At 31.7% G+C, this 144,179-nt stretch overlaps 11 protein-coding genes, 1 long non-coding RNA gene and 1 other non-coding gene across 20 annotated transcripts; 5 read left to right on the top strand and 8 right to left on the bottom strand.

Moving 5' to 3' along the window:
• Positions 1-27,802: 27,802 nt before the first annotated feature.
• LOC133678731 (probable auxin efflux carrier component 1c) lies at positions 27,803-31,816 on the bottom strand. Its single transcript, XM_062101208.1, has 6 exons — positions 30,073-31,816; positions 29,662-29,914; positions 29,440-29,525; positions 28,933-29,090; positions 28,307-28,383; positions 27,803-28,171 (listed from the first exon to the last, which is right to left on the bottom strand). Exons 1-6 carry the CDS (start codon positions 31,259-31,261, stop codon positions 28,105-28,107), a joined length of 1,830 nt encoding a protein of 609 aa, XP_061957192.1. The 5' UTR covers positions 31,262-31,816; the 3' UTR covers positions 27,803-28,104.
• Positions 31,817-58,354: 26,538 nt separating this feature from the next.
• Positions 58,355-61,739, bottom strand: LOC133678190 (protein C2-DOMAIN ABA-RELATED 4-like). The gene is made up of 3 exons (XM_062100423.1): positions 61,560-61,739; positions 60,504-60,599; positions 58,355-59,007 (listed from the first exon to the last, which is right to left on the bottom strand). The coding sequence occupies exons 1-3, from the start codon at positions 61,668-61,670 to the stop codon at positions 58,717-58,719; spliced, it is 498 nt and encodes a 165-aa protein (XP_061956407.1). The 5' UTR covers positions 61,671-61,739; the 3' UTR covers positions 58,355-58,716.
• A 9,693-nt stretch (positions 61,740-71,432) lies between these two features.
• On the top strand, positions 71,433-74,319 carry LOC133678448 (uncharacterized). Of its 2 annotated transcripts, XM_062100741.1 has the most exons (7): positions 71,433-71,898; positions 71,976-72,058; positions 72,264-72,326; positions 72,456-72,557; positions 72,758-72,823; positions 73,474-73,558; positions 73,727-74,319. In XM_062100741.1, exons 1-7 carry the CDS (start codon positions 71,475-71,477, stop codon positions 74,233-74,235), a joined length of 1,332 nt encoding a protein of 443 aa, XP_061956725.1. In that variant the 5' UTR covers positions 71,433-71,474; the 3' UTR covers positions 74,236-74,319. The 2 variants fall into 2 exon arrangements, with proteins under 2 accessions (XP_061956725.1, XP_061956726.1); XM_062100742.1 differs by lacking the exon at positions 72,758-72,823.
• Positions 74,320-76,255: 1,936 nt separating this feature from the next.
• Positions 76,256-84,648, bottom strand: LOC133678645 (outer envelope protein 64, chloroplastic-like). Of its 2 annotated transcripts, XM_062101047.1 has the most exons (13): positions 84,282-84,640; positions 84,018-84,170; positions 83,778-83,902; positions 83,100-83,225; positions 82,031-82,213; positions 81,774-81,918; positions 79,913-80,081; positions 78,822-78,956; positions 78,452-78,649; positions 77,352-77,479; positions 77,226-77,277; positions 76,942-77,011; positions 76,256-76,660 (listed from the first exon to the last, which is right to left on the bottom strand). In XM_062101047.1, the coding sequence occupies exons 1-13, from the start codon at positions 84,485-84,487 to the stop codon at positions 76,569-76,571; spliced, it is 1,782 nt and encodes a 593-aa protein (XP_061957031.1). In that variant the 5' UTR covers positions 84,488-84,640; the 3' UTR covers positions 76,256-76,568. The 2 variants fall into 2 exon arrangements, with proteins under 2 accessions (XP_061957031.1, XP_061957032.1); XM_062101048.1 differs by lacking the exons at positions 76,256-76,660; positions 76,942-77,011; positions 77,226-77,277 and having other exon boundaries at positions 77,396-77,533; positions 84,282-84,648.
• LOC133678646 (uncharacterized) lies at positions 84,477-87,958 on the bottom strand. 2 transcript variants are annotated; one of them, XM_062101049.1, is made up of 2 exons: positions 86,467-87,958; positions 84,477-85,593 (listed from the first exon to the last, which is right to left on the bottom strand). In XM_062101049.1, exon 1 carries the CDS (start codon positions 87,699-87,701, stop codon positions 86,535-86,537), a length of 1,167 nt encoding a protein of 388 aa, XP_061957033.1. In that variant the 5' UTR covers positions 87,702-87,958; the 3' UTR covers positions 84,477-85,593; positions 86,467-86,534. The 2 variants fall into 2 exon arrangements, with proteins under 2 accessions (XP_061957033.1, XP_061957034.1); XM_062101050.1 differs by having other exon boundaries at positions 84,477-85,588.
• A 2,841-nt stretch (positions 87,959-90,799) lies between these two features.
• LOC133678068 (uncharacterized) lies at positions 90,800-99,583 on the bottom strand. Of its 2 annotated transcripts, none has more exons than XR_009835893.1 (2): positions 99,450-99,583; positions 90,800-91,124 (listed from the first exon to the last, which is right to left on the bottom strand). It is a non-coding gene; the product is annotated as an uncharacterized LOC133678068 (long non-coding RNA). The 2 variants fall into 2 exon arrangements; XR_009835892.1 differs by having other exon boundaries at positions 90,800-91,115.
• On the top strand, positions 93,888-95,453 carry LOC133678543 (uncharacterized protein At2g29880-like). The gene is made up of 3 exons (XM_062100889.1): positions 93,888-94,829; positions 94,932-95,330; positions 95,415-95,453. The coding sequence occupies exons 1-3, from the start codon at positions 94,497-94,499 to the stop codon at positions 95,451-95,453; spliced, it is 771 nt and encodes a 256-aa protein (XP_061956873.1). The 5' UTR covers positions 93,888-94,496.
• On the bottom strand, positions 98,099-99,455 carry LOC133678067 (uncharacterized). The gene has a single exon (XM_062100248.1). It carries the CDS (start codon positions 99,398-99,400, stop codon positions 98,234-98,236), a length of 1,167 nt encoding a protein of 388 aa, XP_061956232.1. The 5' UTR covers positions 99,401-99,455; the 3' UTR covers positions 98,099-98,233.
• Positions 99,584-106,394: 6,811 nt separating the features above from the next.
• Positions 106,395-111,846, bottom strand: LOC133678101 (uncharacterized). Its single transcript, XM_062100299.1, has 6 exons — positions 111,338-111,846; positions 111,104-111,238; positions 110,875-110,968; positions 108,682-108,776; positions 107,147-107,314; positions 106,395-106,938 (listed from the first exon to the last, which is right to left on the bottom strand). Exons 1-6 carry the CDS (start codon positions 111,666-111,668, stop codon positions 106,778-106,780), a joined length of 984 nt encoding a protein of 327 aa, XP_061956283.1. The 5' UTR covers positions 111,669-111,846; the 3' UTR covers positions 106,395-106,777.
• Positions 111,847-112,921: 1,075 nt separating this feature from the next.
• On the top strand, positions 112,922-118,542 carry LOC133677935 (uncharacterized). The gene is made up of 10 exons (XM_062100078.1): positions 112,922-113,436; positions 113,586-113,703; positions 113,840-114,186; positions 115,011-115,127; positions 115,308-115,424; positions 115,605-115,721; positions 116,689-116,805; positions 117,495-117,587; positions 117,661-117,753; positions 117,832-118,542. The coding sequence occupies exons 1-10, from the start codon at positions 113,054-113,056 to the stop codon at positions 117,941-117,943; spliced, it is 1,614 nt and encodes a 537-aa protein (XP_061956062.1). The 5' UTR covers positions 112,922-113,053; the 3' UTR covers positions 117,944-118,542.
• A 3,540-nt stretch (positions 118,543-122,082) lies between these two features.
• LOC133677828 (protection of telomeres protein 1b-like) lies at positions 122,083-128,541 on the top strand. 4 transcript variants are annotated; one of them, XR_009835845.1, is made up of 11 exons: positions 122,083-122,297; positions 122,581-122,717; positions 123,226-123,412; positions 124,060-124,124; positions 124,245-124,333; positions 124,793-125,077; positions 125,198-125,274; positions 125,396-125,454; positions 126,315-126,464; positions 127,435-127,626; positions 128,116-128,256. XR_009835845.1 is itself a non-coding variant. In XM_062099959.1 (11 exons), exons 3-11 carry the CDS (start codon positions 122,649-122,651, stop codon positions 128,329-128,331), a joined length of 1,197 nt encoding a protein of 398 aa, XP_061955943.1. In that variant the 5' UTR covers positions 122,157-122,297; positions 122,396-122,470; positions 122,581-122,648; the 3' UTR covers positions 128,332-128,541. The 4 variants fall into 4 exon arrangements, 2 of the variants coding, with proteins under 2 accessions (XP_061955942.1, XP_061955943.1); XR_009835844.1 differs by having other exon boundaries at positions 127,328-127,626; XM_062099959.1 differs by lacking the exon at positions 127,435-127,626 and adding an exon at positions 122,396-122,470 and having other exon boundaries at positions 122,157-122,297; positions 128,116-128,541.
• Positions 122,376-122,488, top strand: LOC133679030 (small nucleolar RNA snoR113). Its single transcript, XR_009836093.1, has one exon. It is a non-coding gene; the product is annotated as a small nucleolar RNA snoR113 (small nucleolar RNA).
• A 118-nt stretch (positions 128,542-128,659) lies between the features above and the next one.
• LOC133677827 (ERAD-associated E3 ubiquitin-protein ligase component HRD3A-like) lies at positions 128,660-134,133 on the bottom strand. The gene is made up of 6 exons (XM_062099957.1): positions 133,514-134,133; positions 132,940-133,431; positions 131,986-132,201; positions 130,690-131,013; positions 130,336-130,578; positions 128,660-129,360 (listed from the first exon to the last, which is right to left on the bottom strand). Exons 1-6 carry the CDS (start codon positions 134,072-134,074, stop codon positions 129,148-129,150), a joined length of 2,049 nt encoding a protein of 682 aa, XP_061955941.1. The 5' UTR covers positions 134,075-134,133; the 3' UTR covers positions 128,660-129,147.
• Positions 134,134-144,179: the final 10,046 nt, after the last annotated feature.

Genomic DNA, 144,179 nt, shown 5'->3' with positions numbered 1-144,179 from the left:
AGATTTAAACCGAAACATTCAAACTCAAACCCAGCAACGTAAACATCAAAATAAACCAGATTTCAAGCAATAAAAGGCAATGTTTTGTTTACAATCAAGCATAGATAAAAAAATCAAGTATTCATTTGCTTCAATTATTACTTAAACATCACGATTTTTGTCAAAATGGGTTTCGGTTCAAAACCAAAACCCTATGATTAATACCTACAAAACATGTTATTGATGCACGAAAACTCTAGATTATTTACTAATGATGATATATGAACTTGTAAAAACTAAAATCAAATCAAAACAAAACCTAAAACTAACACTCAAGACAATGTTCTTCAGATGAACATGAAGAACATGAACCCAGGTTGCTTAGAAAATCCAGTATACACTGTCAAACCCAGGAATGTTTCCTTGAAAGTCAAGAGGGACATCTGAGGTTAGACCAACAATTAGGAGAGCTCATACTAGTGGAGAGCCAAGTAGCTGCCTGTCATCTAACCTTTTTATTTAAAGATATGTTATTGTTAGAATTTCTTTATACATCTGAAATGAGTTTTGAGATGGATTATAAAAGGAAAATAAAATATGTTAAAAGATAGTTTGTCATTTCGACGGATACTAATTATTTATATATTAAAAGATAATCGACCGTTTGAATGAAAATTAATTATATACATAATAAAACATAGTCAATCGTTAGGAAGGAGACTAATTAATATATGTTAAAGTTTGTTGTTTGGACAAAACCTAATTATTTATATGTTAAAGTCGATCATTTAGACATAGGATAATTATTGATATGTTAAAGCAAGTTATTTGGATGGAGACTAATTGTTATATGTTAAAGCCAACCATGTTAGTGGAGACTAAATGTGTTAAATTAAAGTTGGTAGCACTAGCAATGACTAATGGTATAAATGTGAGTTGGTCATGCTGGTAAGGACTAATTATATGATGTTGAGTTGGCCATAGTAGTGAAAATTGTGTTAGGGAATTGTTATAATCATAATGATGAAGTACAAGTTAAAAAGAAATAATTGGAATGAAATGGAACTATTGTAGTTGTGTTATGCTAAGGTTTAACACCATACACATTTATGTAAGGTATATTTATATATTTTTATTCATGGCTTATTAATATGTATTTTAGGTTTATCATACATACCACCACAACAATTATATTATGATTGAGAGTGCATAGGGTTTTTATTATTCTTATAACTTGTAGTTAAATTGATATATATTTTAAGTCTAATATATTGAAATTGTAAACAGGTAAAATGCAAGCTTATTAATCATTCAAGGTTTCATTGTCATTATATATACATATGATTTCATGTATTTCATTAAATGATGTAAACTCTATTACTGTATTAATGTGCTAAATAATTGGAATTGATGCAATTGATAGGTTGCATGTCTAAGGTTGCCTATGAGCATTGATTGTATAAATTGAATAAGTTTTGGATTATGGTTGTGTTGTGCAAGTATTAATTGCAGGATATAATTTTTGTTAAGGCCCTATGTACAAGTAATTTAGCTGAAATTTTGTTAAAATTATATGAATCCTTAAAATTTAAGTGGAAAACCCTTGGCATGTTTGATAGGTATACATAAGTAAATCTTGTATTTGGTTTATTGATTGGAAATGCCTATGTATGAGGGACACATTGTCCATTATATATATATATATATATATATATATATATATATATATATATATATATATATAAGATGTACCTTAACTTTCACGTACATGATAAATTAAAAAAAAAAGAAATTACATGAAGAGGCTCAGGGTGTTATAATCGGTGTGGCTATTGACCATATAATCAAAGGAGAGATTAGTTCATTGATAGGGGAGAGGATCATATGAAAGATCCCTTAAGGGACAAAACATTTTATTCATAAGTTGTACCATTAAAATCATCTAAGGGAGAGGTATGTCATTACCTAAAGGTGTTTTCTTATCATTACTAGTGGGGAGGGCATGATTAGTTGCTTTCGACATGGCAAGACAATCTAGTAAACCTCTTGTTTATGGTGCCACCAGTAACACCAATGCCACAACATAATCTGGCATCCCTAAAACATATTTAAGGGTTGTTGTGTCTAGTTTCATAGGGGTAGCAAGTGGTACAGGTAAGGAAACGGGGTGCGCTCCATTTATAAGGGAAGAAGATGCTAAAGTAGTCTGGCACGGGATCCGATAGGTAAAAGAGTCCCTCATTTAGATTCCTATGCTTTAGGCATATGAGTAAATTATATGACATCATTACTTTTAGACAGTGTAAATTTTTTGTTGGTGACTGTTAGGCATAGAAGAACTATAGAGATATTATATTGCATTGATTTCTTGCTAGAATTTAAGACTAGATTCTAGTCCTAGCACACCAAAAAAGTAAGGAGTAGGAGTTTCTTGCTCTTAAGAAGAGTAACATGATGGTATTAGAGTATAAGATATGCGTTCAGGTAGTTTTTATCTTCACTTCTACTTTAATGACTACAAAACACATTAGATAGAAAAAATAAAGATGACTTTAGATAGGAGATCATGAAGAAATTGATTACTTTTAGGCCAGTAATAGTCTAAGAGCTAGTAAATGTTACCTAGTGTTTATAGGCAATTTTGAAAAAGGAACAACATGAGGTATTAGAACAAATTGATTACTTTTAAGCTAGTGATAGTCTAAAAACTAATAAAAGTTACACAGTTTTTAGAGGCAATTCTGAAAGAGAAACAACATGAGCTAGTAGAAGTTAGCCTCATATGTAGAAGTTCATCTAGGACTATATCCCATGGAATGTCTTTATTCCCATTGTGTAATTTTTCTAACTAGGAACATTTTGATGATTGTAGATCAATAACTGGAATATGATTTCTTTATAGATAAGAGGGACCGCTAGAGAGATTGTAAACACTTGGAGAGTAGGTGTTATGTGTATGGAAAATAAAAATACCTTAAAAGAGATTGTTTGAATCAAAACCCAATGCAAAGTTAGTAATAATCAGTAGCTATTGACAAACCATAGAGAGAGCGAATGAGACCCATTTAGTTTGGAACAAGTGCTAGTAAACGTCATCCCTGAATACATAATGAGAGGACCTAAGAAAAGGTCTATAATGTGAATTAAAAGGAATTTTAAGGCCTTGCTATATATGGTGACGAGTATGATAATATCTAATTCTCAAAATATGTATGCTTTACTAGATCCAGGAGCCGCACATTCTTTTATATCTTGTAAATTTATTAGTAAACTAAGTGTGCTAAAGCACAAATTAAATAAAAGGTCATAATATGAAAGTGGACTTACTATCTTTAGAGATATATGATTTTAATATTATACTATGAATGCATTAGTTAACCAAGCATCGTGCTTTTATGGACTGTTTTAAAAGGAAAATGGCATTTAAGGTACCGATAAAGAAAGAAATTCAATTTAGAGGTGAGAGATAAGTTGTGCCAAATTGCATCATTTTCAACAGTGACTAGAAGGATATTGATAAGGAACGAATGTGATGCTTACTTGGTTATATTATAGATACTATAAAAGAAGGCATTGAGTTGTCAAAATGCACCAGTTATGCTGTGCTATTTTTTCCCTTTTCTTTTCCTTCCTTCCATCCCTATCATTTTTTATTCTTTTAAAAGCTTGCTAGAACTTTCTATGTTAGGTCTTTAAACCTTCAAAATAGGCTATTTTTATTGAATATATCCTCATGTTTTTTTCTCTATTCTCACTCTCTTTCTCTCTTTGATTTCTAAAGATATTTATAGGGTTTTCTAAGTTTTTTTTATTTTTTGGATTCCCTCAAAGATTGACCAAAGCTTAGTATTTTGTTCACAATGAGCGAGCTTTAGATAAATGTTAACAGTTGGAACCTTTGCCTTTTAATGGTTTTTAGGGATGATGGTTTTGCCTATGTGGTTTTCTTTTTTTTTTTAGACAAATGCATTTCTCACCTTACAATTTCAGATGAAAGATTTATGGTCTTTGATAAAAACTCTTTGAGAATTTTTAAGTGTGAACACATAAAAAGATTAGGTGGTTTTGCACAAATTGGTATCTTAATCAAGGTTGACTGAGTTGGCTACTTTCGAGGCTTCATCGAAGAAACTCTGATGTAAATATCATCGGAGATCACCTGAACTTAGTAGAGGAGATGCACACCTTTCATTTGGATTCATCCTTACTTTAATTATAAGTGTGTAGCTCCATTTTCATTCGCTTAAAGGTGCCAACTTGACCAATCTAGAATTTGAAAATGCAGTGGTGGTTGATTAGGGATAAAATGTTGGAGACTTCAATGGAAGAATTTGAATGTAAACATCTAATTTTATGGAAATGACATTGTAGAGGGGATATTCTTCTTCTATTTGCATAAAAAAACCTAGTGTTATTTGGAGGTATAGAATTCCACAATGAGCTCCTAGAAGGTGCCAACCTGATCATCCAAAACTACCAAGAAATAAGATGAACAGTTGGTGAACGACATGTTCTTTAGATTAAACCCCTAGAAATTAGGGTTTTTAATTTGTGATATGACATATTTTATTTTAGACCTTATTTTTCCAATTGCTTTTAATTGTACCTGTAATTACCTCACAACCTCTTAATTTCATGCAATTTCACCCCACCAAACTCAATCATCAACACTAAAATTTAGTGTCATTTTCATCTTGGTCCTTGGTTTCGGATTTGTGCACACCATTAAACTTTTAATTTTCTTCAATTTAGTCCTTGATTTGTTCAATTTCTCTCAATTGAGTTTTATTTCTTGTTTTTACTACTCATCTTATTTACCTCTTTTTCAATGCTTTCTTTCTGAGAAAAGGGAGAAAGGGATACTAGACGATTGGGGATTGATTAAATGCGGACAATGATAGCCCATGAAGTCTCACGCCTTTTACAATTTGGTCCTTGGTTTTGAATTCCTTCAATCAAACCCCTAATTGGATATCAAACTTTAATCTTTTCACAATTAAGCCCCTAATTTGACCAATTAAACTTTTCAAAGTCTAATGTCACTCCTCAAACTTCAATTTCTTCCAATCAACACCTAAATTGACTAAAAAACTGATTTTCCTTGCAATTAAGTCCTCGGTAAAATTAATTAAGCCTTTCAAAATCCTCATTAAGTCCTTACTCATTCAAATTTGTATTTATTTACCCCAAATAAAAATATATTCACCGAATGTGTCTTTTATCAATTAGAATTGGGTTGCCAATTGGCAAAATCTTATACATTTTAATCATCCAACCTTTTCACTTGTCATTTGAGTCCTTCACCACTAACTTGGGCAGTCTTCTAAGCTTTCTTCATGTATATCCTTTTATTTTTTTGGATTTCTTTTTTTATTTTTTTGTGGGGTCAAAAATGGGTAACAACACTTCTATTGACATTTTTTAACGTCTCTCTTTTTATATATGATTTGCTAGCATTCTATTTATTGATTATTGATGCAGATGACTTTAGTTAGTTTTTTAGTATAAACTAATTTTATTATTAGGTTAATAAATACAAGACACATACGTAAAATACTTATAAGAATGTATATATTCAGTATGATTTTGAGTATATGCCTTGTAATACAAGATACATGAACAATAATTTTTTACTATAAAAAAACCCTAGAAAGACCGTATCCATCCTCGTTGCTGAGACATTAATACCACTACTACTATTACGAGTACTACTAATACTATGACCACTACTGCTATTACTTCTGTTGTTACTATTACTCCTGCTATTACTACTCTTACTACTAGTACTGCTATTGTTATCGCTTCTCCTGCTGTTGTTCTTCTTGCTCATGTTCCTCTTGATACTGCTACTTCTACTATTGTTATTACTGTTACTACTACTACTGCTACTCCTACAACTGTTATTGTTATTACTGGTACTACTAATAATAATACTACCACTATTACAACTACTACTACAACCACTACTACCGTATTCATCCTTATTGCTGTAACATTATTACTATGACTACTACTACATCCACTACTACAACTATTGCTATTGTGACTATTGCTACTGCTACTCCTGTTGCTTTTACTACTGCTGCTGCTGCTACTCTTGTTAGTGTTATAACAACCACCACCACCACCACCACCACCATTATAGAAATTTAAGGGTTAATTGTCACCCTCAAATTTACATGGCATACATTGCTATTACTAGGAGTTGTACCTATTTATCATTCCTTTTATGGAATGGCTTAGTAGAGTTAAAGAAATTAAATATACAACTACAAATATTGCTAGACAAAAGATTCATCTAACCTAGCAATTTACTTTAAGGAGCTCTAGTACTATTTATGAAGACTTTTTTACTTTGTATTGACCACAAACATTTGAACAAAGTAACAATGAAAAAAAATATCTGCTTTCATGGATCAATGATTTGTATGATCAACTAAAAGTGGAACAAGTGTTTTTAAAGATTGATTTAAGATTAGAATATCACCAGTTAAGGATAAGGGAGGAAAATGTTCAAAAGATTGCTTGTAGAACCTATTATGGGCATTTTGAATTTATATTGATGCTTTTTTGGGCTAACAAATGACCAAATAATGTTCATAGATTTGATGAACCGAGTTTTCTTACCATTGTTAGACAAATATGTTGTAGTGTTAATTGATGATGTTTAGTCTACTCTAAAACTCAGATGAATCAAGAACAACATTTAAAAATGGTGTTGGGAGTTTTAAGAGAAATTCAATTGTATATAAAGTTGAACAAGTGTGAATTTTGGCTAGATAAAGTTATATTCTAGGGGCATGTCACATCTTCAGAAGGTATATATATGGACCCGAATAAAGTATAAGCGATGCTAAGATGGGAAATGCCTATAAATGTAACAAAAATTCATATTTTTCTTATATTGGCAAAGTATTATAGACGATTCTTTAAAGGATTTTCTATCATATCCACTCTAATGACTTGATTAACTAGGAAATAAGCAAAATTTGAATGGTTAAAAGATTGAGCAGTTAGTTTCCAAGAAATAAAAAAAAATTAACTTGAGCCTTAATGTTTACCCTTCTCGAAGGACAATAGGGGTTTATAGTGTATATCAATATCTCTGGAAAAATCATTGGATGTGTGCTGATGCACTATGAAAAGGTGGCAGTGTATGCTTCAAGACAATCAAAGAAGCATGAAGTAAATTATCTTGTAAATTTTTAAGGCACAATTTTCACATAATTATTAATACAATTAGATGAAAAACCAAGGAATTTTTTTTATATATATAATTTTGGCAAGGTTTCCCCTAAAAATCAGTACCAAGTTACCGAAAACACAACTAATAAGTCATTGTGATCATTATATCTATAAGGTCCAACCATCATGGACTTTATTCATCTCATCATATCACCTGTTTAGAATATATATATTCACACAATTCAAACACTTCTCATACAATTCGAACACTTCTCATTTTATATGACAGTCTCAACAAGATAATAATAATAAAATTAATTAAAATATCAAATTCATAGAAATAGTTATAAAATAAATTCATGCATTCTCAAATCCAATATATATAAAGGTGAATTCATAATATTTTAAAAGTTTGATGAGTCAATACTAATGACAATATTACATGTATAATTAATTATAACATTGTTTACATATCAAAACTATTCTCAAAATTACATTGCAAAATAATTTAACAATACAAGATTACATATTCGTTTCCTAAACAAAAGATATATTAAGAACATCTAATGCTAGATATGAGGTCGAGACTTACCTAAAAAATTTATAATGTGTAATAAAAATGAGTTAAAGAATTAAATTAGGAAATTCATAGAGTAAATTACTCTTTAATATCATTCATTTAATTCTAGTTGAAAGCTTATTATTTGTAGTTCAGTAGTTCTATATATATATATCACCACTTTCCCCGAATTAGTTAATTAACTCGTATATCTCGATCAGCAGTCTTGTTGATACCACTAGTGCCCCTCAGGTTAACTAGTTGATAAAAACCAGGTCGTCAAACAAACTGACACCACTAGTACGACTCAGGTACTAGTCAATAATTCCCCGGTTGTCATACAAATTATCATCACTAGTACCACTCAGGTACTAGTAAATAATTCCTCGGTTGTGAGACAAACTGACACCAATAAATTTCTTGGTCGTCAGACAAACAGACCCCATTAGTACCACTCAGGTACTAGTCAATAAACTACTTTAACATTATCCCTCTCACGATTGAGATATATACATTCATGTACTTAGGAATAACACATCTAAGAAATACTACAATTGTTTACACCATTATGAAATTCTATATTTACTAATAAGTAATGGTGCAAAGTACTGGTATCTAAGGTATCTATGCTGGAGCGATGATCCACTGTTATTGGATGGATTCTCGTGTATCAACAGACATCCAAACATCCACATCTATTTTAATAATAAAAAAAATTAAACTATTTAAATCCAGGCCTTGGCAGGCTTGACTCCCAAGACTGAGACTTAAAACAATGTTAGTATCTCCTTAATAAGGCAAATATCTCATTGACCGACTGCTGTCTCTTTGACCGAGAAGTGTCGCCATGCCCATGCAATGTCTCTTCCTAATCAACTAGGAAACAAATATTCTAAGCACCGTGATTAGTACTTGAAAGTGCATTTTTATCAAGGTTTTATATCATCATTTTGCACTTGAAGTATCAATAACTCCTTAACTAAAGCATGTTTTATAATAACATATCTAATTATATAAGATACCTTTAATTTATGGTAAATGTTCATATTAAATGCAGGCCTATCACATAAATGAAAGAATTGATTAATGAGTTGAAGTACTGAAATTGAAAGGACAAAGAGATGGCCAAACTTAGAAAAGAGATGCTGGTGCAGTCCAAACTGGAACACTGTTCGGTAATTGGGTCATATCTGGAGCTGTAGATCTTGGATTTAGGTCCATTTTATATGAATGGAAAGATAAGACATAGGCGTACAACTTTCATGTGGAGCCCAAGATTTAACAAGGCTGTTTTCAAGTCCAAATTGTAGCAACAAAGAAGAAGTCCGAATCTGTCCTGCAGCCCAGACACTGTTCAGTGTTCAGCCTATATCTCGAGTTCTAGAAGTCCAAATGATCTCAAATTTTTACCCTGGAAAGATGAGACAATTTCCTAGAACTTTCATGATTGAAGTCTGTTCAAATTATGACGTTATCAATGACGTTTTTGGCAGACAAGAAGATAAGAATTGTCACCAAGTCAAGATGTGGCCACCCACTCATCAATTAGTCAACAAATCAATAGTTTCAAATTTTGGCCTATAAAAAGAGGCATTTGCCATGTATTTAGGCATCTTGGTGTTCAGATCAAGATCATGCTCTTGCTTTCTCTCTTTGTATTGCTTATGCTTTGCTTTTATTAATATCAAGTTTATGCCTTTCATTTCCTTTCCTTTACTTAGTTAACTTTTATCTTACTTATGTTCTTATCTTGTTTATTTATGTTTCTTTCTTTCATTATGTCTAGCTAAGTTAATTATGTCAAGGTGAAAAGGTTACACTAATGGTGTAAGGATAAGTATAATATAAACTCAACATGGACTTTAATGTTGGATACTAACATGCTTTATATTTGTTATCTTATTCACTTTTAATACTTTGCTTGTTAAATGGTTAATCTAGATTTATGTTGTATAACACTTGGTACAACAAATACTTAGCACTTTCATAGCCCATACTGTATAGTATAACCGACACCTGAGCTATGAAAGGAACTTGATTTGTTGTTAACATAAGTTATAATCATGAATGCCTGAAAACATTTACAAGTATTAGCATTATTCGAATAAGATAGCTAATGTAATCATGTTAACAATTTATAATCTGATTGGAACCTCCTTGTGTGTGGTTTCCAATTGAATAATAAGGGTTTATACTATACTTGTTTGAAATATCATTAGTGGATCCTCTAACCTTGACATTTGTTGTTATCATTGTTTAATCCTTACGTTAATCTTTCATCTCAAAGTTCTCATCAACTTCTTCCTCTTCCTCTTCACTATTATTATTATCACTATTATTATTATTATTATTATTGTTACTATTGTTATAATATTATTGTTGCTTATAATTTATACAAGTAACCTCCCTGTGGTTCGACCCCGGTCTTGCCGGGTTATTTATTACTTCGACACTCCTGCACTTGGGAAAAGACATCAATCTTTTGGTCGTGTCAAGTTTTTGGCGTCGTTGCCGGGGAGGTAAATTCTTGTACAAATTATAGTATTTATTTTATTTTCTCTTTTCTCTTTTCTCTTTTCTTGTATCTAACTTTGTTTCTTTTGTTTTGTTTCTCGTTCTTTTGTTTTCTTCTTCCTTTTATTCTCTTCTTACACGTGCATGAGAGTGTGGTCACGTACATTAAGTGGTAGACTTTGTAGGGTATCCTCATCATTTTCAGAAAATATGGCTGAAGAAGATAACCAATCGCTTCATAATGAGAATAATGAGAATATTTGGGTTAGAACTCTTAGAGACCACATGAATCCCATAAGAACAAGTGCACCCTCATGCATAGTTTTTCCTCCTGATGCATCTCATTTTAATTTTAAGATAGGCATTATTCAACTTTTACCATCTTTTCATGGCTTAGATTTAGAAAATCCATACTTGCATTTAAGGGAATTTGAGGAGGTTTGCAACACGTATAATGACTCAAATTGTAGCATGAACACCATTAGATTGAAGCTTTTTCCTTTTTCATTAAAAGATAAAGCTAAAACATGGCTACCAAATTTGAGACCTGGATCCATTCGTGCTTGGGATGAAATGCAACAACAATTTTTAAAGAAGTTTTTTCCATCCCACAGAACAAACTCTTTCAAAAGACAAATCATTACTTTCTCTCAAAAACCAGGAGAAACATTTTATCAATGTTGGGATAGGTATCGAGACTTACTTAATACTTGCCCCCATCATGGTTTTGAAACATGGAGATTACTTTCACATTTTTATGAAAGGTTAACTCCTAGAGATAGGCAAATGGTTGAATTGATGTGCAATGGAACTTTTGAGGATAAAGACCCTAATGAAGCAATGGAATACCTAGACTTGCTAGCTGAAAATGCGCAAAATTGGGACACTACAGGAACTTATGAGGCACCAAGTAAAAACCCAACCTCATACATCTAGTGGGGGTATGTACAACCTTAGGGAAGATCATGACCTCCAAGCCAAGTTTGCATCTTTAGCTAGGAAAGTTGAGGTACTAGAATTAAAAAAGAGTGGTCAACTAAAATCTGTTCAAGATAATGCGTGTCAAATCTGTGAAACCAACGAACATTCAACTAATGACTGTCCAACCTTGCCTTCCTTTAAAGAATGTCTCCATGAACAAGCCCATGCATTAAACAGTTTTCAAAGGCCCAACCATAACCTGTATTCGCAAACATATAACCCTGGTTGGAGAAATCATCCAAATTTCAGTTGGAAGAGTGAGAATAATAATGCTCAAACTTCACAGCCACCGTTTCAAGCACATCATAATTTCCAAAATTCTCATGGATATGCACCTCCTTATGCTCCACCTCCTAGAAGAAATCTTGAGGAAATATTGCATGCATTTATGGAAAAGCAATAGGCAATTAACACTCAACTTGCTAAAAGCATGACAGATTTTAAAGATACTCTTGCAAAATTGACATCTGCTCTCAGTTTCGAATAGAAAGGTAAGTTTCCATCTCAACCACAACAAAATCCCAAAGGGCAATACAATGCGAATGCAAGTAGTTCGGGAAGCCAACACATGGATCACGTAAAATCAGTCATCACTCTTCGCAGTGGTAAGGTTATTGAAAAACCCATTCTTGAACCTTGTGAGAATGATGATGAATCAATCTCTGAGGGTAAGGAAGGGGTTGAATCTGATCATTGCAAAGAAAAGACTGATTCTTCGCCAGCACTTCCATTTCCTCATGTCATGACCAAACAAAGAAAAGTCAATCACAACTCTGAAATCTTTGAAACCTTCAAACAGGTAAGGATCAATATACCTTTGCTGGATGCTATTAAACAGGTTCCTTCTTATGCTAAATTTTTAAAAGATCTGTGCACTGTGAAGAGAAAACTGAATGTGAAAAAGAAAGCCTTTTTAGCCGAACAAGTAAGTGCCATTCTTCAGAACAATAATGCTTTGAAATATAAAGACCCTGGTTGTCCTACAATTTCTTGCTTTATTGGAGAACATAAAATTGAAAAAGCCTTACTTGATCTTGGAGCTAGTGTGAATTTACTTTCATATTCAGTTTTTTAAAGTCTCAATCTAGGTGAGTTAAAACCAACTTCTGTGACTCTTTTACTTGCCGATAGATCTGTAAAAGTGCCTAGAGGAATAGTTGAAGATGTGTTAGTACAAGTTGATAAATTCATTTATCCTATGGATTTTATTATCTTGGACACACAACCTGTTGAAACATGCAATTCATTTCCTGTTATTTTAGGGCGCCCATTTCTTGCAACTTCTAATGCATTGATTAATTATAGGAATGGACTGATGAAGCTATCTTTTGGAAACATGACATTGGAGATGAATATTTTCAACATTTGCAAGCAACCTGAAGATGATAATGATTTACAGGAAGTGGACTTTACTGAAAAATTAGTTCATGATCAATTTCAAACCACTTCCAGTGAAATTGAGATTGATGAATCTGACGATTTGCAAATGATCTATTTTCAGGAAGAATCAAAGGCAAGTAATTAGAGACCACAAATTGAGGAATTGCCGCCACGATCAATTGAGCCAATACCTTCAAGTGTTCAACCACCAAAACCTGATTTGAAGTTGTTACCCCTCAATCTCAAATACTCATTTTTGGGAGAAAATGAAACTTTTCCGGTAATAATCTCTTCCAAACTTAATGCACAGCAAGAAGGTAAGTTATTACAAACTCTGAAAATGCACAAAAATGCATTAGGATGTACCATAGCTGATATAAAAGGAATTAGTCCTTTGATTTGCACTCACATGATTTATTTGGAGGAAAATGTTAAACCCTCTAGAGAAATGCAACGAAAGCTTAATTCTAATATGAAAGAAGTAGTGAAAAATGAAGTCATTAAGCTTCTAGATAATGGAATCATTTATCCTATTTCTGACAGCAAATGGGTAAGTCCTACCCAAGTGGTACCTAAGAAGTCTGGAGTCACTGTGATAACAAATGAAAAAAATGAGTTAATTCCAACTAGGACTATTACTGGTTGGCGCATGTGCATTGATTATAGAAAACTTAATTCAATGATTAGAAAATATCATTTTCCTTTACCTTTCATGGATCAAATTCTAGAAAGAGTTGCAGGTCATGAATTTTATTGTTTCCTAGATGGCTATTCAGGCTACAACCAAATTGAAATTGCATTAGAAGATCAAGAGAAAACTACTTTCACATGTCCATTTGGTACCTTTGCATATCGAAGAATGCCTTTCAGATTATGTAATGCACCAGCCACGTTTCAAAGATGTATGCTTAGTATATTTAGTGATATGGTTGAACGTTTTCTTGAGATTTTTATGGATGATTTTTCTGTTTTTGGTGATTCATTTGATGATTGTTTGACTAACTTAGAAAAGGTTTTGAGTAGGTGTGAAGAGAAGAATCTTGTACTGAATTGGGAAAAATGTCACTTTATGGTAACAGACGGCATTGTACTTGGTCACATTGTTTCATCAAAAGGAATTGAGGTTGACAAATCTAAAATCAAGTTAATTGCTAACTTGCCAACACCAAAATCTATTAAAGATGTTAGATCATTCTTAGGACATGCTGGTTTTTATACAAGGTTCATCAAAGATTTTAGCGTAATATCTAAGCCCTTGAGTAACCTTCTAACAAAGGATAATATCTTTGAATGGACTTAACATTGTGAAGAAGCCTTTGTTAAGCTTAAAAACCAGCTTACTTCTGCTCCAGTCATTCAACCTCCTGATTGGTCTTTACCTTTTGAAATAATGTGTGACGCTAATGACTACGCCGTGGGTGTTGTCTTGGGACAGAGAAAAGATAAGAAACCTTATATGATTTACTATGCAAGTAAAACTTTAAATAGTGCTCAAATGAATTACACCACCACTGAAAAAGAATTACTTGCAGTAGTATTTGCACGGGAAAAATTCAGGTCTTATCTTGTTGGCTCACCTATTGTTGTTTTTAGTGATCATGCAGCATTGAAATATCTTCTTTCTAAGAAAGATTCTAAGGCTAGATTGGTGCGGTGGATTTTATTACTTCAAGAATTTGATATCACAATCAAAGACAAGAAAGGCACCGCAAAATATTGTCGCCGATTATTTGTCAAGATTGACAACAGATTCAAAATCTGGCATCACACAAATCGATGACTACTTTCCTGATGAATCTTTATTTTCTGTCTCTACGATGCCTTGGTTTGCTAATATTGTTAATTTTCTTGTTTCATGACAATTGCCAGCTCATTGGAGTACCCAAGATAAAAGAAAGTTCTTGAACGAAGTAAAGAATTTTTATTGGGATGACTCTTATTTATTCAAATATTGTCCTGATCAAATATTTCGAAGATGCATTCCTGACAATGAGGTAAGTAGTGTCATTAAATTTTGTCATTCTGAGGCATGTGGGGGCCATTTCTCATCAAGAAAGACAACTGCAAAAATCTTACAATGCGGATTTTACTGGCCCACCATGTTCAAGGACTCACATGTATTCTGTAAGATTTGTGAAAATTGTCAAAAGTTAGGATCTATTTCAAAACATCACATGATGCCTTTAAATCCTATTCTTGTCATTGAGATCTTTGACTGTTGGGGTATAGATTTCATGGGTCAATTTCCTTCATCATTTGGTTTTGTGTATATATTAGTCGCAGTAGATTGTGTTTCAAAATGGATAGAGGCAATTCCAAGTCGAAACAATGATCACAAAATAGTGATAAAATTTTTGAAAGAAAATATTTTGAGTCGATTTGGAATCCCTCGAGCCATGATAAGTGATGGTGGAACACATTTCTGCAACAAGCCATTTGAGTCTTTAATGAAGAAATATGGAATCACTCACAAAGTTGCCACCCCTTATCACCCTCAGACTAGTGGACAGGTAGAGCTTGCTAACAGGGAGATCAAACAAATCTTGGAGAAAACAGTGAACCCTAATAGGAAAGACTGGTCTTTAAGACTTAATGATGCACTTTGGGCTTATCAAACTGCTTATAAAACATCATTAGGTATGTCACCTTATAGACTAGTCTATGGAAAACCTTGTCACTTGCCTATGGAACTTGAACATAAAGCTTATTGGGCTATTAAAGCTTTTAATTCAAACCTTGATGATGCTGGTCAACTGCGAAAATTACAAATAAATGAGCTTGAGGAAATAAGAAATGATGCATATGAAAATTCAAGAATTCATAAAGCAAGAATCAAAGAGTTCCATGACAAGAAAATATTGAGAAAAACATTCAATGTTGGTCAAAAAGTCTTGCTTTATAATTCTCGACACCATTTATTTCCTGGAAAACTAAGATCAAGATGGAGTGGTCCTTTCATTGTGAAACATGTGTATCCATATGGGGCCTGTGATATCGAGAATCCAAAGAATGGCAATGTTTTCAAGGTAAATGGACATCGTTTAAAAGTCTACTTTGATAATTTTTCAGTTGAAAATGACTCTATTGAATTGAGTGATTCTGTATATAAAGATTGATTCATTTTCTCACATTGTTTTGTGTTTCATTTTGCTAGTTTCTCTCACCCTGGTCAAAAGGCGGATAACGGTACTCCGTGACTTAAGTCGGTTCTTTCAGTTTCCCATAATAACTAATATCTGTATATATTTGTGCAATTCTTTGCTCTTTCTCCCTTCTTTGACTCTGTTCTCCAATTCTCATTTGAAAATGGACACCACTCTTGAAAAATTGAAAAAGTACTTTCCCGCTCGCCTCAGAATGCGATTACAAAAATTTACCATGCTAGGTGTGCAAGATTGAAGTTGTTAATGAATCATGGAATTCCTGAAGATATTCGCTGGCTGATTGAAGCAAAGGTCCGATTATCAGGTGAGTCCTGCAATTCTTTCATTTGACACATGCCTGGAACAGGTAAAAGCACTTTTGCAAAGAAACGTCGTGCAAAACGACTAAAAGTCTGTCACAAATGTGCCAGATGGACTTGCAATGCAACATGTCGTTCTTTAGGAATCGTATCTATAAACCGTGAAGATAAAATACAATTCATTAAGGATGGCCTAAGTAAGGGGTCTTTAGATAATCTTTTGTTGACCCTTGAGACGCATCCTAGTTGAGATGTGCATCATGCAATTCATGATTTATGGCCCCTTTTTCATAAAGAACATGATAGACTTAGTCTTGGGAATCTGACTAAAAAAGACCCTGTTTGCCAGTTTTTAAGAAAACTGGATGGGAAGCCTATCCCCGACTCATAAAGGGCGTTTAAGCCGTTCTTGGACGTAAAACCAAGGGAAGATATGAGCCACAATCACAACTACCTGTACATACACATGCCTTTTCAAAATAAATAAATAAATAAATAAAGAGAGAGAGAGTGTGTGAGACTCCAGCTAGCCTACATATAGGTGGTATGATTGCATCTTAATTTCTCATCTATAAAATCTTCTCTTCCTTTCCCTTATTTCTACTCAACCCTTACATTAGACAGATATAGAAGCGTGTAGAAATGACAGGTTCCTCAAGTTATCACATAAAAAATATTTGTGTTTTCAGCGGATCCAGTCCTGGAAAGGAAATAGTTTTTTTAGAAGCAGCAAATCATCTTGGTCAGGTACTAGCTGAGAGAAAGATTCATTTAGTGTGTGGGGGAGGCAGCCTTGGGTTAATGGGGGGTGTGGCAATAACTGCATTTTTAGGAGGTAGTCAAGTTTTGGGGGTTGTCCCCGAAGCTTTAACAAAAGGGGACATCATTGGAAGAACAATTGGAGAGGAACTACAGGTCTCCACAATGTTTGATCGAATGAATACAATGTTTAACCATGCTGATGCCTTCATTGCCTTACCAGGTGGTCTGGGCACATTGGAAGAGATCTTTCATATTTCCTCTTGGGCCCAACTTCACATTCACCATAAACCTATAGGTTTGCTCAATGTTAATGGTTTTTATGATACTTTGTTGTCTTTTCTTAATCAAGCTGTGGAACAGGAATTTCTAACATCTTCGGCACGACAAATCATAATCTCTGCTGCTACTGCTGAACAATTGATCGACAAACTACAATCTTTCACCCCTGTAATTAATCCTTCCATGAGTCGCATCAATTGGTCAACTACAGAAAGCCGTAAAAAGCTTAGATTGGATTTGAGCCTTCATTTGTGAATCCTTGTGTCTTTTGGTTTTATTTCTAGCATGGTATTTTGCTCTGTTATTTCTTATATTTGTTTAAGTGTGTTTCAGGTTTGTCATTGTTCGTTGTTTTAGGTGATGTCTTCTATACTCTATCTTTCTACCTTAGGACATTGAGGACAAAGTCTCATTTTGATTGGGGGGGAGAGTAGTAGTATTTAAAAAAAAAAAACTAACCAACTAACTGTTTTTGTTTTTAAAAACTATTTGGCAAAACTGTTATTACTAGGAAGGCAGAGTAAGGGGGAATGACTCTTGAGACGCATCTTAGTAAACATTTTCTAATGGTTATTTGCAATATTCATAACAAGGCCTATTAGAATACTTCTTGAAATATTCAGGTTTACAAACTCTCGCATTGTTATCACTTGGTTCTGCTCATATACTCATTTAACAAATATTCTTAAACCTTCATTTTCACACACACACTTTAACATATGATTGTGGGTTGCACATTGGATTATTACATTATTTATGTTCTTTTGTTAAAGGTAACAACTAAGAGATAGGGATAGTCTATAATTTGCAAAAAAAAAAGAGAAAAAAAAAAGAAAAAAAAATGATGATAATAAAAACGTAGATAAGTTTGGTTTCGTAGCCTCCCTAACGTAAGCAATTAAGCCCGAAGGGGTGTTTTAACACCTAATACCCTAGAGTCAATTGACTTGGGAGCTATTAGCCCAAAGCTTGTTACATGGGTTAAGGAGAAAAGCTTAAGGGAATCAAACATTGCACTATCTACGTATCAGTATCTGCAACCCGTACTAAGCTCGTAGGGGTGTCTCAACACCTAATGCCCTAAGATCAACTGGTCTGGGAGTCATTAGCCGTTACATGGGTTAAAGATGCATTGTGTTTTAAGTTATATGTATAGATATTAAAAAAAAAAAGAGTAAAATAAAATAAAATAATCTCAACCCAAGGAAGTTAACCTTAAACATTAGAACAAAATATTGTTTTCTTCCAATAAAAGCCCCATCATCTATGTTTCATACATTGAGCACATAACAAGGAAGGTTTATTAATATTTTGTTTAAGAGATATTGAGAAGATATATAAAATTTAATCAGAGTTTGTTTATCTGGATAGATTAATGGAAGTTGAATGATGAATGCCTTGCTTTGTGGAATTTGCAAAAAAAATTTCTATTTTAACGCCTTAATTACTAGGGACTAGTAATAAGCTGGTTGGCGGGTGTGATTAGTACTTGAAAGTGCATTTTTATCAAGGTTTTATATCATCATTTTGCACTTGAAGTATCAATAAATCCTTAACTAAAGCATGTTTTATAATAACATATCTAATTATATAAGATACCTTTAATTTATGGTAAATGTTCATCTTAAATGCAGGCCTATCACATAAATGAAAGAATTGATTGATGAGTTGAAGTACTGAAATTGAAAGGACAAAGAGATGGCCAAACTTAGAAAAGAGATGCTGGTGCAGTCCAAACTGGAACACTGTTCAGTAATTGAGTCATATCTGGAGCTGTAGATCTTGGATTTAGGTCCATTTTATATGGATGGAAAGATAAGACATAGGCGTACAACTTTCATGTGGAGCCCAAGATTTAACAAGGCTGTTTTCAAGTCCAAATTATAGCAACAAATAAGAAGTCTGAATCTGTCCTGCAGCCCAGATATTGTTTAGTGTTCAGCCCATATCTCGAGTTCTAGAAGTCCAAATGATCTCAAATGTTTACCCTGGAAAGATGAGACAATTTCCTAGAACTTTCATGATTGAAGTCTGTTCAAATTATGACGTTATCAATGACGTTTTTGACAGACAAGAAGATAAGAATTGTCACCAAGTCAAGATGTGGCCACCCACTCATCAATTAGTCAACAAATCAATAGTTTCAAATTTTGGCCTATAAAAAGAGGCATTTGCCATGTATTTAGGCATCTTGATGTTCAGATCAAGATCATGCTCTTGCTTTCTCTCTTTGTATTGCTTATGCTTTGCTTTCATTAATATCAAGTTTATGCCTTTCATTTCCTTTCCTTTACTTAGTTAACTTTTATCTTACTTATGTTCTTATCTTGTTTATTTATGTTTCTTTCTTTCATTATGTCTAGCTAAGTTAATTATGTCAAGGTGAAAAGGTTACACTAATGGTGTAAGGATAAGTATAATATAAACTCAACATGGACTTTAATGTTGGATACTAACATGCTTTATATTTGTTATCTTATTCACTTTTAATACTTTGCTTGTTAAATGGTTAATCTAGATTTATGTTGTATAACACTTGGTACAACAAATACTTGGCACTTTCATAGCCCATACTGTATAGTATAACCGACACCTGAGCTATGAAAGGAACTTGATTTGTTGTTAACATAAGTTATAATCATGAATGCCTGAAAACATTTACAAGTATTAGCATTATTCGAATAAGATAGCTAATGTAATCATGTTAACAATTTATAATCTGATTGGAACCTCCTTGTGTGTGGTTTCCAATTGAATAATAAGGGTTTATACTATACTTGTTTGAAATATCATTAGTGGATCCTCTAACCTTGACATTTGTTGTTATCATTGTTTAATCCTTACGTTAATCTTTCATCTCAAAGTTCTCATCAACTTCTTCCTCTTCCTCTTCACTATTATTATTATCACTATTATTATTATTATTATTATTATTGTTACTATTGTTATAATATTATTGTTGCTTATAATTTATACAAGTAACCTCCCTGTGGTTCGACCCCGGTCTTGCCGGGTTATTTATTACTTCGACACTCCTGCACTTGAGAAAAGACATCAATCTTTTGGTCGTGTCACACCGCAAGCCTTAGAAGAATTAACAGAGAAGGAAATTTTGTAGCTGACAGTTTGGCTAAACAGCGCAAGAGAGCTCTTAGCTTTGTTTTAAATTTCTTTTTATCTCTAAACCAACATCTCTTATACCACAAATGACAAAGACACACAAGATCTCCACTACCAAACAAATTGTCGAGCTCAAGATCATCCTACCATTCACCAAGGATAAGACACCATAGTGGTTCAAGGCTTTTAAAAATGTTCTTGAGCCATAAAGTAAGATATTTTCCCACTTCCTCTTTAAATTTCTTCCCCATTTACTCATTCATGGAGAAAATCTAGCATTTTATATCAAATTGTTGTATATTGAAAATATTTTTTTAATAGTTAGCCTAGTGATTAAGTATGTGTCTTAAATTATTATTTTTAATTCAAATTTTATAAGACCGACATCTTTACTTTTTCATCAATGCATAAGTTCCATTCGGGATATAATTCTAGAATTGTTCTGAAAATAAACCTTAATTAATAAGAAAAGTAGTTTTAAAATTACTCTTATTAGCTACTTGACTTGCACTTTGCCGCAAGTTAGAAATTGTTTTCCTAAAAAAAATTATATATACTGACTTTTTCAACATGTTTTTATAAATAAAAAAAATTATGTAAATAAAAAAACTCATGCATATATATAATCAAATAAATTATAAATTAAGAATTATATGTGTTAATAAAAAAAAAAAAGGGAGTCTTTAATGATAAATACAAATAAAATTTAAAAAAAATCAAGAGATATATATAAATCAAGATATTTATCCTTACAAGATGGTATATTTACATGATTATACTTGTTGAAATTGTGTATTAAATTAAATTTTTTATTCAATCAAACGATAATAGAAATACACACACATTAAATTGATTGAATAAAAAAAATATGCAAAGTTAGACATATTAGAAATATTAGCTGAAGATAAATATTTTTATTTTCAAAAATAAAGTTAATCTATATAAAATATTAAAAAAAATCATAGATGAATAAGAATAATCTTTTCAAAAACTAAATACATACAACACCTTTAAAACACAATCTCTATCCAAAAGAGGTTAAATAAGATTAAAAAAAATCACAAAGGATGGATATTAATTGAAATATAAATTTAAAAATTATTTAATAAAAAAGATATTAAAAAAGATTTCAATTAAAAAAAGCAATATTAGAAAAAAAATAGTCTAAATGTTGTGACTTAACTCGTCAAACTTATGCTTTGGGTTATGAACTCAACCGGGTTTAATAATGTTTTTTTAAAAAATGATATTTAACCTTAAATAAAAAGGATCAAAAAATAGTTCAGACTCTCACATGGCCCAGTGTGCCTGGGCCATTACAAGGAAAAGCCCAGGCATATGGGAGGGCCTTCAAGCCCGAGCCACCCAGTGGTGGCTGGAAAATCAAGGTAGCATCTTTTTTATCCCAAAAAACTCAACTCTTAAGTCATTTCAACCTAACATTGAGGTTCTAAACAACCACCATCAAGTTCCTCTCGTCCTCACGAAACCCGTGGATACTAAAAAAATTCATTTTAGAGGTAAGAGATGGCTTGAATAATGACCTTCTCTTTCATCGCTGGAATTTGACGACCCTTCTCTCTCTGCTCTCTTTAATCAGGGATGTCCCTGGAAAATAGTATAAATAAACATTTATACCAAAAATAATTTTTTGAAATCTAAAGGCACTTAAATTTTCTAATTTGCTTTGTTTTTAAAGTTTGAGGACCTAGATATTTTTAAAAAAACTTTTCTGGCACAATACCCATGTTTAGTGTCTTTTTTATTTTGGTTTATTTTTTGAATTTTACCCTTGCCAAAACAATCAAAAGCATTTGATATTCAATTAGGATTAAAGGACCAAAATAAATTGTTGAAAAATATATAATATATTTATAGTGTTTTGTGTATATATAAACAGTGCAGTTGAACAATGAAATGAACACGTGCATAATTTGTCATAATAAAATTATCAATTTAACATACATAAATAATGTAATGCATACAAAGAGGTAATGCTCGTATATGTTCTTAAGTCGTAAATAAAAAACAATCATTTCTCTAAAAAAAAACGAACAAACAATTATTTTAGTAATTGCAAGTCCTCCTTGTGTGTAAAGGCATACCTGTAATTAAAGCCATTAATTTACTAAAATAATAGGATTTATTGGAGTGCAAAAATTGCTTTTAATTTTGTACATGGAAAATGCCAATTCACTTATATATATATATAAAGCATAAGGAAAAACAATGTGCGTGTAATATATATAGTTATATACATAAAATATAGTGTGTGGAGAAAACACCTAGCACTAGAGAGATTATTTTGGATTATAATATAAAATTAATATATTTTTTTTTCATCAAATTAACCTAAAAAACTAAATTCAGAGGTAAAATAATATTTTTCACATGATCCATTTATTATTTTTGTTTTGATTAGAGTTAAAATAATTTATTTTTTTAACAGTAAAATTCCTTAAAAGAAAATAATCAAATAATTAGTCTCCAAGGTTTTTTTTTAGATTTCATATTTTTTACCACAAAAAATTTACTAAAATAACCTTAGTTTCAAAATTTAATTAAGATTTGTTTGGGGAATTTTTGTATTTTAAATTGATCTTTTCTGTTATTATAAAGCTATTTGAGGGGAAAATTAGCAGTGTTAGTAAACCCGAACCAGCTCGGCAGGTCAATCTGATGGCTAGACCGGTCTTGGTTTGTTAAAAGACCGGTCGATGCAACAACGCGGCAAAACCTGGTCGATCCGGCGGGTCGACCCATGACCCAGGCGAACCCGAACGAGACCCGGTTTTTTTTTTCAAATGTGGTTTTTCTCCTATACCCCTCTTTTTCATATTTTTTTAGTTGGTTATTAACACTTTTTAAAGTTCACTATATATATATTAGAAAAATATTTTATTTTTTCAATGTGAGATTTGAAACCTTTTAGTGTATATATTCTATTTTCCCAAGATAAAAGTTATTTTTTCAATGTGGGATTTGAAGCCGTTTCATGTATATACTCTATGTTCACAAGAAAAAAGTTATGGTTTTTTATTATGGGATAAAAAAAATTTTGGTTTAAATACTTCAACTTAAAATGATAACATAATATCTTTTCAATATGAGATTTGAAACTCTTTAATATATATACTTTATGTTTACAAGAAAGAAGTTATTTTTTCAATGTCGAATTTGAAGCCCTTTAGTATATATATTTTATGTTCACAAAAAAAATTATATTTTTTCAATGTGAGATAAAAACCTTTTTTGGTTTAAATACTTCAACTTAAAAGGATAACATAGTATCTTTTCAATGTGGGATAAAATACTTTTTAAAATATTTTTTTAAACTTCATTATTTACAACATGTATAGCCTATATTCACATGGTTTTTTTTTTAATTTTTTCATATAAAATATTAAAACTTTAAATATTTTTTAAATTTTTCTGGAATGGCCCATGAAACCCGGGACATGACCCCTTGGTCGGGTCAACCCCTGGGCCAGGTTTGATAACTATAAAAATTAGTCTTTTACAATAATTAAAAAATATTAAAAACAACTTTGCCAGCTACGTGGGAGAAGCCACATTGCTTTCGCGGTGCATGCGCCATCATACAAAGGTTGAAAATATGCTTCCGCAATGTTATTTGATTCATCGCAACGTCATTTTCCTCACTAGCCGGTGCATGTTTGGTTTCAATGGACTTATTATTGTTGGTGTTGTTTTCTTTTTTCTCTCTCCTTCCTCAAGATTCACACCGGACATTTAATATTTCAAAGTAGTTCCCTTGGTTTGTTATATTTAAATATCACTTCTCAATCTTTTACCATCAATATTTGATTTGTTAGGAATTGAATTTTGTGGTTTTTCCATATTTGATACTTCTAATCAAATAGTTCGGGACATGGATTTGATAGGTTAACAGTTAACACAGGTTGAAATCGTTTTTTTTTATTTTTTTATTTATTTTCATCATTCGATATTTTTTTTCTCATTCGATATTGTTTTTTTTCTTTTTTTTTAAATGTGTTGGTGTTGATTGAACACTATTTTTTTCTTAATTTTTTTTATTTAACTTGCAGTAAAGCGCAGGTCATATAGGTATCACGTGTATATGTGTATAGAAGCACATGTTTTAATAGAATTGTGGAGGAAAGGAAAAAAAAGAAGAAGAAGAAGAAGAAGCTGCCTTACAAGATAAGTTCATTTTCGCTAGGGGCAGCAAACGATTGAGTTTTCATATCAATTCTCTATCAAACGCATCTTTTTCAAAGATTAATAACAACAATAATAAATAAATTAAGAAAAAAGAAGAAATCCAATGATTCACAATAAGATGATAAGATTATGAGTGGTTGTCCAATAAAATTTAAGACATTTTTTATTTGACTATAAAAATGTGTTCTTAAACCAGTTTAATTACATGGTAACTAGGATTTATTTCCTCAGTGTAAAATGCATCCTCTATATTATGCATTCAAAGAAATTTAATATATTTTTTCAGGGTATTACTCTTAAAGTTTTAGAATTTAGGGTTTATGATTTCAAGGGATTTAAAATTAGAGTTTAGAGTTTAGTGTATGAGGGTTTTAGAGGGTTTAGTGTTTATCCAAAAATTCAATGAAAAGAACTTGTTTTTGTGCTCAACTACTTAGAGTTAAATTTAAAAATCTCAAAACACCAACTATTTATAAGGGTGAGTTTTTTTATATAATTCTAATAAAAATTGTCAAATTTAGTAAATTTTATGATTTTTTTACCTTATTTTTTTATGTTACTTGAATTCATGAGTAAGAAATTTCGAATCTGATTTGTCCCCACTACCCTTGGAGTTTTCTTTTAACCTAAAATACTAAGAAAATTATAATTAACTAGTTAAAATTAGACCCAAGAAAAGTATTGATTAACATAAATTAGATTCAAGAAAAATTACAAGCTAATAACTAGTTCTAAGAGATTACAAATAAATAATATAATTTCTAAAATTCACGAAACTTGAAATTTGTTTTTCCTGTTACTCAAATTATCTATTTTTCAAACTCTTACTGCTCCTCAACTTTTTAAATTTAATTAATATGTATATTTAATTCAATTTATGTACATTACGATTAATCTTACATGCCTTGAAATTAAACTTATCCTCAACTTTAACACTATTATATGTCGGTTCATAAACATTAAATTGCAAATTTTAAAATTAATTAGAAAGTATTTTTCAATTACGTTTAAATCAAAAGGTGAACTAATATGCTTATATTGTCATTGTTTCTGTAGCAGTTATCATTAGGAAACAGTTAAATTCTTGGGGAAAGGTTTTTCCTAGTTCGAGGTCATGAAAATGAATGTTCACCAGGATTTTCATCGATAACGATATATATATATATAAAGCAGAAAATATCCTAAAAGGTGAAGCAACAGTCGCTTTCTGGGAGCCGACTACAGCACAGAAAAATTTGGTGAAAACAGCAATGGAGAGGCATCTTGACCTAATTGAATAGAATCTGCAAGTTTCTTCAAGCAGGCCACAGACGAGGGCAAGTGTTCTAAGCCAACGGCTCCATAATTTACTGACAAATGCATAATGCGTATAGTGACATCTTGTTGTGGTGCCAGCCACTCTCTCTTCAGGCGAAACCCATGCTATTTACTGGCAGCCGAGTCAGCGAAAGTGAGCGTTGGTCCTTCAACTTATTTATTGAAATTCAAAGCTTCAATTCCCATGTTTAAAAACTGATTTAAAAAAAAATTAAAATTCTAACCGGGTCAATTCCCATGTTTTTTTAACCATGCGTGTCAAAATAGTTAATTCATATTATATAATATATTAATATTTGTTTTTAATTAAAAAAAACAAAGAAGAAGAAATCTTTGTGTTAATTTCCACTATAAGCTTCCAAAATGTCTTTCTCACGAACACAAATGGATTTTTTAATATGTGATTACAATAATTGAACACCTATTAATTAACGAGATGGGACTAATTGCAACTCCAAATTGCATACAGAAAAACCATTATATTTTATAACTATAATGAAGACATATACCTAAATTTGAAGCATTAATTGAGAAAACAAAGATTTAGGTGACAATCCAATGATTTCAAGAAAAAGAACAGTGATTTTTACTTACACAATAAAGTATCCGTTTGAGAACGCGGTGCAAATCGCGTACCTAAAAAATTTAATTTTTTTTGTTAAAAATTAATTTTTTTATATGTTTTGAATTGTTTTGACCTGCTGATCTCAAAAATAATTTTAAAAAAATAAAAAAAATATCATTTTGATAAATTTCAGCACGAAAAGTTATTTGAAAAGCAACAACACACTTTCAAACACCCTCTAAATAATTTCATTATTCATGAAGTCCTTTTCTTTTTCCTTCTCGTCCTAATATATATATAAAAGATTGTTTTAATGCAAACCTCATCCAAAAGAGGATTATCATGTAGGAAATTGGATGCGCACATGATTTCACAGCAATGATTATGCATGACACCAGCGACATCTATTTCTTTAAGCAGCTAAACTTTACACCTCATGTGGGAGGAAAAACTTGTCTCGAACGTGATCCCTTTTGAAGGTATTTTCATGGGGGAGCTCTTGGGTTTGGGCATTTCATGCTCTAGTTGTGGAAGAATGTAATGATTTGAAGGGCGGAAATAAGATGAATTCTATTGTATAATTAAGAACACAACATGCTTGTTCAGAATGAATTTATTCGTAGCACTATGCATAGAGCAAGGATGAAAGGGAAAGGTGTCAAGAAAAAGGTCATGTGTGTAACTAAAGAATTAGGAGGTTGAAGAAGGAGGAGGAGGAGAAACTCTGGATGTGACTGTTGTCTCCCATTATTCCAAGGAGGTCCAAATCAATTTCGAAACCCCATCTTGTAATGGAGGGGCCCTAATTGCACTATCTCTTATACATGCAATCCAAAAGCATGGTCTAAAAAGTATCCCCAAATTATCATCTTAATTTGAGGTCAATAACTAATGTTTCTCTAATCCCTCTTAATCACCTCATCTAGTAACCCATCCACTCTTAATCACCTCATCTAGTAACCCATCCATTTAATCAAGGAAGTATTGGAAGCGCGGTTTCTTAAAACCATGTTTCCTAAGATTTTTAATTTTTTTTAATTTTTATAAAGTTTTGATATACTAAATTTTAAATAATAATTTTTTAAAAATAAAAAATTATTATTTTAATATATTTCTAAATAAAAAAACATTTTAATCCGCTATTATATTCTCAAATACTCTCTAGATCGGATGTTCAAACACCCAAATGAAAATAAACAATTTTTTTTAATTTTACTTGTAAATTACTAGGATTTATTTTGTCTCTGTTTCTTATTTATTTTCTTCTTGGATTCTCGTTTTTTGTTTTTTTTTTTTGTAAAGGCCTTGAGTTTCGAAGTTTTTCATGTCATAATTAATTTAAAAAAAAATTAAAAAAAACCTCATTATTAAAAATATATAAAATTAGTTATGAAGTTGAAGTTCAAGTCCTTTAAAACTTTTAGAACCTTTAAAATTAATCAATATACCTGCAAGTTAGTTCAAATATCCATATTAATTAAAAAAAAAACACTAAGAATGATCCCTTCCCTTCTTTTCATTTGTAATTTGTGTTGCACTTCTAGCATAAATGTCTGGGAACATGGTTAAAGAAAAGCTAATTAACTAGGGCACCATTTTTTTTCATTGATAACCTTACTACAAACATTAATTTTACAACTTCTCGAGGCAAAAGAAGACATTTCGCTAGAAAGATTCACCATGGCTGCTTTTCTCTGTCCTTTAAAATTTTGACTTTCAGTTTTCCATGCACTAGCTAGTAGCCCAGATGGGGTCTGCATGGATTCCAATATCCGAGGTATTTTTGTTTCCTCTTCATAGCCCCATTGAGATATAGTACACAAGAGTGATGGGCAATGCAATTAGCATCCCAAATATGACACTGCGATTTCAAAACCCAAAAGCAAGTGATGAGAATAAGAGAAAACAATTGAAAAAGATGGTGAATGCAAAAGAGAACAATAAATATAAATAATGGTGCATAAGCTATGATGCTTTGTTTGAAAAATATACTCACGCTGTACTGAGAATATCAGGATGCACGTTGTACTCCTTGGCAAAGACAAAGGGGACAATTCCTTGTGGTAGAGCTGCCTGTGTTTTTCGTTTGGGAAGGGAAGCACAAGAAGGGCAAAGGGACATGTTAGTAAAGGTACAGATACTTGCTGTTCATCAGTAACCCCAAACAAATCCTTAAGGTTTGATTCATTATTGGGCTCGCTGTAATTATTCTTGTTCTTTTTGCTGTCATTCCTTTTTCCAGATCAGTTTTAGCTACCTCCAGAATGCTTCAATCTTTTTCCTCAAAATATTAGATACAATACCCGACGAGTACAAACACCCATTTTTTACAAAGTTTTGGAGATGAAAAATATCTGAAAATAGTAAACAAATATTTGTTGTTTTATTCATCTGGCAGGATAACAGATTCAATGTTTTCTGCACTAAGAGTCTAATTCCAACATGGGGTAAATTTCAACCGAATAAAAAATCTTATCTGGAGATAGCAAACATTGTTTAGGAAGTAATTAAGTTTTTTGGAGCTTCTGTAGTTAAGTAGGATTGGTTGTGTCAGGAGGAGGCAAGAGAACGAGAAACAGCACAGCAGAAAAGAAAACACAGGAGATAGTGTGTTAAAGTGACCTGAACGATGGCAATGTGTAAGAGCGTGCCTCTTAGACCAACAGCAATAGAAGCAGCTGCCATGACAGCTGGACCTGTAAGGAATCTCACAGCCATAGCAAAAGCTGCGACGGAATTCCCACATGCTATGATCCTTGGTTGCAAAGCCATAAACAGACCTGTCAACACATCAAAAGCAGCAGGCAATAAGAGCATGCTCGTCCACCATTTTTTTGATGTGATACAACTTTCATCATCACTACCACTACTATTCATCAGCACAAACTAGGCAAAAAGCGAGGGATTTGTAATAGAGTGAGAGAAAAAAAAGAAAACCCCAACAACATGATCATCCCGGACTGTTTGGCACACTTTACTTTGCTAGTCTGCTTGCTTTCTTGGGACATTAATAATGAAAAAGTAGAAAGAGGAATCAAAAAAGATTTTTAGAGAACAAAATGGTAAGAATAAAGGATTGTAAGCTGTAACGAAAGTAAAAAAAGGAGACGACAAGAGTCTGATACTGACCGAGACTGAACATTGCCATGCCGAGCCCTGCATCTGACAGAATGGAAATGGACTTAGCTATAATCGCAGGCATCTGTACATCCCACCTGTAAGAAACCAGAGGGTCCAAAGACAATCAATATCCCATTAATCAAAAATAAAAACAAAAAAATACCCAGATACATTAACTACTGTGCTGTCCAGATACACAGAGATCTTAATGGGTTTAGTGGTGTACCGTACCTGAAAGAAACCAAGGACCAGGTGAGACCAATTAAGCTGGAGTAAGTGTTGGGGTTTCTGATAAGTTTCCTCCAGACCATGATGAGTATAAGCCTTGTCATGACACTTGTTGGGGGCATTGGTTTTGGTTTGCCTGCAGCACCGACTTTCTCACCTTCAGGGTTATTCATTTCTCTGTCCATTCCTCTATTTCCAAAGCTAAAACCATCTCTCTCTAAATTATAGTCCTCCTGATTCTCTGTATGTCCCTCAACTGAAACTCCAAAGCCGACAAAAACAGCAATCAAGAAACGAAATAATAGTAAGTGTAAAGCAGATGAATAAAAGTAGAAAAACAATGAGAACAATCTAAAATCTGGATTTATTGATAATATTTGCAAACTAATTAAGCAAACTGGAAAAATTAAGCACCTTTTCCAGGAGATACAGCGAGCCTAACATCTTTCTGGTCATGGGCACCATAATCATGACCACCGAAAACATCTGAAACAGGAGAAGCACTTGAACTCCAAACAAACATATGAAGGTCCCTACCATCTTCAGCTTTCTGTTGAGCTTGCCCATTAGGTTTCTTTGCAGCAGCATTATTGGCATTTGCTGCAACACCTTTAGATGCAGTTGTTGGCGAAAACATGCCAGGGTTTGGTGCTGGATAATGAGTTGCACCACCTGGCGCGTGGTAATGGAACCTTGGTTTGTTACTTCCACCATTCTCTTCTTCAAAATTGGATGGCCTCGGTGTTGGGCCCCGAGATGCTGATAGTCCATAAACATCTGAAGCACCAAAATTTGAGTTTCTACCAGCCGCCATCATTGAGTAGAAATCCGTGTGATTGAAACTAGACCCTCTCGGAGTTGGATTTCTTGATGATTGTAAGGAGTAAATCTCAGCATTGGTAAGGTTTGATGGCCTTGGTGTTGTTGATGATAGACCTTGAGACCTTCTAGAGAAAATATCCGATCTTGAAGCATTGGATTTCCTAACAGTGACATGTAACTTTCCATCTTCTTTGATCTCTGCTTCAGTTTCTAGAGGCTGTCTACCATCAAGTGACATGATATCAGAGTCTACATGGATTGACACAATGGAACCAGCAGTGTCTGGAAATTGCTCAGAGATGAGCAGTTTAGCACCCCTATATTCAAACAGAAACAGCATCAAAGTGTACCAAATGATGCATTGAAGGACCACAACTTGCACCATTAAACTACCAGAATAATCACCATACATTCCTTTGAGCAAAGGAATGCCCATAACAAGAGTGTTGGGCAGTGTTGAAAGTGAAAACAATGTAATGGTCCATTCCAAGCAACCCCTTTTACTAAACATAGTCCAAAATGCTAATACTACTAAAACTATGATCTTTTGTAGAGTATCAGCAGCTATGAAGCGAAAGTTCATTTTGTAAGGATCATTGGTAGATATGAAGTGGAAAGAGAGGAGAGGGACAGCAAAAAGCGCCACAAAACGGTTGATGCCCGAGCACTGATCAGGAGTGAAAATCTTCCACCATTTCACCGAGCCATAGGCCAAAATCATGGCCACGTAAAGTGGCACCATTGCAGTCATCACATGGTAGAAATCTAGTAAGCTAATCATCTTTGGTTACTATTTGAAAACCCAAAACTTTGGTAGATTAAGTCTTTTGAATGAGAAGAATAGATTGATGTTGTTCAAGATCAAACAAAGTGTGAGCTAGCTAAAAGAGGAAAAAGAAGAAGATGAAGACGAAACTGGTTCTTGAACTGCTGGTGATGGTGATGGTGATGGTTGTGGTTGTGGTGATGATGAGAATGGCAAAGCATGTGGCTCTGGGGTTATGGAGTAGTGGGTGGTAATAAACAGAATTGAGGAATTCTTTTTGAACTATACAATATACAGCTTTGCTTTGAGAGTTGCGAGAGCAAGCTTGCACTTGCAGTCCCCAAAGCACAGGGTCTGCTTTTTTATTTTCTTTGTTTTTTTCCCTTTTGTTTTGAGTTTTGTTTGGATTTGAGAATGAGAGAGATGATGGCCTCGGGCAGTATTTTTATTATAATATAAATAATTATTTGATATATCTTGTTAAATTGGTATCTGGCTCGATCTTCAATGGCCTAAATTGCAGTACAAAAGTGTGTAGTAGAAAAGAAAAAGCATTTTGGTTGGGAGAGGGAGGTGGGTGTGTCTCCAAGTACTCGCTTGGAGAGTCCCCTTTTAAGCATTTGGTAAAAGACCCTCTACCTTTTTCTTTTCTTTTTTCCTCCTTTTCTTCTTGGATTCTCTTTTTTTAGCTCATGGGTTGTAGTAATTGTGTTTTTGCTCTGTGTATATCTTTTGTTCTTTTCATTTCATTCTTTATATAAAAAAAACTATGTTTGTACCACTAATAAGATATTGCTATAGAAATGAGGAACACAATATTCCTTCTCTTCCTAATTAGTGGTGAAACTAGTTTACTATTCATGCTGCGCTACAGATTGGATATCGTTGTTAAATCAATTCTATCAAATTAATCTTAAAATTTCTCGATTTGATTCTTGTCTAGTTTGAGTTTTAAATTAAACTATATAAGAGTTGTCTTAACATGATCCGGTCAACTCAATGAGTCTAAACACAATCTAAATGGCCAATAAAAATATAGTTTGATTTTAAAAAAAAATAAAAATGATATCTTTTTTTATTTGAATATTGAAAAGACAACATATTAGATTGACTCGAGTTTCGCGGCATAACATGTCAAACTCACGACCAAGATCATGGACTTCACTAGATTTAATAATTTTGTTTCTTTAAACTATTTTTACTTAATTATATGATAACAAAAATAAACACTTAAAAAATCAAGCATCAACCAAATACTAAGATGTTTGTTTGAAACTATAATAACTTTATAAAATTCAAAATAAAACAAATTATAAAGGTCAATTCAAAATCAATATATTATTAAAATTAAAAATAAAAAAAGAACCTACTTGTACTGTTCATATGAATAGTGCAAAGGAGTGTTTATCCCTCAATTCTTTTAGTGTTGTTAGCATTAATAATAGTAATAGTAATTATCATTATTTTATGAAGAGAATAAAAATGTATCCGTAAAATAGTGTGGCCTTAGAGTTATTATATTGTGGAATGAAACAATATAATGATGAGTTTGACCCTTACAACAAAAAAAAACACTTAAAAAGCTTGTTATTAGAGGTAATATGATCTTTTTTGCTTGATTCATTAGATATTTACTTAGATTGATCAGAGTTAAATTAGTCTGTTAACTTTTTTGGCATGCTAAATGACTACTTAATTACTCTTCAAAGCAAAAAGAAAAAAATTATTAGCTTTCATCCAAGTGCTTTTTAACCTTTAGTTTTTTTTTTTCACAATAAAGTTATTGAATTACCCTTGCAGGCAAAAGTTATTAAACTAGCTTTCAAGGGTTTTTTTTTTTTTTTGCATTTTTATTCTGATTTTTTGGTTATAATCATGTTGGTTTAGGGAAATACAGTGCGTTGATAAGTATAAAATATTATTAAAAAAAGGTTGGCATATGGAGCCACTCCGTGCTTTTCTGGAGGCGTGGAGGAACCTTGGCTTTTGCTATGGTTTTGGAAGCGTCATAACACCTTTTTCTACATGGGGTGATATGTGTGGTGTTTTGAGTGACGTTATGTTGTTGGCGGACTCTTTTTTTTTATTATTTCTCTTCCTTCCCTCGAAATTCACACTAGCCATTGAAAATTTCCCTCTTATTTACTGATATTTCAAATTGTGTCCTCATTTGTTTGATTTCTGGTTGTTTTTATTTTTCCTTTTATCAAATTTCATCATTAGAGATTCATAATTGTGTTTTGTTATATTTTCAAATATGATCTTTATTTTTTTGATTTTATTTTTTGAATTGCATTCTTTTTTCAATTTGATTTTTCTTTTCAATTTTCTCATTCAATTCAAAATTTTAGATTGTCCTCTCATTTACCTTTTATTTCAAATTAGATCTTTATTCTATTGATTGCTACTTTTGTTTTGAATCCTTTTGTAAAATTGATTTTTTTTCAATTTCATCCTTTGAATTTTGATTTGTCGGGAGTTAGGCTTCATGATTTTTTCGAGTGGGTTCTTTTGGTTTAGTGACCCGAGTCACGAGTTTGAAAAATTAACAAAAGTTGATATTGTTTTTTTTAATTTCATCATTTGACAATGTTTATTTTGAAAAATGAGCTTTGTGATTTTTCTCGGTTTCCTTTCAATCAGATTATCATGATCTCATGACTTAGGCATCAGGTTTGGCCATTTTATTTAGATATTTTTTTAGGTTGCTTTTTTTTATATATTTTTTGTTTTGTTTCATCCTTTAAAATTAGATTCCTTTAAAAAATAAGCTCTGTTTTTTTCTTATTTTTTTTCTATTAGATTATCTTGTTTGCATGATCACTTCACAAGTTTTATCCATCATACTTGAGAGTTCACAAGTATTTTGTTTTTTTTGGGGTTTTTTTTTTTTATCTTTCTATATTTAGATGGTTAGGGATTGACCATTCTTATTTTTTTCAATTTGCTTTATATTTTTTCTGGTTATCATTATCACTATGCCTTTTTAAATTTTAAAAATAAAATTATGATATATTTAAAGTATCTTTTATGAAAAAATAAAATAAAAACATTTCCCATGCCTTCCTTATGGTGGAAAACTGGTTAAAAATATCCTAGAGACATAAATAAATAAATAAATAAATAAATTATTTTTATTTTTATAACTAAACATGTTTTTGTTTTAGATTTTTTATTCCAAGACAGTCTCTAAACACCAACACAGTGTAAGTGAGTGATATAGCTCAAGTACGTATCTCGTATATTGAAATAGGCAATGCCGAAGCTAAAATAGATTTAACTAGCTACCTGACCTTTGCTACTTTGCGGGTAGTAGTTAAAGTCTTTTTTTATTATTATTAAAAAAAACATGTAAGTATCATTAACGTATATTTTAAAAATAAAAAAATATATTAATTATGAATTTAAAATCTAATGTTTATATTAAAAATGTTAAAAAAAGGTGCTAATTTTTTTTACATTGCAAGTTTGAATCATTTGTTTACAGGATATTTGCTTCTTAAACAATATTCTATAATTATTCTAAAAGCAAGTTTGAATTAAAAAATTATACTGTTAATTTTGATGTGATTGTCTTAAAAGCCATAAAACATTATATAACACTTGAGTGTTATTGTCGGGAAAATCTTTGTTAATATTATCATACCAGACTGACTAGGTAAATCTTAAAATTTCTAAATCCTATTTTTTACCTAACTATATTTTTAATCAAATTACATGGAGGTTAATCTAAAGTTATTGAACAACATGTAAAAATCTGGTTTAAGACAAATTTTTTAAATTTTTTTTGAAATAAAAATATCTTGAATCAATTTGAGTTAACTTGTCAAATTTATAACTTGACTCATGAACCTAACTGAGTTTAATAATTTCATTTTGAAAAAAATCTATTTAACAATATGTTTTTTTAAAAAAGTGTTATAGGAAAACTATCAAATGATTTTAAAAAAAATTGTAAAAAATAACTCTTTTTAATATTATTAAAAGATTGCTAAAACTTTATTGGAAAACAAAGTTAAAACTGAATAGGATTTAATACAACAATATCTAAAATTTATTCTTAATTGATTTAAAAATTTATAAAATAATATACAAGATATATTTTAACTTAATGGATTTTAAAGAAATTAAATTGAATATAAAAAATATATAAAAAAAAAGCTAGGTGCACGCTACTAAGTAGCTCTGCACACATTACCCTTTAAAAATAAAATCATGCCCCCTTGGTTGGGCCCTTTTCTTAAAAAAAATCAAATAAAATTTCAGCTGCCTAAATATTTTTTTTTAAGAAAAGCAGATAATTCATTGTCTATTACCTAATTTCCGGTTACTAAAGAGGTGACTCAAAATATGAGCTTTTAAAAGATCTAATTTTTAACCAACATTTACCTAAACACACACTTATAACTTCAATACATGAATTACTCAAATAAATAAAAATATCAAAATCTATTAAAAAATACAAAATTAAACTAAAAATAAAAAATATCTCAAATCAACCTTTCCCAACAACAAAAAAATTAAAAATACCTAATAGCATTCCCCTCATCAAGTTAAATGCTTTAACACTAAAATTAATTTTTTTTTTGTTGATGAAATCTTGCCAACAAATATATTTTTTTTTCATTATTTTTCGGTGATTTTTTCTCTCCTCTTGCAAATTTGGTGTATGATATCTAAAGAAAATGAAGTTTTATATTAAAATATATAATTTTTAAATTAAAAGAACAAAAAAAATTATAAAAAATCTCAAGGCATTTTTTGAAGGAAAGGCATTGACAGCACAATATTTTTTTTAAAAAAGTTGTATATTTCTTTTATTGTTAAATTTGATTTTCAAAATTTTAATTTTTTTAATCAACAAAACCCAATCTAATGCCGAAAACTTTTTTTGACGCCTTAATAACTCTACAGTAAGCTAGCTAAAATAAATTATGAATAAAAAATATTTAATTCAATTTAAAATGATGAAATTTTAAAAAAAAAACTATTAATGACTGAAATAAAATAAGATAAAAAAACCACTTTTCCAGTGAATAGCACAATGAGATTTAGCTTTTATTTATTCATTTTAATTTAATGTTTGATTCAATTCGGATAATTCATTGGTCATCAATTAGCTAAAAGTTTTAGATCAGTTATGAAATTTAAAACGCCATAAAAACTTCAGAATATAAATTTATACTCAATTAAAATAATAATATAATACCTGTCCATTAACTTAAAACTTTTGGATTAGAGACTTTTCAAGCATCACAGAATTTGTTAAAGAAAATAAATTCATACTCAATTAGGGAAGCGTTTGAGGGTATTAATTATAAGAAGACATGTATCCACTTGTTTTAAACTTCACCGGAAGGAATTCACCATTCACATTAATTTGGACAATTTGTAAGGAAGTGATCAATTGGTTTAAAATAAGGATAAACTCTAATTAGTTCCTCATTTATTAAAAAAGTTTAAATCAACCATAAAATAGATGGCTTAATGATAAAAGTTTGAGACTAAAAGGTTTGTTTTTTCTGTGATTTCAGGTTCGAGTCCTGTAATTATTAATATGATAGTCATTGAAAGTTTACATGTTTGTTAGCTTCAGGATCCGTAGGATTAGTCTGGATGCGTGCAAGTTTACCCGGACATCTATATTAATAAAAAAAAAATTTAAAACATCCCCTAAAAAATCAATTATGTCAATTAGAACACTAAAGATTTACAGAATCTTATATCAAAATCCTTACATCTGACATCTTTTAAAATCAATTTACAAAATCATTCCATCCTTCAGCATGGGAAAATGAGAGAATTTACAAAAAAAATCTGGAATTATTGAATCACGGGTTAACCAAGATTTTTAATGGGTCAATTAAATTTCATTTTTTATTATTTTTTTTTAAATTTAAACCAGTTTAGACCCTGAGTTAATCAGGTCCCGAGTCGACCTCAGGGTAGTCTGAATTTTATAACAGTGTATAAAATCACAAACTCCTTAAAATATTTTCATTTACTATACTCTCAATAACTGCCAACAATGTAATTTACTCCAATATATAAATCCAACCCCACCTCTAATTAAGATCAGAGACTAATATTAATAAGATTCTTAAAAAAATATTAATTTCTACAAAATAGATCAGTCCTTTTTTCCCCATTATTTTCCTATTTATATACCATATATAACCATAAATAAGCTTCTAATAAAATCACTCCTAACTTAGATGATACTTAACTTTTACCATCAAAACTATACAAATACTTAAAATAAGAAAATAAAAATGAATAATATTAAAAACCGAAAATACTAAAATTGCATCAAATTAATAAATTTTATTTCTATTTATTTTTATAGAGATTTCTTGTTTTATTGAAATTGTAAATAAAAAACTTCATTTAATTATAAATTATAAGAATTAGTAATTTTTGAAAAATACAATATTTTAAATTTTGATAAATAATTTTTAAAAATTTATTAATATACAAATAATTCAAACAATCCATTAAGTAGTATACAAAATAGTATAAAATATAATAATTGAATGAAATACTTGAAAATTAACTATGTGTCGAAAAAACTAGTTTTAATTAATAGTTTTTTTGGAGTTTCGTTCGTCTGAAAAAAATAAATGTTGATAAAAGATAAAAACAAAGGTTTGTTGGTGATGGTGGTGGGATACAGGTTTTCATGACAATAGTGGATTTGTAAGATATTTTTTTCAAGTTGGAAAGCATAAAATATATTTTCTAACTTTTAATTCAACAGATACAAAATTATTCTAGAGATTTTTGTAATAGCTTGAGGTTTAATCTGAGCCCCAAATGAAGACTGAGAGCACGTTTATTATTATTATTATTATTATTATTATTATTATTATTATTATTATTTAAAATATTTTTTATTTGAAATATATTAAAATAATATTTTTTTATTTTATAAAATTTATTTTTCATAATAAAAAATAATATAAAATCATCAAAAATAATAATTAAAAAAATTATTTTTAAAATAAAAAAAATAATTAGTCTATGAAAAAAGTCAACAAACATGTAAAAGATAAATGGAAAAGAAGGGGAAAAGAAGGAAAAAAAAAAGAGAGGGAGCAATTTGCATGAGTGGAGGACCTGGTAAACTCACTCGGCTAATCTTATTTGAGCTTTTTTATAATTTAGTGGGTTTTTATTGGGGTAGTTTAAATGATTAGATTTTAAATTTACTTTTCAGAAATTATTAGTTCAAGTTCCACAAACTTTAAAGTTACTAAAAATTTACATAATTATTAATTTTAGGGTTTATAAAATTAATTGAGATATGCGCAAGCAGACTCGAATACCTATATTAATTATATAAAAAAATAAAATCCGCTACAGTGAAAGAAAGGTGAGTTACCTCGGGAACTTGTTAGGAAAGGTTTGGCCAAGATTTTGATGTCTATGATCCAATATTAAATAGTGCAGACCAATTTTCTAATTTGTCATCAATAGGTAGGAGGGTAGGAGCCCTAAATTCGTCAATGTATTCGACTACTTGAGAGGGATCTCTGAAGCTTTTTTCGGGGTTTTTTTTCCATTTTTATTCCATCATAGGCATGCCATTAATTCGAAATAGTCTAAAGAGTTCTCCTATGCTTGCTTGAGATATATAATGATTGGAAAAGGGCTTAAATTAATTCGCAAGCCTTTTAAGCCGAGTCACAAAAGAAAAGGACACAAAAAAATATATTAAAAAAACAAAGATAAAGATAAAAAATAAATGTTTTTATAATAGTTTTGGCGTGAATTTATTTAATTTGAAAATAAAATAAATAAAATAAAAACATATTTTTATCTATTCTCACCGTGTACTTAATAAAAAATAACCCTACATGATTTCTGAAATCTTTTAAGCTTCTTTGTGGGGTTATATTTTATTTTTTACATCAAATTTAGATATCAAATCAAAATATAAGGAATAAATTAAAAAATATATAAATCTTCTAGATGATCGGATTTGAAAGACTGAATTAATTTGTTTTAGTGTTCGAAATTTGGTCCAAGTATATACCTAACTTTAAAGATCTTTTCTTAGAAAATAAATGTAAGATATATTGTTCAAATACGTCCTCCTTGTATAATTATAAAAGCCGGAATTTTTTTTTTCAATATCATATGCAGCATTTGCTAACTTATGGGTGCCTATTGTAAATTATGAGACAAAACAATATTCTATTAAAATTAATAGTATCATCCTATTGTAAATTATAAGCCAAAACATTCTCCGTTTGAATAATGTTTTTTTTTGTTTTTTTTTTTAATTTTGATCATCATATCCTTTTATATTATATTATTTTGAAATTGAACTGTGATTTTTATTTCGGCTGGCTTGGTATTGAATGCCCGCAATGTGAAAAAGAAAACCAACTCTTGATTGATGTTTAATTTAACAAAATTTAATGAAATTGAATTGAATTAGAACAATTGAGTAACGAGGATTAAATTTGAGTAGTTGACAAGTATTGAGCCCTTTTTTTTCCTTGCACGTATCATGGACTGAATTGCATAGTAAAGGGAGAGATTCAATCTTTTTTTCTTTTTTTTATCCCTTAATTTTTTTTTCAATTTGACCCTTTAACATTGAAATTTTTTTAGATTGAACTCTATATTTTTTTGTTTCCTAGATATGGGGATCTCACATTATCAAGGATAAATTATGGCATATGCTTGATGCTCAGTTTTAAAAATAAAATATAATTATATCGATCTAAAATACTTAAGGTTTGAGGGATTTAATTTGAAAAAACAAATCAAAGTACTGAAAAAGATGAGTAGAACAACTTGGTCGATGCGTGCAAAACACATGTAATTGAGTAGGAAGTGCCCATTGTGTTTAGATAGCATGTGTGGGTGCCCACCTAACATCCAAACACCATCTTCCATGATAACATTAGAAACGTCTCGCCACCCTTTTCCTGGCGATCTAGCACGTGTCATCGAAGGAGAACCGATGGGTCTTTAGCAACTTTTTTTCTTCTCATTCCTTCGGCATCTTTTTTTTCTTCTCCTCTCTCTTTTCCATGTCATCTTCTCGAGATTCGCGCTAGCCTACAAAAAATTATAATGTTTTGTTATTTTGTTATTGTGTCAAATTTGGTTCTTATTCTTTTTATTGTTATTTTTTTATTGATTTTATTTTTCAATTTCATCCTTCATTATTTAGTTTCATTTAATTTTTATATCAAATTTTGTTCTATTTTTTTTATTTCTATTTTTTTAATTAATTAATTATTTTAAATTTCATCCCTATGGATTTTGTTTCATATCTTTTTTTATATATCAAATATGATCCTAATTTTTTTTCTAATCCTTTTTTTATTGAATTGTTTTTTCAAATTTGTTGCATGTGTGTGGCGTTGCTGTGATAATGTTTTTGGATCAGGATTTGGGTGTGTGTAAAGAACAAATAATTCTTGTCCTTTTATAGTTTAAAATAATTAGAGTCGTCACATGGTATTTTGATCATTAAAAACCCTAATTAGTCTTCAGAGTTTTGATAAAAGAACCGGTTATGTATAGGGAGAAAAATATCACTCCTAGTACACTCTGCCTAAGGTAAGCTGCATTGTTTATTTGTCTAATTATTTCTAAGGTTTCGTTGTGTTTTACTATCCATTGGTATGTCTATTGGTCAAAGTAGATTTACTACAGTAAGATGGATCATGGTTTTATGGGTCAAGCCTATCCATTTTAAAGCCTTTTTTTTGCATTTGTTTCTTTTAATATTGAAAATACATCTTATATATAATTTTGTAATAATTGATATTCAAAAAAAGCAGATTGATTTTTTTATGTTTTTTAAATTTAAGGCAAGTTGGCATGGCTTTAATAACTATCCTTCTAGAGTTTTGACTTGTTGCTGCTCAAAAGTTCATCTATTTGTGTCCTGAAAATATTTTTAGGTTTTGGATTTATGATGTTTTGGGTTGTTTATTATTTTGAAAAAAAAAATATTTTTACATAAATGTTTTTTAAGGGCCTAAAATTAGGTTATGATAAATTTCATCCCCTAGTGTTTTGATGATTGGAAATTTAATTTCATGATATTTTCGGGGTTGTCTTCTATAAGGTGATCCTATACTCATTACCTGGGTCATTGATTTGAAAGATTAGGTTAAGTTGATTTTGGTCTTTTTCAAAAATTATATTTTTTTTAATTTTATCTTTCAACATCAGGCATGTAAAGAAAATATTGATGTTGAGATTTAAACTTTAGATAAGTTGACAAGGGTTTTCGTTGCTCTCTTTTTTAAAATTAATTTTGTCTTCAAATTCTCCCTTTAATGTTGGGTTGGTTTGAGAATTAGCTTCATAGTTTTCTCATATTACTTTCTACGAGGTCATCAAAATATCACGACTAAGTCGTGGTTTTGACAGGCTGACTTGGGTGGAGTCGAGGTCATTTTATTTAAAAAAATAATATGTTTTTCAATTTCTTCCTTCAATATTTAATTCGTTTAGAATTCATTTTTTTTCATTGGGTTATCTTATTCTCATTTTATTTTTGCTTTGTTATCAAATAAGATTATAGAAACCTTTATTTCTATGAAATCTCCACATGTTTATTTTTTATATATATAGTTAATTATTGCTATTTTTTATGATTTATTTAATATTGTTATTTTTTTTAATCATATTATTAAATTAACTAAATTTTATAAACTAACCGAGTCTATAACTCGAATCTCAAATTTTTTTATTATCTAAAAACTTTACCATTATTTATGTATTTTTTTTAATGTAAAATCTAATCCAACCTATAACATAACGCGAGCCTCCAATATAGCCATTAACGAAACTAGGTGATGTTAATTTCAAGGTGGTCACAATATCAATATTATATTGTAGTTAGCTTGCTCTTTGGACCTTGGTTTTTGTTCCTTTTTGTTTTTTTCCCTAAAAACAAAAGTTTCTACTACCCTTCAGAAGAATTACTATAGTATTGTGAAGGAAAACATGGGATATATATATATATATATATATATATATGCATGCTGATGTTTCATAATTTTTTCAATTTTCCAGCCATTTAAAAGCGACTATAATTATATTATCCTGATATACTATAGGATATTAATTTGTAATTGACTGAACAGAGTCCAAGAGGAAATATTGAAGCAAAATACTCTGCACTCAGATAAATAAATAAATCCATAGATCACTAAAAGTACCAGATTAATAAATGTTAATGACCTTTTTATATATACTTTGACCCCGTCTCAAATAAATATGCTTAATTCTCTGGTATTCTATTAGCATCTCGAAAAGAATCAGCGTCTAAAACATATCTTGCAATACAGATAATATATACCTCGTTTTTTAATAAATAAAATAAGGTTAATCATACATGAGGATCTAATTTAATATATTCTTGCTAACTAATGCCAAGGAAAAATAATATAGTGCCTTGAAGGGATAAAAACACAGGAGCATGCATTTATGCTAATGATGAAAGGGAAGAGAGGGATTATGGGCGAAGAATGAAAAGCAAAACGAGGACAAAGATTGGCGTGTCAGCCCTCATAACACTCTTTGAAACTCAAAAACCCTAAACACCATGCTTAATTTGCACGCACTGCAATAGGGTTTATGTTTTCTAAAAGGGTATAAGGGGCGTGCAATTTATTAATTTAACTTATCAACTCCTTTTGTTTCCAGTCTTATCTCCTGGTAATCGGTACTGGCTAGCTATTTTTATTATTATTATTATTAATATGGGTTTTCGGGATACTTTGTGTATATCTCGACTAACCACACGGGCTCCAAAATTAATAATCATGTAAGTTTTTAGTAGTCATCATATTAACAACCACAACGTTTAAAGATATGATCATAGAGAGAGAAAACCTCTTAATTTCAAACTCTTACTATTAAACCATCTACTACTAGATAGTTAGGTGTTAAAAAGTAATTAATGGAGCTAAATATTATTCATTGTCTTGGAGGATATAGCTTAGGATGATATTATATTTATTTTACTTTAATGATAGCACATGTAGCATTCATTTTTTTGTAGGTTTCAATTTAATTCATCTCCTTGATCTATATATTTTTCGGAAACTTTTTATCAACATGAAAATCAGTATTCTTTTATTCTTTACTTTTTGCAAAGAAATATAAAGAATAAAATGAACAAAGTAATAATAAAAATGTTAGAAATAAGGAAAGTACAATGATTTGTGAGAATAACTTTTAAAAAAAGTGATTTATGCGAAGAAGGATATTTTTATATGGAAAAGGGTACGTTATTAATAAGTTTATATTAAATATTAAAAATACAATTATATTTTTAAAGAGATTAATAGCACTTGTAATTAGTTAAACGTGAAGTACAATAATTAAAGAGATTAATTATATTTGAAAGGTACATTAATTTGTTAGCAAGACCCTTCAGCTAAATATAAAACATATGATACTTGGGAAGGGGACATGCCCTCAAATTTTGTAAGTAAGTTAATATTTTAAATGAAGTATTAATAACCACTCCCAATTAATATCACACATCTCCTTAATTACACTGCCTTGATTATACGAGGCATCCCTTCTCAAATTGCATGCCATGTGCCCTCTCTTAAAATGATGCTGATAAGTAAAAAAATGAAAAAATCAGTTAAATTGAAAAATTAAAAAAAAGATAACTAAAAAAATCAAATTGTAAAAAAAATCGATTAAATCAATTAAAATTTTGAAAAAACCGACCGGTTCGGTTTGGTTTTATAAGTCTGGAACTGAAAAATCAAACCGAACCCAAACCAGAAAAAACTGAGCTAAACCGGTTTGAACTGGTTTTTGTCCAAAAAACCAAACTAAACTAAACCTAAACCGGTTGGTTTGAGCCGATTTCGTTTTTTTTTAAATTCAATTTGATTATTTTTTTTATAAAAAACAAACCGAATAAAAAATAATCACCCTATTACTAAATTATAAATGCCTCACCCTGTCCATACCAATTCACTTATGAAATTTTAGAGAAAAAAGAATTCTATTAATAAACATTATGGCTAGCTAGCTAGCTAGAGAAAGGAAACATTCGCTTTGAAAAATATCCTTAAAACCTTTTTTATTTTATGTATATAAAGCACTTGTATCTATAAATCTAGAATTTGTACTTATCTATAAGGCTCTTGTACCTATGATTTAAATTATAGAGAAAAACAAATATATAAAGCACCTAATTTCTCTCCTCGTTTGTTGTGATTTTTCTACTTTAAATATAGATTTGATAGTTATTTTTTTATTGGAAGAATAAGATTGATATCTAGGAATCTGAAGGTAAATGAAATGCTAAAACTAAATAATTGCCACATTAGCTTTTCTTTTTTATTTTACTCAGTCCAATGAAAGTGCTAAAAGAGAATGTAAAATAGCTTTTTCCTTTTTCAAAAGCTGTTTTTTATCATAAAAGCTAAAAAATCATTGATATTAGAGATGATTATTTTTGATTCAGTTCGATTTTTATAAAAAAAATAACCAAATAAAAAAAATTTAAAAACCAAAACTAGTTCAAACTGATCAATTTCGGTTCGGTTCGGTTCAGTTTTTGGATAAAAATCGGTTTAAACTGGTTTGGCTTAGATTTTCGGTTTGGCTTGATTTGGCTTGGTTTTTTCCGGTTTGACTCGGTTTTTTCGGTTTGGAATTGGTTTGGTTTTTTTAGTTTCAGGCTTACCGAAACCGAACCGGTCGGTTTTTCAAAATTTTAATTGGTGTAATCGGTTGTTTTTCAGGGATCGGTTTTTTCAGTTATTTTTTTTATATTTTTTTTGTTTAATCGATTTTTCAGTTTTTTTACTGTTATTGTACTTAAATTTTGGGTTTTAAATGCACAAGTTTTTTATTTTTAAGCTTTGATTTTTTAAAATTTTGGGTTAAAATATCATATTAACAATTAAACTTTTCAAAATAGTTTTTACCATTAAATTGTATAGATCATATTTATACTATTTAAAATGCTATACGAACAATTTAGCTCTTCAAAATGATTTTTTTAATTAAAGATGCTTTTAGTGGAGGTTTTTGATTTTCTAAATAATTGAAAGGATAAGTTGTCTAAAAAACCATTTGATATTGTTGATTATTTTATTCAAACAATTTATAATTTCTCTAGATATAATGTGAAAGAAGTAATTTATCTCTATTTTATTTAAATTAATAAAATTATTATTTTCCCTTATAAAAAATATATGAAACTACTACAAGGGATTCAGATTTTTTCATATGAATGACTTGTTCTGAAAAAAAAATTCAGATAAATGGATTTATTAAAAAAATATGAAACTAGGTATCACTTGGCTATAAATTAATAAAAAAAAAAGTACACATCATTATGTAATAGTGCTTGGGACTTCAAACAAGCCATAACGAGGAGATCAACTTGAATCCATATACATCTCTTGAAGTAAATATTCATTGAGATCAAAGAACATTTCGATGGCATGAGTCATTTTCTCTGGTTTTTTTTTTCTTTTTTTTTTTTAAAAAAAACTTTTTCTCACACTAGGTGAACGAGTAACTCTAATGATTTGAAAGGTGAATAGAACAGTGGGGAAAACGGGGTTTTTTTTATAGTAAAATATTTATACAGCACTCATGGAAAAAAGGTAATTTAAAGCCATCATTGTTTGTCTTTTGATTAAAGTTGTGTTTGCTTTGAAGTTAAAAAGTTGGGGTTAACTGTTAATTGTTAAAATATTAATTATAAAAAAAAATGATTGAAGAATAGAATCTTATAGATATTTGAAAGATGTATTTTCATAACTCAATCTTTACCTTTTTTATAATATATTTTGAAAATAAAAATTTTAGAAATAAGAAAAACAAAGGGACCAAAAATAAAGTTTAGACCCATTTTTTAAATAATCAGGATTTATTTTTTTAAAAAAATAAATTTAAAGAAAAAGTGAATTTCAAACGTAAAAAACAGAAGAATTTAAAATTAGAGATCAAGAAAAGAATCAGAAGATAAAAAGTTAAAGAAAAAGATCAAACTGAAAACACTATAAATAAAGATTGCAATGTAAAAAAAATTAGAAGAGATCACAAGAAGGATATTAAGAAACTCCAAGAGAACAGAAAACACAATGAGAAACCAAAAACATCCAAAAAGAGAGGGGGAAATAAAAACAAAACCATAATATATATATATATATATATATATATATATATATATATATATATATATATATATATATATAAAGACTCTAGCCTTTTCTTTTTTAATTTCTTATCCCTTCCATCAAAACTACCACACACCTCCGTAGCCAACAAAACCTCCACAACCACGGTTCCATCTCTCTTCCATGCATTGTCAAAAGTAATCAAATCTCCTCCTCTTTACCAGTGTCATTTTTGTTTATGAGCAAACCAACCCATTACATCGCCTTCTTCTCCTCCACCATAGATCTTTTAAAAAATTATCTTAATTCAATAGTTTAAGCTGTTAGGTGAGGTCTCAATATATGAAATATATTATTTTTTAACACATTCTCTCATGTGAAAGCTCCTTGAACTTGAAACTTGCATAGACTCACATTACCTTGTGCTTAATTTTTATCAAATAAATAAGGTTGATGATATTCGAACTCATAACCGCTTGATCATTAAAGTTTAAGTTGTTAGGTGATATTCTTTTTTAAGCTGTTAGGTGAGGTTTCAAGATATGATTTATATCATTCTTAAACAAGATCCACTAAGAACCATAAAACACAACCTCCTTTAGCCATAGCCCTTGGCCTCTAACAACCTGATCTCCGTCATTGAACCCGAACCAAGACAATCATTTATCTCCTTCCAACAACAATAATCAAATTTTGCTATTTTCTTATAATAAAATAAAATAAAATAAAAACTATTTAGGTTAAACCCAAAGTAAGACGATCACTCTAAAAATTTTGCTTTTTGAAATTAAAAAAATCATTTGTTTTTGAAATTATATATATGAATTTGATTTATGAGTTGAAAATCTCTTTTCATTCACTTTTTTTTTCATACAATAAGTTGTTATTTTATCGGCAATGTTGCTCTTATGGTGATAACATTTGTTCTCTTAAAACAAAATACAATATGAATTTTATTTTTTTTATAAATATTTTTTTATTTTTTATTGTGTCATCAGTATGTGTGTGTGTTATAAACGTTACTACAACTATTGTCTTTAAATAAAAAGACGTCTTATTTATAACTATCATCTTAAAAAAAAAAAACTATTATATTTGGTAAAAAGAAACATTAATAAATATCTAAATATAACATGCACATACAATAATGCGTATATAAATAGATTTTGTAGAATGATAATAAGAGCGACTTCTTTTATATATATATATATATATATATATATATATATATATATATATATATCTTTTGAATAAAATATCAAGTTTAATTGGATGGCTCTTAATCCAATGATGGAGTATTATAAAAAAAATTAATGTTTGTTTTTACTAGAGATGAGGATTGGAATTTTTTTTTTTTTACTTAGAGCACTTATCTTAAACACTACCATAATTTTATATTTTCTTGATGGATTATTTCATCAGTATTTAAACACTGATTTTGTTGGAAAAACTTTTAATGAAGAAATCACGGATGATTACTGTTAATCAAAAAAATTTATAATTAGTGATTTCTATTTTGTCAGACATTCCGTCGATAATATTATCACTGATAGAATTATAGATGGACAAAGCGTGTCAAACAAAAAAAAGTTATTGGTATCATTCTGTCGGTAATACCATCAGTGAGTATGTCATATCACCGATAGAAATACCATTTGTAATTCCATTGACGAGTACATGTTCTCAATGGAATTTGTTGTACTTTTTTTCAAAATTTTTGTAATTTTTTCGAGGGATTTATTCCATGGGTGTTATATGTTTTCTAAAAAAATAAAAAAGAACACGTCAACAAATTCTTAAAAAATAATTTAATAAAAAACATTGTTGAAATCTAACTTACCATGAACTTCTAAGTTCAGTTATCTATGAGTTGTTATACCCCTTTTAACGGTAAGCATTTTGCATGTGAGTTTTTACAAAAAAAAAATTCATTGGTCTTGGTTCGTGTCTAAGAGTTGTAGCCTGCAAAAAGAAATTATTGTTAGTTAAACATTTTTACATACAACAATAATTTTTTTTAAAAAAATAGATGTAATAAAAAAGAATATTACCATCCACTTCGCATGTAAAACAAGCAGAAAGGATCCATCAGTATGAGTGGTAATTGAACCACGAATCTCCTTATTTTGGGTCTCCATATAAGACTACAATGGTCGCACAAAACGCATGGACATCACGTGCTTGGTTTTATCTGCCCATAAAGCCTTCGAGACGTGCAGTGGTCTGAAACACCTCCAAACCACCATGTCTTTCCAACCTGTAAGACCTTTTTCTTTAGCATTTATTTTTTGCGTTTTATACCAAAAATCACGCAACCTATAAGGTAGAAATGAATTATCGGTTAAGATATGAAAAATGAATTTTAATATTTAAATAAAATAAATTAACAAATTAAATTCAATCTTACCTAATTGCATTATGATTCTCCTAAACCCTCTTAGCAACAACGTTGTCAGCCCTATCCCAGCAAAACTTTTCCTTGAACATCAAATTTGTAAACAAATTAGTTCATTAAAATTAATAAACTAACCAAATTAACATAAAAAATTACTTTAGTATATGCTAACCTTGAACTTTACGAATCAAACATCGATCATGAGTTTTCATTAAAGATTTTTAGAAACATGATTTCATTGAAAAAATGACAGTTTCATTAATGATTTCATCACGAATATTGTTGTCTGGGTAGCCTCAACATTTGTAAACCTAAAATTAAATTCGTTAATTGAAATTTATTTTTTTAAAATATTAACTATTCTTTATTTTCTAATCTTGCAGGAAATGAAAACAAACATTAAATGGTTAGACTTCCACTGGGCAACGTACTTATACATCCCACTATGAATAGACCCCTCTCAGCGGGGCAACGTCGCAATCAACAAGTCTGCATTGAGAGAGGTTGCTTATGCCTCAAGGACATCTTTATGATCGGCACCTAACAACTCACGGTGGCCAGAAACACTACTAAAAGAACTAGTACAACTCCTGTCCATATGACTCACAACTAATTTTTCCCTTGGCATCCACACAAATTAAATGATTAAAAAAGATAATAACATTCCTATTTTAAAAACAATTCGGCAGCATCTTCTCTATACAAGAGACTGCCCATAATTTAACAACCTGCAAACACGCATTAATAATATGTAGCCATAAACCAATTGATTTTATTTACGATAAATACTTGTCTATTGATTACCCAATAAAAAAAGAACCCTATAAAAATGTGAGCAATCAACAATGGTATTAGCTTTGCTAACAGTTTGGTTAATTTCTAAAATTTCCTAGAATTATATAAACTAACAATTTGGCCAATTTTAACAAGCTTTTAATAATTTTGTCATAACTCCATCACAAAAATTATATTTTGTATATTAATATATTTTTCCACAAGCGCATTGCATAGCAAGCAACTCGCAATAATTTTCTATTGAATTTCATTAAAGTTTTAAAATAAAATTAATCTTATACGAGTAATTTTAAATTATTTTTAAAATAAACATGTTTTCTACCAACAAATTATTTGTATAATTAATTAATTTCACAAAAATATAAATTACCATTTTAACCAAAAATAAATTACACAGCTAGCATAAATTCAATTTACAAAATAACATATTTAATTAAAATTTTATATTAATGAAACAAAATTAACCTAAATTACTCACTGTAACAAATAAAATACATATAACCTCAAATAAAATTTTACTTAATTTAAAACCAATTTCTCTTTTACCCAAAATGCACTTCTATCCCTTTCCCTTTTCTCATCTAGGATTAAAATCTACTATAATAGGTTGCATCTTGTCAAAACTCCATAACAAATAACAATAAAAAACAATAATTAATTATACAAAATACTTCATATTAAAAAAATGATGGAAATCAGCTAAGATATTTGATTACTCAACTTATAAGTTTGGCCACAAAAATTATATTCCGTAGAAACACAATGACAATTTTTTTAAGAAAACAAAAGAGAGGAAGAAAAAGGAGATTAACTTGGAAGTTCTCTCCTTGTTGGGGTGAAGGACCTTGATGGTGTGAGAGGGGATGAGGTTGAGAGTGAAAAAAAAATAATTAACCCATTAACCTTGACAAAAAAAGAAGGAAGAATAAAGAGATTTGCCTGGTGTAAAGGGTTGTCACGTGAGGGTGGAGTGAGAGACAAAGAGAATAAGAGGGAATAAGAAAAGAAAAATAATGGTGACAAAGAGAGAAGAAAGGGAGAAGTTGTAAAGATACTTTAAAAGGAAGAGAGAAGATGAGTTGGTATTCCAAAGTTAGGGATTTTGCTCTTTTAGCCTTTTTACTAACAGACATTAAAAAAATATTATTTTTTTAATTTTCATTGGTAATTCCAATTGTAATTAAGAATTAAACTTTTAATTCAACCTAAAATTTTTAAGAAACTCCTCCTAAAATCACCGATGCATTTTTAGTTTATTGGTGATTTAGTCGGTAGTTGTTAATGGCATATGGGTGTAATTTTTTTCCACCTCTCTAAAACTTTTTGATGGAGTTAATCCGTTGGTGATTCCATATGTAATGGTCAATGGCATGGCGGTGTAATTTTTTTAACTCTCTGGAACTTTATGATGGAGTTAATATGTCGGTCATTCCATCTATAATAGTCAATGGCATGAAGGTGTAATTGTTTTCCAACTATTTGGAACATACCAATAAAGTTAATCCATTGGTGGTTTCATTTATAATAAACAACTGTCAGTGATTCAATCGGTATAAAACAATTGTTTTTTCTTGAATTGTTGTATTCCATATCTATTCATCTTGCATATGCCTGTATATGCAGTAAAACCACAATACAATAACACCATTTATGTTTATAATAATAAAATCATAAAAATGATCATTTCATTGTCATGTAATAATGAATCCATGTCTTTGTAAAGGAACAACCAAGAAATATTACATTAAAGTCTGTTTATAAGGTATTGATGTTTGACAAATTAACTCGAATTGTATTCTTCTTTTTCTTTATTTTCATCATCATCATGTCCACCATAATCTTCTATATTGAATTGTTGCTCATCAATATCATCATCTTCATCGACTTTTGTATGTCCATTGGTTATCAATATATCATTCAACTCCTTAGCATCAATATCAATAAAAATATTATCAGTTACGTGAAAATTTGCATTTTCTTCTAAGTCAATAGACAGAGCAACTCGTTATGGATCAACTAATTTATCAAGTTAAAAGACATCATATCTCATAGTGACTTTATCGTTACCATCCTAAACAAATTGAACACGAACCATAGGTTTGGTTTTCACTACAGATAACCAATCAACCTTAGAACGATTATTTCTAAAGGAAAGAGTGCATGTGTAATAAACTTGTTGGCATTACTTTGCGAAAACAAAGACATCATCGACATTACAAAGTCTAGTCTTTATACTAATTTCGACCAAAACATGATAGGGATCTACTCTAATCCCTCTATCAGTTGTATCAAACTAATAGTATTTGAATAAAAAGACTCTATCAAACCAAACTTGTTGACATTGCAATTCAATCACCTCTTCTAACTTCTCATAATAGTCAACTTCAAACTCATTAGAAGTCAATCCCTTAACATAAACTTCATTGTTATATGTCTTTCTACTCTGATCATGCTTTTTAGTATGAAAAGACATGTTTATTGATGAAATACATGTTATAACACTTAATCTTTCTTTCGGGACCTAGACATTTTAAATTTAAAATACCGCTAGCATTCCTTCCTAATTGATAAACCTAGTACATGATTATAACCATTAACAAGCTAAAGAAAAAGTATAATGAAATTATCTCGAGTTTGTATGGGTAAATGCTCTATTGAGTCAGAGAAAGATGGAGAGAATATTATCTCGAGTTTGCATATTATTTGGATGATATTTGTTTCAAGTCTCTTCATGTGTTGGATATGTAACTTGTTAAAGCATATATCATTAAAAAAAAATGACTGATCTCCGTGAGTGTATCTAATATCTCTTTTAGCAATAAATCTCGATAAGCAAGTGGAATGAGTGTTTGTATAAACATGTGGTAGTCATGACTCTTCATTTCATACAATCTGCAATCCTTAAAATTCACCAATCTAAACATGTTTAAAGCATGTCTATCAGGAAAACATAGACTCTGAAGCTATTGGTAGACAAGTAACTATGCATTCATATCTAAAACGAAACTAAATTTGGGTTTTGTGACCTATAACCCATCATAAACCAACTTTATATTCTTACATTGACAAAACAAATGTATATTCATTCCAGCCTTTATATTGTCATTTGTCTTTCCTTTCACATCCATAAATTTGTTAAAAATATTTTTAAACAAGTTTTTTTTTTAATATGCATGACATTAAGATTATGGCAGAGGAGATTAGTCTTCCAATAAAAAAGCTCCTAAAAAATACTTTGCTTTACCCAAATATAAGTCACACCAAAATCAAGAAACTTATACTTACTGAATTGAAAACCAAACACAATGTCATCATACTGTAATACCATATTATATACTCTTCACCTGACAGTACCAGTGATACAACATCACTTTTAACTCTACTAGCAAAGAAGTCCTTTCTGATCTTTTTGTACTAGTGATCGGTTGACAAGAACCTCTAGTAGTAATAAAAGAAACGCTTTACCATTATTTTTTAAGGTGAAAGCCTTGTTATTTTTCATACAATATAGACACATTAATTTTCCATGCATGCTCTAATCATTCTATACTCAGGAAAATCATTGATAGTTCACATTAAAATTACAATTGCTTCAATTTATCAATCAACAATAAAAAAAACATCTATATTTCAACTCGAACTATTAGAATCGGGTATGATAATAGATAAAAACATGAACTCCGACTTCATACACTTCTCTAATGGAGTGATTGGGAAGTATCTAGCTTTTTATGTGCGACAAGTCATTTCCTTGCCAGTTCTAGGTTAATAACGAGCATGCCCACATGTTCTGCACTTGGTTAAATCTGTATTTTCAAAATAGTACAACATGCAGAAGTTTGGACACATGTTAATTTTTTGGTATCCTAGGCCAAGAAGTTTCATCATGGATTTAGAAGTATAAAAGTTCTCTTTCAGCTTATTCCTTTTAGGTAAAATGTTTCTTGCGCATTCGACAATTCTGTCACAACCGATCTCATCCAACCCATGCTCTAATTTGATGGTGGACACCAGTGCAATAACTGATAATTTGTTATGATTTGTGAACCCTTCTTATAATGGTTTGTCGGAGTCTTTTAAAATATTAAAAAATCTAGCCGCATTTGTGTTTGGTTCTTTCATATAAGTAACTTTGATTCATTCATATTATATCTATAACTATATTCTTATAAGGATTACTATTGTCATCTATAACTCCATGCATGTTGTTAGAACTAGAAGTTGACCGAATCATCATTTCTATCATGATCTTATAAGGAACATATGGTTCTCGTGTGCAAACCAACATAAGTATTTCTCTATGAATCTTTTTTGTAAAAGATGCATCGTTACAACATCTGGATCGAGAAATTTTTTATTCTCACACCTTTTATATGGAATCTAATATCGTCTCCACTAATATTTCTTAGATAGATAATGCATAATTAATAAAGCTCTCAACCACATTACAATAATCCATTCTGCACAGCCCTTCAGGTCAAACTGAATACATCCAAGAACGATCATCCATTACTTATATCAAATCTATATAGAATATTGATGACAACATGTATTAATTAATTATATGAACTAAATAAATTAGCTAATATTGGTTTAACTCAAACTTATTCAATGTATTATAATAATACTCTTAAATCATTAACAATTTTCTACAAAAATTCAAATTCCCCCACATTTACTGAAATCTTTAACTCAACAATAAAATTGATAAAATATGAAATGTAACCATTAAATAAGTCATTATTTATTTCATTACAAAAAACCTAAGTTACAAAATCAAAATTGATTTCATCAAATTACAAACAAATATAATTTTTTAAGATCTAAAACAAACCCTAACATGTACAAATCATACATTTATATAACAAATTTATATGTGAAAAAGCTATAAAACAAGTAAACACACAAACAAACTACATATACTACCTTAAAATGCCATTAAAAATAACATTTTAAAATTGATTTCAAACAAAAAATGGGTAGTTTTGCTTACTTAATGTGAGGAATTCTAAAAAAAAATTGAACCAGAATAAGGATGTTGATAGACTGAGTGTTGGGGTGGTCGGATTTATGGTAATGGTAGTTTGATTTGTGATAAAATAGGGGGGGTTCTACTGTTATTTGCATAGAAAAATGGAGGAAGAAAACGAAATGGGGGAGGGGGGTCGCTGATAGTTCATAACTTAAATATTACCGATGGATAGTAGCGATGAGTTTATTTCGTCAATATTTTATTTTGTAAGCTTTATACGTCATTTTCTTTTTCTTTTTCATTCCTTCTTTTCTCATTCCATTGGTTTACACCGACAAAAAAAATTCATCGGTGTATACTGAGGGACATTGCGAGAAAATATTTTGTCGATAAATTTCACCATAATTTACCGATGAAAAAAATTTCATCACTGTTTGTATTTCCTGAATTTCTGGCATTGAAAGTAGGTTTACAAGTGCCCATGTCAAAATATGATTTTCAAATTAAATTCTAAATTAATAGATGTTGTTAAAGAACATGATAATGTCATCCACAAAAAAAAAGAGACTTGTAGAATGACGAAGGCAAATAATAAGCTCGTTTTCTACATACAAAGGAAAGTCTTTTCTATAATTTATTGGATCATGTAAAAAATGATAATGATTTAGGATTAAAAAATAATATCTTATTGTTTTTTAAATATATAAATATTAATATAAGATATATTTATAGGTTATTTATTTTCTCCTTGTAGAAAAAGTTACAGGTGATTTTTCATTTTTAACTTGTATAGTGGTTTTTTCCATTGTGATTTGATTCAAATGAAGGCATCTTGCTTAAATGGATATCTTCTTTGTTCTCCCACCTTTCTCATGATTGCTATTTTTTTTTATTTGGCCAAAATTCTTTATAGGGTTTCCCTCTCTCGACCCTTTGGTATTTTCCTATCTTTATTAAAGAATGTTTGAAGTCCTTGAGAAGTCATTAGGTTTGTATAAAACAAGGTTCATTTTGCATCATATTTAAAGGCCGTTTTGGTTCATACTAAAAATGCAATATCACTCTATCATTATCAAGTTGATTCATGATTAAATTGATGTACATTTCATTAATTCATCCTAAATTAATATAAATTCATGTAGAAATATATTAGAAGTAATTAAATATATAGAGACATATTAGAGACACTTCTAAAATAATTATATTTTAACTATTTTCTCCTCAATTATACTTTTTCTTTCTTTCATAAGCCTTGCATATGACACATTGCAAGAATCGACACATAAATTATAGAGAAAATTCAATGAATTCATCATTTGCAACATATAATTGGTGTAGGTAGTATAATTAAATTTGCAAAATGAACCTATTAATTGTTCTGGATTAGAATTTATCACTTTTGCATGACATTTTATTTTTCAATAGTGGCTCATTTCTTTTACATTTTTTTTTCACAATCAAATATATAACCCATGAAAGTGGTTTATAACTGTGAAATTTTTTATAATTATCATAGTTTCTTAAAATATTTGGTAGAATAACACCATTTAAAAAAGATTTAGTGAAATATCATATTTTTATGTTGTCGCGCTTCAAAATAGAGACGTTTAATAAATGTCGCACATCTGAAGCACGACAAGGTGAAACTCTAACCATTTGGCTCAACTGGTCGACCGATTAGATCTAGTTGTATGAAACAATGACCGTCTCACTTAAAAACCATAATTTAATAAACTTTTTCTTCCAAATATATCTTGAGTCAAAATATATATATCTTTGTCCAACTTGTAAACTCAAAAGGTTAGTGTTAACATAGAAGTTGTCTTTTATTTTTCAATGTCAATGATGTAGTTGAGTTTGCAATAATAGGTGATTCTAAGCAATCAGGTGTGAGTCTGTTATAACTTAATGAGGATCTGCCCCAAACAAATTATGTGGATGACCTAGTAGATGTATTTATGAATCAGTGAGACAGGTCTAAGCCCAAAAGAATATTTGGCCGCGCCAGACTAGAAGAACAACTCAAAATGACATAACTTTTGATCCGACTGTTGAATTGCACACAAGTTTTTACAAGAGTTTTTGGAGGTTGTTTTCCCTATTATATCAATTGCGTCGCTATGCAAACTGTTAGATCTTTAGATATTAAAAATCTCGCTGAAGCCCTTAATTTTAATAGTTTTGATATTTTCCTTGTTATTTTCGGAACCGGTCAACTGATTTTACTAGCCATTATAAATTGGTCAACCAGTTGGACCATATAATTTAAGTTTTATCTTGTCGTGGTTTAGAAGCGTGACATTTACTAAATGTTGATATTCTAAAGCGCGAAAATTATCTTGTAATACTTAGGAATAATTTACATTTAATAAATATCATGTTTCTGAAGCGCGATAAGATGAAAATATACTATTTCATAAAAATATTTTGCTCCTGTGTCAATTCACCAATTGTTTTGATTTTGTGTGCTAATTCCCCAATTTTCTATATAAATGGATAAGAGAGAGGAGAAGAGAAGTGGACAAGAAAGATGCTACATTATTTGGCAGGTAATTAGACAGACAAAGAGGCAAAAGCACATCGAGTAGGGTGAAGGAAATCTGCACACACATGCTCAACTTGAATGAACACTCCCCATGTATTGTTTTTTTCTTGGAACAAAAGGCAAACTTCAGCTATAAAGTTGCTTTAATGTAAGCAAAGGATCTGCAGATATTGGTCTTGGTATTGTTTCTTATGGATAGCCGGCAAAGGTCGCTGGCTAGTTGCCTTGTTGGAGAATGGGACGTTTCTTTTCTGCAAGGATTCCCATAGAATTTCAAAAATAATATATTGACCTTAGCATGGAAATTAGGAGAGGATGGGGCTGTGTGAAGGATAAACTAAACTAAATTATCTAGTGGATTTCGTATACATAAATATAATATGTAAGCATGCACACGTGTGATCAAGTTATTTGTGGTTGTTTCTTCAAGTTTATATATATATATAAACTTGAAGGATGGTTGCTTGCTTTTTTTTTAAAAAAAATAATTTATAAATTAAAGTAGTGAGAGTTGAGAACATGGACACGAAAGCTTTTCATATTACATAGGTTTTCGAAAAAGTTACACAAATAAAAAATTATTTTTCTTTATTAACACGATGAGGAGGTAACAAATAATTTATAAAAAAATATAGTTGATAAGTAGGGTTTTTTTTTTAACGTTCTCTCTCGTTAAGTAACAAATCCTACTATATAAAATAATTTATAAAAAATATACATGTATAATTTACTGATCAAAATATAAATAAATTATTTAAGATCCATTCATGAAGAAGCCTAATTTCCATATAGAGAAATTAATTCAAAGACTATATTGTTAGGTCATAATTGAGAAAGTGTTTCCAAAATAAGGTTGGTATTTTTGAATTATTTTAATATATTAATATTATAAATAAATTTTTAAAAAAATAAAAAAATATTATTTAAATATATTAAAAAAATATTTTAGATATCAATGAACCACGCTTTCAAACGTGAAATCAAAAAGGCCCAAATTGATGCATGCAAGTGTTGATAGGCTTACACAGGCAATCAAAAACTGAGTTAAGCCCATATTTCGAAAGCCCACCTACAAAACAAGCCCGTCTGAGTGGAAGCATACGATCCTGCACAATAAGGGGCATCCACCGATCCTCAACGTCAGGATAGCTAAATAATAAAACCAATATGGTGGTACGGTGGGATTGTAAGAGAGCTCAGGATATAAGCATGTAAGAAGCAAGTAGTGCGGCACATTATGCAGCCAAAACTGCACCAAAAATACATATAAAGCAAGCTTCCTTCTTTTGTATAAAGTACTGTCAAACACGTTCCAGTAATGAATAAACATGCTTCGGCCTATCTACTTGTCATCATGCTTTCAACAGGTAAACTCGCGAAGTTCAGAAATTTCCAGCACAAAGCGTATTTACAGATTTAGATACATATCAAGAACAAGAACCATAAACTGCTCAATCCTCTATCGTGAGCTAAGAACCTGATCCGAACACAGGTAATAGAAGTACATAAAAGGTTAGTTTGTGAGGCAAATCAGTGGATAGATCTCCACACAGGTGGTAGAAGCTTGAAAGCAACCTGTCCATATCATGTGATTGGAAGCAAATGAAGGAACAGTCAAAACCTTTAAAAGCCCCTCGAGCTAGGGAAGGTAATCCATTGGAGTTGGATTTCCAATTCACCACATTCCACATTTTTTAATCTGAGGTAGAGATCTTGAACAACCTTGCCATCACTATAAATAATGCAGCTATCCTCAGATAAGCAATTTTGCCGGCTGGGTTGTATTCTTGTGATGACAGTGCCACTTGAAACCCCTGCCAAGTTCATCTTCAAGGTCTCTATGAATGGCCTAATATCAAACTCTGCCTCTCCCATTTTATCGTCTTTGGTAAACAAGTCATGGTCGTAGACGATCTGAAATCACCAACAAACATGAATATGAATCTGAGAATATTAGGAAAGCATGATACATAGCAAAAGCATACAAGATGATATTTTCTGCATGCATTAGGTGATCCTATAAATATAGGTCGAGGAAGTAGAAAGCCTTCAACATAAAAGGGTACTACTCTAAGCCCATTTGGGTTCTTGAAGTTAGTAATCCCTTGACTGCCTCCTAATTTTCAGGTTCTTGTGTTTGGATTAAGTGATTGTTTTGACTTTTACAAGTTCATGGAGCAAGACATCATGCATGCAGCTGTCCCTTCACAATATACTGCATGCTCCACATCTGTTACGAGGAGTCAGTTGTAGGAAAACTGTTAAGATTTCTCACATCCAATATGTTGTATTTAGCTTAATTTCAGTTTCCAGAGTAACAACTGCTTAGGCAACGCTGCATCCAGATCACTGTCACTTGTAAAAGCAAGTAGGTGGAGAGGTCCGAGTACTATGTAAAGCCATAGCAATCTCTATCAACCATCATAAAAGCACTTAGCATATGCCTCAAATACAAGCTCAACAGAAGCACATTTAACATTATAATGAGAACAACAATAACAAAGTGCCATGGTCCAGGAACAATAATGAAAAGCATGTGAGGTTACACAACAATGATGAAAAATGATGGTTGGTTTTGATACTAAATCAGAGTATCCAGATTAAAAGGTACAAGCATTGGAGAGGCCCATGCATTCTGTGGGGACATTACAAATACTGTGCAGCACCAACGTGGGATTACTCAGCAAATTGATGACAAATTTTCTCAACAGGAAAAAAGGCACATTCCCAATTTGATTCTGCATGTCTCTCGAGTAAATAAAGGTTGAAATAATGAAGCATTACTGGCCAGTGTTGTTTATTGGTGAATATAGAGGTTCTGTGACAATCTTCATCATAATGGAAGATTGGTGATTTTACAATTGGAGTTGCACCTTTCAATGAAGTGCCAGTTTATGATTTGAAGGACTCACCTTAAGTAATCCTACTGAACCACAGGCAATGAAAATATTGTAGTTCCTACCAACTAAAAAGAAAGAAAAAAGATAGTGGCGATGAAACCAATATCGTTCGACTAAAAAAATGAAATGAATTTGAGATGTATTTTATAATGAAGTTTCACTCTGTTTCGTTTTTGTCTCTTTCCCATTAGGGGGTCTTAGGAGGAGGATAGGGGTGCCAAGGGTTGCAGTATTGAGCATTGATGATTCAGGTTAAACCACATCCTCTGTAATGTTAACTAAAAGTTTTCAACATAACTCATTTTTTTTAAAAGCACCTTCAATCAGTTAGGCTTTTTGAATTCAGAAAGATTGTTATAATACTCATTTTGGAAATAGATTTGCAATTGGACAAAGAGCACTGAAGAGAAGGCAACCATAAAAGAAGTTCTTTTCTGCACAATAAACATGTGCATGCATGTCCCTTTCTGAAATAGCTCATGTCCTAATGTGACAAGACATTAAACTTACCAGCTTGACTGGAAGATTAGGATCTGTAACAGAAAGAGTTAAATCTTCATTCCAGTGTGGGTTAACGTCCTTCTTGATCACACGAGTTTTCAGTTTCTGCAGCAAATGTTTACAATCATAAAATTAGCAGACGTAATGTAGTGACTAAAAAGGCCTAAATGAAGAAAAACATATACTCCAAGTAAATATGAAATACTACAACATTTGCATCCTACCGTACTACAAGCAATAAAATCTTGACAGGAAATTAGATGGGGACAAATTAAATAAATGTAAAAAAGAAGAAAAATGCGTGAAAAGCGATAGAAAGTTATAATCTATGCACTTGAATGTGGTTCTCATCCTAAGTTAAACTTGCTAGCACAGCATGCTGAACTGTCAAGATTAATGAGAAGATGTCGAAGAAATTGTACCATCCTATGTTGCAGGAGGAATTGTACAGACATCGCTCATATAGAAATTGGAGATATCGAAGAAATTATTTTGGACTAGGATTACAGCACAAAATGAGAAAAGATTGGCATCCAGATTTTCTTACCAAAACAACTAGGCAGTAGCCAACTAGCTTTATACCCTTTTTTTATGCTAACCTTGCTAATTCTGGGTTTTCCCTTGCTAAAATTTAAGACAAACATCCAAAAATAATATGTTCTCTTACAGAATTTCTGGCTTCTGATTATCAATTCATCCAATACATCATAACTCATCAATCTTCAATTTATTACCACAATAAGTTGTAATTTGGTTGAGGGCATAAGAACATCATAAACCTAAAAAGATACTTTCTCAACAAGAGAAACATTTAAACATATCAGATCAAAGCATCTAAGAAATACTTGAGACCTGAAGTTCTTGGGGTTTTCCTTAAAAGAATTGAGAATTTAGATTAAAAAATACAACCCAAGATTAACAAGTTCTTTCTTATTTCGAAATTTTCCGATCACGGAGAAGAAACAGCACCAAAAGAAAGCAAAGAACAAACGAAGGAAAAATAAGAAGAAAGAACACAAAACTGCAAGAGAGATGAGAAAAAAGAAAAAAAAAGGAGAAACCAACCTGATTGCCCATCCTGATGACGACATAAGGATCGCTGCTACGAACATCACGTACAGCAAGGTTTATACCACGTTTGACACGAATTCTGAGCAAACCCAAAATGCTCTCCATTAGACACAAAGCTTCTCCTCCTTGATGTGTTTGAATTACAAATGATTCTTTTTTAAAAAAAAATCTTTGATCACCTTCCCTCTTTTATATTACTGCATTTTCAACAAGCCCCACCAATGACGTGACAGACAGGAGTTTCCAGGTAAAAAAAAAATCCATCAAATTTTTACTAAGTCAAAACAATTTGATTTGTTGTACAACGTGTTACAGCTGTCTATAATATTTCTTTAAAATATATATATTTAAAACAAAAAAACAGAGAGTCCTTGTATGATATTTAGTGTAATATTTTATTCTCATTACGTTTTCTTGTTTATTTGTTAGAAAGTAAATTTTAAAAAAAAATAAATTATTTTTTGATATTTGATAATATAATGAAAAATAAGTAGAAAAATACTTTCTAATATTTGGTTATATCATGAAAAATAAGTTGAAAAAAAACTTATTAATGTTTTATTTTTTTCAAGTTTATTAAAATAATGAAAAATAAATTTTACAAATTAAAAAGTTGAATGGGAATGAAATTGAAAAAAAATATAATTTCATAAATTATCTCAAATAAAATAAATAATAATCAAAATAATAGAGATCAAATCTAAAAAATAAAAAAAATAAAAGATGAAGAAATTAAAATAATAATAATTAACATTTCATAAATTATTTCAAATAAAATAAGTAACAATCAAAAGAATGAGGATCAAATTTGATAGATAAAAAATTTCACTAAAAAATGATAAGGGAAAAGCAAATAACAATTATAAAAATAAAGACTAAAGTTAATATAAAAATTAAATTTTAAGAGATGAAATTGAAAAATAAATATTGAAAACAAAATATATATAGCAATCAAAAGTTTGAGGATCAAATTTGAACAAAATATATATAGCAATCAAAAGTTTGAGGATCAAATTTGATATAATCAGCGAATAATATAAATTTTCTAACAACTTCCGAAAAGTGTTTTCCGCCCAAATTTTTCAGGAAAATACTTTCCTGAAAACCAAGTCAAATTTTTCTTTAACCAACTTTTCTAATAACAAATAAACACGAAAAAATTTAAAAAATAATTTCTCATAAACCATTTTTCAAGAAATAAATATAGCCCTGTAGGCGTTGTTTTTTCCTTCTGGCCAGGTAAAAGAATTGTGAGTGAGTTTGAGAGGGAGGGAAGATGAAAGATGGTGAGTTGGGCGAGGCTGGCATGAGATGGTGAATTGGGTGGTTTTGTCTTTGAATAGACAGACAGCTAGCTGACCACCTTGGCTGGCTGTAAGGAAGCCTGTAACAACGGCAACCATGATATGGTTCGAGACCGTTTGCTCGTCGTGGTTTTTGAGAATTTTACCGTATTTTAATACTAAAAAATACTTTAAAAAACCACAGTAAATCAGGATAAAGATAACAAGTACGCGTGGTCGTAGTTCAATACACGAAGACAAGACATCTTCTTCTTCTTCTTCTTCTTCTTCTTCTTCTTCTTCTTCTTCTTTTTGTCTCTTGTCCCACGTTTCATGTCGGCTAACTTAGCAGGGTGACAAAATTCATTGACCGTAGAGTACAGGGGAGGAAGCAGCAGCAGCAGCAGCAGCTTGAAGAAGGCATCCTCGTATGGATTGCCATCTGGCTCGTTTGGACGCGTATTTATAGTATTTTTTGAACAATTGGGTGTTATCTTTATCTAGACTGGTTCCACGAACAATCCAGAAGTTCAACTCTTCTTTTTTTGCGTCCAAAAGTCTATTTGCTTTCAAAACCAAACCCTATTTGATTTTATTTTTTTATTTAATTCGATTCATTTTTGTATTTTTTAAGAATTGAAAGTGACCTAACATTAAAGAACCAGAAAACTACCTTCTTATTAGTTAAACTCTTTTTATCCTTTTTTTTTTTTTTGGATTGATTGATAGGTAAATTGTGTGTTTATATTTATGTATTATTTATTTGTCTTGGACGTTTAAATCCTTGATGCTATTTTGTAGTTGATTGGAGCATAATTTAGAGTGATTTTTCTTTTGAAAAACAAAGATAAAAAGAAACAAACAATGAAAAAAGTCTTTTAACGTATATCGATGGATTTAAAAGATCTAACACATGGTAGAAATGTTGTTTACGGAACCAAAATCATAAAATCATTTTCTATGTTAAAATAAGAAAGAAGAAGAATGAAAGACCAAATATTTTGCTTCAAAAACCAAAAATCCAATCACATTTCGATTCTGTTTTGGTTTTGGTTTTGATTTTTGAAGGTTTGATTAACCTAAACTAAATTGAAGTTATCAACTGAATTGAATGGTCACCCTTAATTATATGAGTTCAACTTACCGTGATCTTATTCTTATTTTAAATAAATATATAGGTTCCAATTTTTTTTCAAATGATTCGCTACATTTCTAATTTGATTATTAATTGAATCCTTAGTTTCAAATTTTCTTCCTTTTAGTCAAAAATATATATATCGTTTTGGGTTCTCGAATATTATACACACAATAAAAATAATAAAATAAAATTATTCAAGAGACCCTAGGATCCCGTTAGACAAATCTAGAGTTGTTTAGGGATTTATTATATGAAGATCTGATCTTTTTTAACTTTGAATAATTCTTTAAAGACTGAGTTATCGCAAATCACAAATCATTCAATTGTCCTGCCTCCAACGATAATTCACATAAACCATTGGTGAAAAATCTCATAAATCTTTATTTAGAAAAAAAAAAAAGGATTACTATGCCTAGAGTGCTAGTTTTCTTTTATGTGACTTAAATAGTTTTTGTATTTAACAAACAACTCCTAAAAAATAAAAAGCATAACTTATTATTTATAGAGAAATCTAAACAACATTATAAACTGGAAAATATCAATTTGCCGTCTGAATAATATCCATATATTAATTCAGAATAATTTTAGAAATTAACTCAATCAAGCCCTTACTTGATTTCTCGAGCTCTAGAAATATAATTTCTATATTAATTATATTCTAATCCTTAATTTCTAAAATATATTTTAATCAAGTCATACTTAAGTAAATCATCACAATTTAATTTCTGACTAATGGTTCTTCATGTGTGTGACCCATTAGGTTCCTAATATGTTGGTCCAAATATAAATTTTAATTTTAATTAAATAGAATTAAATAAATTAAACAATTTAATTTATTATCAATTCAACAATTGATTAATTTATATTTGAAAATTAGATGTATTGTCTAGTAACGTGTCATGATCCCTTAAATATTAGAAAAGTCATTAGTGGTTTGACTTAACCTTTCAGTGACTGGTTTCTCAATATAATTAATATTCTTTCACCAATAATGTTCCGATTTAATATTAAAGCATGGAGTATGTCTGTCATGTTAAATTATGTTTGTTTTCTACATAATACTCATTGATCGTTTGAATAAGATTTGAAATTCTTTTAAAACCTCATTCCACATTGGCGAATGATTTTTTAGTCAATGTTATTTGAGAATAAAAAAAAATTCTAATTCACCTAAGATGATGAATCATCTCTTAATTACTCAAGTATCTTCAGATAGTTCATGCTATACTCAATTACGATAACATATAACAGGATCAAAACATGACATTCTCTATATAAGATAACTTAGTGATTGTAAGTCTAAGAATCACTTACATAGTTATCATGTAAGTCTTTCCATAGACATATGTGATTTCTCTCCATATGCAATTTTCATGCGGGTCAGTTCAGTGTACATGTTTTATTACAAGCACTTATATATTAGTTCTAAGTATTCATTATACCTTAACTTATGAGAACAATTGTTTCCTTCCATTAAGGAAAGAACATAATATGTAGCAGTCTCTACAGTTCTAATAAATGTCCAGTATTTAAGAGAGCATTGATCAGGAACATTTTAAGAATAATGTTTTGATGCAATAGGAATCTCATAATTATAACAACTTTATAATTTTTTTTGCAAAGTATTTTTATCTTATGAACTTTATTTTTACTCTAAATTTACAAATCAAATATCAAATTTATTAATCTAATATTATATGATTATTAAAGAAAAATAAAGCCTTTATTAATAATAAATATGTATTTATATGAATACAATAATGTCACATATAACCAACCAATTGGTTACAAGGCATACTAAACTAACAATCGCTACTTTTATATTTTATTTTTGATGAAATAGACAGAATTGTTGATAAGTCTTAAAAGTAAGTATGTTATATATATATATATATATATATATATATATATATATATATATTTGTGTGTGTGTGTGTGTGTGTGTGTGAGAGAGAGAGAGAGAGAGAGAGAAGTACTTTTAGTTTAGCTATTTTCCCTTTACTTTTTTTTTGTTTAGGTAAGTTACCTAAAAATGATAGGTTGGCCACATTCTAGCAATAATAATAAATATAATTTTGGTGTCAAAGGATTATATTTGATAAGAAGAGTGTCATTTAAGTTTTTTAATCCTTCATCATGAAAAAATAAAAGGTAGATCCGGACTCGATTAATTTGGATTTGAGTTAATATTTCATTTTCTTAACCAAGTTTAAAATAGGTTTATTAAGGTCTCTGGGATTTTTTTTACAAGTTTTCACATGAAAAATAAATATTGCAAATGGGTTTTTTTAGATCATATAGGATGGACTTGACTTTTCATATTTCTAAGATTGTTGAAATTTTACCATAAAATTATGTGTCATCTACTTATTTTATTAAAAAAAATTAGGATAACGACTCGTCATCCACCCAATTTATCCTTATTTCAAAGTGTTCAAAATGTTTTTGATATTTATTATAATTACTTTCAGCTTTTGTTAAATAAACAACATAACTTATAAAGCTATTTTTTTTGTTAAAAAAAATATATTAATAAGAAAAGAAAAGATTATAATATAAAATTATTTTGTTTTAATGGAATTTAAATTATTACTATTTTTATATATATAAAAATTATTGCCACAAGACCAGAGAATAAAAAAAACATTGAATTAAATTAATTTCATAATCAAGAAAATTATGATTGGCCAATTAAGATTCAACTACCCATTCTTACCGACAATACAAAAGAAAAAAGGTTTGGTCTAGACTTGACAGTCCAGATATGGGCTGCAAGTATCCCTCAAATAGGTTATATGTAGCTCACTCAAAGTTTATACATTCAACCCCCACCGAGTCCATACTGCCTCAGTCCAAGTTGTCATGTGCAGTCTTGTGGACCGAGCTATTGTGTAACTCGATGGGGCTGATTTTTTTAGCCTGGCCGATCTATAAGGTATCTCGGTATGGGCTAATTTTTTTCAGCCTAATCGAGCTACCTTGTAACTGTTGGACCAAATTGCAAAGCACAATAAGTTCACCACCATTTCTCTCTCTTCTCTTTATATCCTTTTATTATTATTATTATTATTATTATTATCATCATCATCATCATCTATGAGTTATACTAGTTACATATAGCAAGCTATCCTTGATATGAGTGAGCTATGAAATACAACTGTCACTTTATGGTTCACGAATGTAGATTTTTTTTTTCAAGATAAGCTATATATTCTCAGGTTTAGTGAGAGAAAAGAGGAGGATATTTTTTCATCTAAAAAACACAAAGATTACACATAGAGCTTTTCTACACACAACTTAATAATATTTTTCATCCTATTAATTTTTTACATGCTTGTTACATGATCAACCAAACTCAAATATTAACTTAGACATCAAAGTGTCCCTCTATCTATAAGGAACTTGTTTCCTACTCAGGCCCAGAACTAAGTTAGGGAAAGTTTATTTATGTATGAAGCTTTTTTACAACATCATTAATGGCGTCGTGCGTGAAAAACTATACAAAAACCAGTTCATTTCATTTTAACTTCTAAAAGAAAATCCATGGCTAATGAGTCTCTAATATATTCGAGAGTAATTGATCTCCTCAAACAGACTCTAGTTTCTTCAGGAATTTAACAACTCTTCCAATAAGTGTAAGTACTCAACAATGTTATTCTAGCCATACAGGAATAACTTCACTCTTTTTAGTACAATCAATAAAAAAATCAACCCACAACACTAGGTGCACGAAGATAACTACAATTTTAGGAAAAAACTGGATAAAACAACAAGTCAAGTAAGTACCATACTCCAACTCTTGAAATAAGTCGGCACTCCCTAGCAAATCCAAGCCACAAACGTGGCTATTTCCATCAATTTTTTTCTGAATCTCGATCTTTTTATTTATATGCTCCTCAACTAAAAAAACTAGACACAACATGTATAAGACTATACTAACCCTAACTTTTGCACACCACTCCCACCAAATGGAAAAGTCTTCACCTAGTCACATAGTGTTACACACTCACCTTTCTAAGGATTGTGTCGCTGTTAAAGTCAATCTAAACAACTATGATGGCCTTACAAATTCTAAAAAACATATACAAAATGTTAAAATATTTTTCACTTGAAAATGCAAAGTTGAGACTCTCTAGGACTAGCTTGAAATCTAGTAAATAGATAAATGTTAAACGCAATATCAGGTCTAGTAGCCATTAAATAAACAAGCTTTCAATCATACCTTGATATTTCTTCATGTCCACCAATTTTCCATGTTCATTTTTGTCGAGTTTGGTGGTTGTGAGTATTGGAGTAGGATTTAAACTTATAGAGTCCAAATCAAATTTCTTGAGTAGCTCATTGGTATATTTTGCTTGATTTATGAATATGTCATCTTTATCTTACTTGATTTATAGTCCGAGAAAGAAGATCAACTCACCATCATGCTCATCTTAAATTCTTTCATATAATTTTCAAATTCCTTGCACAAAGATTCAATAGTAGTACCAAATAGGATATCATTAACATAAATATATACAATAATTAAATCATGTTCTTTGTATTTCATAAATAATGTAGAATTGATTTTTTCTATGTTAAAGCATTTTGAAATAATAATAATAAATGCTTAGTTTCTCATACCAAGCTCTAAGAGCTTGGTTAAGACTATACAAAACCTAAAACCATGATTTAGAAAATTATGGCTTTCAAAACCAAGAGGTTCCTCAACATTAACTTCTTCTTGAATGTAACCATTTAAAAATTCACTTTTTACATCCATTTGAGAATTTCTAAAATTCTTAAAGCATACAAATGCAAGTAACTTTCAAATTAATTTTATCCTAGCTAATGGGGCATAAGTTCCATCATAATATTTGTCTTCTTCTTAATTGTATCATTGGGTCAAGCTTTGTTCCAAATAACTTCTTCAAATTCATCAAGTTTATTGCGAAAGACCTATTTAGTTCTAATAATGAAACAATCTTTTGGCCTAGGAACTAATTATTATACTCGATTTCTTTCAATCAAACTCTTCTTGTATTAAAAGTATCCAATACTCATTACATAAGGTTTCATCACTATTCTTAGGTTTAAGTTTAGAGATAAAAACAACATGACCGACTTGATTTATCATAGAGGATCTTATTCTTACTCCTTAAGTGGTCACCAATTATAGCATTCTGTGAAAGTCCTTTTAGTCGTTGAATTTCTTTAGGAAGACTTTGTGAAAGTTCCTTTTACTCATGTTGATTATATTGTTTAGTCGTCACTAGAGGATCTTTTTTTTTAACCAAAATCTAATATTGTGTCTTCTAGATCTTCATTTAGGTTTAACCTATAAAAATAACATTTATACCAACATCTTTTTCCCTTTTAGGATCAAAAGGGTTAGGCTTATTAAATATAACATGCATAGACCCTTCAACTATTAGAGTTTTACGATTATATATTTTATATGCTTTGATAGTAGATGAATAACCAAAAAAAATACCTTCGTCAAATTTAGCATCAAACTTTCCCAAATTATATTTTGTATTTAAAATAAAATATTTTGATCCAAATACACAAAAGTATAAAATATTAGGTTTTCATTAAAACGAAAGCTCATATGGAGTTATACGTAAAATTGGTCTAAGAAAAACTCGGTTTGAAACATAATAAGAGGTATATGAGTTCCACCTAAAATATTAAGCAAACTATACTCATTTAACATAGTTCTTTCTATTTCTTGAAGTACACTATTTTTCCTCTCACCAACTATGTTTTGTTGTGGAGTTTTAGAAGTTGAAAATTCATGCTTAAAATCATTTTCTTCACATAAATTCTCAAGTTCTCCATCATGATCACTTCTAATTTTGGAAATCAAACATCTTTTCATTTTGAATTCTTTTACAAAATTTTAAAGAAGCTTTAAAGTGCCTTGTCTTTATGCGCAAGAAATAAAACTCGTAAATGTAGTATAGTCATCTACTATAACAAAATGTAAATTTCTTACCACCGAGACTTGAAACATGCATAAGATTGAGTAGATCCATATAAAGAAGTTATAGTGCTTGATTTGTGAAGACTTGATTCTTGGATTTGAAAGAGCTTTTGACTTGCTTACTATATTAGAAAGCATCACAAATCACTTCCTTTTGTACTCAAGTTGTGGAAGTCCTTTCATAAGCTCTTTTTTTATATACAACTTTTAAATTAATCTCATATTGGCATGTCCAAGTTTTCTGTGACAAATACAAAATGAGTCTACTAAAGAACTAAAACACTTAACTTCATAATCAATATCATTCAAGTTAATCACATAAGAGTTTCTAAGTCTTTTCCCTATGAAAAATATTTTGTTATCAATAATATGTGTCATAACTTATATTCGGGTTTTTCCTAAAACTTTACCCTTTTTTCCTTATAAAAATAATAATAAAAAAGGTTGGCAACATAGCAAAAACAAGCTGAGAGGGTTCAGATACATAGAAAAGAATCAAGCTAGAGCTTTGGACAAAATTGAAAGTCTAATCATACCTCATTGTACGCAAGACTGAAGAGACAATGTGAATTTAAGGTCAAATTAATTGATTATTGAATGAATCTGTATAAAAATTAAGCCTAGAGATATAATCAAATTTTTATAGGCTAATTTGATTTATCATAGGGCAAATTAAAATTAAAATTATATTTAAGGATTAATTTGGGTCAAATTGAAAGATTTGACTAGGTGCAATGACTTCATTATATTTATAATAGGTCAAATTAATTCTATTAGGGACTTAATTAGTGAAAAATTAAGTTTGGAGCCCAATTTTAGGCTTAATTGAGAAAATTAGAATTTAGAAGACGAAAGTTAATTTTTACAAAGTCAATTGATTGAAATCATGGGTAAAATTACGAGAAAATCCAAGTTTAGAGTTAATTAAGGGTTAAATTGAAGAAATTCATAGCTAAAAATTATAAATAGTCATTGGGCCAAGCTAGTGAGTATGTAAGCTAGGATGGACCCGTTTCAGCCCCACCCCTATTGTTGAGCTAGTTCCAGCTCAATATATATATTAAAAAAAAATTATTGGGTTGTTAGTCGACCCAATCCAATTTGATCGGGTCATGCTTGGACTTCGAGCCTGGTTCAGCCAATTTATTAAAAAATATAATGATAAAATAATAAAATAATAGATCTACAAGTTTGATATTAATTATTCTATTCTTGTATCTTTGGTTTTGTTTGATTTAATAATAGATTTAAGTATAGTTATTGCACTCCATACAGAATGACTTAGGGTAAATTTTAAGTCACGAGTCATGTTTAATTTTTTTATAAAAAATAAAAAATAATATAATTTTTTGAAAAAATAATATTAACAGTGTTTTACTGAATTTTCTGTAGACTAATCAGAGTACGGGTTGAGGTTTTTAACTTGTTCACACCACTTAAATTTTCCCTATAGTTAACAAAACCTTTCCTGAATACTAATCCTTCCCGCGCTTTCACAAAACCCCGAAGAAAGAAACCAGGAAATGGACACTCCGTGGGAAGAGGCACTAGACCTAAAAGACTCGTCAAACTCAGACTCAGACCTCCCTCCTCTCCGCCCTCTCAAACGCCATCAGAATTTCACTCCCTCCACCGCCACTACCGGTGGAAGTGGTGGACCTAACCACGCTCTCTCCCAACCATTTCTTGGCCGCTGCTCTCAGAACACCCAAAACAACCCACCACCACCAACAACCACTTACTCCAAAATCCCGGGCCCTGCTGGAAACGTACAAGCTGCCATGCACCGCCGCAAGAGTCAAATTAATGAACATCTGATGGAAGAAGAAGAACCAATCCCTACCCAAGAGTACATTAGAAGGGCTGTGGAGGATAGTGGTTGTGCTGAAGATGATGATTTTACGCATGATCCTTGGCTCTCTGCCGTTGATTTTGTTCGTCATCAAGGTTCTTGATATTTTCATTTTCATTTGATGTTTGGGTTTTTCTTTCTGTCTTTTATTCATTTGGGTTATGCAATTTAGGTTTGGTGGTGGATGGTGATGGTGCAATTGGGATCCCTTTGAGTGTGATAAGGAGATGGGCTAGTTTTGATAGAGTGGCTCAGGTATTCCTAATAATGAATCTTATGTGTTTAATTTAGAAGACAAAATTAGAAGATTATTTGGGCGATGTTTGGTTCCTGAGAAAGTAAGGGAAAGTAACAGAAATGCGCATGTTTCCTAATTTTAGGATAGCTGAATGTATTATTAATTTTACTGTCAACGATTTTTTTGTGAATCTTATTTTCTATGTTTAAAAAATGTGATTAGGTTGTTGCCATTGTTAAATCATGTAGACCAAATGGCCTTGGTGATTTGATGGTGACTCTAAAGGTATGTTTACTAGAGTTTTGATTTTGTTGATAAAAAAAGGGTTTAGATATCGAATGCAGATAAATTTCTTGTTGTCTTCTTTTGGAATTATGCATGTACTTGGTATAACAGAAGTGGGTTTTGATTTAGGATCCCACGGGTACAATTGATGCTAGCATTCATCACAAAGTCCTCGCTGAGGGAGATTTTGGAAAGGACATATCTATTGGAGCTGTGATGATAGTCCAAAAGGTTCACTATTATTCTTCCCCTGAAACCATGTTCATGATAAATGTTCCTAGACCATGGCTTTTCTTATCACATTTTGAATAAGAGGAGTGTTATTGTCTCTAAATATGGACAGTTGGGACTCTGGTAAAACTTATGTCTCAAATTGGAGTCAATGAGATAGTTTCTGCTTTGAGTGATTGATCAAAGAATGCTGTTTACAGGTTGCAGTTTTTTGTCCTACACGTTTAGCACGTTATCTCAACATAACACTTAGTAACATGGTCAAGGTATGTGTTCTTTCTGGTGTATGCAATTTTCCAAGTTATGAGTGAAGAAAATCTCTCACCACGCACTTCTATGAGCTTATAGAAATGTCCCATTGCTATGTTCATTCAAAAGGAGTTCTAATACTCTTTAATTTTTATGATTTTAACTTTCTGGCTGGGGGTATATGCTGAGCCAATCTGAAGTTTTTGCTCTATACATCAGATTAACACATCTGCTCATACTAAAGAATTTGTGAAGGTTAACATCATTTAGTTGATTTTCCTTTGAGAATGATCAATAATAAAAACAGGCAGTGAAGAAGTATAGTCAGGTTCTTGATGCAATGGTGGAGTCAGGATCTCGATGCGGAACTATAAATGGTTCCCATCTGAACATCCTCTATATTAGTGTAGTTACTGATTTTGCATGCTAGGATCTATAAATTCCTGTTAGTTTCCATATTTTCAAATTCTAAAACATGCAAATACTGATCTCTTAATAGAAAAGTGATTTCTGATGTCTGAAATCAAAGCAACTTATTTGAGTTTGTGGTCCTGGATTATAAGAAACGCTTAGATGCTTCATGTCAATTGATACTCATGTATAAAAATGTGTGCAATCATGCAAGTGTTTATATGGTTGATGACAATATAATACCAACCTTTTTCAGGTCATCACTAAGGATGGCAGAGCTTCACCAGAACAAAATTGTTCTGCTCGTGATTTAACAGTAAAAAATGCTGCTGTAGTTTCTGGTAGGACACAAAGACTTTGCACTTAGTTTTCTTTCTGCCTTCAGAAATCTAAAAACACTTTTTCTTTGGATTGTATGCTTGCTCTCCTTGTAAGAGTAGTTAATACTTTTGTTGGTGTTACATTTTTCAGAAAGAAATGCCTAATACAAATGCTTATGATCCCCTTAGATATCACAGGACAGGGTGAAAGATCACAGATGACACAAAATCTATCGTTGTCACAAGGAAGAACTGAAGGAATCATGAATAGTCTGAGACAACATGCTATGGCAGTTGCGTGCATTGATGAACAGATGGAAGAAGATGCACCGATAAGAAGCAGATGCCATAGCATTGGAAACAACAGAAATGAAAATGATCTTCCAATGGAAGATCATTTATTGGCGAGACAGGATTTGGATAGTGGCAGAAGAGAAAGGGCTGTTGAACCAGACACCAGTGACAATGACAAGGGATCTGTGACAAGTGAGAAGCTAAACAATTACAACAAAGCAGGCATAGACCATATATTGGAAGGTACTGAATATGGTACTGCTGCAGCAGACTCAGTTGGTGCCCTTGACAACCAAGAAAAGAGGAATTATAACGGAACTGAAGATGGACAACCACCAACTTCAAGAGCTGCACTACCGCAATGGACAGATGAACAGCTGGAGGAGCTTTTTGCATTTGATTGAGTTGCTTTTGCTCCAATTCTGACTAATATTTTGTTCACGTTTAGGATTAACTGAAGTCAAATTCGAAGTTTAAAGATGTATGTATATCTCATGTTTGTGTCCTTTCTTTTTCTTTACATTTTTAAGAAAATGGACTCATCTACACTGATGAATATGCTTTAATCTAGTGATAGTTGCGCACGCTGAATGGCCTAAAAGTTAGAACAGATTGTTTCCTTGGCGTTTCTTTTTGTCGTTACCTTTTTGCAGGAAAAGGAAATGATTGAACCCGCAATTATCCGATTAGGTGCATGGTATTTCTCTGTATATTCATCCCTTCGTTTTTCCTTTTTAAGAAAATCTAGACACTTGATGAAGATCTAATACTGGAAAATAGCTTGCTTGCAGTAGAGCTCCTTTTTTCTTTCTCGCCTTCTTACGCCGTCAATGGACATGCAGTAATGAAATAGTTGGCATATCATTGAAAATCTAATCTTCAAAAAAAAAAAAAAAAGCAATCGAACAAAGCAGAAAGGGCGTGGAAGGCGAAAAAGACTGGTTCATACATGTTCCTTTTGCGGAGAGGAGGCCAAGGCGCTCAACTCAATCAAGAAAGAAAGCCAATATGATAGCCATTTGCAGGCTTTAGATTAATAATTCAGAAAAGAAAAGCTTAGAGCACAATGTAACGTGGGGAAATTTCTTCAGTAGAAGAAATTTCTTCTTCTTCCTTGTTATTTTAGAAGTAGAAGGTTGAAGAAAAGACTTATAATAACAATATAATCGATTATTTATCCAATATAAAATTTTTTCATAATTATTATTTTGTATAAATTTTAAAATTAATTATTGTCTCAAATTTTACCAAGATAGAATTAAAGGCATACTAATATGATTTTTAAAATCTAGAAATTCAAACTATCATTTTCTAGCATCATAAAAATATTTGTGTGCAACAAGTTCTATCATTTTATGATAAACTTTGATAAAAAAATAACCTTCCAACTCTGTTAACTAGTTCATAAATTTCTTCTTTGAAAATCTCACATTATAAAATAGAATCTTATCAAAATCAGGAATAGATCTTGGGTTTGGCTTGCCTCAAATCTTGCACCATAAAAAAATTTATGTGCTACAAATTCTACCTTTTGATAATAAAGAACCTTGAGAAAAAATAAACTTTTAACTCTGTCAATTAATTTATAAATCTTTTCTTTGAAAATCTCATATCATATAATAAAATCTTATCAAATTCAGATCTATACTCGAGGTAAATTTCTAGACAAGTATCTCTTCCCTTCACAACCTTTATTTTTATCTCTCATTAGCCGAGTAACAATCAAACATTTGTTCCCAACTATCTAGTTTTTGCTCGAGCCCCTGTAATATCGTGAAAGACCTCAACAATTATCACCCTCTTTGATTAAATAGGTCAACATACTTTGATACCAATTAATACAGTGAATAAAAATAAAGGTTTTCGAGCCCTTAAATCACAATCCTAAACACTTTTGAGAAATAGAGAAAAACTCACATATTTTATTAAAAATCAATATCTTTTCAAAATAAACTAGACATCCTTGTTTATATTATTCTAATTCTAGATTTAATATTCTTTATATAAAAAAATTCTTAATTAAAACTAAAATTCTTTATATGAAAGAATTCTTCTAGTTCTAGATTTAATGTATGAAAAAATTCTTATTTAAAACTAAAATTCTTTATACGAAAGAATTCTTCTAGTTCCAATTCTATAAGATAAATAAAAAGAATCCCTCATGATAACTTTTGAACCATATTTAAATGAAATTTTCATTTCCAATCATCATAAAATTTTATCCAATAAAAAAACAGAGTATTTATAATCTTCTATTAAAATTATAAAAATGTCAAGCTAATTTTATCAAACTAATGCATAATCTTCTTAAAACCCCTCCAGATATAAAAACCTTACCCGTTAATGAAACAATGCAATAAGCATAAGTCTCCCCACGTCACAATGAAGCAAAGATTTTTCAAGCATAAGGGATCACCTCAAAACTAGAAATAAAAAGCCTGACGTGGATATTTAAACAACAAAATTGGAATATAATTACAAGTTTTGACAACAATTTTTCCACCGCTCCAAAATGTCCTATCGGATCAAATAATAAATTTCGCCTGACCTCTATTACCTCCACATGAAGGATTTTCTCTACCCACAAAAAACACCCCATAAAAATATCAAGCATAAAATTGCATCTATCAAGTATCATTACTTAACTGGGGTCATTGGCTTTGAGTCACCAACCAAAGCTTTGCTGTATGAAACTAAATTCAAAACTTCTCCCGTCCCAGAAACTTTTGTTTTTGCTTCAATAACCTACTGGAAAAACTTTCCTTAATCTCTCAGCAGAAAGGGATGCTCTTTTATTAGTTGGCTCAAGCACCAGGGCATATTTGAAATCTGCTAGAACAAGAGGTTTCATTAGTCCACGGGGTTGGGGCAATAAGATTAGAAATAACTAAAGGAGGTGCGTTAGATGAATTCCAAGATCAACAGATATTTAGCATATTCTCAGTCTCAACAAGCTGCTACAACAAAATAGCTCAATAATTGACTACCGGTCGTTTTCTGTAGACATCACCTGATTGGCTAAAGCCAGGGAGCAGGTAACTAACAGATGACAAGATGAAACAAAGAACGAACCTATTCAAAGAAGAATGTAATGTGATGAAATGACTTACCTTCAATTGCATCCTTGTAATAACCAAGCATCTCTCTTGCTGTCCCTCTTCGCAAATAGGCCTTTACATTCTAAAAATGAAATAAAAAATAGGAACCAATGTTATAGCAGCCTGAATACAGCTACAGGACAGTCCAATAAGTCTCCAGAAACAATTGATGTTACAGCTGTATTCTGCAAACCTTATCAAATTGGCAGGTTTCAAAGAGAGTTTCATCATAGTTGATGAAAAAAAGTGAAAACAAGCAATCTGTAACAAAGCTAATCAAAATAGCAAGAAATCACCTTTTTATCAAGGTTGATAGCCTTTGAACAATCTGCTTCAGCTTGATGGAAACTGAAAGAAAAAGAAATTTGTCAGCCAAGTACAATAAGATACCAATACAACAACATTCAAGAATAAAACAATACCTTCCCAGTTCAAGATATGCTGCAGCTCTGTTACTGTAATATGTTGCATTCTTGTCGTTAAGTTTGATAGCTTCATTATAATAGCTAATAGCCTTCTTCCACTGCTTCTCCTTAAATGCTTGATTGCCCTTCATCATAGAAATGGGTGGCAAGGAAGTTCAGCCTCTAAAGAGATTCATTAACTAGTATAGCACAAAACATTTGCAAATTATATATAGGACAATGAAACAATATGGAACTAATTAATCTTTTGCGTGAAATCAGACATTGATAGTCATAAAGCTGACTACTAACATAATTTCCAAACTATGAGAATCCCTAGTCTTCCATCTCATGGATTCCTAGATAAGTTGAAATGAAAATGCATGTTTATAGAATGTGAGTAAATTTAAATACAAACATCCATTGATTTGGCAGCATCACCCAGCTTATGTTCAGATGTTGTTGGTCTGTAATCTTCCCTTATGCATCTTCCATTTAACATCTTGTAATTTATTTATTGAAGCTATTTAACACCATTTTAAAAAAAGGTGGAAAGAGCAACAAACAAGATGCCAATTTTCTCAAAAAGAACTATTAATGGTTATAATGATCACAGATAATTGTAGTTGCCATCCTAATCATCACTACAAGTGCACACCCATCAGTACTATATTTTTTAATCAAAATAAAATAAAATAAAATAATTTAATTCAAACTTATCATATAAACCATTGAAAATTAGCAGTATCATTGACAATATGAAATAGAAGCAAATACATTTAGAAAAATTCAGTGGTTTTCCTTTTCTCTATTATTGATATTGAAACAAGACAGGCACCAAAGCCAACATTAAAGTCTATTTAATTTATCTAAACATTGTGCAAAAGGTGTACAATGAACAACTCTTTAATTATGACAGTAAATCAATCAGCACAACTCAGTGTAAGGCCCAGTATCTCTTTTAACGCTCGCTCAACTTCTGTGGTGGATATGGGAATTGATTTAAAGTGGCATTAAAGTCATCAAATGAAAGATCAAGATTAGCATGCTATGTGCAATCAAATTCAATCCAAAATACAGTTTTGACAGGATAGACACATTAAAGATGCGTAATTTACCTTTTCTTTAGCCATCTCAGCAGAATTTTCCCCGCTGTCTGTGTTCCTTGATTTAGATTTCACATGTGTCTCTGCCTGTTCTTGCAGAGATGCATACATGGTCTGCAGTGTATCTAGTAAAAAGCGATCATTTCCATGCCTGGCTATCAAGGACACTGAAACAGGACACTTGTCATAATATCCTAATGGCACAGTGACCTGAAACATGAATAAGAGAAATAAATAAATTTAAGTGATAAAACTTTGCATTATAAAAGGAAACAGGAATTTATTGCCACATCTAATTGCCATTTGCACATGCATGTGTGTGTGTGTGTGTGTGTGTGTGTGTGTGTGTGTGTGTGTGATAGAGAGAGAGAGCGAGCTTCACCTGACAGCAACCTGATAGGCTAGCAATGCTCAAAAGACTAAATGAAGAGCTCTGATATTCTTCAGATAAAATCTCCTTCCCATCAAGTTTTGGAGGAAGATAAGCCATTGTAGGGACCACCAGTATCCCATCATCCTGGATTTCCACAGGAATTAAAAGAGCAAAAAAGATGAGGTATTTAGGCACCATCAATATAGCCATTCTGAATAAACAAATCAAAATAAGATAATCAAGAAGGTTGCACCATGAATGGTATTCTCTATTTGGAAAAGCAAACAAAAAATGTTGCTTCAAGCTCCAAAACCCTGACTCAAACCAATTACATAAATTAATTGGTTGCTCCAAGCAAACAAAAAATAATGTTGTTGTTGTTGTTTCAATTCTGTTCTTTTCCCCAAGACTTAAGTTTGTTTATTTGGGAAAAAATAAAGCCATTGTAAAAAAACTCTAAACTTTTCCCCAAGACTTAAGTTTGTTTATTTGGTAAAAAATAAAGCCATGTATTAAAACTCTATATGACTACTTCTTGTCCTTTAGTTGTATTCATTAATGCATCCATTAAGAGTTGATTGAAGGTTATGCAGAGAAAAATCTATTGCTTTTCGCCTAAAAAGGCATCAAATTGATTTTTTTTATGTGCTTTTTCAAGGTTTTGATGTGCTGATATCAAAAATAACAAAAATCTAGAAAAAAAATCATTTTGATGCATTTTCAATTAAAAAGCACACTGCACCACATTACCAAACACATATTGGTTTGGGAGTGTGGTAGAGGTTGTTTTTCAAAGTTCTTTTGTCTTGAAAATGCATTAAAATAATGTTTTTTTTTATTTTTTTATTTTTGACATCAGCACATCAAAATGATCAAAAAACACTAAACAAATATTAATTTGAAGCTTTTTCAAAAAACAAATTCAAAAATTTGGAAACGAGTGGTCCAACCGCACTTCCAAACAGCCTCTAATAAGTCAATGTCAGCTTGTGATTAACAAAAACATGTCATTTAATTTTCAGCAAAGGATATTTTGGTTTATAAACACTATTGCTGACTTAATATTTAAATTCAAAGTGTACCATTTTAAGAAAGAATACCTTCAATAGAGAGTTGATAGCCAAACGCATTTCTTCTCTAATTGACTTGCAGAGTTCAATCTCTGCCTCTGATATCTTCATTATTTCATTCATCTGTGCTGAGAAATCAGGTTCAAGAATTGGCTTTTCTGTGTTAATCCATTCCTCATGATTGCTTCTGAACTCATATCTATTACAAGATAAGAGACAAAATTCATATTTTCCTAAACATATTATAGGTAAATATCAAAATAAAAGGTATAATAAATTGAAGCATCCAACTTTACACGTCACACATCATGTTCACTTGCTCATCATGAATGTGAATCACAGAATACTGTCATCCTCCACAAGGTCAATAAATGCATATAATTAAGTATAAGTACACCTGGATCTGTCCAAAAAGCAGAGGATAACAATTATTTGGTTTGCCCATTGTAACTTGTGACAGATTTTCACCCCAGAATAAATGGATCATAGATCAGTTGATGCAGCACGAGAAGTGTTCACATGTTATTGCAATCAAGGCTTACATGGCCTTAACATTATAACAAAAACATGGTCTTTGTTTGGGTCTTATAGGTCTGCAGCAGAAGTCCAAAGCATATAAAGAGTTTGACTTTGATTCCAGAGAGCAGCTACTTCATACAGAAGGTTATCTGTTTGAAAATTATAGCAATGACCTCAAGTTGGTAGGAAGATGACTAAGTAATGGCCTTTCTTGGAAAGTTTTGGTGCTCTTCTAACATTGGTATCTTAGTAGCCAAGCCTAATGCATTGAAAAACATACATAATTTGGTTGAGAACCCATGTTCAGCAAGTCCATCTCCATTGGTCTTCTAGATCTAGACCAGATTTATCTTTATCAAGATGAAGCCTTGTTTCTTGCAGGATGAGGGGAAATAGCAGATTCAATATGTACCTTTAGCTCCACAGAATATGAGACTTCTATTAACAGTATATTCAGAGTATTGATCATAATTTGAAGTTAGAAACAATTTATATTTCCGTTACTTCTTGGCTTTCCATATACTTCTCTTTTATTATATATATTCTTTAGAGCTGTTATTTATTATATATGACCATATACAAGAATCACTACTGCTGACCGTTAGAACCTGCTTTCACAACCCACACACCTCTTCCATATCTAATCATCTCTCAGCAGTCAATATTACTGTCCTACATAAATTCCTTTCGCATAAATTGGATTCACAAAAACTACTTGCTTGAATTCAGTCATTTCTAGTAATGTTTTTCCATCTAAATACTAACTACACCTGATTAGAAACCATAAATACATTTTATAAGCCACAAGCAACTGTTGGTCAATATCCCAAAGTTCTCCTAGCTCAGAAGTGGGGAGACCTAACCTAACCATCTGATAATTTCTCTCTTTTTTATCTGATAATTGCTCTTGTTAACTACAAACCAAATCAAAGTATGTTGAATTCATTGTTGGAGACAACTATCAGAAAAAAAGTTAAGGAGTTCCAAAACTGATATTGAAATTTGAACACACAGAAGGTATTAGCATACACTTCTCACAAGGACCATGTACATAAATATGATCTATAATGATACCACATCCATATGCATATGCATACATATGATTTATAACGATACCACCTCCACCCTAAGGAACCAAAAGATCGGATGAAAAAAGCTATTCAGAAACTAATTTAGATTGGTTTTCCCATCAAATAACAGAAAGCAAAAGAAAGAGCAAAGTCCTATGATGATGCAATTACAATCAGTAGAAGAATTGTCACTATGCCTTCAAAGGAGATTTTGACTAAAAGCACATCCTTTTCTCAGCTTTTCCACTAAACAATCCATCATACATTCATACTTGATTAACATCTGAAAGAAGAAAGCTTACCTATGAAGAAGCTGCATGACATGTGCAAGCAATCTTATTGAAGAAGTTTTAACATCACCATTTTTTTTCTTGTTATGGAACTCTTTCAAGCTTGGAACTTTAGAATTCAGATACACGTCAAGAATTTCATGCTTCAAAACTTGTCCTGAAGAAGCTTATCAAGGTATAATTTAGAGAAATTCCACCAGAGGAAAGCAAATATTTGTGAATTATAACGGAAACAATTTACAACTCATGGTCAGAAGATCAGGACATACTTCCGAAATGCTTTTCAGTTGAGTTAACCACCACCTGAGCAACTCTATCAACAGGAATCTTTAGTAATTGAAAACAGTCCTCTGCCATTATAATTTGCCTAGGACTACGTTGACCTCCAAAAGCAGGTTGAAGAAGAACATGACCAACACGTCGTAGAATATTAGGATCCTTAGCAAACCAACCTGCAGGAGTTGTTTCAGAAGTTGATCAAATTCAGTATTCATCAGGGAAACTGGAGAGCACCAAAAGGAATCTCATCAATACAAAGTAATATTCAATCAATGGCTAGGCGAGAGAATAAAAATGATTTCTGCATCAGAGATGATGTTACACACATGCTCATAACATAATAAATTACAAATAAGGTGGTGTGAAAATAAAGAGGCAATCTCAACTTCAGCACAAAGTTTTGATTGGTTTTATTTTATTTTGATCTCATTCAAGAAGCTTATTAAACCAACAAAATCAGCTTAGGACATTCCAAAAGCTTGGATTAAGTTGAAGTTTGCTCTCCCCGAACAACAAGGAAATGATATCTGTCAGTTGGAGCTACTTCATAACAGATCAGTTGTACAGGTACTACAAAGCTTAAAACTTCAGCTCATTAAATAGATGAGCAATGAAAAGGCTAAACTTCACTATTCACATTAAAGAGAATTGATATCATTCAATCAAGAAGTAAAATTACACAATACATAATTATATTATCAACCCTGACTAAAACATTTGCGTGATTGATTCTTTTCTTGAAGAGGTAAAACCACCATCAGTGAAAAATAGAGCTAAACCATAACTTGTGCCCCCAACTATATCTTATTAAAGTTAAACATGTGGAGCAAATTGAAATGCACATGCATCAATCACATTTCTACTTGAAATGATTGTGAGAAAATGTTCAATCAGAAAAAAACTATCTTGATTTGAAATGGAGAACAACATAGAACATTTAATAAACTGCAATAAAGAAAAATATAGGAAATTAAACAACATTATGTCTTTGCTTAACCAGGACCAAAATCAACAAGAGAATCCTAAACAAGATAAATTCCAAAATGTTACGATACATACCAACAGTGTCAAGACTGGCCGAAACAGGTAAGACTCCTGCCTTTGAAATAGCTCCATATGAGGGTCGAAATCCTATGACACCGCAAAATCCAGCAGGTACTCTCACACCACCGACAGTATCAACACCTGCCATAAAATATTTGTATCAAATGCATATTCCAAAATTTACAAGTGTTCCATAGAAATTAAATTGTAGTCCAGAAAACTAAAATTTTAGTAACAAGTGATCCAAAAATGCCAAACGTACAGAGCAAACTTGCACAATCTAAAGAAGTTTAACAGCAGAAAGACCTGACCAACAAGCATCCTATATTACATAAACCAATAACAGCAAGCAAAAGAATCATGCATCCCATTTACAGAATAGCTTAGAACCAGGTTCCATTTCTATTTGAGGAACCACAGAGCACAGCACAGCACTATAACTTGCACAATATGTAAATCAACTTCAATTACACCATGGTAATGTACTTTAGGTTTCCATAACAATTATTATCAATCAAGATGTAAGTTAGAGATATAAAATAACTCAATTGCAAAACATTTTGAATTGCTAAAACATTTGCATGAAAGCAATTCAAAAGTTTCTTAAACCAAACCCCGCGATCATCACAAATCACCTGGTGGTCTAAAAGCCAAGAAATCACAAGCATGCCAAAGAGGCAATACGAAGCTCACCCAAAGAAAAGTCAACCAGATTAGCAGCCACAGCCACAGCAGCTCCACTACAGGATCCACCAGGTACTCGTGCAGGCACAACAGGATTGATAGGTGTACCATAATGCTTATTTTCTCCATGAATACTGAAAGCAAACATCATCATCATCACCATACTAAAAGAAAAAAAAGTGGAGAGTATGCATGCCCTAAGTTTGCATTGCAGTTTGTGTCGAAAGAAATTCGAAAACAACAACATACCTATAAGCAAGTTCATCAATAACAGTTTTACCGACGCAAGTAGCACCTCCGTCAACAAGAGTTGACACTACAAGAGAGGTTCGTGAAGCTGCCTGGTGTGTCTTCGCCCACTCTGGATGACCGAATCCACTCACATATCCTTCTATCTCAAATCTGACAATCCAAATATATTACTTTCAAGAAATTAAAAAGAAGAAATATGAGTTATAAAACCCTAACTTTCTAGGAAAAAAAGAATTTACGAAGGGAAGTGGAGGGAGATACAAGTCGGAGACGGCGAAGGTGAGGGCGGTGAGAGGGTGAGGAGCTTTAGGAGGAGGGGGCTGCGGCGGAGGAACTAGCAGAAGCTTCTCGATAAAAGCGCCAAAATCTTGTCTAATAATAGATTTCTTAAACTTTTTTGTCATTAACAAAATCCCGGCCAGTCCTAATCCTAATAACACCCATAGATTTGCAGAATTCGACGCCATCTCTCTCTCCACTTACTGCTGCTACTGTTTTTTTTTTTTTAGAGTAAATAAGGAAAAGGAAAAAACCCTAGACTAGAGGGCACAGACGAAGAGGAGCCAAAAGGAACACTCCTCCTCCTGGACATGATAGAAGGGATAGATAAGAGAGTGACATTTTTTTGTTTGTGTAATGTGGAGACGGAATTTAGAAATCTGCTTCTAATTTTTTAAAAATATATTAAAAAAATATTTTTATTTTAAAAAAAAATATTTTTAATATTAATTTATTAAAATAATCTATAAATAAAAAATTTAAATAAAAAAATCAAAATTATGTGGAACGTGGTTTCACCACTTTCCAACGTTCCCATACAGTATCTATGGATGACGACAACAGACCTCAGTATGACTCTCTTTTATTTAAAAAATAAATGAAGTTAATTTCGCTATCAAAAGAAACTTATTACGCAGAATAGATTCTGGGACTTCCAGAAGCTTTATGCACAATTTCAGAGATATTTAAAAGTGTAATAATAATAATTTTTTAAAATATATTTATGAATGATTGGCACCACCACCTGTGTTTTATGCAAAAGTCGTGATGAAACCAGGGATCATTTCGATTTTGATTATGCGTTCTCCAAGGCAGTGTGGCTGCTTAGTGTTAGGTTCCATGGCGATGACAGTAGTAAAATATATACTTTATTGGGAGAGGACTTTACCATTATAATCCCACCACATTCTTAGTTGATCCCGATAGATTTTTGGCCACCATCATTTAAGAAGATATTCAATTCAGATACATCTGAAATTTCATCACTAATAACACCACAATACTGGTAATGATTTTGAAGATCCAAATAATGAAACACAGCTTCAAGATTCTTCATCGATGGTTCAGAGGATCAGAAATCGTTTCTTTCTTCGGAGTTGTACTACAAGAAGGTGATACAGAAATTCCTAAAGCACAGATCATGGTTATGAATTCAAATCCTTGTAAGCTTCCCTACAGTATTGCCCATTAATATCATGTGCCCCTCCCCAGTTCTCCACCAACCGAAACTCAAAGGGGCTGACGGACGGGTCTTAAGACTCCAAATACAGCAACAAATCTTAGAGTAGCTTTGCTACCATCAATAAGAGCAGAGAAATATCAGATTAAGATTTAAAACCTTATATGACACCACATCAAATGATATTTAATCTTCAACCTACGAGCAGAGAAGCTGTGCCACAAAGAGCTCAAAATGCAACAATGAGAAAAAGGAAAAGAACAATAGAAAGAAATAAACCGGGGATTTTTTATAAGCATTGTCAATGAGGTCAGTAAGAAAGCTGAGGGTGGAGGGTTCCATGAAAATAAGAATAGAACAATCAATGGCGCCAAGTATATTCCGATAAAGTGGTGGAGACTGATGCAATAAGTTGAACTTCAAAATAAAACGGATACACAAAAATGAGCAGGAGCATCAGCGTGCATGCATGCGAACAGAGAGAGCCAGGGCTCTAGTTTTCTGTACCTTAAACATCTGACATCCTGAGGAAATTACTGCCATGCTTCCTAGGCTGATGCAAATGCTAATGAGAATGATGAGATTGAGTTTAGATGTGGAACCATGAATTCAAAATCCTTAATCTATCTACATTCTAGCATATGGACATCCAATCATGTCATGATTACAACATCAAAATCCGACATACTGGAACATCATTCAAAAACATCAATTTCACTACTCTAGCATGACTTTGATAAATGAAATGGAAAAGGAAGATAGCTACACCATTAATGGATCCACAAATCTTCTCAAGAAGACACTAAAGAATGGAAACCATCATTTTTTTCCTTCGTGCTGGTGAACAAAGATACTTACAGCAGACACCAAAATTAATGTAGTGGCAGGGTTGCAAAATAGAACAAGGAGATACAACATTGCGTAGATCTCGATATTCAATGGAGAAAATGAAGACTTGCAGAGCCAAAAAAAATTAGTTTGACTTACCCTTGGAGTTGCATTACAGTATCCAAGGAAATCTGGGGGAAATTTCACAAAACGATTCCATTTCCATGTCATTTTGCAAGATCTGATTGATCTCTATATAGCTTTAATAGCTGGGGGGCTTCATCAAAACAATTCACGAACTTCTCAAGGAACAACTTCTCAGAATACACAAACAAAGTATTCAAGTTAGGCTTCTTGTCAATCAACTTATTCCTTAACAGAAAATGAAGAACCAAAGCCCTTGGTATGAGTCTCTTCTCCAAGCTGTACATCAAAAGATTTGGGTGTTTTGCAAGATATAAAGACTCACAATCCATTTTCTCAACGAAAAATTTCATCACTGCCATAATCTTACTCTCCGATGTCATCAAGCTCCACGGGTTCTTTCTGAAAGCAACAAGAATGTCTTTCTCAGACCAACCCCAACTCTTATAAACAACAGCCTTTCTTTCCCACCCAGATTTTCCCAATTGACTCAATACCACCACTGCTCTAATAAACTCTGCACTAGAAGGATCATAACCCATTTCTCTAACTTCCTCGACGCACTTTCTGAAATGATTTAGGCATACACCGATAGACCTAGGCCAGTTGCAAATTAAGGACGCAATCTGTGTTCTGGGAACTCCTTGATCTTGCAAAAGGTCGATAAAAGGTTTCAAATATCTGTCACCGTGACGAAATAGAATAAACGGGTCATTTCTGGCAGCAGAAATGACTTTGTTGTCGGATAGAAGCAGATCACTAAGTAAGTTGAAATTAGGAGTTACATGATTTTGCAAGCTTCTGCCTAAAAGAAGAGGGCATCCGCATAAAATGTGGGCAATATCAGTGTTTGACATGCCTTTAGAATAAAAAAACTCGAGTCTTGGCAAGAGGGTTTTGTCAGGATTGCACGAAAGGACTCGTGGATATCTTTTAATTAGTCTAAAGATATCGGCATCACAAAAACCATAGCGCTTGAACATGTGAATCACTGCGTCAGGTTGATCTGGGATTTCAAAAGTGAGACGTTTAGAAGCTGATAGAGCAGATCCTAGAGAGAACCCACATTTATTTATGAGGTAAGAGACTGGGAATGATTGTTGATTTGGATTTGCTTCACTGGAGACACATCTGGCATTCATAAACAGGTTTTGAAGCAAATAATGTTTGTGTTTTAGCATAAGTGTAGTCGCCGGAGTTTGTCTCCCACTCCCATGGTGGAGAATGGTTTTGCAGAGAAAATAAAACATTGGAAATCGAATCAAATGAAATGAGATTCAGTTCCAAGTAGCATCAGAAGAAGGATACGAGAAAACTAACCTCTTTCTCGAGAGAAAAGATAAAGAAGAAAATGGGAATTGGACTAAAACCCTTCTGTTTTCGGAGAAGACCAAGAGCAGAACCCTAGAGGACTTGGACAGCCAAAATAATTTTGCAAAACGCGTCGTTTCGTTGCTTACAAATTTCACTAATATTTTTAAAACATAAAAACTGTTGCTTTGCCTTGGATTTTGATCCTCCTCATATGTGGGCATTGGAAAAGTAATTAGGCTGTGATCTTAATTCTTTTTTTACTTTAATCTTGTTTATCAAATCAATGTTTTTTTTTTGATATATTAGCAGCACTCACTCTACCTATATTTGATTGGGTTGGAGATTTGTTTTTAGATAATGTTAATGTATGATGATAAAAATAAATTTTAAAAAGTAAAAAATATTATTTTAATATATTTTTAAATAAAAAACATTTTAAAATCAATTTTTATTCCACTCACAAACATACCCTAAAACAAGATCTTAATCCTTTTGAATTTATTAAAAATAGACATCTCATTTACTTATTTCTTTTTTACATCAAATATACCATGTTATATCCCTTCCTTGCTCCATGTAAATTAATCAAAATAAATCTAATTCAAAATATTACAATTTATTTTTATGTCAATATATTTAAATTTTAATTAATAAAATTTAGACACCCATTAAAAAATAGTAAACACATAAAAACAACTAAAAATCCTCCTTCCAAAGCCTAGTAACGTTAATTCAAAGTTCCAAATCAAATTTTTTTTTATGGGAGTGTTTAGTTGGGAGATATGGTGGTTTTTTCAATGAAAAGTATATAATTTTTATTTTTAGAAGGTATGATTTATGCTTTAAAATGATTGTATATTTAAAAAAAATTCATCACACTTCTCACTCAAACACATACTGAATTGTGCAGCACAAGCTATGACTGCATAATTTTACTGTCTTTTTTTCCTGTTAGATTTTATATTTGTAATTTCTTCCCAAAAATAATTTTTCCAACCACCTACTTCTTTTGGAAAAGGTTGAAACCATGTTTTTTTTATAAATTAAAAAAAAATAAATTTTTTTATATATTTTTATATCGTTTTAATATATTAATTTTAAAAATAATTTTAAAAAAATAAAAAATATATAATTTTAATATAATTCTATAAAAAAATCGTAACCGCTCTCATGAGCTTTTGCAAATGTAGTTTCATTGACGTGTAAGAAATGACACATAAAGTTATTATTCAAGAAATCTTCTTGCTATTTCTTTTATATTTTAAATCCAAATATAGTGTGTTTATTAGTGTAACTTGATAATTTAATATTGGTTATGTTAAAGAACGTATTTGGATAGGAAGAAGATTTTAATTTAATTTCTTTATTTTTTTATCATGGATTTAAAAATGAAAAAAAAATTAATGTAAAAAAATAGAAATAATAGAAACAAAAGGGACATTTCTTCTTAGATTTTATATTTTAAAAATATAGAAATTCATTCAAAAAATTTTAAAAAAATAAATTTATTTTATATCTTATCTCTTCGTATTTTTCAACCATGCTTAAACCTCAAGAAATCCATCTACTTTTTCTAATAAAATATAATAAAAATATCTATCATATCTTGAAATATCCATATTAAAAAATAATATAAATCATATTCTGAAATTTCACCTAATAGCTTAAGTTATTGGGTGTTTCTTAACACGGTATCAGATCTTTAATGATCAAGCGATCACGAGTTCAAATCTCACCATCCTCATTTATTTGATAAAAATTAAGCACAATGTAATGTGGGTCTGTGCAAATTTCAAACTCAAAGAGCTTTCATTTAAGAAAGTGTGTTAGAGAATAATATAAATCATATCATGAGACCTCATCCAATAGCTTAAGTTATTAGGTTAAAATAGTTCTTTGACAATTCTAAATGTCCAAAAAAAATAATATCTTTAAGATATTTGTTAGAAGAGTTCTAAAAATATTAAGAAGATTACTTAACACCTCTAAAATTCTTATTAATTAAAAAGAGGTGGAGTTTTTACCGCATCTCCTCGTGAATTATATTCACTTTGATAATGCTTTGTATTTTTATATATCATTTTATTTTTAATTTTAATTCTATCTTTTAATAATATTTTTTATTGGGTTTTATAATTTATTTTGATTTTTATTTAGATTATTTCAACCTTATAATCTAGATCGCAAGATTGACAGATTAACCCGGTTAACTCAGAGTTTTTTTTTTCCTTTTTTATTGAATTTTTTCAATTTTATCCTTCAATATTTTACTATTTGTGATTAGAATTCATAATGTTTTTTACTTTGATTTGCTTTATATAAGGTAATCCTGGTTTCATGTCTTGAGTCACGTGTTTAATAAGTTAACTCGAGTTTACTCGGGTCATACTTTTAGTTTTTTTTTCAATTTCATCTTTCAATATGGAGTTAATTGGAAACATGAGTTTCTTGGTTAACTCAGGTTGTCTTCGGTCTTTTTTTATATGCTTTCTATGAGATTATTTTTGTCTCATGATCTAAGTTATGAATTTAACATGTTAACCTGAGTTGATTTTAAATTTTTTATGTACTTTTTAATTGTTTTTCAATTCAATTTCATCATTTAACATTGAATTGATTAGAAATTAATTTATATAATTTATTTCAATTTATTTTCTAAGAAGTTACCTTGGTTTCTTAACTTGAGTCGCAAATTTGGTAGATTGACTCGGGTTATTCTCTAGGTTTTTTTTATTGATTTTTTTTTAATTTTATTTTTTAACATTAAATTGATTGAGAATCAAATTTCATAATTTATTTTAAATTGATTTTTGCCATGACTAATTATCCAGTTCTATTTCTATATATATAAAAAAAAGACTTGGTCTTTGAAAACTCTTGAAATTTATTTAATTAATAGCTATCAAATAACCTAATTTCAGATTTTATCAAAGGCAGTTCACAAACAAACTGGTATAAGAATCCAGCTTAATCATATCAAGATGTATATGTTGCCCAAGGAAATAATAAATTTCTAGGAACTTGCATGCTGTAGTGAAAAAAATTTCTTTTTTCTTTTCAACGCAGAGAGCATTCCATTAATGGGAAATCAAAGAATTCACCTCATGGGGGAAAAGAAGAAGAAAAGGACGGTTCAGCTTCCAATGGAACACCCTCCATTGTAACCTGATGCCATGGTCCTCTGCTAGTGCTCTAAACCATACACAACATCCCTGCTTGAAGCCATATTACGGGGAGCAGAGAAAACATGGCTCTTCTGGCTCATCGTGGAAACAAAATAGATGCCTCCTTAACATTCTTCAAACAGCACAACGCTAAAATTACACCTCCATGCACACCACATCTACATCCTACAACAGCTAGGGCACAAGTAAGAACAGATATGTTAAAGCACAAACCATGAGCCACACAAGTAAGAACCCCAATCTTTCTCAAAAAAAACCAGAAAAAAAGATGTTCTAGGCTGTGTTTGATTGCAGGAAAGTGAATTCCTGGAATTCACTTTCCTGCTTTTCCCATGTTTGGCAATAATATAGAAAAGTAGTCAAAGGAAACTGAATTCCAGTCAAACTAAAAAAAGCAACGTTACCAAAGGAAAGTGTTTTCCTTCTGTTAAAGAAAGGAAAACACTTTCCTTTTTTTTCAGCGCCGTTCATTTTCTCATACACAGTCTTCTTTTCGTCAAAATCAATTGGAAGCTGAGCAGAAACAAGAGCATTTTTCTGGAACAAAGCATTTGTCTGGACCAATTAATTTCAGGTATTTGTTTTTCTTTTTATTTCCTTTATGTTTTTATCTTCTTCTTCGTAGATCTGTAAAAATAATGGCATAAATTCTTTGATATTCTTGATAAATCTGCTACTGTCATATTTTTTCCATAACATTTCCATAACTCTTCATCTTATCTCGTCACTTTCCACAGTTAAAACTAATCAAGCAACCCAAAAAACACACATTTTTTCCATGACTGTTTTCTTCTCACAATCCGCAGCTCAAAGCATCTAACCAAACAGGGGGGAATTTCTAACCAAACAGAGAGACAAAACCGGGAGGGGGGGGAGATAACTGTGAACAGAGAGAGGAAGGCTATACCATAGGGAGTGCCAAACAACTATTGGACAGATAGGTAGCAGGGGGCTGCAAGTCTTGCCCTTCTATTTCTTCCCCTCAAAGAGCATAGCGAAGGTCCATAGAGAGGCAAAACGGTGGGGTGGGGCGATTTATGTGAACGATGAGAGGCAAAACAGGGAGGCCCATTTCTGTTAACATTGAGAGGCAAAACATGGGGGGCGATTTTTGTTAACATAGAGAGGCAAAACGGTGGGTTGGGGGGGGGCGATTGATTTCTGTGAACAGAGAGAGGCCAAAACGGGGGGGGAAGATTTCTGTGAACTTTACTGTGAAGCAGCCCCTCCCTGTCCCCGAATCCGGCCACCATATACTTTCTGTCAACCCTTGCTCTTGTTTTTGTCAAGTCACGGCGTTACCAGAGCAAGTAGCCGGGGGAGAGAGGAGGAGAAACCGAGAGTGAGAGGGAACAGGGGAATGGGGGAATGAGAGAAACCGAGAGGGAGAGGGAACAGGGGAATTGGGGAAACTGGAACCGGGAGAGGGGAATTGGAACAGGGGAATTGGGGGAACTGGAACCGAGAGGAGAGGGGAATGAGAGGGCAATGGGAACAGAACAATTGGGGAATGGTAATGGGGAATTATCAAACCGATAGCTGTGAGGGGAATGGGTGGGGAATGGGAGAATGAGATGGGAACAACGAAATTATAACAGAACCCTAATAATAAACATAAATTTGAGTTTTATTTTGCTTTGATTAATTTATGATTAGTGTTTGATTAAATTTGTTATATATGAATAAATTTGTGTGACTATGCCGGTAATTATATGGATTTCATTGCGCAATGTTTATTGATCGTTGTGAACTTATAAAATGTATAATTTTCAAAACGATTTTATCATCGAGAAATTGAATGTTATGGTCTTAAATAATATATGTTAAGACCTTGTTTGTTTAGGGAGTCAGATATAATTGCCATAACTATTATACATTGTCCGCTTCTTTCTGCATAATTTATTGTATTCATTGTGTAAGTATTTTATATGCTTTTTTTAATATTTATTTCCCTAAATTTTTAGGTTTTGTTATCAGAAAACTTCACTTTCATTATATGGATAGTAAGATAATTCATGCAGCATGTATGGGAGCAGCTGTAACTGTGATAGCTACAGGGGTAGCTATTATTGAACAAGAAAGAAATACAATTTATATACCAAGAGAACCACGTATAAATGCAATTGCTCAACGAGAATTCTATATTGACAGCATTTTGAATCGAGGTGATAGGCATTGCGTTGAACAAATTCGTATGAAACCTGTTGTCTTATATAGATTGTGTGATGTTCTCACAAGTCATGACCTATTACGAGCAACTCAAAATGTGTCGATTAGGGAGCAAATAATTGTGTTCTTACAAATTGTAGGCCAAAATCAAAGATTTCGTTTTATTAGTGGTATATACTATAGGTCTGTTGAAACTATCCATCGTTACTTTAGAATTGTTTTAAAAGCAATTCTTAAGTTATACAAACACCTTATTAAAGATCCAGAGGATACAGTTCCAGCTGAGATAATGAATAATCGAAGATTCTATCCTTATTTTAAGGTATGAGAACAATACCAATATTTTTATACATTAGTTAATTACATCTAGAAGAAAAGTTTATAAATCATTTTTTCATGTTTATATAGGATTGTGTGGGAGCAATTGATGGTACCCATGTTCCTGCAAATGTTCCTGTTGAGATTCAAGGAAAGTTTCGAGGTCGAAAAGAAGGAACAACACAAAATGTTTTAGCAGCGATAACTTTTGATTTGAAGTTTATATATGTTTTAGCTGGCTGGGAAGGAAGTGCACATGATTCACGGGTTTTAGGTGATGCATTATCAAGACCTAGTGGTCTAAAAATTCCAGAAGGTATATAATAAAGTATTGTATTATATGCAATAAACATATAAAATGTCTTATCAGATAAAGATAGTAATAGGTTTTTTTTTTAATTTGTAGGGAAATATTATCTTGGTGATGCTGGTTACGGTATTCGAAAAGGAATCATTTCTCCTTTTCGTGGAGTTCGATATCACTTGAATGAGTTTACAGAACGTGCACCAGAAAATGAAAAGGAGCTATTTAATCTTCGACACTCTTCATTGAGAACCGCTATTGAGCGAGGGTTTGGTATTTTGAAGAGTCGTTTTAGATCAATTGATGGAAAATCTTTTTGGTCTTATGAAACACAAGTAGATGTTGTGCTTGCATGTTGTATTATTCATAATCACATAATGGGGGTTGATCCTTATGACTTTCTTATGGAAGAAATATGTTCGGAAAGTGAACCAATTAGACGAACAATCAACTTAAGTCAACGGGAGGAGAGGGAAGAGAATAGGGAGTGGATAACAAAAAGAGAAATGATTGCATCAACCATGTGGAATGATTATAACACTCAAAGAAACTAGTAATTGAGTGTTAGTTATATGTGTTTGTTTTTATTATGTCTTGTTTGAGTTTGTATTATATTTGTTATGTATTTGGAGTAGATGTTGACTTTATTATAATTTATCTTTTAATTATTAATGGTAGTTGTTATATGAAATTTATTAAATCTAAATATTGTATGCTGTTATTTTGTATAAATTTGTAATTTCTTTTTTGTAGAAATGAGTTCCACGCAGAATGTAAAATGCAAGGGCAAGCACTTCACATGGTCTAAACCTATGTCTCACATGTTACTTGAGATATTAGCTGAGGAGGCACTTAAAGGAAGCAAACCTTCTTCCACCTTTAAAGCAGAATCTTTTGTTAAGGTGGCTACAGAAATCAGTCAAAAGTTCAACGTGCAATGCGAGCCTAAACATGTGGACAATCATCTCAAGACTGTGAAAAAAGAATGGGGAATAATAACCAAACTTAAAAATAAAAGTGGCTTTGGCTGGGATGATTGTTTGAAGATGATTACTGTTTCGAAAGATGTATATGATGAAGAAGTAAAGGTATGATAAATATTATACTCTTTGTAATTTTTATATTTACTTTTGTTTCTAAAATGTTATACAATGAACTAAAAAATTACATATTCTAAATTTTATGAACAGGCACATCCCAATCATGACAAGTATCTCAACAAAAAACTCGATATGTACGAGGCAATGGCAATTGTTGTTGGAAAAGACATGGCAACCGGGAATTATGCCAAATCATATGCTGATGTCAACTTGGAAGAGAACACTGAAGAGCAATCAATTTCAATTGAAAATGAAGGGGAATATGAAGAAACTTCTAAGGGAAAAGAGACATCTTCCTCTAGTACGCAAAAGAGGCAACATAGGAAGAGAAATCGCATATATGAAGATGATGGTGTTGAAAAGTTGTCTAAACAGATTGGAGATGTAGCACTTGCAATTCAAAGCCTCAGCAAAAATCAACTTGATGTTAATGCGTTGTATGCGGAAGTGATGAAAATTGAAGGCTTTGATGAGATCACTCTTGGGGAGGCATTTGATCATTTGGTCCAAAATGAAATGTTGGCAAAAGCATTTATGGCAAAAAATGCTAATTTGAGGAAAATTTGGGTTCAGAATTTTGTGAACCAACACTACTACAGGGCTGCTTGCTAAGATGGTTTGACTATGTTTAAAATTTAGGTTCAGACTATGTTTGTTATTTGACAAGTATGTTTACTTGTTTAATTCGGTCTAGCATATTTATGTTTGTAATTTGAACTAATATGTATGTATATGACATCGAAACTTAATATTTATGCATGATTTTGTTTGATGTTAGATATTTATATTTATTTCTTGATGCTTATTCGATATATATTAAAGGGATATTAAAGGAATAATTGCCTTTACTCGTAAAAAAAAATATTTATCAAAAAAACCCATCAAAATATTTTTTGAATCTATTTATCTTTTTTAAAAAACTTCATACCAAAAAAAAAAACCCCAAATATATAACTCTTACCATAAACTAATTTGGCTTTCTTCATATGAAAAAAAAACTTATTTTAAGCTTTTAAAATTGAAAAAAATATAGTAATAGGTTTTACTTAAAAAATATTTCACAAGCTTATTTCTATATAATATGATATGACATATATAGTTATATTTTATAAAATAAGCTATGTATGAATATATATTATAAGAAAAAAAATTCATCATTATACTTTTTAGATTTCATTCTTTTATTGTAACTGATTAAATTTTTATATTAAATATTTTATATATATTAGATAAACTTGAAAAAAAAAATTAATTCATTAATAAATTATTTTCCAGTTTCTTTTCCATAACATAACCAAACACAGGAAAGTGTTTTCCAGTTCATTTTCCATAACACTACCAAACATCGGAATTCACTTTCCCGGAATTTACTTTCCCAGAATTCACTTTCCCCGGAATTCACTTTCCAAAAAGAAACAACTTTCCTGCAAACAAACGGAGCCCTAATGAACTTCCATTTTTAATATCAATATCTAAACTAGGTGAAGAATTTGTGAGCTAAATTTAAAACAGCGTTTTATTTATGGACCAGTGAATTCAGCGTCCAGTTCTTCCTCCAGCATATAGATCTGTTTATCAGGCCTGCTTCAACGAATTTAAGCTTACACCAACTCTCTTTTTTAATCATCAATTTCCACTATACTAGCTCACATCCAGCATACTCAAAGAGAAGCTAAAACCAACATTAAATGGATCGATACGACTTATTTCAGGGAATCAAAAATCACTTGCGATAGAAAAAAATGAAAAAACATAGTAGAATTGCGTACAAGACAAGGACACAAGCGTAGCAATGGTCGGGCTCAAGCTTCAGTGAAGAACAAGGAAATTAGAGAAGCCAAAGAAAAAATGTGAATCAGTCATGAGATTTAGATGCATTACTCTAAGAAGCGCATGAGTACTATCACAGTACAGAAGAGACAAAGACACTGGAAATAAAGGAAAAAAAAAAAAAAAAAAAAAAGGAGGCACAATTATATTTGGTAACGAACTATAAGATAAAATAATTATTTTTGTACGGGGTTTAGTTATAGTGGACAATATATAATAAAATATAAAAAAATCTAACTTACCTTTAATATATATTATTGTCAAATTTATATATTTTTAAAAAATAATTTGATATTTTGTTTTTTTTTAGTTTATATTGAGTGTTAAAATTAATAATATTATAATAATCCTACTTATAAAATTAGAACTGACTTGACGGACTACCACGAGGCCTGAACTGGTTCAAGTTTAAGAAAAAATTGAGAAAGAATTGACTTAACCTGACCCGATAAAAAAACCATGTCAACCCGAGATAAAACACAGGTAAAAAAACTATTGATTTATAAAAAAAATAGTCAAAACAAGATTATTTGATTATTTTAAAAAATAAATTAGGTCAGCCGAAATAACCCTCCTGCACCATGACTTGAACCTTGTCTCTAGTCGACTCTCGAGTCTGGTCTTAAAATTATTATAATAATCATTTTTATCTATACATTGACTCTGGTCAACCCGTGTTGACCCTCCTGACTTGTGACATGGACCTTGCCCTAGTTGACCCCTAAGTTGAGTTTTTAAACTATAATAATAAAAACTTTTATCCTTACATTAATCTGGGTTGACTCTCTTGATCGATGACCTGAGCTTTGCCCCGAGTTGACTCCCAAATCAAAATTTTTAACTATAATAATAATCATTTTTATTTTATGTTGACTCGGTTGACCCTTTTGCCACTTGACCTAGGCCTTACCCCAGGTAAACTCCAAAATCAGGTTTTAAAACTATGATAATAACCACTTTTGTCCTTACTTTAACCAAGATCAATTGCTAACCCTACTCGTGACTCGGACCTTGCTCCAAGTCAACCCCCAAATCAAATTTTAAAACTATGATAATTACCACTTTTATTCTTACACTGACTTAGGTCAACCTGTGTTAACCCGACCCATGACTCGAGTTTTGTCTCAGATCAACCCTTAAATTGAGTTTTAAAACTATAATAATAATTATTTTATCCTTATATATCTTAGTTGAATAATTTTAAAATTATAAGTTTTTTACAATAATATATTGATAATAAAATGTAATAAATAAAGTATCTAAAGACATATTACTTCTATAGCTCTTGGTTTGGAAATACAGAAAATCACTCCCGAATTATCTCATAAAGATATTTATCTATATATCTCACTCTTTTTCTCTAAATACATTTATGTAAATTTGTGTCTCTATAGTCTTTGTTTTTTTTTTTCTTAGAATAATAACTCTTTTATCTTAGAATAATAACTAAACGATACCAATGGTAAAAACGTACATCCCAGTATCCAAAGTAATCAAATAAAACAACAAATCAGAAAGAGTGCAAACCATAATGTGACATTTATCCCTATTAAGTTTCCATGTCATTTTGAAAGATTCAGTTTTTCCCTGTATAGTTTTAATAGCTGAGGAGCTTCATCAAAACCATCCACGAACTTATGAAGAAATGACTTCTCCGAATACTTAAACAAAGTGGCCAAGTTAGGCTTTTCATCAATCAACTTATTTGATTGTAGGAATTGAAGGACAGAAGCCCTTGGTATAAGTCTCTTCTCCAAGCTCAGCAACAAAAGAATTGGATGTTCGGCAACATAAGAAGACTCACAGCCCATATTGTTAACCAAAAAGTCCATCACTGCCATAATCTTATCCTCGGAACTCATCATACACCACGGATTCCTTTTGAAAGCAGCCAGAACCTCTTCGTCTGACCAACCCCATCTCTTATAAACACCAACCTTCTTTTCCCATCCAGATTTACTCTGCGCAGACCGTGCCAGCACTGCTAGAGTAAACACTAACTTGGAAGGGTCAAAACCCATTTCTTTTACCGTTTCAACGGTATTTCTAAAACGAACTGGACACGCTCTCACAGTCCTAGGCCACTTATAAATTAAGGAAGCAATATGTGATTTGGGAATTCCATTTTCTCTCAAAATGCTGACGTAAGGTTGCAAATAGCTCTCAGGACGATGATAGATAATAAACGGATAGGTTTTGGCAACAGTAATTGCCTTGTCATTGGATTGAAGCAAATCACTAAGGAAGTTAAAAGTAGGAGTTATAATGTTTTCCAAGCTTCTATGGAAAAGAGGAGGAATCATGCAGAAAAGGGTGGCAAGTTCAGTGCTTGACATGCCTCTGGAGAGAAAAAAATCCAGTCTAGGCAAAAGGGTTTTCTCAGGATTAGATGAAAGCACCTTCGGGAATTTCTTAACGAGTTTAAAGATTTTGTCTTCGGGGAAACCATAGCGCCTGAATGTGTCAATGACTGAGTCAGGTTTATCTGGGGTTTCGAATTTGAGATGCTTGGAAGCTGATAGAGCAGATTCTGGAGAGAACCCACATTTTTTTATGAGATAAGAGGCTGCAAATGAGTGTTGATTTGGATTTGCAGTGCTTGAGATGCATCTGGTAAATGGTAACAAGAATAATTGGTGGCTGTTGGCTTCAATAAAATGGGTTGGTGAGAGTCTCAAGTAGTGTATTCCATGATGATGGAGAATTGTTTTGCAAAAACAATAAGACATCGGAGATCAAAGGAAATGAAATTCAAGTAGCAAGAGCAGAGGGACTGACCTCTTTGTGCAAAGGGAATCCGCAGCCGACAATCGAGAAGTGAGCTAAACAATTCAACCTCGCCCCCGCGGCTCCTATTTGATGCGCAAAGCGGCCTCTTCAGGGTTAACTAGGGATACCAATGACTTATCCATCCCAATTTTTTACACGTGAGTTCGGAATTATCTTACGACTGTATATTACATTAAGGGTATGAGATTGTTTTTAATTTTTTTTTTTTGTTTAAATATATAGTAAAATAATATATTATTTTATTTTTTAAAATTTATTTTTAACAACAGCATATCAAAACAATTTAAAAATAAAAAAAATTAATTTAAAACAAAAAAAATTAAAAAATTAAAAATTATTATTCAACCGCAGCACCAAACACCTTCTAAATTAAAAAAAAACTGAAAGATTTGTTTATTGAATCCCCTCACGTAATATTATTTTGCATTTTTTTTATTCCTTGAAATTTTTAATTTAATCACCTAACTTTTTTTAAATTGTATTCTTACACATCTTTATTTTAGTTTTTAACCTAATAATTTGTTTTGATTAACTTATCATAAGGTTCTCGGAATGTCAACATTTAGTTAAAGTTTAACTTTGCAAAAACAAAAATTGACTTTATTAATTAAAAAGTATTGAAAATATAGGGATTTGTAAACTTCATGTAAAGTAACTTAATTTACCAACAAAAAAATTATAAATTAAAAAAAAATCTTTATGATTGTGAGTGAAATTCCTAGTTGATTAATGTAAAAACTCGGATGAAATAAAATTTAAATTAGTATGTGAAAAGTGATGGCAATCAAAGATTGAAAAGAAATACCATGCAAGATTTAAAATGAGTGGCACTGTTATAATGACAGAGAAAAATCCTTATCATCTCCCATAAAAAGTCGTCACCTATAGGTTTAGAGAGAAGTTTGTGAAATTTTGCTTTTTCTCTTCTTTTTTTCTCTCAATCTCCTTAGATTATAGGGCATGGAATATGATTAAGTGTTTGTTATCGAGTATAACAAACCAAATTAGAGAAAATTAAAGAGAAAGAGGGGTTGGAAGTTTGTTGTTTAAAGGGAGAAAATGTCAAATTTGAAGTGAAGAAGAGAATTACTTGGAATTGGTTGCAAAGACTCATTAATTTTGGGTTAATTAGTAAGGTTAAGATGTTCTTTTACTAGTAATTTCATTTTTGCTCTTGTTTTTTCCTAGGGGATTAAAATGGAAAAGTTAGGGTTTATGATATTTTTGTATTAAAATGTTAATTAGGTTGATTATTATTGATGTTGGGTTATGAAGAGTGCATAATAATAGTTTAATTTGGATCAATTACATGAATTATTTAATGTGCAACATTTTTATAATAAAATAAAATGAAATGAAAAATGAAATAATAGAAAATAAAAATGGAAATGGAAATGTTTTACAGGATTAACTTTATTAAAAAATATCATGAACTCCACTATCAATGACAATTTACTTTCTAACATATTTTTCATAAAATACCAACTTTTAACAATTATTTTCAAGTGATCTTCATCAAAATAACCAAACTTGAACCCATTCAAAGTCCTATTTCGCATGAAAAATAGAGGGAATCAAACATAACTTCCAAACAAAATTCTATTGTTTATGCGAAGTGGGAGGAGATTGATATGATTCTTCAATGGCATGTCATGATTGGAAGTTGCACACGTTAAAGAGCAGAGGTAGAGCACACATTGAAAAGCAGAGGTGGAGAGCAAAGCTTTGATATTTCCTTTTTGTTTTATTTAATTGCAATTGAAATAGTCAATGAATAATAGGGAGTTGTTGAAAGCTTTCCTAGTATATTTAATTCCACTAGTTGATTTCGTATTATTATGGGAGATATTGTAACGTTGTGGCCTATTTAGGCTCACTTATTCTATTGAATGAGACATTGTAGAATAATACAAACACACTCTTCCAAGCATATGTTCTTTCTTCTTCTTGTTATTCCTTTCTCAAATTATGTTTTTATCGGTGGCATTAGAGCCGGTTCGGTTTATGGATACACACAGTAAAACCAACGTGGAGTTTCGTAACGAGGTCAATGAAGCCCTTGCCCGTCACGATACCAACTTCGAGGAATTAAACCACAATTTTGGTCGAGTCGGTACTACCCTACAAAGAGTCATAACTGAGCTACAGGCAATGCAAATTGCCCAATTTAATCACGCATCTGACAAAGAAGTTAATCCATTCGCAGCAGGAGAGATTTCCTGCTGCATCAACCACCTCCATTCCAAACCGGAATCACACTCACCTCAAATTGAACTTTCCAACATTTGCAGGCGAAGATGAGGATTGCACAAGTTGGATTTTCAAGGCTGAGCAGTATTTTGAATTTAAGAATATTGACTCTTCACAACAAATACAATTGGCATCATTTCATCTGGGAAACGTCGCACTTCAATGGTATCGTTGGTATAAAAAAATGGGGTCCATTGCATTGGGACGAATTCACCAAAGCCCTCCTCCATCATTTTAGACCAATGAATTATGATGATCCATTAGAAGCATTGTCTTATAGACAAACGACAACAATTAATGCTTACCAAGAGGCATTCAAAAAATTATCCCACAAGGTAGATGATCTTCTAGAAAAAATTTTGGCTGGTTGTTTTATTACAGGATTGAAAAATAACATTCAATTGGATGTACATGATAAGCAATCGAAGATGTTATTTGAAACAACTAGTGTAGCTCACCTCATTGAAGAATGAAACCAATTTCAGTGAAAACTTGGTAACCAAATTCAACCAGTAACTCCCTCCTACTAACCCCGACCTCAGCAGAGTACCACGGTAAGATTGCTTGGACCTTCACCCTCTCGACGACCACCTCAAGCGTCTGGAAATCTCAATAGACATGTTCGGCGACTTACGAGACACAAAGCTAGGGAGAGACATTCAAAAAGGATTATGTTTCTATTGTGATGATAAGTACATGTAGGGACAATGTTGTACATGTCCACAAATGTTTATGATGGTTGATGGGTAGACGGAAGAGGAGATAGTTGATATGGATATAGACATGGAGCCATCAGAAGAAGCCATTCTTGAAATATCGTTTCATGCCTTGGTTGGAATTGCACATCCATAACCTTTCAGGTTATTGGGAAGGTTAGAAACAGAGAATTGATAGTGCTCATTAATGGGGGTAGCACCTGTAATTTCATCGAACAATTCTTAGTTATCAAGTTTGGATTACAAGTGGTCCGTGGCAAAACAATTCAAGTAACAATTGAAAACAAAGCAATTATTGAGTGCACTGGATGTTGTATAGGACTCTTCCTCTCAATTCAAGGATTCATAGTACGAGCTGATTTCTACGTACTTCTTGTGGCTGTTTGTCAAACCGTTCTAAGAATGCAATGGTTAGAGACATTGAGTCTAATTCAAATGGATTACAAGGAACTTAGTATGACCTTCAAATAATCTGGTCAGACTCATGTATCACAAGGGATGAGAAGTTTTGAGCTCGCTCCTATGAGTGAAAAAGAATTGTTGCATTTATCAGGTATAGGGTTTTTTTGTTCATGATATTATAGATGAAACACCAATTCAAGAGACCAAAATGCCACCGGATCTTAATAAAATACTATCATAATTTTCACATGTGTTTGAGGAACTCGTCGGGTTGCTGCCTACACGCAGCCATGACCATCAAATTTTGTTGCTACCGAACTAGCCACCAGTTAACACAAGACCTTATAGGTATCCTTACTACTAAAAAACTAAGATTGAAAATCTGGTCAAATAATTCTTTAAAACTAGAATCATTCGGCCTAGTCGGAGCCCATTTTTGTCACCAATTTTGTTAATCAAAAAGTCAAATGGGTCTTGGCATTTTTGTGTAGATTACAAGGCATTCAATAAGATCATGGTAAAGGATAAATTTCCAATACTGGTCATTGACGAGTTGTTTGATGAGTTACATGGCGTGAAATGTTTTTGAAAGCTAGACTTGCGTTTTAGGTACCATTAGATCCGCGTCCAACATGAAGTCATTCACAAAACCACCTTTTGAACTCACGATGGGCACTATGAATTTCTAGTGATGCCTTTCGGTTTGATGAACGCCCCCAACCTCCTTTCAGAGTCTCATGAACAACATTTTTCGACCACATTTATGAAGTTTTATTCTTGTTTTTTTATGATATTCTGATGCATAACAGGTCTTGAACGGATCATCTGCAACACCTAAAACAAGTGCTTTAAATTCTTTATGAGCACCAACTGTATGTCAAGTCCTCCAAGTGTTAGTTTGAAGTGATGGCAGTAAGGTATTTAGGTCACTTAATTTTTTTCGACAACGTGGCAGTAGATCCAACTAAAATACAATCAGTCTTAACTTGGTCTGTGCCGACCTCACATAAAAGGGTTCTTGGTTTCCTTGGGTTGGCTAGTTACTATCGCAAATTTATTAGGGGGCTTGGTGTGATTGTTGTTTCCTTAACAAGGCTTCTAACCAAAGAAGGATTTCACTGGACCGAAGAATTTCTTTTTGCCATTAATCAATTGAAGTATGCTTGTACATCACCTCCAGTATTGCGGCTACCAAACTTTACATAACAGTTCATGGTGGAGAAGATGGTTTAGGTGTTATATTATCTCAATAGAACCAACCAATAGCTTATTTTAGTGAAGCCTTAAAAGGGAAGGCCATATTACTGTCAATCTACGACAAAGAAATGCTAGTTGTGGTGAAGGTTGTTTAAAAATGACGACCATATCTCTTAGGGAAGCCGTTTGTCATCAAAACAGACCATCGAAGTCTAAAATATCTTCTGGAGTAGAGAATTACTACGCCTTCATAAGCAAGATGGCTATAAAAAATTATGGATTTGATTACTCTATTCAATACAAGAAAGGCAAAGAAAATCAAGGCATGACCACTCTCTCTCTCATTGTCACTTTCCGATTTTAGGCCTTGTCAATTCTAGTTATCGACTGGTGGTCAACCCTTCAACAACAGGTACTACACCATCCTTAATATGCTTCTTTGTGTAATAATCATTCTTTAAATTATGTTCAAAGGGATGGTGTGTGGATGCAAAATGGAAAAATCCACTTGAGCCCCACTTCATCGATGTTACTAGTTATTTTGGCCGATACCCATTCTTATCCAGCGGGTGGACATTTCAGTTACTTAAAGACACTTAGCTAAATTTCTGTTAGCTATGTTTAGCCTGACATCCACACCTCTGTTAAACAATTCATTTAGAATTATGATGTGTGTCAACGTTGTAAGAATGAAACTCCTCTATTAAACTGCTTGTTGAAGGATTGCCAACATCACAAGGCCGCGAGGTGATCGTGGTTGTTGTTGATCGCCTTTCAAAGTATACATATTTTATGCCATTAAAGCACCCTTGCACAACAACATCAGTAGCTAACAGTTTTGTCAATAATGGTGTGCGTTTGCAAGGTGTGCCTCTTTCTATTATCAACGATCACGACAGAATATTTCTTAGTACTTTATGGAAATCTTTGTTCAAACTGTCATAGACATCATTGTGTTTTGGTTTCACTTCCAAATATCACCCACAATCCGAAAGCCAAACCGAGGTGGTGAATTGCACCCTTGAGCAATATTTATATTGCTTTATTTTTTACCAACCTAAAAGATGGATGGAATGGCTCTCGTGGGTAGAATATGGATACAATAATACCATCCATTCATCCACTAAATTGTCTTTTTTTGAAGTTGTTTACGATGTTCCTCCTCCCTCTCTGATATCTTACATTCCGGGAACAATAAAATTCCAAGCATTGGACGGCTTGTTGCCCACAAGGGAGGTCATTCTTTATGAACTACGACATAATTTGTTAGAAGCACAAGTTCGCATGAAGGCACATGCATACTTGCATCATCGCAAGGTCACTTTTGAGGTAGGCGACTACGTATTCTTACACCTGCAACCTTACTGTAAAAAATCAATGGCTTTCTAAAGATCGTTGAAATTGTCACCTAGATTTTTTGGACCTTTCAAATTTCTTGCCTGAATAGGAATGGTGGCGTACAAACTAGCCCTTCTAGTAGAGGCACAAATACATAATGTTTTTCACGTCAGTTTGCTCAAGAAAAAATAGGGACTAATCTCCGATACCACTACAGTAACCCTTCCTCATGTCTCAACAAATGAATCCTTGTTGTCAGAACCTGAGTTTATTTTGGACCGTCGTGTTATTCAAGAGGAAAAATACCATTTGAAAACGAAAATTTTAGTTCAATGAAAAGAAGCTTCCCATAAGATGCTACATGGAAAAACTTATCCAAAGTTCAGCCTCAGCCTTGAGGACAAGGAAAAGGGATGAATTGATATGATTCTTCAATGGCCTGTCATGATTGAAAGTTGCACACATTGAAGAGCAGAGATGGAGAGTAGAGCTTAGATATTTCCTTTTTGTTTTATTTAATTGCAATTGAAATGTTAAATTAGCTGTAATCAAGAAAGTTGTTAAAAGCTTTTCTAGTATTCAGTTTTACTAGTTGAGTTTCTATTATCACGAGAGATATCGTAGCATTGTAGCTTAATGAGGCTCAATTATTTTATTGAATGAGGCATTGCATAATAATACAAACACAATCTTCCAAACCTCTGTTCTTCTTCTGATTCCTTTCCAAAAATTCTGTTCTTATCAGAGATGCATAGGGAATTATGCATGTAAAGGCAATCAAAAGGGACAAATCAGGGCAAGGTATCCGATGCAGATTATACTGCCATAATTAAGCATCTCCCAAACAAGGGCAATGGAATTGAGCTTCAATTTGCTATTCAGTCTTCTTCTTTCTTTTTCTTCTTTTTCCCAGTGCTGAACAGATAACAGATTAACCTTTATCAGGGACAAGCTCCAGCAGCAACTGAATTTTGCAGATTGTACACTCAATAATCCAGGCTAAAATATTAACTTGCATAACAAACGGAGGAATCATAATAGCATTTTCACCAGGCAAGAAAAAATGGCCAGTTCCAATAACATCCCATCCTCACACAGGAAATACAATCCAGAGAAGTTTTGTCGACCAATAGTCAAATTGAAATAATGGTAGCTATGTAATGTACCAGTGGAACAAATATCACTATCCATGGGTAGTTTGACAATCCACACGTAAATTTTCTTTATTTTTTCACCATTTATACGTATAATAATCATTATTTTACCTCCTAAAAATGAGCTTCAATTTTGAATTCTTAAATCACAAAATTGTTCATATGATCAAATCGTTGTAAAATCTTTTGGTTCCTGTATTTCACAATACAGTGGTTGTAGAAGCTGGAAGCTAAACGAGTAGCGCATAATAAATCCACTCTAAGCCTTTATCCTTGCGGATTCCCCCACAGCGTTCTCCATTCTTGTATACCACTCTCCTATTCGAGTTTGCTCCACCATATCTCTACCAGACCTCAGATAGCGGATGGGTCTCAACACCCCAAAAACAGCAAGGTCAGCTAAATTAGGCTTTGACCCCCCTGTGGCATAAAAGAACACCCATAAATATCTGTCAAATGGCAACTTTGAAAGGTGGTGCAAGGCTAAAATCAGAATCTCAAGCTGAGTCATTTGTCACAACCATGTAATAAAATTTTCTGCTTAAAATGGGTTTATGCATGGGTCATATATACGAACAATCATATATATATAAATAAAAACGTAAAGTATATAAAGAGAGATGCATACCAAGAAACTCTCGGCCATTCAGAGCATCCACCCATGTTTCCGCAGCTTCATACAGGGCAGCACGTTCATCAGTAATGTTATATTTCTTCTTCAATTTCTTTGACACAAAATACATTGCAGCAGCTCCAGCATACTTGACGGTGATTTTCTCTGTAAAGCTAAAATTACCTGCATTTACAGGAGAAGTTTACAAGGAAATCAAGATAATTGGATAAAATATATGCCATCTCACAGAATTTGGACAAAATAATTATAACAGTGTGGTCCTTAAAAGCATAATTCTATGAACATTAACAACTTGGAATAAGTAAACCTAGAACCTATATGAGATGAGTTCAGGATGAAGTAATCATGAAAGAAACGATAGCTGTGACTTGCAAACAAATGAAAGGGATGGCTATAAGAAGTTATTGTGTAAATGTGATCCCTGGATGAAACAATTATATACAATTATGAATTTCCTCATCTTAAAAGGTTCCTTGAAACAGCATACTCACACTATTACATGAGAAGAGATATGGTATACAGAGAGTGAAACCAGAATAGCACAATTAAAGCTTGATGGAATCATAGACCATTCCTAGAACATTAAAGACAGGCCAATGGGATCAATTATCTGATGACCAGAAGCATAACAATGTAGAAATTCCCAATGAAACAAGGGTGTCAAGTCATTTTGTTTCTAATATCCTGACACAATATTCTATACCAGCAACATCAATGTTTCCCTCAAAATAAGATTGCTCTCAAGAACAAAAAAAGTTCTCTCACTTTGCTCTTACTGGGAAAATGTCCCGAGAAACAAGTTTGTCATTATCAATTGTTCTAGGACACAAATGAAGGCCAACTCTAACATCGTAAGGAATAGAAAATGAGGTGAAACTGCCCCAGAGCTTGGTCACCTTATCATTAACATGATGAATATCAACTCGGAAAAATTTGGTCACTATTAACCTAACCAAAAACCTTAAATTATACACTTCCTATGAAATACGGTGCATTTAGTACATGCATGTGACAGGCTGTAACTCTTAACTGTCAAACTTTGCACGTCAGTCTTTTTGTAGATCAAATAACTTATATGACCATTGCTTTGCAATGTTTTATGGAAAATGTAGTTATCTTGTCCATCAATTTACATAGTGTCATATTCTCAAGCATATCATGTTTTTCACCATAATCATCAACGCAACAAAGTTAGAGTAATCTACAAACAATAGTTTTGCAAATGCACATGAATATAAATATGCACAAGAATAGGGACTAGGGATGTAGTTAAGTACTATGTTTCCCAAAAATTGTCAAATATTTTTCCAAGGCATCACAAGTATATGAAGAGAATGCTATAAGAAGAAACATGCCAGACTTTCCTAGTTTAATGATTGAGAAAAAACAGAATCGTATACTAAGAGGTACATATTAATCATGGCAGAGTCATAAATGGAGAAAGTGAACCAAAAAGATCGTTCCAATAAGAGTTAGCCATAGGAAAACTACAGTTTCATTCAGGTATTCTTATCCATGGATCATCTTACCATTGCTTGTGATATAGTCGAAGGATTCAAGAGCCTCAGAAGTATTGCGATAAATGTTTGGAGACAAGACATGTACCAAGTGATTGTCAACCCACCTAAATAAGCAAAAAATAGTATGTTAAGATTGAGCATTGGCATGCCAGAATCAACTGGAAGTTAATTAGTATTGTGCTTAAAAAGAAAGAAAAGAAACAAAAACATGACAAGTTGATAGCTGTTTTATGAGCATCAACAAGAAAATGGCATAAAAATGTCAGACCAAATTATCTAAGCATTGCAAGTGCAAGAGTATGAGAGTGTTGATTTTCTGACATAGGCAATTATGCATGCATCAGATCACAAGCATGCATGTCACCAAACACAATTCTACAAATGATACATAGCTTCATCTATATGCATAAGCAAAATTAAAGGAAATAACTGAAATAGTTAGGCAGCTTTTTTAGAATTTTTCAGTGCTCTTTTTTTTTTTTTGTCAATCCAGCAAGTTTATTTGCACATTTAAAATCTTCGATTTAAGTCCAGAATGAGAAGTTTGTTAGGAAAAAAACCTGATTTAGCTAGTAAACGGTGGCATAGATGTCAAGGTGTACAGAGTTACAGTAGGTGAGATGCACCAGTTAAGTAGGACAACCATGAATTAGGGAGAATAAGAAAAATATTGCTTTTCTATTTGAATTTAAAAACACATAAAATGACTGAAAGATTTTGAAAGGAAAAGGAACAAAAAGAAAGAAACAATGCGGACCTTTGACCCAATGAATTGATGCCATAATCAGTGAGAGAATCTCTCCCTAGTCTTAGGAATTCAATGCTTGCAATTGGCTTATGGTCTGCATATGGGATGAGAATGTTTGAGCTACACAATTTTCTAACACCTATTTTAAGATGTCACTGACTCAAGAGAGATTAATGAACTCATGGTTAAGTGAGAGAGTGTTGGTGGTTCAAACCAAACACAGAGAATTCAGTGAACAATCTACCCAACTGCAATCAATTTAACACATGGCTAAGTTTTCATTCAACAAGGCAGACATAACTAAATCATCAAGATTGAGCAAGTTCTCACTCCATATCTTCTGCATGATTAGATTTCACAATAAGATACAATAATGAAGAACCATTGGAAGACTGATAGATTACCGATTATGAAACTTTGAAAGGGAGATCCAAGGCTGAAATGTAAATGTGTAGGTTTTGACTCAAGGACAGAGGAACTGATACAGGGCACCCATATAAATCTAAGAGATAAATTGGATTAAAAAAGAAATTTGAGAAAGATATATAGACTCACATTGAAAAAGAGAAGATTTCCTAAGCTGGGTTCATGAAAATCATGGAAAACTAATCTTCATTACTAATTGGTCAGAAAACCATACGCATATAGATCTTTTCTTTCGACCATGTACGCATTTACAAATTGGCTGCCATGAAATGACCACAATATCATTCCCCTAACAAAATCATTTAATGTTAAAGTTTTCAATTGTTCAGATAGTTGATTGAAAAAAAAAACAAAAGAAATAGGATTCCAAGGGAATTTTAAGAGTTAAGGCACTACTCCCTCCATCATATATCCTTTTTTGTTTATTTTATACAGCATACAGTTTCTTATTTTTCACATCCATGGATAAGTAGGTTATCGCTCATGTAGCTACATGTACAGTTAAATTCCATGGATGATGACAAGAATAAGAAACTTTTTTTGACACTTTAGTATTACTAGACACTTAGATTATTAACTTTCCCATGGTAGATAGGTAGCCTAATTAAGTACAAAGCCAACCAAAACTCATATTAGCAATCCATTTCTTCCCATGTGACAAGAGCCTAAGTCCAAGCATTACCAATTCATTCAAAACTCTTAGGAATATCCATCTGAGCACATTGAGCTCCTTAAAAGCTAAGGTTCAAAACTACTTTTTACGTGCTATTCCAAGAACACCAATCCAAAACATAAATAATTTTTATTTTTTTTTCACCAAAAGAAAAGAAAAGGCTTACCGAGGTTAAGACATTGTCAGGAAAATTAATTTGCACTCAATTTAAACATTCCCATTTTATATGATAATAATAAATAAAAATAATATTCCCTATTTATGACACCACTAATGCAACTGTCTCCATGGAAACCCCAGAAACAAAAATGAGCGAAAAAGAAAACTAAGCCACAGAGCAAAAGAGCGGCCATACCTCCGCCACTTTATCTCTTCATCATCATCCTTATTCGAAGCAGATTCTACAATTTCCTTACCATGTATCTTGTTTCTCAACTTATCAATGATGGCTGCTCACATTCAATTCAAAAAAATCAATTATTAACATTTACACCACCAAAATAGAATCTGTCAACACAATTCAAAACCCAAACAATATAACTAACAAAAACCCTTTTAAAATAAAATCACAATAAAAAAGAAACCTGAAGAGTCGACAAGCTGTTCTCCATCCACCGTCAATATAGGAACCTTCTTATAATCAGACCATTTGATCTCTTTCTTACTAATTGGATTCACTTCCACTACTTTGTATGGTATATCATAGTAATCCAAATAAGCTGAAAATTTACCCCCAAAAAAATCAACAAATTTTAATATAACACTAAAAAAGCTCTAAATTCATAAAATTATTTCATAATTGCATACAAAGACGAGACCTTTAACTTTATTGCAAAAAGGACAGGCCTCGTACTGATAAAGAACAACTTCCTTAGGCACGAGCTCGGCCCGTGGTGGCTCCTTGGCGAGGACGTCTTGAGAGATAGATGCAGCGGCAGCGGCGGAGACTAAGGCCCCGGCGACACCGAGAGACGAGGAGAATGGGTTGAAGGACCGGCGACTGTGGGAACTGCCGGTATTGCTGGTGGTGCTGTAGAGTGCAACAAGGAGGAAGCGGTGTTTGATGGTGGAGAGGGCACCGCCTTCGTGGAGGGTGGGGGTGAGGGTCCGAGAGAGGACGGAAGAGGCGAGAGTGGACGCTCTTCTCATGACCGTGAACAGAAAGGAGAGATCTGTGAAGAAGAGAGGAGGTTTATGTGGGGTTTTTTATTTTTTGAGATTTTTGTTTTAAGAAATGCGGGTTTTCCCGTTTGTGGGGACGATGACGTTACTGGCTGGTGACCCAGAGCTGTATCGTACCTTCTTCATTGTTCCATTTTTAACTTTTCAAGTTTTGACTCCAAAAATACAAAAAATGAAAAAAAAAGTATATATATATATATATAATAGTGTTTTCTCTTATTTTTTTGTCATTTTATTTGGAATTAAACTTGTTACCTAAAAAGAGACTTGTTGAAAAAAAAAATTAAAGTTCTAATTTTTAATTTTTAAGTTAATACCTAGAGTTCTTAAATTTTATTTTAAGGTTCCATTTGCTTCAAACATTGAAAATAAATCATGGGTGCTTTGAGTTTATTAAGTGTGTTAGCTTAATGAGTTTTTTTATTTTCATCTAGTAATGAGTTTAATAAATTTATTATAAAGTTCAAATATACAATATTTATCGTTTAAAATAAAAGTATGCTAACATAAAGATGGGTTTTTTTATTGGATGCCAACACATGTTAAAAAAAAAATTTATTTTTCAGTATTTAATGCAATTTAAGTACATAAGTATTTTTTAACCCAATTATAAATAATTGTATTAATGTTATTAGACTAAATCTGCTTAGACAAAACCCAAAAAATATATTTATATTATAGAAATATATTTCTAGAGTATTAAATTTTTTTTTAATACAATATAATATATAAATATATTAATATTGTTATGTAACTCGTATAATAGTAGATAATAGATACACATTAAATATCTAAGATTTTATAAATAATTTATAAATATTTAAATTTTTTAATTAAAAAGTAATAAATATAACTTGAATATCGAGAAATATAATCCCTTGTCCTTATTACAGAGTAGATTTAAGGAGCAAAATGACGATGTTTGCTTTGAATATTCAAAAACATGTTCTTCCCTTTTCCACGTGAAACAATGTCGTTTTAGTGTATTTTGCAGTAAAATAAATTGCGGAGTTGCTACTCATATTACCAGTGTTCTTCACCTATTTTTTTTTCTTTCAATTTAACTCTTAAATAAAAATAAATAAATTGAACTTCAATTTGAGTTAATGGTATAAAAAAGTTTAAAAACAAAATTAATTTTTTTCAGAAATTTCATAATTAAAATTTAAAGTGAAATATACTACAAAAAAAAAAAAAGTCACAAAAAAGAGACACACGCCTTGTAGGTTATCCCTATTACACAAGTATCAGCCGCGTGTGTACCGCAGGTCATCTTCAGTGCTTGCTTGCTGCCATTTTGCCTATCCGAAAACTCTGGGAAACCCCATTCTCCTTTTTCTTATCTTCCACCAATGTCATCAGCGTCTAAATTCGTAAACTTTGGCACTTCGCTCTTCCTTCGTACAACTAATAATGGCCATCACCACAAAACCATCTCCTTTAAACCCCTCCCTTCCCTCCAATTCCACCTCTACTGTTCTTCCTCCACTGCAGCCACAGCCACAGCCACAGCCACCACAGATGATGATATCATGGAAACCTTGAACTCCCTTCAACAAGAAAATAAACAAAAACAGCATCCATGGCCTGAGTGGGTGACTTTTGTTGATAAATTGAAGACCAGGGGTTACTTCATGGAAACTTCAGAGGATGACAATATTATTGCTTACACTGATATGAATCAGTTAAGGGATGGTTGTCTTAGCTTTGCTCGTGACAGATATGATGTTCTCAAGTAAGCCACCTTTTTTCTCCAGTTGGATTTGAAATTTGATTAGTGGTATGAAATGGAGGGAAAATTAAAAGATTGAGAATTTAGGTTCTCAGATATTTGAGAATCAAGAAATGTTTATTGGGTCTTGAATTTTTTTTTTAATTATGCAGATCATTGTCTATACCTGATATTCAAACAGTTGTGGAGAGTGGATGTCCTAATATTCTTCGAAAAGTTGTAAATTCAGCTAAAAGAATGAGAGCTTACGTGCAAAAGGATGAAGGGGATGTATGTTTCTTTTGCTTATCTTTTTTATACTTTGTTCCTTAATTGTTTGTGATTGAAAAAAATGCGTTCTTTAGAAATTTTCAAGTGTCAGGAGGCTGTGTTTTGTATACTGTTAAAAACTCTTGCTTGCTTGCAGGCTTGTAGTGCTTGTATTCATCGGGGTTGTTGTGATAGAGCTTATGTGATACTAAAGAGTAAGGAAGCAGAGGGTCGTACCATAGACATAGTGCGGGTCTTAATGTTCCATGCACTGGATCCCCTTGTTATTTCAGAAGGAGAGAAATCTCCTGGTAGTGAGCTTAGTGAAGCGTCTGCAAGGAAGCTGCTTTCTGAGTTGGTTGAATTGAGTGAGACACCCCATGATCCTGCACTACCAAAGCATACTCCCAAAACCCCCGATAAGAAGGAGCGAGTTGTGAATTTCACGGGTGGCATACTGCGTGAGAATGTTGAAATGAAGAAAGGAGATTGGATATGTACCAAGTAAGTTACAATAGGAAAATAATTAAATTTAGCTCTTCAAGTTTTTTCCATATAACTTGATAACTCTGCACATTCTTGAATAATGTAATCAGAGGAGAATCTTTCCTTCATGCAAAAGTGGTCAAAGTTCGGATGACCAATCCAACTTGATGCTCCTTAATAGCTTATGAAGATGCATGACTTCATTAGGAATTGAATTTTTTTGGTGTGCACATTAGACTTCCATTATCTTTTTTTTTCTTTTTCTTTTTCTTTTTTAATTTTCGTGGGATTTTTCATTAATACCATCAAAGAATTATGGAGACTGTTTTGGAATTCAGGTAAAGGTTCCTTTGTTCTCAGATCTTTTTTGTAACCCCAACCTTGACCAGTTAGTTTGGTTTATAACAGTTTTTGGATGATATACTCATGTTGCGTCCATTTTGGATAGCACTGCAGTTAAAACATGTAGGTTACAGGGGTGGTGCATTCGTGCTTGAATGTGTGTGTGCTAGAGCTTTCTCCATTTGCACAAGGAAATACTTGCATGTGGATGGCAATATGTTTCTGAAGCCAGAACTTATTATATAAGTATTGAAATGCGAAGAACATCACCAAAACAAACAGTAGTAATATGAATCAGAAGTTATGACAAACTATTCTGTGTTTTCTTTTCTTGGTAAGGTGATTGGTGCTGGGAAAATAGATGTTGCACCTTATCAATGCCACATTTTCTCTTGCTTTTAATGTAGTGTTTAAATGCATCTATAGACACCAGACATGGTGTGATAATCCACTTAAAAAAGATGCATTTTTTTATTGACATCCTTGATATGTTTTTGCAGATGCAACTTTATGAACTTCACTAAAAATAAAAGATGCCGAAAATGTGGTGAACAAAGTGCAAAGAAGGATGGTGATGACTCTATTGAAGTTAAGAAAGGAGATTGGATATGCTCTGAGTAAGCTACCTTTAATCTTATTATCTTTACTGTGTGATAAATTGTTGCACTTCATCAATGCCATGTTTTCTCTTGCTTTTAATTGAGTGTTTATATGCATCTACAGACGCCAGACATGGTGTGACAATCCACTTAAAAAAATTGCATATTTTTATTGACATCCTTGATATGTTTTTGCAGATGCAACTTTATGAACTTCGCTAAAAATAAAAGATGCCGAAAATGTGGTGAACAAAGTGCAAAGAAGGATGGTGTTGACTCTTTTGAAGTTAAGAAAGGAGATTGGACATGCTCCGAGTAAGCTACCTTTAATCTTATTTTCTTTACCTTGTGATAGATTGTTGCACTTTATCAATGCCACATTTTCTCTTGCTTTTAATGTAGTGTTTATATGCATCTATAGACACCAGACATGGTGTGACAATCCACTTAAAAAAATTGCATATTTTTATTGACATCCTTGATATGTTTTTGCAGATGTAACTTTATGAACTTCGCTAAAAATAAAAGGTGTCGAAAATGTGGTGAACAAAGTGCAAAGAAGGATGGTGATGACTCTATTGAAGTTAAGAAAGGAGATTGGATATGCTCCGAGTAAGCTACCTTTAATCTTATTTTCTTTACATTGTGATAGATCTTTTTCAGTTTTTTTTCTTTTTTTTTGGCGTTCTTGATAGTATCAAAGGAAATGAACAAATGTCTGAACCATGATTGATTTTACTATCATAGCCATTAAATGATCTGTGTTGTTCTTTGTTGGTCCAGTTTCATTATGCCTTCGGAGTTCCTTTACCATATTTAGGAACCCATTTATTCATCTAGAAGGTTTTTTGGTACGATTTTTGTCTCCATTAAAGCCATTTTCGGTTTAAAGAATTTCAAGGGGCATTTGGTTTTCTTATAAATCTTCATGCGACTTTAATTATCTTTTGATTTTTATGACTTTTCTGTTCTTTTTAATTATTTCGAGTAAAAAAATCGATTTGTTAATTCAGGAACCTGTAATGTTGTTCAATATGGATGAGTGTAAATCTCACAGTATCATGAGATCTAGGGGCCTCCTCTTAGTTCAACAATCTCAATGGCTATCCCATTTTGAGTTGTAAAGATGGAAGACTAAGAAGAGGCATGGTGTGGACCAAATGAAGAAATGTGTAAACCTACTTGTCAGGTTATAGAAACTAGAGGGAGGTATTTGTAATTATATTACACTGCAGGGAGGTCAATGGTAAACCAAATTTAAGGGAAAAAATTGCTAGGAGGCCAATGAAGTTAACCCTCTAGTTATTACATGTTTAGCATTTCTTACCTGTTGGCTACATTTATGCGAGTCACCCTCTCCATTTATATTCAATCCCCCAAGGAATTCCAATTGATGCTTTTATTTTGAATTGTAGCGTAATAATATATAAACTCCATTTTATGTAGTGGAGTTAATGTTACTATTGTCACAGATGATGTCTAACATACTCTTCTCTACAGTGTCGTAAACTTATTGCATCTCTTATCACATCCCTTGTCTAATTCAATCCATTAACTGGTATGTTCCACTTTGTTGCAGGTGTGAATTCTTGAATTTTTCTAGAAATATAAAATGCCTTAAGTGCAAAGCAGATGGCCCAGAGAGGGTCTTCGTAGATAATGTGGAAATGAAGAGGGGGGATTGGAATTGTACCAAGTAAGTTAGCCTTGTTCTTTGTCCTACTGATAAGTGCAATGTACATATATACAATTGACATTGTGATTCTAGCATCCGAGGAGAAATTATTGTGTTCTTCACCCTAATGAGATTTTTTTAATACTTTTGAAAGCATGAAAGCCTGGTACTTTTAAAGAGGTGGTTGTGAATGTTGTGACTGGGCAGTTCTTTCTACCTTTTATCTTAAACACAAGATGTGTCTGTCTTGTAAATTGGTAGCATATTACTGCCCCAATGAAATCGTTTTTGTTTCCCTGTTGTGAGGCTTCTTGATTTATGACATACCAGCATAATTTCATAGATAGTTTTGTCATTAATAATGCTAACTAAGTTTTTTTTTTTTGAGTGGATGGTTAAAGAAAATTTATCTTATGAAAGAATGCACAAATACATTTAAAAACAATTTAATAAATGGTATATTCTCCCTACAAACCACTTCCATTTAAATCCCTTGTCTACAGTAAGTGTTATGTAAATAAAAAAAATGCATGGAAAAATAAAAGAAAAACCTTTGAAAGATGTGTTCCAGCTTTAATATCATCTTTGTTTGTCTATCTTGAAAGTTATCAACTTTTCCTGGGATTTTAATTCGTTACTTTTTTTTTTCCATTTTATTGTTTGTACTTCTGAAAATTCTTCTGTTCATGTCACTTGTTTTCTGTTTGCAGGTGTGGGTTCATGAATTTTGCTAGCAATAAGACATGTTTGCGTTGTCTAGATCCACGCCCTGAAAGAGACACTGGAGAGTGGAACTGCCCATCGTGAGTCTTGCTCTTTCATGATTGAGTTTGTTTTCCAGGATAAGAACTAACTCTCTGGTTTCTGTTTCTGCAGGTGTGACTTCTTAAATTTCACTAAGAATAAAGTCTGCCTAAAGTGCAATTGTGACCGCCCCAAAAGAATGGGTGGAGAGTGGCACTGCCCATCGTGAGTCTTCCCCACTCTCATCATCGAGTGTCTTTCTAGAAAAGATCTTTTGAACTATTTTGCTTTCTGTTTCTGCAGGTGTGACTTCATGAATTTCAGTAGGAATGCAGTCTGCCTAAAGTGCGATTGTAAGCGCCCCAGAGAAGCGATAACCGAGTATGAAGAACAGATTTGGAAAAGCCCTTATTAAGTTATTAGTAGATAGAGTCATTGCATGGTACAATAATTACTCGATCCCTAACATTCAGGGTGTCATGTTTGCAAAATTCAATGTCTTTTGGAAGAGGAAGCAGCAGCAAGAGGAAGGATTTGGCAGTTGCCGGCTACTTAAGATTGTATAACTTGGGAGGTTTTTATCATGCTAGCATATTTAATGCATTTCATTTTGGTGCCTTGGGTCCTTTTTCTTTTTCTCCCCTTCATAGAACATTCTGATATAACTTGAACTTTTGAGAATCATCTTCAAGTGTGGCTCAGTGTATCAAAGTTGGAGTTTACTTGGAAGGAATTTAATGAGATGGTGGAAAAAGGATGGCATGATGTTGAGTTTGATTCTGATTGTTTGGAACTGATAAAGCAGATTAACCATGGCGGTCCTGTGGGATGGGGTATATTGGCTGCAGCGTGGCATCTTGCAACTCAGGCAGAGGAGACGCCCTTAAAATCATCTAGGAATGGAATTTAATCTCGATTGATGTTCAAGTTGACTCGAGAATAAATATCATTTGCTAAATTGTGAGATGTTATCATTGTTATCTCAAAATCTAAATCCTAATTTCTTTTTTAAAATAGTTCAGAATCTTTACAATGCAACTTGAAATCCATACAATGAAATGTAGCAGTTTTGAGTTATTTTATTTTAGTGAAACTAATTGTTGCCTTTATACAGTAATTAGCTGCTGATGGTGGTAGTAGTAGTACTGTGAAGAAGAAGAGAGAAGAAGAGGAAGAAAATATTGCAGCAATGAAAGGTCTCTTGGCTTTTCATGGACTCTTTTCCTTCATTCATTTTTACTGTTAAGCTCAGAATAATGTGAAGAAAATATAGGTTTTTTTTTCTTCTTTTTTATAGTTTTTTTTTCCAATGAAAAATTAAAAAAAAAACATGTTAATTTCTTCAAAATGAAGAAAAGATTTTTCATTTTCAAAAATAAGAAATACATCAAGATTACAACTATTTTTCATACAAAAATCAAAACCATAATTTATACAAAGCACTTGATATTTTATATTTATGATAATTTAATTGTAGAATATTAATTTTATTTCATTCAAATTAAAAATTATCATGGAATAGTTATATTATCAACTCAAAAAATATTTATATTAGATTTAAAATAAAATATAAATTTATGACACTAACTAGATATAAAAATATAAAAGAAAAAATATTTTAATCTTATACATTGCTAAAAAGTGCCAGTATATAAAAGAAAAAAACTGTATTGTTCATTTTTTTTATTTGAAAAACCTGTAAAATAAAACTTGTGAAGAAATTCTAAAATATGTTTTCCAAACTAGTATCAATTTGAAAAATAAAAAACTAGTTTTAAATTTTCTAAATGGAAAAAATATTGCATTTAAACAGAAAAATCTTTTTTTTTTACCATACTTTAGTTTTCTATAAAATTTCTTTAGTAATGCCTTGACCCTTCACAGCATACTTTTTATTTTATTTTATTTTATTTTTTCATCACGTGACTTCACCGTTTGTTTAATCATCAGCCACATTTGTTCTTGGGGATATTAAAGGAGAATTTTCTCTCCTCTCAAATAATTTATAGTTTTACGTACGTCTTCTGTCTTCTATCTTCTATCCTTAATTTGAAATGAGATATTTAACTCATATTTTTTTTACTTATATTTAAAATAATTTTTCAATTATAATGATAATTTCTCAATAATAATATGATTCACTCAAAACAATTTATTTGACGTTAATATTATATAGGATAAATTGAAATTCTTGAATTTAACTTGATGCAATATTTAAATCCAATCATCTTGAAATTAAGAATTTTATAGACGAGGAATTGTTTTTATACCACCATCTTCCACATTATATTTTTTATCCAAAGTTTTTTATAATACCTTTATGTTAGTGATAAAACCATAGTTTTTAGATCTGATTCAGTCTAAGACTCGAGTTTCAGGTTTTGACAATGTCAACGGGTCGTCCAGGTTAATTTTTTTTTTTTTAAAATCAAAACAACATCGTTTTAGTAGGGAAAAAAAACAAAAGTGAATTGGTTGCAACCATGTTTTTTACTAGGTCTTACCAGGTCAACCAGGTCGCTGTGTTAACCCGTCGGGTCAAGCCGAGTTTTTCTTTCCCTGTTTTTTCTTTAACCCGGCCTGGTTCCAGTTCTAGATCGGCCAGGTTCCGGGTCGACCCGCCGAGCCGGGCACTATGGATGAAACTATACATATTTCAATTTTGTACTTAAAATCGATGTGCTTTTATACCTTGCTTAATTTTTTTAATAGCAATAAAAAATACTTTAATTACTTTTAGTTTAATACGTTAAAACAAATATATTAATTCAATGAAAAATATATATTGCATGCAACTAAGCAATTAAAATGGGATATTAGCTTGAGATTGTTGTTCAAATTAATTGTTTGGTGTAATACAATATTTGCGTAATAACATAATAACTACTCACATCTGTGGAGGTTTTTTTTTTTCAAATGAGAGTTGCGAATTTAAAATATTATTGCAATTATTGTCAATATTACATGAGTCTGTTCGTAAGTGTGGTTAGGGTTACTTTTCAAAATACTTTTAACTTGGAAATGCATGAAAATAATAATTTTTTTAGTTTTTAAAAATTATTTTTGATATCAGCACATTAAAATGATATGAAACATCAAAAAAATATTAATTTGAAGAAAAAAATAATTTTTTTTAAATTTTCACAAAATTTTTTTTAAAACACGAAAAAAAAACAGAGCTAATCTCATTAACATGCGCTACTGTGATTCTTCATTGCATATGTAAAAAAGATTGTGTTTTTTTTAGCCACACCTTTTGTTTATAGCTCTTAAATTTTTATTTTTTTAAAAGAAAAATCATGTTTTGTTATATTAAATGAAATAAATTATACAATTTAACGTTTTTATGTTGTCTTGTGAACAATCATGCTCAAGCTTGTATTAAAATGCAACATACTTTTTCATTAGAATTACAAATATAAACTACTTCAACAATTCTCAAATATTACAACTCTACTCCACTAATAATCACCACTTTCACACTTATTGCACAATTACAGAGATTTCATCGTAAAATCTCATCTTTTTAAATTAATTATTTATAAATTATTTCCTTTTCATACATGTTTACATATAATAAAATAAAGTGAAGATAATACATGTTAATAAAAATATATAAAATTTTAAGTTAATTTTTAACGTAATAGAAAAATTAAATATAAGTGAAATATCATTTTCTTTAGTCTTTGTACAATAATTGTTCAAATACAAATATAAGAAAAAAAAGAAGAAGAAATTACAAAATAATAAAGATAAAAATAAAAAGAATGATATAAATAGAATAAAGTGTAAAGTAATAAATATTTCAAGTGTAAATAATAAAAAATAATATTTTTTTTTAAAAAAAATCTAAAGAAAAATTTATTTATTTTTATAAAAAAATGAAGATAAAAAAAAGATGATGCACCCGTTATAATAAAAAAATGAATAAGCAAAGTATAAAATAATAAATACACAAAGTATATATATATAAAAAGAATCTAAACAATTTTTTTTCCAAAAAAAAAACCCAAAACATTATAGATTTGTCAGTGTACTTGCAATAAAAAGATTGAAAAAATTTACATTTGTACTCGAAAACATAATTGTTTAGTTTATATATAACAATAATATAGAAAATAAATAGATTGATATGTTAACATTGAACAATTGATTCGAAAACAATTGAAATTCTATTATCTAGTTTTTTTTAGCGCAATTAAAAAAATATTAATTTAATAATTTTAAATATTTTTAATGATTTTTTATTTTAAAAACAACTTAAACCAAAAATGCCAGAACAATGAATATAAGTTGATTGGCTAGTGTTATGGGAGGAAAAAAACGCTTCGTTAGAATAATAATATAAAATAATTTTATAAATTATTTATAAAATAAATTTTTATCATTTTAAAACAAATGAAAAAATAATTTTATAAATTATTTATAAAATCAATTTTTATCATTTTATAACAAACGAATGACATGTATCCTCCTCCATCTCCACTTTTTTTCATACGGACTCTTAACGAGGATAGAAATGTAAAACATCCTTCAAATTGAATCCTCATAAGAAAATTGCGTCTCCCTCCATCCACAAAAACCCTAAAAATATAGAGGGAGCACATAACAAGCACGATAGGGAGTGTGTGAGAGAGAGGAAGAAATGGGAGAGAGAGACGACTACAAGTTTCTGAAAATAAAAGACGCCATTTCTGCAATCAACCAGAAAGTCAATCTAATCGGCGTTGTTATCGAGCTCGGTTTCCCCAAAACCACCCGAGGAACCGGTACGGCTACCTTTTTTTTCTTAACAAAATCTCCTAATTCAGTTTTTCTTCATTTAATAAAAAAAAACTGATTTTGAGTGGCGATGATGATAATAAAGGCCGGACTTACGGCCGCTACCAGAAAATTATTTTTTTCATGGTTGGCGGGAGATTGATGAACTTCTCAAGTTAAGGTGTCTGTTCTGAGCCACTTTTTTTTTCTTTCAATTTTTACAAATTCTTGTTCATATTATGGACTTTTTATTTCCAGTACACATGTTTACAAATTGGTTACTGCTTGCAGATTATTTTTGTTCAGTGAAAATAGTTGATGAATCATACCCGAAGCCTGGAATTCCGGTCAACTTTTTCATGGCACATATGGAAAATCTGCCTAGTGTTGGGTCGCCTGGAGATATAATTCAACTTTCTCGTGTCGTGGTAGACATATATGATCTTATGTAGTATAAAAATATTCCAATACTACATATGTTATTTTTTTTATTTGCATTAGGATTACGGATATGCCTAAGTCTTTCCGCAGCAGATCTACGACCACGGAAAGCTTAGAGGAAAAACTGAAACTTTTACCATCTCGTTTCCCACCCTAAGCTTAGAGGAACCTGCAGATCTGGCATGGAATTTCATGTGAAGTGTTACATTATCGATTTGGTTTGGTGAAGAACATTTAGTTGAATTTTTTTTGAGGGAATTGAAGCTGCTTTTGTTTTATTTTTTGATAGATAATCCATGTTGTAATAGGGTGAACGCCTATCATTTGGCTTTGGTTTCTGATAATTTAAATGAAATTCTTGTCTTTTTCTCTCTTTCTAGATATTTGTTTTCTTTTAGGTTAAAACTGGTGTTATTCATACTTGTAGGACCTCTTATGAACTTAATGGTGTTTAACTTCTAGCATGCTGAAATATATGGCATTTTTTTTTGGCAGATGAAAACTCACAACGATGGTGTCTATGCTCTTTTCAATAAAAAATTTTCTTCTTTTGCGTTATATGAAGGAAAAAATGGTGAAGACTTCCTACCTTATCAATGCTCATTATTTCGTCCAAGAGACCATGACTCGAAGTTTATAGCAGGCATGAGAAAATGGTTGGTTGACTTTCATGTTGATGAAGGTACACTCGAGAGTACACTTTACTGATGAGAAAAAAAATCATTTTTGGAATATCCATATTTGCATCAATAAATTGCAGTTAACTGGTATCTTGTGTTTTGTTGAGAACCAAAATTAAGTGTACTGATTCTCATTAAGATTAATGTTTGTAATCATGAGATTAATGGAAAAGATGTGGTTTTGGATTTTGAGGATTTCTAAACAAGTAAAAAAGTGCATGTTCTATGATTCATGAAAGAAATGAGGTCAAGGAGTAAATCATTGAGGGTTGATGTTCATGTGCATGTCAGCCCTCTAACTCCAATGACTAAGGTGATGTATAAGGTCACAAGCATTCACCAAAATTTAGTGGACTGGCAATGAGTCTAACCTTAATTCGATACGACAAACTCTTGGGTCACTGTTTTATTTGCATTCTGATGTCAGCATTGTTTTTCTACATATCCCAGCCTCTTTTTAATTGGAATCATAACTGAGATGCTTGACTTGGAAGCACCGATGTATTTAGTGCGTGTGTGTTGGGGGGGGGGTTGAATTTGTTGAGTATTCATGCATATGGAAGCAATCCATCCTTCTGCCAGAATGCTTTGCATCAAATCATGCCTGTTATCATCGTAAAAAGCTTTTTTAATGTTTTGTTTTTGATAGGAGTAAATACTTTCTCCTTCCTGAGAGAGATGAGGGAAGGACAGCATGCTAATTTGGTTTGCAAGGTGAGCCTAGGATTTTTTGTATCCTTTTAGTACGTATGAGTAACCAGAGTAGACCTTAATTTTTCTCCGCAATCCTTTTCATTATTCCTACTGCTGATAAATGGTTCTCACCTTGTTAAGATACTTCATGTTTGTGAGATTGCCAAGAATGAGTGGATGGTGCTTGTTTGGGATGGAACAGATTCTCCACCAATCAGCATTAATACAAAGTGAGTTGATATGAGCTAACATGTTAGAGCTGTGGATATTTACTTTATTGATTAGTTATTTCAGAGCACAGCTATTGCCATTGGATTCTTTATTCCATCTGGGTTTTGTTACATTATGATTATAATAAAAAAAACATGGGTTTGTTCACTGCTTGTTCTCCAACTCTATTTACATTTTTTCTCTCTCTTTCATGCCCTTTGATCATTTTGGGCTTGATTTTGAGTATGAACTTTGGATTTTGGGTGTTTTTGGACATCAGGATTTGGTTTGGGTTTTCGACTTTGAGATTTTTTGATTTTTCACTTGGGCTTTTCTGTTTGTGTTCTGTTATTTTAATATACTGATATGGTTCTTATCCAGATATGATTATTTTTTCATGTTCTTTTTGTATATTTGTCATTATTCCCTGATAGTCATTATAAGAATTGCTGATGTAGTTATTCTGAATTGAATCACAGTCCAGAGCACAAAATGGATGAACAACTTCCTTTACAGTTGGAACCCTCGCCTCCTTTGTCTAGAGATTTATTACGTACATTTCCTACTGTTGGAACGATATTACGGGTAATCATCGACAAAGTCAATCAGAAGCATGTTCTCCACCTGCTCAATACAGGTGAATGGGTAAAGTTCATCAGCATACTCTGTGAAGTGCATGCAGGACTGTGGTGTGGTGTGTTGACACCTTTCACAAAGCTTAGATATTTGTCAAATGAGGACCATTTCGTCTTAGCGTGCCAAAGGTATTTATATGTTTGTTTATATAATACATATTCAAATATAAGTGCAATTGAACATTGCATGTTTTTAATGGAGAATTCAAAATTGATATCGCTTCTCCTTTATGTATCCATGTAAGTAAGGTCATACAATGAGCGTTTGTCGCTGAAATTAGGGCGCATCCCATATTGGTGCTTTCCATGGTGTTCACAAATTACAGGTTTGACATTGTTGACTTCTTATATGATTCCTGCGTTTGCTTCATTTTCTCATTTTCTCTATGCTTAGAAGCTCTATGATGGTGATGATTTATTCACACATGTCCTTCCCCCCCTATTCAGAGGTTGACTATGACCACATGCCATTTGTTACGTTAATGGATGTTCTCACCTATTCAGAGGTAGGATATTTGTCTGTATGCTAACCAGTTCATTTTCATGTTTTCAGATGATGTCTATTAATGTTAACTTTCACAAACAATAGTATCCCTCCCCACTGTTTGTTGGACTGTTCATCCTCAGCCAGGGGATTGTTTTGTGGTCGCTCTCCTGTAAGAGAATTAGTACCATAATAAAATAGAAAATAAGCACCAATAGCAACAGTAATTGCATTTTTAAACTGTTCATAGCAGGGGCCATGACCATGGCCATGGTCCAGTGCAATGTTAAAACTTCCGGCCTTTATAGTCTCACGTGAAAAAAAGAGGAAGGTATGTCACCGAGGTTCTCCCCCTCCATCCTTCTGGCTTAAAACGGGATGTTTTGGGGAGTTTTAATTGAAGTCTTGTCTGTACTACATGAACTATGCTGCCCTGGCCTTTTTTTTTGTTTTGTTGTTCTTTTTTCCTTTCAGGATAATATTTACTAGAATTAAAATTAGCCTGCAAAAGTTGGCACTTCAGATTTCTGTGTTGAAATATTAATCCTAAAAACCAAAGTAGGTGATTCTAGAAATTTTTGGAGATGCACCTGGCTCGTGGTGTTTTAGGCAGTGGCAAGAATGTTCTCTGTTTGTATTTTTCATGTTTAGGCTGTCAGTTGTTGCAATTTTGTCAAGCATTAGGCTGACATTTCAACACATTAGAAAACACTTCTAGCACAAGATAGCTGTTTTGGGTGATGACAGGGAGCCAACCATACATTCCTGTAAATGATAAATTCCATTTTGATGGAAAATAGAAGCTGGCTTAGGGAACACAAAAAAGGGAATATGTGGGCTACAGACAGCTTGACACCACTTGCGTGACTTTAAACCTTGCAGGCAACTGCTAGATTCAAGTGCATAATTAGAGTAGTGGCTGCATTTCCATGGCGTGCTGAGGACTTCTCTCATCATGGGACGTACAGAATTAGACTAACCATAGAGGATCCAACTGCCAGAATTCATGCTTTCATCTATGCTGAAGATGGGGTACAGACATTCTCTTACTCCTACTCAACCTGCTATTATCTTGACAATATTGGCATAATATTCATGTAATCATGCATGTGAGTATAATACCTTGATATATCATCTATATTTCTCAATTGATATATGATGTCCCATTTTTGTTGTCTGTTAATGTAAACAATACAAGTTTTAATTTATCTTTTAAATTAAATGAATATAAAATTAAGCACTCATTGAAAATAAATAATCTAAAACTTTAACATAAAACTTTTAATTTTTTGCAATTTAGAAAAAAAGATTAAAATTTTGGTTGTTTTGCATAATGGACAAAAAGTATGAGATTGGGTCTATTGTAGTGAATTTTTCTTTTTGTGCACATTGATCAGGATAAATTACCGGGTCAGATTGTCCGGGGACATGTTTGTTAGCCCCCTTTATTTGATAGGACAAAGCACCTTTTTCACTACCTTTTTAATATATAAGATCTGTGGGTAGAAAGAAAATGTACATTTCAACTAGTAACTTTTGGACTAATGCATTTTGGTCCTACTTTTGTGTATTTTCTCTCCAGTTTCTCTCTTGCTTTACATGTCTTCTCAGTCTCGATTAAGTTAAACTTCTACCGTAACACAAGCAGCAGGCCATTTCAGAATGGCCTGCAAGGTCATCTTCAGGCCATTTTGTGATGTAGGCAAAAATGTTCTCACAATCTAGGTCCTGATCATGTTGGTATTTCTTTGCCAACAAAGGTACCTACTGTAACACAAGCAGCAGGCTTTGATTTCAGAATGGTCTGCAAACTAACTTTCAGGCCATTTTGTGATGTATACAAAAATGCTTTCAGAATCTAGATCCTGATTACGTTGGTATTTCTTTGTGAACAGTGTTATGCAAAATTCCCATGTTTCTTTTAAGGTTTAGAGATGAATCTTTTTAAGGGAAGTCCTTCAGCCTCATTTATTTTTGGTCCCTTGATGTACCATTGAGGAAGACTGCAAGAATGACCGACTGAAGTTTCAAGGGAGAGAAGAGAGTGGAGTAGCTGACTTGAAATAGAAAAAACCGGAGTGGAAGTGATAAGAGTGATTCAATGTCATAACAACTTTTAAAGTGTTCAGCTTCTAACAAAACTGGAGGAATGATCCATGTAGCTGACTCTAATTGGTTTAGGATGGGGGCATGGGTAAGTTTTTTTTTGTTTTTTTTTCTGCATATGATTGTGGGCACGTTAAGTTGAGCTGGAGTCAGAGAACCGAGTTTCTTTCCTTGTAAAGGCTATAGGTTTACCTTAATTTGTTTTGGTAGAAACTACAGTTTATTGCTTAATACAAATATTTTCTTTCCTTGTAAAGGCTATAGGTTTACCTTAATTTGTTTTGGTAGAAACTACAGTTTATTGCTTAATGCAAATATTTCTTGATTGAAATATGTGAAAGTAATATGTTTGTTAAAAAATGGGTAAAAGAAGATTCCTTCAAGAGCCTCAACGATATATGGTCCTGTATCATCTGTTCCTCATTTCATCCCACGGAGCAGACATGACTATTTTCTAATGAATGATTTAAAATTCTTTAATGCGCTGGTCAACACTGGTTTAATGTTCTATAATCTACAGTGGTTTTTGCTCCTCATGTGACCAAGCTTTATATTTTGCCATCTTCATCCTTGGTAGGAGAAATTTTTTGATGGTAACCCGTCGATTGATGTGCTGACAAGGAAGCGAGACAAATTGCTTGGAGTGGCTGCAAATAATGATGGCAAAGGAACCAATCCCGCGTCCAGAAATCCACCATGGGTGCAGTGTTGCTTGAAATCCTATTACCTAGACAAAAATGACATTTGGGGAAGTAGGCAATATAGAATTTTCGGTACCAAGCTTGCGGATTAAGGAGTTTAACAGAGAGTCAGCTACAGGTTGATACGCTGGCATTTTTTTTATTTATGTGTACTTAGGATTTTAACACTGTATTGAGCTATCTGTATTTGTAAATAGTTTGGTAGCTGTATCATCACATACTCTGCTTAGGGCTTGTAGTGTTGGGTGGAGCTACTCCGAGCCAGTGAAGTTTTATGTATAATATAAAATTTCCTTGTAGTAGAGTGGTGTTATTATATTCATAGTTTTGTAAGGGAGATTCAAAATCAATAGGAGAATCATGCGCACACTGTAGAGAAAGCTTGCTGATGAAATAACAAAGAGAATGACCACAGAGAAATGGGGAAACTAGCCAGCTTGATATTCATTTTGCAGCTAGGAGAAAAAAGGACACTAAGCTCAGTTTTGGCTATTCGTTGCACAACATTACCCCGAAATCCTTGCTCATCACAAGCAGAATTCTTGTATGAAACAATGTATCTGTTGTGTAAACGAATGTTGCACGTAGCACAACAAACATGCCTGTCTGCCTATTAAATATGGCGTCAGATAATCCTGTGATGAATACAATGTTGCCTGAAACAAAGCATGTCTTTCCACATGCGAGACAGAGCATGTTTTATTTCTGCTCTTCCGTCTCTGTATGGTACAATGTTTGCCTGAAACAAGGCATCTGATTTGATAGAGATCTAAACCCCTGTACATAACATTGCAATGTGGATTTTGGCCTCTCCCCAGATGACAACACAACTGCAATATGAACTTTAGCTTTCCACAGATGATCACTAACAAAACCTTGCATTTCTGAAGATCATGGCGAGCTGCTGACTAATTGAGTGCAGCAGGTGCATGATGGATATGTTGGTCTTGTATGCCAACCTCAACAGCAGCATTCCTTCGTTGCCGTTCACGAAAATAGAGAACCGTAAGCAGACAGACAAAAAGAGTAAGTATTGCTGCATTTCCTTCTTCCAGGATAATATTCTCCACCCATGCTTTGATTTTTGGATAGACTCCAGGCAATGAATCAATTACATGTACCTAATATAGAGACAAAGAATCCTTGGATCAGTTAGTCAAAGTATTATAACAAAATTCCAAAACTCAACCCTGACAACCAAACTAATTATGATTGACTACAAGGATCATCTTCTGCCCATGCCCTCCAATAGAAAGCATTATGTCCAAACCTCATATTCATTGGATGAAATATTTTCATAGTGATTCTTACCAAACCCCATGCCTCCTCCACCCATGCTGGCTTTTTTTTTTTGGGGGGCGGGGGGGCGGTTTGGCTTGGTAGAAAAGAAACAGAGGAACAATCTTGCACCACCAAGTTTCAATATTCTCCATATTGTACTTCTTTTTTGGGTAGCATACTAAAGATTTGTTCTGTTCTTCAAAAAGAAAAACCCTTTTCTCCCTCAATTGTTCAGCAAAACATATGAAGAGAACAAACTGATTGCATTGGTTGGGTGAGCTTCACATGAGATAAAGGCAGTTTCTAGCAAGAAGGATCACCAAAAATAGGCAAAAGTTCACCAAATTTCATAGGAATCTGAGAGACTAAGAGGAAGAAAAAAAAGAACATCCATCCATGTGATGATATGATTCTTGCATCAACATGCTAGAAAACCACGAGACCCAAGGGGTGGGGAGTTTCTGATCAGCAACAAAAACATGCTATTTCAAGCAGTAAACTACATGATTTTAATGATTGAATAAAAATGTATATCAGGTCCTCATTATTCATTTCTTAACTTTTGTGAAAGATGCATGTCCCAACAAGCTTTAGCAAGTTAGGACTAGATTTTCCAGTGGTTATAATACTCAGAGCATCAAAACAATCACTGGCTGAAACATTTAATAGGGCAATAGTGGAGGAACATGCCCAGCTCATGTATACATAGGAATTCTGATCAATTGATAGAAGCAGATGTCTAATTTGCACCATCATCTAATTTTCACTTCTATGCTTAAAGAAGACAAGCATGAAAAGCAGATAAATAAACTGACCATGAAACTGTCTGCATAGTTCTTTCTTATCCACAAGCTTGCGAGGGCTAGTGTGACAGGTAACTTTGCTGCAGGATCGATCTCAAGAGCTTGGTCATAGTAACGCTTAGCAAGATGAAGGTCGAGTGGAAGTCCTTGACCATGTTCATGCATGTAACCAAGATTGAACATAGCTTGCGCATTAGATTGCGATTTGGCATGCATGTAAGCCTCTGCCGCTCGTTCATAATCCCTCTCAGTACCCTAAGAAGAGGAGGAAAGAGTTAAGGAAAGTTTTAGGATGAAAAAACTATTCAGAAAATGAACCAAAAAAGCAACAAAAAACTTCAAAATTGTGAAAGACAGGACACGTACCCTACCATAGTAATATGCATCGCCAATAAGCAAAGCAGCATGTTCATTGCCCTGTTCTGAAGCTTGCCACCACAAAAAATGGGCACGCTGGTGTCTTTCCGAGTCTGTACAAAAACCAGATTCCCCCATACACATGCTACCCTCTGCATATTTGTCAAGAATCCATGCAGCATTACTTTGTGCAATTTCATAGCCCAGCTCAGCCATCCTTGAATACAACAGGAATGCTTTGCCCACATCACCTTTTAGGTATGACTCCAATGCCCATCTAGACAAGGAGTTCCACGGGCCCCGTTCTGCTACTAGTTTGTATAACGCAGTAGCCTGGAAAAAAGTAAAACTTTCTTGTAAAATGAATGGATACAAGTGTTGGTTGGCACATTTCAAAACTGTTTGCAACATACACCAATAGATAGAAGTGCAGGGTCAAAAGGCATATATACATTTCACAAAGATAAAAAAATATCTGATCCCACAATCTCACTTCATCAGTAGGAAGGTGGTGGGATAACATGCAAATTGACCTCAAATTAAAAGGAGCTGAGAAACATAAAAGAATTCAATGAACAGAAACCAACGACCTACTGTTCAAAATGTATTAGGGAGCTTCCCAAGTTACACAAGTGAGATGATTTAGAGATTAAAGCGTAAAAAAACTCATCCACTCTTGAATTCAAAAGAACAGAAACCAACGACCTACTGTTCAAATTGTATTGGGGAGCTTCCCAAGTTACACAAGTGAGATGATTTAGAGATTAAAGCTTAAAACAAACTCATCCACTTTTGACAGTTCTCCAAAATACTAGATCCCATAGGTCCCAAAAAAACTACCTTGGCAATATACATTATATACTTCAATTGACCTTATTAGGTATTCAATGTCTTCAGAATGTGGCTCAAATACAGATTTATGGGGGATCTGCATGGAATATGATCAATAACCTCACCTATTAACAAATTAGCAACTAGACTCGCAATAGCTTGCATAGAGGTATTGTTTTGAACTTGGTATTATGTCACTAAATTTTCCTGATATAAGTGCTTTAATGAACCTAGCAATTATCAACAAAGACAATGTCCATCAGAAGCAAGGATTCAGAAAGCAGTGAGAAAATAACAGAACATGGTTGATCCTTCACTAATTGACAGTGGAAGTCTGACACCAACAAAAAAATTTATTAATAAGATATGGAGTTATGGAGGCAAAAGGAAAAAGAGAAAGCACACAAAAAGTTCATACACATTGTAATAAGGAGCTTGGGTAGGAAGATTGAAAGGTAAAGAAATTGAATTTACCATAGGAAGATTCTTTTTAAGCCCCACCCCCATATGAAACATCTTTGCCAGCTGGTAAAATGCCTTTGGTTGACCTGCGTTAGCAGCTACTATAAAATACTGGCAAGCCAACCTTACATCTCTCTTTACTCCAATCCCTTTAAGATGCATTACTCCAAGGTTATAGTGCCCACCAGCATCTTCATGGTCAGCAGCCCTCTCAAAGTATTCTTTTGCCTGTAACAAAAAAGAAAAGAAAAAAAGAATAGGTTTGATGCATATTCTGAAACTATCCAATAAAAGAACATTTACCACATGCAGGCAAATACAAAGAAGATACATTAGCGATTTGAGATGAGCATACAGTACACATACACTGCATTAATACAGAATGTTCAGAGGCTACTCAATCATCACCCCAAAAGAGAATTTGGGGACAGACCCTTCAGCATTTTTTCTTACAATGACTCCTCTCAAAATTCAAACTTGCGCCCTTGTGGTTGCAAGGTCAAGACTTTAATCATTTCATGGAAAAATGGCCACTTAAGGTACAAAAGCTCCCATGCATGAATATAAAACAGCTAAAGAAAACCATATCAGGCCCTTAACCTCAACAAATTCTTGATGTAATTGGTGCCAAAATATATCTAGTCAACTAAATCTTAACACAATTATTTAGATATCAAAGTAATCCAAGCTAAGCTATATCAAACAGATTGAGGATTTAAATAAAAAAATTTCAATGTAAGAGGGGAAGAATAAATTCCCAACTTAATTAGCTGGATCCGAAACTGCAAGCTTGGCCTATCAACCAAATTCAATTGACTAAGGGAATGGCCATATCAAAGAGGAAACCATGCATGACACGAGTAGACCAAATCAGGCAAGCATGCAATCCAGTCTTCTATTCACAAAATATTAACAAAGAAAGCTACATTCAACAATATGATGAAAAGGGAAACAGAATTAACTTACTTTACTGTAGTTCTTCTTTTGCACTCCATAACCCTTGACATACAAATACCCCATGCCATTATAAGCCGAATAAAGCTGCTGTTTTGCAGCAAGTGTAAGCCATTCAAGCGCTTTAGTATAGTTCCTCTCAACTCCAGCTCCCCGGGCATATATTTCACCAAGAAGTTCCATTGACCTGGGTTCCCCTTTCTCTACAGCCTTCGAAAACCATGCCAAAGCTTTGGCATGATCACGCCTCAATCCTCTCAATCCAAAGTAGTGAAAATACCCAATTTTAAACATTGCTCCCGCATTCCCCTTTTGAGCTTGATATTCCAAAATCTGGAACACATCGTCATCCTCCCCTCGTGATTTCCTCAAAGCCTCTTTATTCTCCTCGGCCCCATTATGTATCCTAACCGGTTCAATCACCGGGGAATCCTTCGAAATCAAAAAACTATTTACTGCTACTTCTGCTAATTCCGCATATAATTTAACCGCATTTTCATACATCTGAAAACCAAACAACAATACAAACCATTATTAAAAAAAGTAAATAATCCACTATCAAATCAAGCAAGTTAAATTAGCTCACCTGCTGCCGGTAATACGTGTAGGCAAGAGCTGATTTAGACTGCAAACTGCCTCCATCGGCTGCAAAGTGATGATACAAAAAAGCCTTAGCTTTATCCCTCTCTTTAATTTGCCCTAATCCATACAAAAACCCTAAAACCGATTGGGCATGGGAATTCCCCTTCACCGTCGCCAATTCCTCAATTTCCGCCACTGCTTCCTCCACAACCCTAACCTCACTGTCACTCACAGCCGAAAACATCTTCTCCACGGCGGAGTAGTACTGCTCCATCTCCGGATCGAGTTTCGATGCAGAGGTGGAGGATGTGGTGGCGTCGGGTTCGAAGATCGGGCGCCAGGAGCCAGGGTCGAGTTCGTGTTCGGGTTTGGAGTCAGAGTCGCCGAACTCGTCCCACTCGGGTGGAGACTCATTGGGGTCCACATCGGAGGAGGTAGTGGTTGGGGAGGAAGGGATGTCTTTGAGGTCTTCTTGAGAGAGGATGAGAAAGTACTGGCGGGCGAGGAGAGAGAGTGGGAGGAGAGAGAAAATTAGAAGAGAGAGTGTGAGTATGTGTCTCTGCATTTTTATTTTATTTTATTTTATTTTCTATTTCGATTTTTGATTCACAAAGAGAGAGAGAGAGAGGGAGATAAGAAGGTGTTTCTAGCTATGTATAGTTTTGCTTGGCAGTTGCCACGTCAACTCTTGTTGGATAGCCAATGACTACATGCCACGTTAGCAGTATGCTCTTGCTAAAATTATATGAATTACATAATTATAAGACCATGCGTGTATCACAGCCCCTTCTCGCATATTGGGCAGGTAAATTAAAATAATATTATTTTAAAATATTTTTAAAATTATAATAATTTTAATTTAATATTTTTAAGAGACACTGGATTTTTTTTTAAATGATTAATGCAAAGGATAAATGAAAGCCAACCATTTAATTGACTAAATCAATTTTCATTAAGTTTAATAAAAGAACTCAATTTAAATTAAAAAAAACTAAAAGAATTTAGTTTTTTTTGGGCATGTGAGGAGAAACACCATGAATTGAAGTAATACATTGACTATTTTATCTTTCAATGCACTAAATAATTGTCTTGGCTGCGGCAATATAATTGTCTTTTCTAGAACATTAAAATATCATTTCTCAATTCATCATGATAATTTAGTAAATTTATATTTTTTATATATATTAAAATTACTTTATCACCCTTAAAAGTTAAAAAATATGTTTTTTGTTCAAGAACTTTTATATATTTTTAATTTTATTTACATAGTTAAAGTACGATAATATCATTAAAAGCTAAAATATTATAGAGGTTTTGTTTTTATTTTTTTGTCTTGGTATATTTTTCTATAGTAAAATGATATGTCTAATCTCTAACTTTAAAAAATCTAAGCTCAACAAGAGAGGATGTTTTCGTCTTTACCACATGTTTTTTTTTTGTAACAATAGGATGACTCTAAGGTTTTTTTTTTAGTATAAACACGAGTTGTGTTGATTTGTTTTTGTTTTTGATGCATCTACCTCTTTTAAAATGAGTTTTTTAAATTAAATTAAATTAATTTATTTCATTTTTCAATATTAAATTGATCTAATATTGCTTTTTTTTGTGCTCTTTATTAGATCTTACTCTTTTAACAATAATTTTTTTTATTAAATTAATTTATCTCACCCTTCAATATTAAATTTGTTTTATATAGAGATTGTTAGTTGAATATAAGTTTGAAACTTAATAGTTGACGACTTTAAGAGATTAACTTGGACTTAGAAGGTTTACTTATATTTACTTAGTTTTTTTCTTTTATTTTTTTTTATTTTTTCAGTTTCATCCTCAAAACTTTCTTTTATTTTTTTTTTCCAATTCTTATGAGATTTTTCATTCGTTTTGAAAAAAACACAAGTTACCTATAGCCTTTTTTCAAGCTTTGTTCAACTTAGTTTTTTTTTTTACGGGGATTATTGCTTTTGAATTAAATATAAACATTAAATGTTTTCCGTGCCTTATTCCAATTACTTTTGAGTCCTAGGCCGGCCTAAGCTCTAGGTCTCCTGGGTCATGAGTTAACCCATTAGGTCAGCATTTTGAGCATCAAAATGGTGTATTTTGATTTTTTTTTCTTTTTCTTTTTAATTTGATCTTCACTTATTTGATTTTTATTTTTTTTGGATTATTTTATGAATTTGTGGAATTAGGAATTTTTAATTTAGCCATTCAATTCAATATTTGATGGTATTTTAGGTTTTGACCCTCAATATTTTGGTTTTAAATTTTATTCTTGGCACCTTTATCAAATTTTAATTTATTTTTGATTTCATCATTGAATCCATAATCTTGATTTTTTTTTAATTTCATCACTCGAGTTTGCTAGTATTTTTTTTTACTTTTTTTATTCATTGAATTTTTTTTCCCAATTTTATCTTTCATCGTTTGGATTTATGGGGATTGATGATTGATATTTTTCTTCTATTTTTCTCTATGGTTTGGAATCGTTATTTCTTTTTCATTTTTAAAATACACTCACAGTATTTAGTCATTGTTTTTTTTTATGCTTTAAAAAATTCAGGTCAGCTCACAATGAATCACGACCAACTATCTAGTTAGATGTAAATTGATGGTGAGTAATTTAATTTGTTAGGTCAAACTGTATTAATTACACTAATTATTATTTTGGCATTTGGCCATGAAGTTTTCAAATTGATTTTTTAAGGGTTTTATTTCATTAAATGTGTACTTAATTATTCAAAATAATTATTTTACAATACAATAAGTGAATTTATGTAGTAGTTTGTAATTGCTTGCTTATATAATAACTTAAATGCCTTCAAGTAATAAATTAATAATTAATTTTATTTATTATATAGTAATGACTTATTTTATCATTTAGTAATTCAATTAGATTATTTACCTAAAATATGCTTCTTGTTGGATTTTTTTTTAAAACGTTCAAAAAAATATTCAGATATTACTCACTTCTTTTCAAGAAAAATCTAATCGTGTAAAGAATAACCTGATGTAACTCAATCAACTTGGAAAGTTCAAAGACACTCTGGACAATTCAAAAAATCATAGTTTGACTAAAAAATAAATTCAAGACAATATTTTTTTAAATTATACAGAAATGATAATATATTGGATCGAATCGGGTCAACCTAGTTTAATATGTAAAATCCACAACTCAAATAATGAGACTGTGATAACCTAATAACAAGCAAATAAAAAATATTTTGAAACTTGATTCCCAATCAACTCAATATTGAAGAATAAAATTAAAAAAAAAAGCAGATTCAACCTAGTTAACTTGTCAAACTTGAATTATGAGACCAAGGTAACTCAATATAAATAAAATTAAAATAAATTATGAAACCCAATTGCTAATAAAAAAAATTATGAAGCCTAATTTCTAATTAATTAAAAAAGAGAATAAAAAAAAATCTCGAGTTAACTCAAGTTAACCTTTTAAACTTGTAACTCGGTCTATAAGATTGTGATAACCTTATAAAAAACAAACCAAAACAAATTATGAAGCTTAATTCTCAATCAACCCAATGTTTAGAAGATGGGGTCACACTTATAGGAAATTTTTTTTTTTTTCAATAAACACTACTTGACAAATAAAAAAATCAATTTTTACTAATAACAAGGCGAGGATAGAATTAGTTTCAAGTTGGACTTATAATTAATAAAACCTAGTATTTTAATTTGAAAAATAAACTATTTAATATTTTGTTAATGTAATATAAGCAAATGTGTGTCATATGCAAGGTATGGAGTTTTTGCACATAAAATGCATATATATGTTTGATTAGTGTTTTAGGATAAAACAAATACATGAGACATATATATAAATGTATTTGGTTGAAGAGAAAAAAAATAAAAATATATAATAAATTTGTCTTTTAAATAATTTTGGTATAAATTCTTATATTTTCAAAATATAAAATTTAAGAAAATGTATTCTTTATTTCTATTGTCTCTATTTTTTTTATTTCAATATAATAACAAAACATTAATTAAAGGTACACACTTTTCATTAGGTATCAAGGTAGGACATGTGGTAGGATATAAATGTATTTTATTATTTTTAGAAATAGATACATAATAAGTATGCACTAACATAAAAACACAATAAATTGATTTGAAAAAATAGAAAAAAAAATTGATTAATTAGTTAGAACAAAGAATTTTATGGTATTTAAAGAGTAACTAATAATATCATATTGGTTAGTCACTGAGCTTATTTTAAAGAGAAAAAACAAAATAGAAAATATAAATTCCAGGTGAATATATTCTTATATTTATTGGTGAGTTATGAGTTTTTTTTTGTTTTTATATTTTTTTAAGGTGAATCCAATAAGTAATTAATAAGATATCATTAATTACTTTCTAAGCACCATAAAACTTTCCAGTTAGAATAGGTCATTTGATTTTCTTTGATAATACATTATGTATAATTTTGTTGAACAAAACTAAAGTGAACAAAATATAAAAATTAAACATCATGTAATGAATTATTTTAAAAAATATGTAATAATATTTTTATATTTTTTTTATTAAATTATGATATATATATATATATATATATATATATATATATATAGTTAGGGATGTAAATATTGTGAATATTATCGTGAATAAAATAATTAAGAGTTTTACACATTCTATTTAATATTTGTTATGATATTTGTGTACTTAAAATTATTGCATTGTGTTATAGTGTATATATATATGAGTTGAAATTACTAATAAAATAGTGTTTGATATATGATTGTCGAGACTTTGAAAAAGTTTTGGGTTGAAAGTAAATTATTTATTTTGATTGAAAACCAAAATAAAAATACCATGTTGTTTTACAAAATATAACTTTTATATATCCAAATCAATTTATATTGAAAAATATAATATAACAAATCCAATTCCTCTGATTATTTCCTGCTCCTGCCTACAAGACAGCCTTCTTTATACCTCTCTCACTGAGGAATGCATGGCTGAAGTTGTTAATTGCACTACTGCTCGTGATGCTTGGCTGTCTCTTGAAACATCATTTTCTCGCAGTTCAAAGACCAGAGAACTCCAACTGAAAGATGAACTCCTGCTGAAGCAACGACGTGGCTCTCGTGGTGTTGCTGAATATGCACGTTCTTTTCGATCATTCTGCGATCAACTTAAAATTTCTCCACTTTTTTGTTGTCACGTTTGCCACTGCCCTCCTTCACTAATTAATTTGGTCTCGAAAAATCACAACCATGAGCTTTTTAATTTCTTGGTCAATCCCTGGGGATCCCTCTTCTCATTCGGCTATGGTTGTCCAACGTGGTTCCTTCTCTGGTCGTTCCAAACCAACTCCTCCCTTGCCAGCATCACGACAATCTTATAAAACCTCTGGCATCACTTGTCAATGGTGTAACAAAGAACAACACACTACCAAGAAATGCCATAAACTCGGTAAACTATTGAAGAAAGCTAAGGCTGGAGGTTTGATCGAAGCATTTGCTTCCACTTCACCTAAAGATTCTTCTGATACTGGGTGGTGCACGGACACGGGTGCAACTTCTCACATGGCTAATGATACTGCTGTTCTTGATGAATTTTCCCCTTACAATGGTAATCAAAGGGTCTATATGGGTAACGGTCAACCTTTATCTATTCCTCGCACTGGTTCTACCTCCTCTCTTATTGCATCTAAATCTTTAAAAATATATGATGTTCTTCTTGTTACTTGCATCACTAACACTACTAAAGCCTATTAGAAACTACCTATTCCATTGCAAATAACATTAAAATCCATTGCTGATGAAATTCAACAATGAAATTAGCAACAGATAATTTCAGATGCAAATAATAGATGTTAATTTTTTAGCAACGGATTATTAGTTACTAATTTTTTAGCAACGGATTATCAGTTGCTGAAATTCAGTTGCTGAATATGTAAATTAGCAATGAATGTTCCGTTGCTAATCCATTGCTGATTTAACATGAATTTTTTAAATTATTTTTTTCATTTATTGAATTTTTTAAATTATTTGTGGCTGTTTCAAAAATTATAGATAAATATACAAAGAACATAAATTAATACTAGAAATTATTTTATCAAAAATAATAAGTCAAATAAAATAAATTTCATAATAAATTTTTAAATCTCGTCAAACTTACATCAAAATAGATAAGTCACAATTTAATAAATATGTTTTATCATAAAGGTGGTGGTGGGGGTGGGGGTGGGGGTGGTGGTGGAAACGAACCAAAACAATGCTGACCATCATGAGGTGGGACCGGTATACGGTGGTCGAGGCCTCGGTCGATATACTGGATTAGACAAGGGATACATCTGTGGAGTCATATGTGACGGCATAGATGAAGTCATAGGTGTCGACATACCTTGGTCCATATTTGATGCCTAAGCTTGGTATCCCATATTACTAAAAAAGTTTTTGATTGAAGTCATCTCCTGTTGTAGTGATAAAATATGACCATCTCTTTCCTTTATTTGCTCTTTCAATGCCTGAATTGATGAGCTAGGAGGTGTTGACTCCATCGTATAGGATTGTGATGAAGCACTCGTACTAACCATGGATTTTGGCATACCAGGTGCACCATATATTATACCCTTTCCAACTCCTCCTATAGCCGCACACCAAGCTGCTCTATCAAATGAAGGATGATTTTCCTGATCAGTTCCATATCTTGTAATCATCTTTTTTTTGTAATTCTCCTACAATAAAATTAAATATAATAATAAATTTATTTTTAATTTTAAATAATAATTCAATTACATAAAAAAAATACTTACAACAACTTTTTTAGACTTGTTATCTATGAAGGTTTCAGGCTTCTTGGCACTCTGATGCAACACCGAAAACACATCATCCTATAGAGGTTCTTTTCCACCTGTTTTTTCTTGCTATCAACAAATAAAAAATATTAGACAAAATAAATATGAAAATTTGAAGTCCAACATAACAAATATAAACAATCCTCACCATGCTAGCTCGATATGATGCAAATGACACCGTACCTCCAGAATGAGTGCTTAATTTACCATCTGTTTCAGTTAGCCGATTATTTCTTGCAGATTTTGATCTCCTTTGAAATTCAGGGGTGGACCAAATTTCTTTAATCATTTGATTCCAATCATCATTGTTTATCCAAACCGGACCTTTATTAATGCAATCCATAATATTTGTGGTATTTCTGTCCGACATAGCTCTCTTACGAGCTCGTGTCAACTGCTGGTTCAAAGCAATTCTTGTCTTATCCTCCCAAATCTTTCGAACAATTGGTTCATCATCCTCAGAAAATATATATTTTTTCTATAAAAAAACAAAAACAAAAACAAAGTTCAACATAATTATTAACTAGCCTATATAATTACAATCACACAATCAGTAGTAAAAAAAATGAACATATTTTTTTTGGTATATACCTTACCATTTCTTAATATATTCCTAAAATATAATTAATTTACATGTTCTAACCTAATTAATGTCGTTAGAGATGCAAAAACAATTATATATTAATTTATATTTTCAATCAATGAAATGGTCAAACAAACTTAATGCCTTTGCTATAAATTCTTTTAATTGTATCTAAGAGGTTCGTACTTCATTTTAGTCTTCACTTCCATAAAAAACTATTTTTACTATATTAATATTCCTTGCATCTAAGATATGATGTGCATAGAAAAAAAGAATGTAACACCCTCAAATATAATGTCATGAAATCTCAAATATTTCATTACTAATGTCAAGTATTGAATAATATATCTAAGATTATGGATTTTAAAAAATAAAATTCGGCAGAGTTTCCTCTATTTTTGTTGGTACCAAGTTATCGACAACACTTCTATTATATGTCATTACAACTTTCATCTTGATCCAATCATCTTGGATCACATCTCATTCATCAAACAATCTCTGAGCACTAAATTATACTTATCAATATATTAAAGTCTCACAATATCAATTAATAAGTCAACATAAAAGTATTACTAAAACAATTTGAAAGATAATCAATTTCATCACTATAAGTTCATCAATTTAAAAATGTATAATGCCATACCTTAAACTCCTTAAAAGTTCATCCCTATAAGTTGAATCTACTTTTTCCCAATTGTGCCATGGTCCTTTAAAATTTGACCTCAAAATAAGTCCGATCTCACGCCCATACGATGAGGTATTAAAGCTTTAAAAAAATAACAAAGATTTATTAAAATAATAAAGTTTAAAAAATAATTATAAAACTCAATAACCTTATAAATTTCAACTTACTCTGTTGTTCAATATAAACGACGCTCTTTTTTTTTTTTTGTAATTAGATCCTTATGTGTGTCAAAACCCTGCTTTTGAACCCGTTGCTCATAATGCAATGGAGAAGATGTTGAACCGTGGATTGATGGGATTTCATCTCGATCCTCTGAATCTCTAACATTACAATTGTCTCATCACCTAATCCTCTTGCATTAACATCATCTCCCTCATCTTCATCTTCATCATTATCACTATCTACTCTCTCATATTGTTCTTCTCTATCTTCCTCAACTCTCTCACCTCTCCTAACATCCTTGCCCCTCCAATCATAATAACACCCATCAACATTATATCCTCCAAAAGTATATGGGTGATCTTGAGGGAAACCTTCTTGAGTTTGAAGTAAATCTTGAAAGTGAAAACCCTCGTACGATTGATAATCATCCCTCCTCCTATAATCTTGCTGAGTATGATGTGCATTTCAAGTAGGATTATAGCAATCATGCAACTCATGATGAATAGGTTGATGAGAAATGGATGCTGGCTATTCAGCCCAGATGAAGGGCCATTTGATCTAGATGAAGTGGTCCTATTACTCCTGGAACCTAATATAGAACCACGTCGAGACATGCTAGATACCTGAAATAGAATAAAAAATTAGCATCAATAAACAACATTATAGAATAAATATAACTGAATTATTTGTAATTATTGAATATGAACTAATTAATACAATAAGAAAATAAAATAAACAAAATAATTATTTTTAATTAATACCATTAATACAAACATAACTTACATCACTTAAAAATAAGTCCAAATACAATACATACAAAATAAATTTTACAGTATATCATCATCATGCTGCTCATCATTATCATCACTCATAACCACATCATCATCATCATCATCATCGTAATCACCATTAACATCATCATCAAATTCTTCATTTGAAACCCTTTCAACTTCTACTGAATTTGCCTGTAATTGAAGCAATTCACAATGGTTGATTTCTGTATAATATGATGCTTCAACAAATATATTTGGATCATCAAGTGTTTGAGTAGGAAGGACACGACATGGTTGAGAAATCTCATCTGACTGAGCGACATCAAATGATCTTGTATTGTTATCATCTTCAATAAATTCACCCATTTTAACGCTATAGTGACTTCTAGCAGTTGTCTTAACTACTGCCCACCATTCAGAAGATTTATTGTCAGGTGGACAAGTATAGTAGACTTGTTGACATTGTTGCGCTAGCACAATATCTTCATTTCCATATAGTCGAGAAGTATGCTTGATTTCCACCAAACCATTTGAACGATGCATTCTAATTCCTCTTCTTGTATCATACCAATGGCATTTAAACATGAACACTTTGCACTTACTCCCCAAATATTTTAGCCGAACAACTTCTTCAAGCATTCCATAATAGTCACATTCATTGGCATCATAACAACTTCCTTTCACACAAACCCCACTATTCATCGTCTTTTTAAATCGATCATAACTTTGAGTGTGAAATTTGAAACCATTCACATAATACCCATTATAACATTTAACTAAATTTGAAGGGCCCATAGCAAGTGCAAAGATTTGATTCCCAGTTCCAATTGATTGATATTCAACCTATCATAACATTTAATACCATAATAAATATTTTTTTTCAAAAAAAAATAATTTCTCAAAATAATAAAATTGCATTAAAAAAACCATAATATAAAACTACTTACATTATTTTTTAACCAAATTGGAAAGATCTCCTCACATAGTTTTTCTATTTCAGCATCACTAGCATGTGGTTGTTGTGACTTTAGCTCTTGATGACATTGCCTAAATTATAAATAGTTTATTTTTAAAATTAAATTATTAAGAATAAAGTATTAAAAAAATATTTCATACTTACTCTAAATAGGGCTTCAATTCTTCACAGTTGAAACAAATATAGTTATGTGCAATTTTCATTTCAGCATGTGACAAATGTCTTCTATACGATCTTCTAGACAATTTTTTCCCCGGGTAAGAAAAAATTGAAAGTTGTCCATCAAGACTTTTAAGGCCACCATCATCATTTCTTGGAACTCGATTCCATATTGTTTGCACGTCATCTCCAAAATAATAAGATGCAAAATTGGTAATTTCATCAATCAAATATGCTTCACATATAGAACCCTCAACTTTAGCTTTATTTGTCACTTTTTTCTTCAAATAAAACATATACCTATATCATTGATATCAATTAGTTTAGGAAAAAAATGGAAAAGAGTAAAAAATAATATGACATGAAAACATACCGTTCAAATGGATACATCCATCGATATTGAATGGGTCCTTCGACTTTTGCCTCATAAGGTAAATGTATTGCCAAGTGTTCCATAAAGTCAAAGAAGGATGGCGGAAAAATCCTTTCAAGTTTGCAAATAATTT

This window comes from Populus nigra, chromosome 18, assembly GCF_951802175.1.
Source record: "Populus nigra chromosome 18, ddPopNigr1.1, whole genome shotgun sequence".
In the NCBI taxonomy this organism is placed as follows: Eukaryota; Viridiplantae; Streptophyta; class Magnoliopsida; order Malpighiales; family Salicaceae; genus Populus; species Populus nigra.
The sequence above is the reverse complement of the archived record's forward strand: the minus strand, read 5'-3'. Positions and strand labels throughout refer to the sequence as shown.

What these genes read in the sequence shown, in the direction of transcription:
- LOC133678731 (XM_062101208.1), bottom strand. Translation starts at nt 31,261, where the DNA reads ATGATTAGCTTACTAGATTTCTACCATGTGATGACTGCAATGGTGCCA. An exon ending in CGCTGTATCTCCTGGAAAAG is followed by an intron (nt 29,915 to 30,072) that starts GTGCTTAATTTT and finishes TTGGAGTTTCAG; the next exon opens with TTGAGGGACATACAGAGAAT. An exon ending in CATGGCAATGTTCAGTCTCG is followed by an intron (nt 29,091 to 29,439) that starts GTCAGTATCAGA and finishes ATGTGTTGACAG; the next exon opens with GTCTGTTTATGGCTTTGCAA.
- LOC133678190 (XM_062100423.1), bottom strand. Translation starts at nt 61,670, where the DNA reads ATGGAGAGCATTTTGGGTTTGCTCAGAATTCGTGTCAAACGTGGTATA. An exon ending in TCATCAGGATGGGCAATCAG is followed by an intron (nt 60,600 to 61,559) that starts GTTGGTTTCTCC and finishes CATTTGCTGCAG; the next exon opens with AAACTGAAAACTCGTGTGAT. An exon ending in CTAATCTTCCAGTCAAGCTG is followed by an intron (nt 59,008 to 60,503) that starts GTAAGTTTAATG and finishes TGGTGATTTCAG; the next exon opens with ATCGTCTACGACCATGACTT.
- LOC133678101 (XM_062100299.1), bottom strand. Translation starts at nt 111,668, where the DNA reads ATGAGAAGAGCGTCCACTCTCGCCTCTTCCGTCCTCTCTCGGACCCTC. An exon ending in GAAGAGATAAAGTGGCGGAG is followed by an intron (nt 108,777 to 110,874) that starts GTATGGCCGCTC and finishes TTGCTTATTTAG; the next exon opens with GTGGGTTGACAATCACTTGG. An exon ending in CGACTATATCACAAGCAATG is followed by an intron (nt 107,315 to 108,681) that starts GTAAGATGATCC and finishes CTGTAAATGCAG; the next exon opens with GTAATTTTAGCTTTACAGAG.
- LOC133677828 (XM_062099958.1), top strand. Translation starts at nt 122,174, where the DNA reads ATGGGAGAGAGAGACGACTACAAGTTTCTGAAAATAAAAGACGCCATT. An exon ending in CCAATCAGCATTAATACAAA is followed by an intron (nt 124,334 to 124,792) that starts GTGAGTTGATAT and finishes ATTGAATCACAG; the next exon opens with TCCAGAGCACAAAATGGATG. An exon ending in ATGGTGTTCACAAATTACAG is followed by an intron (nt 125,275 to 125,395) that starts GTTTGACATTGT and finishes CCCCCTATTCAG; the next exon opens with AGGTTGACTATGACCACATG.
- LOC133678645 (XM_062101047.1), bottom strand. Translation starts at nt 84,487, where the DNA reads ATGGCGTCGAATTCTGCAAATCTATGGGTGTTATTAGGATTAGGACTG. An exon ending in GTCATGCAGCTTCTTCATAG is followed by an intron (nt 80,082 to 81,773) that starts GTAAGCTTTCTT and finishes ATCTTGTAATAG; the next exon opens with ATATGAGTTCAGAAGCAATC. An exon ending in CTATCAACCTTGATAAAAAG is followed by an intron (nt 77,012 to 77,225) that starts GTGATTTCTTGC and finishes TTTCATTTTTAG; the next exon opens with AATGTAAAGGCCTATTTGCG.
- LOC133678543 (XM_062100889.1), top strand. Translation starts at nt 94,497, where the DNA reads ATGAGTTCCACGCAGAATGTAAAATGCAAGGGCAAGCACTTCACATGG. An exon ending in TATATGATGAAGAAGTAAAG is followed by an intron (nt 94,830 to 94,931) that starts GTATGATAAATA and finishes TTTTATGAACAG; the next exon opens with GCACATCCCAATCATGACAA. An exon ending in ATGAGATCACTCTTGGGGAG is followed by an intron (nt 95,331 to 95,414) that starts GCATTTGATCAT and finishes ATTTGGGTTCAG; the next exon opens with AATTTTGTGAACCAACACTA.
- LOC133678448 (XM_062100741.1), top strand. Translation starts at nt 71,475, where the DNA reads ATGGACACTCCGTGGGAAGAGGCACTAGACCTAAAAGACTCGTCAAAC. An exon ending in TGATTTTGTTCGTCATCAAG is followed by an intron (nt 71,899 to 71,975) that starts GTTCTTGATATT and finishes TATGCAATTTAG; the next exon opens with GTTTGGTGGTGGATGGTGAT. An exon ending in ATTTGATGGTGACTCTAAAG is followed by an intron (nt 72,327 to 72,455) that starts GTATGTTTACTA and finishes GTTTTGATTTAG; the next exon opens with GATCCCACGGGTACAATTGA.
- LOC133678646 (XM_062101049.1), bottom strand. Translation starts at nt 87,701, where the DNA reads ATGTTTTATTTTCTCTGCAAAACCATTCTCCACCATGGGAGTGGGAGA.
- LOC133678067 (XM_062100248.1), bottom strand. Translation starts at nt 99,400, where the DNA reads ATGTCTTATTGTTTTTGCAAAACAATTCTCCATCATCATGGAATACAC.
- LOC133677935 (XM_062100078.1), top strand. Translation starts at nt 113,054, where the DNA reads ATGTCATCAGCGTCTAAATTCGTAAACTTTGGCACTTCGCTCTTCCTT. An exon ending in GACAGATATGATGTTCTCAA is followed by an intron (nt 113,437 to 113,585) that starts GTAAGCCACCTT and finishes TTAATTATGCAG; the next exon opens with ATCATTGTCTATACCTGATA. An exon ending in GGGGATTGGAATTGTACCAA is followed by an intron (nt 116,806 to 117,494) that starts GTAAGTTAGCCT and finishes TTCTGTTTGCAG; the next exon opens with GTGTGGGTTCATGAATTTTG.
- LOC133677827 (XM_062099957.1), bottom strand. Translation starts at nt 134,074, where the DNA reads ATGCAGAGACACATACTCACACTCTCTCTTCTAATTTTCTCTCTCCTC. An exon ending in ACACGTATTACCGGCAGCAG is followed by an intron (nt 133,432 to 133,513) that starts GTGAGCTAATTT and finishes TTTGGTTTTCAG; the next exon opens with ATGTATGAAAATGCGGTTAA. An exon ending in ACTATGCAGACAGTTTCATG is followed by an intron (nt 129,361 to 130,335) that starts GTCAGTTTATTT and finishes TCTCTATATTAG; the next exon opens with GTACATGTAATTGATTCATT.